The following is a 144179-nucleotide window of genomic DNA, read 5'->3' as shown; positions in this document are numbered from 1 at the left end:
ACCATTGAAGAGCTTAAGATAGCCTGAATATAACTCCATTTTGAAATAAAGATCTTGACTGGGAACTGAATTCAGGTACCAGGAAATATCACGGAATGTACATCTGGCAGAAAACAAAGTTAACTTTCCCAGCAACAGCCTCCAGGAAATATAACAGAATAAATGCTTCATAGAAAATAGAGACAAACTCCCTGGCAATAATCAATGGGAATCGGTTGAGAATTGGGTGGGAAAATTCTCCCCAATGTTTCAGATATGGTTTAGAAAAATAGCCATTGTGATTATGTGCCTCAGAAAAGGTCACCCCGCCCTGCTAAACTTCACCCAATTCTGTAACACCAAGGCTTGTGCCCCCCTGCTTGCTGCCATGGAAAACCCCTGCTCACAGATTTTCCCTTTAAAAATCCTGTTCACTCAGAGCTCGGGGTCCCACTTCTCTACTGCTGCGCCAGTGAGACTTGGGTCCCGAGTTTGATCACTCTCATAATAAAGCTCTCTTGCAATTGCAGGGAGTCGTCTCCTGGTGGTCTCTGAGGGTCCGGTGAACCTGGCATAACACCATTTCCAATTCTTGTGGCTTGGATCACTTTGTTTCTTTGAAGAAACAAGGAATTTGTTAATCAACAGTCCAGAGCCTGGTGTAATAGTTATTACAACAGCTGACAAAAGTGCTTCTCATACACTTCCTGGCTTAATCCTTACACCAACCCTGTTAAACTCTACTGAGGACCAGCAGTCCCCAGCCAGCATTATCAACACTGTCCCCCCAAACAAGCAGGGCCTTACAGAGGAGTCACAGGAAATACAACAGTGAGACTGTTTGGAAGTTCTCTCTTTTTTTCGACCACATCTTGAACTTGCCGAGGCCTTGCTTCTTCTACAATGTACCTTACCTGCTTACTAACTGCTACATTGCCCACTACCCACAACCTCAATGAATCTTGACTTGCTGCATTTCCATCAGTTTTACAACTTTGAGGTAAAACTATTCTGGTAAAATCATGATCTGTTTGTCGTTCTGAGGTTTTCATATTATGCTACTTGGCTTTGAGCTAAATCTTTTGTTAGATTCTCTAGAAATAATTTACAAAAATCTTACTTTGTGCTATCCCATTCCTTCCTAGTTCCATGTTTAAAAGCTTATTTATGGTGGGGATGGTAGGCCATGCCTGGAATTCAAACACCCAGGAGCCTGAGGGAGAAAAAAAAAAAGAAAAAGAAAACAACAGAAGTTTAAGTTCATTCTTTATATGCTGACTTCAAGGACACACACACACATACACACACACACACACACACAGAGAGAGAGAGAGAGAGAGAGAGAGAGAGAAAGAGGTTTCTCAGCACCGGGGATAAAAACCCTAGGCCTCCCACACCCTTAGCACATGCTCTGTCACTGAGCTACACCCTATCCCACATTTAAAAAAATCAACTCCTACTTTATTGCAACAAAAAATGATGATAGCAAACTATCAACATGTTATGATGTTCTTCTAGACACATCTTGTTGAGGTCTGAATATGCTAATAGCAGAGAAGTTAATGGAAAATAATTTAACAGAGCAGCATGTCCACCAACGTTTTTACCTGCACACAGGGAGCAATGTCACTGATCTCACCTGGAGCTGCCAAATCAGTGAGCCAAACACTGTGGCTTTGACACTTGCAAGCAGGATTAAGTCATCTGTTTCTGAGACAGATAGACCCAAGGCCAAAATAGCTCCCAGAATTTTCCTAAGGGTAGAAAAAAAAGATCTTTGAATAATTTTTAAAAGAGAGTCCTGGTGAAAGAAAGTTGCAAGAATAAACCTCTTCCAAAAAGGCATTGATATTTTCTCGTAAGGAATGTTATGGTTTGAATGCCCCTGCATGCTCACATTTTGAGTAACTGTTTTGTGATCCTTGAGGTAAGTCGCGAGGGGTGGATCTTTGAAGCTTATGTCTCAGCTTGTAGTGCTTTCTACTCTTGGCTTCCTGGTTCTCTGTAGTATGGACCCCATACTCACAACTATCATGAACCATGAACCAAGACAATCTCTTCTTTCCATGAGCTGTTTCTGCTAATTATTTTGGTTACAGTGACATAAAATTAATATAGGGGTATATCATACTTTTCTATGATTAGCTATATTTGGGGAAAATTAATTTAATAGATGGTTCTAAAATATTAATGAATTTGGTTATGATGTGCAGTAAAATAGATTTTTCTGGTACATATTAGATAAAGAAATAGAAAAAGTAAAGTCCTATTTTTTCTCAATCACATTTATTATTTTTTAATATAATCTCTCATAAATTACGTCCTGAACAGAGTTTCCCCTCCCTTCCCTTTCCCCTCAGATACATCAACTAAACAAGGCATTACAAGCTACAATAAGACCAGACTGGACAAGGAAACCCTGTAGAAAGAAAAGAGTCCCACAAGTAGGCAAAAGAATCAAAGGCAGCCACTGTTAGATCCATAAGAATGCCAAGCAACTAAGCTATAAAATATATGCAGAGGACCAAAGTCAGACCCCTACAGTTCCCTGATCTCCGCAAGTTCCCATGAGTACCAGTCAGTTGATTCTGTGGGTATGTTCTGGTGTGTTCCTGACCTCTCTGGTTCCTCCAGTCCTTCCCCCCACTCCTTCACATTAAGACTCCCTGAGCTCTGCTTAATGTTTGGCTGTGGGACTCTGCATCTGTTCCCATCAGTTGCTTCACGAACTCTCTCTGTTCTCCCTGATGACCATTTTGCTAGGCCCAGTCCTTGAACACTGTGCAGGCAGGACAGTCTGTGGGGGAAAGGTTCTGTGACTGGCTTGGTGCCCCAGTCCCTCTACTCAAGGCTTTGCCTGGTTACAGAAGATGGCCAGTTTAGGCCCGATGGCCCCGTAACTAGAGGTCTGCTAGGGTTTCTCTAGTAGATTCCATGAAGTTTCCACTGAACTAGATTTCCATCACACCCCTAAAATGCCTCCCAATTCCAGTGGTTTCTTCTCCTCACCTAAAATGTCTAGAAGCACAGCCAACCCTCCAAAACTAAAATGACAGTTTTGAAAATACTTTTCATTACATACTGCATCCATTTTTACCTATCAGCACTGGTTGTTTCATTTGCACAAGTGTAGTGACAAAGATCAAAGTTTTTTCTAGATTGTGCACCAGCTTCATACTCTTACAAACATAAGGAGTCCATTAGAGATAATGCAAGCACCAAGGAGACTGAAGAAACGTACTGTGTCCCCCAAATGTTGATTCTTAGAAAGAAATAAACCAGCTGCAAATTTGTAACTTATACTTTTCTTGTTCCGTACCACACTTGCATTAAACTGTCAGCCCTAAAGCTGGACACAGTTTCATATTTCATATTGGATTCATATGTTTAGACCCCAATTCAGTTTACAGCACCCATGTCCAACAGCCCCCGAACACCTGCTCCAGGATCTGATGACCTCTCCTGGCTGACCTAGTTGAGTCAAAAGAATCATGTATGAATGGTGTGTGTTATTGGTAGATTACTAGTAGTCAAAGTTTAGCTACACAACAGTGTTGGCAGCCTTAAATGACTCCATCTATATTTCCTAGTTGATCATGCATCTTGCATACTACAGCTTTGAATATTCTGTGTTTGTTTTTGTCAGTGCTGAGGCTCTGGGCCTTGCCCACACTAGGAAAGTGCCCTTTTGCTTATCTCACAACCGACTACTTCTTTTAAGAGCAGGGCTTTTGTTTTAATCTGGCTAAATAATTTCTACATGAAAAATGTCTGTTAGAATTCTGAACTGCAATCCTTAACCCTGTGACTTTATTCCTGTTACACTACCTGCAAAAAAAAAAAAAAAAAGTTGGCTAATAACAATATACCACTGGTCATAGCACTGTCAAAAGAACAATGAAAGTGTTCACTGCTACGGTTATCTATGCAAAATCTCCCTATCGGATCATCTCATTCGCTCTTTCATCATTTTGTGGTGTTGAGTCAAACCAACTTCTTCTTTGCTAGTTTTACACATGTATAACTTCCATTTAAAACATAAAACCAAATATAAAAATAATGTACTCAACTTTAGGGTTAAACTTCTTTAAGTTTGGCAAAAAACAAGAGAAAATATGATTCAGAAAATTGCAACTGTTTTATTTCTTCCCTTAGAGTCGACGTTGGAAGACAGTAAGGTTAGCCTCCCCGGGGCTCTCATCGCCTCTCATTGCCTCCACCTAACATTATGGAAGGTGGTTATGAGTATGTTTAATTATTCCATGAAAGTGTTATAAAAAGGCTGTTTCATGAATAAATCCAACATGAGTCAGTTAAAACAAACAACAAAAACGTTTTCTTGTCCATGGTCTGTATTGTATGCATTAGCAAATTGCGTTGGACATGGCTCAGCTGAGGCAGAAAGACAGTGAATTTGAACCTAACGTGGTCTACACGAAGTCAATCTGGTATACAGGAAGGGAACGTCTAAAAAAATTAATTTCGTGTAATTCATTACACCCAAGAGTGGGTCTCGTATACCTACACGTGAATAAAACTATCAAACTCTAAATCTAAACTCTAATGCTTTCAAAAGCCGAGAGATGAGGCCAACTTGGCCTACCTCACAATAACCCTCAGCATAGACTAATTACAGAAAGTTGGCACTTCCAGGAGGGAGTGCAAAAGTCCTCAACCCGGAGCTTGGCAAACAGCACTGAGGAAACCGTAGCCTCGGGGTTGGTGGGCAGCGGAACCCGACTTCTGCACGCTTTGTCCCGCGTAGGACAACAGTTCGGATGCACACGCCTGGTTAAAAGCGGACGCGGCTACCGGTCAGGGCAAGCGGGTCAGAGGAGGGTCTGCCGGGGCGAGCGACAGCGCTCCGGGACCGGGTTGGAACAGGGTGCGGCCACACGCTTCCGGTGCTCAGCTTCCGGCTCCGGGTCCGGGCCTGGGGCAGAGGCGGAGCCACCGCCCGCCGCGACTTTCAGACTCGCACCATGGCTCTGCGCTGGTGGTGCTGGCGGCGCGGCTGCTCTTGGAGGCAGGTGGCCGGGAGCCCGCGGCTGGGACACCCTAGCTGTGCGGAGCCGCTCGGGATGCGCGCCGCCTCGGACACCCGCGCGCAGGTGAGGCCGCGACGCGCGCGCTGCCTGTGCTGTAGAGGTCACCGTGCCAATGACAGCCGGCGACCGAATGAATGGGAGGACACGCACGTGCGCCGGGGCCTGGCGTGCAGGGTCCCTGGGTGGGAGGCCGGGGAAAGGGAGTAGTCTCGGGGCCCGAAGTGCGGAGCTGCTGCCCGGGCGCCCGGGGGACAGAGGGGCTGATTAGGGGAAGCGGCGGCGCACAGCCCTGTTAATTCAGAGAGAACCTGGGACTGCTAGGGTGTGTCGGGACGACGCAGTTCCTTCTGCAGAAACACCGGAGCCGAAGGGACCTCTGCTCTCACTTTCCTAGCAATTTCGGATTTCCGATCCCGTTAGCCTCAGAATTCGGAAAGGGTGTGTGGCGACGCCGTGGCGGTACCCAGGGGTGGAACCGACTTCAGTGCTGCAGGTGCTTTCGAAGAAATGCACACCTGAAAGGCGCTGGAAGGACACTAGGAGACCAGCCGGAGGGTGTCATGAGAGACCCATGATTTCACTGAAGTAAAATCACTTAACTCAGTAAACGTGATTCCTTGAAACTCTATCCTACTTCGTTTGGCTCCAATTTCATTTTCTCCGGTCAGACTAGCCCTGTAAATGGCTCTCTGCTTTCTGTGTAAGTGGGGTCAGTCCGTGCCGTTGGCATTACCTGGCAACATCCACAGACTGACTTCTGAAGTTAGAGGCTTTTCACTTTGGGTTTTCTAGCCGCACAGTAAATGTTTGAAGGTTCACCTTTCGTCTCAAAAAAGAATCCCCTTAAATTCAGGTGATTTTAGTAAGATTTTATACACTTCCTACGTTAGTTTACTTATCAAACACTATACCAATACGAAATATGTAACAAATTATCCAAAAAAGAATTTGGAGGAAAAATGCAAGCTGATCTAAATAGGAAGAATAATACATAAGAGAAAGAGGTCATGTCGGAAGATAGGCTTTGCAGGATCCATTTCAGTATTGTAAGCTAGACTTCAGAGGCCTTTGGTTTTGGTTTTGGTTTTGATTTCCATGCAGACATGTTTTAGAGAAAGAGATGCATCCACTACAAGATGCACGGGATACTTTTTGTCTTCGCTGTTTCTAAAAAGAAAGGAAGGAAGGAAGAAGGGAAAGAAAGAAAGGGTGCTTTTCTGGAAGACTTCTGTGTCATTGGCTTCCATATCTGTCTCCTTGAGCAAAGAGAGAGTAACTGATGATGCCAGCAGGATGTTTTTCTGGTTAATGTGTTAATATTTTCCACTACAAGTATATTAGAATTCATGTGTCTACTTTAGGCATGAGTGCTTTCATTACTTCTGTTCTCTCAAGGACTACAGACCGTAAGGCCAAAGAGCAAAAATTTGACTCCCTACATGATATCACACTAGCCCAGGGTGGCCTGGAATTTACTATCTAATTGAGCATGACCTCAGATGCATGGTAATAGCCCTGCCTCAGTTCCCACCCCACCCCTAGGGCAACACAGTGTTTTCACACCTGTGTGGCCACACCCACCTTTGTCTTTGATTCATATTGAGCAATTTCTCATATTTTAAAAAGTCAATTCTAAGCTGGTTGTGGTGGTGCATGCTTTTGATCCCAGCACTTGGGAGGCAGAGGCAAGCAGAGACCTGTGAGTCTGAGGCCAGTCTGGTCTACAGAGTGAGTTTCAGGACAGCCAAGGCTGCACAGAGAAACCCTGTCTTGAAAAAAATGGAAAAAAGAAAAAAAAAAAGAAAGTCAATTCTTAGCTAAGTCTGTACAGCACTAGGTAAGTAGGTGGGAGGATCAGGAATTCAAAGTAATCCTTGGCTACTTGGTGAGTTCAGTGTCAAACTGGGCTATCTGGAACCTTTAGGAAAGAAGAAGTACATCTTAATGGGCAGAGTTGACTTTCAATAAATGATATAAAAAGAGGGAATAGAATCACAGTGGAAAATTTGTCTTCACTGCCATCATCAGTGAGCCACCGAACTAGTTGCACAGCTTCATTTTAATAACATGATTCTCTTCCTTTGGAAAACACTGCCCCAAAGGTAGCTCCAAGAATACAGCTTGATTTGAATAGATACTGTCTTTAATCTTTGCTATGGATGGAGCTGAGGATGTAAAAGTAGATACTATCTTTAATTTTTCCTTGGGGCTGAGAGATATAGTTCAGTGGTAGAGAACACTTGTCTGTCATTGGCAACTTTCTGGGTTGAGCTCAGAACTGCAGAGGAAATAAAAAGGAATGTATACTATATGTTGGTGTCTCAGCCAACTACCTTCTATAAGATTCAGCATCTTCTTATGAGTAGTTATGGATAGAAAGGGGTCACAAAGCAGTCCAGCCAGAAATTTTTTATATTTTACCACTTTATCCTCTAAAAACTATGCAATCAATAGTCTTTAAGTTGCTTAGTGGCAAAGGGTACCCTATATTAATCTGCAGTTTTAATATTCCATATCATTTAAGGGAGCATCATCAGGTCTTAGACTGAATAGTTGTAACTCTTCCTCTAAGATGCACTTGATGGGCAGAGTGGTACCTTTAGTGCTAACCCAATGCTTAAGCAGCTGAGGCATCAGGAGCAGTGTTCAGCTTGGGCTGAATAATAAGACTGTTTTTTTTTTTAATTTTTTTCTTTTTTTTAAGATTTATTTATTATTTATACAGCATTCTGCCTGCATGTGTACCTGCACAACAGATCTCCCTACAGATGGTTCTGAGCCACCATGTGGTTGCTGGGAATTGAACTAAGGACCTTACAAGCCCAATATAAGACTGTCTTAAAGTGTTGGTGGGAGGCACAGCCCTGATTCATATGTTCTATAGTAAAGCAATTTATGGTTCAGTTGAGCAAAATCAGAAAATAAATATCAAAAATAAGTAACTAAAGCAAGACCACTCCTACTTGGTTCAAAATAATGATTATAACCACAGACTCACATTTTTCTAAGCCCTGTTCAGTCTCTGTGTTTTAATTTTGTGTGCCTACATAGAGATTTTTAATGAGATGATAGTGCACACAATGCTGAAGGTGTTTTTTGTTTGTATTTGTAATCATGTTTGTAAGTCAGATCTTCAGGCTTGACTTTTCTGGAATCCAAGTTTTCTAACTTTAAAAATAAGTGCACTAATTAGGTAACTCTGGATAAAGGCACCCAGTTTTGAAGCCCGACAACCTGAGTTTGATCCTCATGACCCACGTGGTGGAAGGGAAAAAACCTTCAAATTGTCTTCTGGCCTACACACATGTGCCATGGTATGGATATCTGTGCATACAGATACATACACAAACTAAATAAACTAACTAATGCAATTTAAAGAAAGTAGTTGTGGCCAGATGTGGATATGGTACTACACACCTTTAATCACAGCACTCAGGAGGCAAAGGCAGCAAAGCAAGGTTCAAGGCCAGCCAGGAATACATAGTGGGATATTGTTTCAAAAAAAATAAACAGTAGTTGTGAGGCTCTGGAAAAAAAAATCATGGTTTTAAAGCATAAGACTTTTTACTAAGAAGCATACATTTTATTTTCGAACTCATTCCTTTTAGTCAAGAAGCTTTCTTCACATACTGTATATAAAGTCCTTACCCAATTAGATTAGTAAACTAGTAGTTTTTAAAATGCTTTTATCCTGTCCTTAAGAATAGTAGTATATGAGGCTAGAGAGATGGCTTAGTGGTTAAGAGCACTGACCACTATTCCAAAGGACGTGGGTTTAATTCCCAGCATCCACATGGCCTGTAACTCCAGTTCCAAGGAGTTCTAACACCCTCTTCTGGTCTCCTTGGCACTGCACATATGTGATGCATAGACATTTTGGAAGAAGTTGGCCAAGTTGCTTCCTGATTAATGCCAAGAAAACCGAAGCAGGAAACCAAAGGACTCAAGGCAGTCAAGCACTTGACTATAATATGCACAACAAAGTTTAGTTTTATTATCACAGCTCTTTAGAGAACAGGAGTTTACAGTTCAGTAAGGAAGCCTACCTCACAACCCAATATGTTCAAGGTTATATAGAACACAGCATTATTTATCTTCAGAAAGATGTCTGAGGCGTGGGAACATCATTTATACTAACTATTCTCTAGAATTTGAAGAAGGCCACAGGGATTTGTTGGCATTCCAGATTCCCTTCTTGAGATATACCAACATCAGATGTTTTTATGCCCATGCCATAAATTCATTATATGCATATATATATACATATATGTATATATAGCGCAGGCTAGACACCCTACATACATATAAAAATAAACCTTATTTCTAAAAGAATAGTAATATAAATTGTTAGAATCAGTATTTGTTAATACCTCTGAATTGTTTAGAAGTGGTATACAAAAAAAGAAAAAACGAGATTGTAATTCATTGATATTCTCTCTCAGTCCTTTATGAATTCTAGGCTGACCTTGAACTTGTGGTCCATCTGCTCCCCTGAGCTCCACGTGCTAGGATTCTGAGGTATACCCTACCATGCTCAGATGATTCTTGGGTCTTTGATCATATTATCAAAATGCCCCTGAGGTTGGTGGTAGTTTGTGTCAGGCAAGCACATATTCTACCACTGGGCTATCCTCCTAGTCCATTTGTTTATAAAACATTACTTACTCATAAGCACCATTTCCAAATACATTTAATAACAATAACAGCATAGGCATCATTTATATAAATGTCAATTCTTTCCTTCATGATAGAGTCTTCTCCTAAACATCCCAAATGCTTTTGGTATCTTGTGTGTTTCAAGAATTTAAAAGATACTCTAATCTTCCTGAGTAGCTGGGATTACAAGCCTGCTATACTAGGACTGGCTGCTGTTTTTGTCTGATTCCTATACTAGGACTGGCTGCTGTTTTTGTCTGATTCCTATGTTCTGATCTGATGCATACTGCCTTCACATTCGGGAAAGGCAACTTCTAATTTTTCTTTTTCTCTAAGATTTATAACCTTTTTAAGTGGCTGACTGGAAGATAACATTTGTTATGAGTTATTGGGATACTTGTAATGAGTAAGCTTTCCAGGGATATTCTTACAGGTTTCTTCATACTTTTGTTTTACAGATGCCCTATTTTAGTCTGGTGAAGACTTTAGCATCTGCTTTCCCAAGTGTGAACAGTATATCACAGTAAGTTTATAATCACTGCTAGTAAACTTCTATTTTTTCTTCTGCTAGGCTAACAAATTAATATGTTTGAGTAAAAGTCATGATAGTCTGCTTTATTTCAAAAAATATGAATATAGTAAAATTTGAATACAATGAACATAATGTAGTCTTTCTCTGATTTGGTATTTGAGGTCCTGTTCATGAAAAGACCTATTAATGTATTATTTAGCAAGATCGGAATTCTATATGTGTTTCTAAATTATGAGGACCTTTGCAGATTGATATTTGATTTCTAACGAATCAACTTCGTCTTTCTACGATATAAATTTGTATGTGTGTGTAATTCTTAGAAGTGGAGTCCTGTGCTTTTTCACTCACCAGGTTTCACCAAAGGACACCAGCAGTGTGCTGTTGTAGTCAAACACAGAGTGGTGAGAAGTACACTGATCCTTTTAAACTTGCCTGGAGAGACTTGAAAGGTCTGTATGAAGACATTAGAAAGGTAAGGGTTTTATTGTACTGAAACCTAGGAACATTTTAGAATTACAAGCCAACAGTGCAGACATTTCATGTTGGCTCACTCTTAAAATCCCAGCGCTTGGGAAGCTGAGATATGAGGACCAGTTCAAGGCTAGTAAGTTCCTATCTAGGCCACAATATGAAACCCTATCTCAAATAACAAACAAGTGAATAAACAGCTATGACATTGCCCTTCATTTTGCATGTTCAAGCTTCATATGTTACCTCAGCAACAACTGTGCAGCCTGGTGCTGGGCAGTATGGAGGATACAGTACATGTTACTGCAGAGTTGGAAAGGTGAAGAAAATAGGTCTGGGAAGCACATGCTTGTTCAGGAGCATCGAACCTTCCTTCTTTGCACGTATCGTCACCCAGTGACTCCTCTGATTGTCTTCAATATTTAACAGTGCCATTGCTAAGCTGCTCCAAATGTGACTTTCTACTTTCAACTCATGTAAAGTGTCATGTGGATTAAATAACACTGCCCAGGGTGTGGATTGGATTATGGCAAGCCTATTCCTCTAGGCCGCTTATAATGTAGTGTGCCAAAACAAACCATGACGGTAGCCTCTGTGTCCACAGTTGCTAACACTGATGTGAACTGTACAGTAAAAAACAAGCAAACAAAAACTTCAGATGGGGTGCAAACATGAGGATCTGGGTTTGATCCCCCAAACCTTGAGTGGTAGATATAATAAGTACACACCCTCTCTGTTCTCAAAGCAAACCCAGCCAATGTTTCCTCGAGCCTACCTCCATGCAATATTCACATTTCTGGACTTTTGAGAAATTACTAATATATTACCCATTGAATCCATCTTTATTTATTTTGTTTTTGAATTTGAAGCACGGTCTTGCTATGTTGCCCAGTGCATCCTTGAATTCATACCACCTTGCTGCAGCCTTCCAAGGACTAGAATTACAGTTATAAACATGCATTACCATGTACAGCTTTTTCCCTATTTTTTATCCTTATGTTTTATTGGGTATTATTTGTAAAATAATGGCATTATTACATTTTCATACATGTATATATTCTGCATTGCTCATATCTGTTCTTCCCCCTTCCCACCTCTTTCTACGCTTAGTATTTCCCATAGTTTTTTGTTTTGTTTTGTTTTGTTTTGTTTTGTTTCCTTTCTAAATACATCATATATCTTGGCCATACTCATTTCAATTCTAACCCCTTCTCTTCCTTCTTCCTGCTGACCTAAGTACTTTCATGTGTTTTGTTTGTTTTTTAATTAGGATCTACAAGTGACAGAAAAAAAATGATCGTTTGTCTGAGTCTGGTTTATTTCACCAGTTGTATCTGGTGAAGTAGGGGGTACTTTCATAGTAGTTAGACCACTTTGCAGTCCTACCAACAGTGGATTGCACATACAAACATACATCCTCACAAGCATTTTGTTATTCGTTAGCTATTCTGACGAAGGTAAGGCGGAATCTCAAAGCAGTCTTAGTTTGCATTTCCTTGGGGCTAAGGATGTTGAACAATTTTTCATTGTATGTAGCCCATTTGCATTGTTTGGATATTTTGGTATTTTGAGTTTTTTATATATGCTGAATACTAATCCTCTGCCAGATGGTGGCTCTGCCAGTGAAATTTTCTCCCATTCTATAGGTTGTCCTTTCACTCATTTGTTAACCATTGTATGAAGCTTTTTAACTTGATGCAATCCCATATGTTAAGTCTTGATATTATTTTCTCACAACTGGCATCATATTGAGAGTTATTGACTGTATCTATATCTTGATATCTTAAAATGTTTTCTGTGTATTTTCAGGTCTTATATTAAGGGATTTGAGCCATTGGTTGATTTTTGTTTGGGATAAAAATCAGGGATCTAGTTTTACCCTTCTTTATATGTATGTCCCTTGTCCCAGCACTATTTGTTGAAGAGGATTTTTATTTTCCAATATGTGTTTTGGGTATTTTTGTTAAAAATCAGGAATCTTTGGCATTGTGGGTTTAATTCCGGATTCTTTATTCTTTTCCACTTATCTAAGTGTCTAGTTTTATGCCAAGTACCATGATTTGTTATTGTGGTTCTGTTGTGTAATTTGAGGTCATTGTTCTTGACTTGGGATTGCTTTGACTGTCTAGGGTCTCTTGTGCTTCTGTATGAATTTTAGGGTTGTTTTTCTGTTTATGTTTAAAATCTCATTAGAGGACCAGTGAGATCATTCAGTGGCTTAGGGCACATGCAGCCAGGCTTGGCAACCTGATTGGATCCCTCAGGAACCACTTGTGGGAGGGAGAAAACCAACGCCTACAGGTTGTACCCTAGCCTTCACATTCATCATGGCAAGCGTGTGCATGCTCCATACTCCTTAAATACATAAACAAACGTAATATTTAAAATGAATGGAATTAGAATTTTGAACACAATTGCATTGGATTTGTAAATAGCTTTTCATATATAGCCATTTTCATTATTCATGAGTGATCCTTCCATCTTCTAGTGTCTGTTTTATTGCTACAAAACTTTCAGTGTAGAAGTCCTTCCCTTCCTTGGTTAGGTTTAATAGTGTGCTGAAAGTCTTTTATCATTTCTGAGCTTTCTTATGGAGTCTTGACAGACTTATATACAGGATCATGTAAACTATATTTAGGGATGATTCGGCTTTTTCCTTTTCTATTTGTATCCTTTTTATTTCTTTCTCATCTTACTCTAGCTAAGACTTCAAGCATTATATTGAATAAGATGGGGAAAGTGAATAAATATCCAGTCTCTTTTGACTTTAGAACATTTTTTTTTTTTTTTCCCATTTGGAGTAATTTTAGTGACTGGTTTTAGTTTGTTTGTTTTTATTATTTAAGACCTTTATTAACAGGAGCTTGCAGTTTGCTGACGTTTTTTTTTTTTTTAAATCAAGTTGTAAACTTATTACAAATTAAAAATGAAGTTCTTAAAAATCTCATCTTGACCAGATATGAAACAATTTAAAAACCATTAAAGGTGTATTTAGAAAAACCAGGCCATGTTTTTCCCCTTAAAAAACACATTTGTCATTACTAAAAAGAAACATCTTTAGGTAAAAATAAAAACCCCATGCTGCATAGATAATACAGTGAGTTCCAGTGCATCTGGTCAACAGACAAAAAGCAAGCACTTAGGTCTTCAGCTCCAATCTTTGTTCATTTCTTATTGCTGGAATTTCATATTTGTTTCTTGTTGGATGAAGGTAGAGATGGTAAGCCGGCATTTACTCAACCACGCCCTGCTCAGCCTTGGGAGCAGACGAATTCTCAGCTGGTGGATCGATCCGCTGCTCTTGTCTCTGCCATCTTGTGGTTTAGGGTTCTCTGGGCGTCTGCGTCGGTAACTGAAGTTGCAGCCATACCAACGTTGAGGTGGCTGCTGTCCTTGGGTCTCATCTTGATTTTTCTTGTCCTCTTCATTGCCATCCTCTCTAGGTTGTCTTTGGCAAGGAGGGCCCCTGCGGAAACATGGTCTGTAACCCCGATACATATTCTGTCTCAGTGGTCTGCCTTGCTCTCCTGCACCCTGGTTGTCAGCACCCTTCATCACTTCTTGCACAGGAGGGTTTTAATACTGTGGTCGACGCCCATAGGGTCTCCGCATATACTAAGGTGTGAACCTTCGTCTGGGATAGGCCGGCGCTGTTGGGCCTGGCCTTCAGGAGCACTTCCCGATCCCTTGTTCTTTTCCCCACACTCACTCTTAGTAGTTTTGCTGGTAATTGCGTAGAGGACCCCTACGACGTGGATAGCGTCTATAACGGTTACGGTCTGCTGCGTATTTACTGCCTTGAACTGGAACTCCACCAGGGCCTGCAACATTTGCTGCCTCCGCACCCTTTTCTCCTTCAACAACGTGACACTGCACAGTCTTGCCATCTCCTACGCTGCGTAGGTACTTCTTGGGGTTATTCTTATGGCAGTCTGGTGTACAAATACGTTTTCCTTGGTGTCTTTCCTGTTGATGAAATTGTATCCGTATTCCTTACATTGAACCTTTTTACTGTTCCCAAAACCTTCGTTGCGATGACATTCTTGTTCCGCCGAGGGGCTCTGCCGATGTGAGGCCGCCAGGGCTGCCACTACCTGCACCGCTGTCGGTGGGGCCAGGCTTGGTGTCAGCTACACCGAGGGCGCCCGGCTGGGGCAGCGGCGGCGGCCGGGTCTCAGCCTCGCTGCTCATGGTTGGGGTGGTGGTGACTGGGGCCGGCAGTGGCTGTGGCTCCTCCCCGAGTGTCATGGTGACTAGTCCAGCAGTAGGGCTCTCGGGGCTCTCAGTGTTTGTTTGTTTTCTAAACATTATTATGTTGAAGAATGTTCCTTCTGTTCTAATTTTCTCAGGGCTTTTAAAATGTTCTATATTTTTAAATTGTTTGTCTCAGGCATGGTGGTACATTCCTATTTCGCAGGACTTGGTAGGCAGAAGCAGGAAGATCTTGGATCCAGGCCATCTAGGGCTTCACTGCAAGAGCGTAACTCAGATAATAATAATAAATTGTCTTCCCCCCACAATAGTAAGTTTCTCACAGTTAAGCAAACTGTGCCTTCCCTACATTTCTTTCGTGAGCCTTTGAAATGTCTTCTGCGAAATACTGTCCAGACAGACATACTGATCTGTACTTCTTCCTAGCTTCTGTCCTCTTGTCTTTTGACTTCCCATCCAGGATACTCGTGATCATTTTCATAGGCTCCCACGCTTCATATTGTCTGTCCTCTGCCTTCCAAGCTGCTTCCTAGCCCTCTGTCCTGTTGTCACTAGCTGTCCATGGGACAGGTGGCAATACCTGGCCTACTACTGACGCCAAACTACTTGGGGAGAAGCTACACATTTTTGTGTGTGTGTGTTGACTTTCTCAGTTAAAATGAATACACTAAAATACAACTGAAGTTTTGAAGAAAACAAAATTCCTGTCTTCGTGACTGTGGTACTATGCTAACAAGAAAGAAACTGTATTTCAGGAGCTGCGCATCCACAATGCTAACAACAAAAAAAAAAAACTGTATTTCAGGAGCTGTGCGTCTCCACCAGAGAACTGAAGGACATGTCTGAATACTACTTCGATGGCAAAGGAAAAGCTTATAGACCGATTATTGTGGTGCTAATGGCCCGAGCATGTAATATTCATCATAATAACTCCCGGTCAGTTACTTTATCTCATGCTTCTGTTGTTCTTTTTATTTGGAAAGTTGTCCTTCATAAAGTGGTTAATGAATTGTTTATTTAAGAAGCAGCATCTAAGACTTCACTTCACCTTGTGTAGATTCTGACTTTGACTTACTAAATAAGCATCCTTTTACAGACTTTCAGATGTCCACAGTAGAGAACTTGAATTGCAAATAAATATATCAGAAACATTGGAAAACCCGTTATTTTCCCAATAGAAAGTAAAGAATCCCAAGATGTGTAGCTCTTCACATAACCATTACACACATAGGCAGACAGCCAGAGCTTGTTCTGATGCTGCACTGCGCTGTTATTGTAGGCAGCACTTGTACACACCTTACACTGACTGCTTCCTTATGACCTTCGTTGTGTAGAAGAAAAATGTTTAAAGAAAACATGACTTATGGCCCTCAAATCTTGAGCACAGAGAAAATTTAAAACATTAAAACATACATATTTTAGCATTAAAGAAAATGTTTTAAAGGTTTTCTGTTGCTTTGCACGGCCATACTTTTTTCTTTTCTTTTTTTTTTTTAATCTCCTCTTTTCCTGTGTTTGATCATCCAGTGCATATCTCACACTCTGCTTTTTCCTTACCACCTGTTTTGTGAGGCGAGGAGTCAGTGATGCTGGGTATTGAACATAGGAACAGGATATCAGGCTTGTGAGACAAGCACTCTACCACTGACCTGTAGCTCCCGTCATTTTAAAAGTTCTACTGTATTACCAAAATAGCTTTATAATGATGTCAAGTGATCTGGTAGAAGTTCTAGTAAACCACAACATTTTGATAGACTTCCCTGATGTCCAACTTCTGTATCTTTTTCTTAATAGACAATACTTTTAATGACTCCCTCAAAGTTGTCATCAGTAATTGTAATGATGATGCTATAAAATCATGATGATGCTTCAGATGTTGCTTCTTAGCAGATACTTCTCAGTGTAAAGTGTTTTATAGCGGTGCCAGTCAGAGCTCAACATGTCATGCTTAAAGTGGGCTTCCACATAGCTTGAGACTTTTTGGAGTCCGCTGTATGTTTGCACATGTAGTAAAACCTTTTAACCAACACCTGAGCCACTTTCACTTGGTGTAAGCAGAGCAGCAGCAGAGCTTCCGCAGGGCCAACTTGACACATTTCCCCCAGTCTCCGCACTGTTGCTGCCCAGTCACTGTTGTCAGCAGCTCTGATGCTTCCTATGTCCTGTGGCTTCTATTGATGGATGCTTGCTCAGGAGGTAGGAACCAACAGTGTCTTTGCCAAATGCCTTTGAGCACTTTTGCAGAGGATCCTAATTTGATTCCTAGCACCTGCATGGCGGCTCACAGCTGTCTGTTAATACCAGTTCCAGGAGATATAATGTCCTGTTCTGACTTGTACAGGTACTGCAAGCACATGGCACAGATATGTACATGCAGGAAAAATGCTTATACAAACAAAATACAAATAATATATAATTTTTTAATTAAAAATTACTTCTGAGGTGAAGAATATTCTAGAGAAATCATTGATGAGATTCTTTTAAATAAAAACATAAGACAGAAAATATTGAATGGAAAGGAACATTTTCTCTACTATCTAAAATCATTATTTCCTGGCCAGTGAGATGGCTTGGTCGGTGGAGGTACTTGTCAAATGGCCTAGGTTCAATTCCTAGGGCACACATGATAAATGGAGGAAGCTGATTCCCTTGGGTTGTCCTTTGACCTCCACGTAAGTACTGTGGCATGTGACACCTCCCACACGTCCCATATTAAATAAAGAAGATAAATATGTTAAAAAATAAAAAAAATTAAAGGCCATTATTCCCTGTAGTTGAAATTTTGATTCTCTTAAAACTTAATGAGATATTGGTTGCAGAAAACACAGGGGAACATAACACAGTTTGGGGACATTGCGTGATATCTGATAACAAGAGTTTATGAAAGACAGAACACAGAGGTAGTGTCAGACATGTGGGCCTGTACTGAAGTGATTCTGTATCCACTGGCATGCTTTTAATCCCCAACCCCTTTTTTCAAAATATTTTATTAGCATATGTTGTTCATATACATGCATAACAACGGGTTTCATTATCACATGTTCATAGGTTTAATAATGCTCATCAAATTCACCACTCCCCATTCCAATCTCTTGTCCCCCACTAACCCTCCGTCTACTTTCATGCTGTTTTGTCTTTGCTTTGGGTGACCCAGGAAGAATCATTAGGCTTATTTATAGGAGCATAAGTATTTTATCAAAGCTACACCACCAAAGCTGTCTCTTCTTCCCCACGGAACCATTAACTGACTGTAAATCCTCAGAGAGGGAGGAGTGTGGCCTCGCCTCAGTTTACCTCCATGACAGACTGTTGGAAGGCACATTTTTGTGCAGGTAATTACAGCTGTTGTAAATTCGAGTACGATATTCACGTCATACCAAGGAATCAGCATTGCTATACTGCTCTCCCCTCCTTTTTAATTCAGTTCTTTCTACCCCTTCCTCAGCAATGGCCCCTGAGGCTAGAGGTTTTGATGTAGACAGCCCATAGATGGCGGAGCTTTCACCAGCCATTTGTTCTTGTTGCTTTGACCAGTTATAGACCTTTGTAGTTATACTGCTCACAGCAGAAAGAGGCTTTTCTGATTAAAGCTGACAATAGTACTATTGAGTGGGCATAAATAGTTACTTAGAAGGTAATTTGACAGACCTACCATTTCCGTTTAGTAAAACAACAGCAGTAGTTTTCTCCACTAGAACCTATGACTCCCTCAACCATAGTCTTTTTACTGGATTTATAGTACCAGGTGTGAATTCTCTCCTGTGAAGTGGGCTTCAAATACACTCAGAGACCAGTTGGTTATACTACATAACGTATTTCCCACTTGCCCCAGTGAAGACATGTTGTTTGACCAAGGAAAATGTGCCAAAAGGTCAAGTTTGAAGGCACCCTTTCTACACCCTTATACTGAGAACAATTTTCTTTTTAATGAGTGTCTTGCTATGTTTAGTCTTCCTTGGCTTCTTGAATACTAGGATTACAAGGGTACACATCATCATGCTCCACTTGAAGCTCCTTTGATAATGATGCCACCAATATTTCCCAACATAGACACACTGGAGGTTTACCTGTAATCTGTTTAAGACGTTAACACAACATGTTAATATGTGGGTATGAAGAAACAGTTTTAAAGTGACTTCTAAATTAGTCTCAGTGGCAATGCCTGTAGTCTTAGCTGTTCAGAGGACTGAGGCAGAAAGATTGCTTAAACTTATGAGTTCAGAGTCAACCTAGAAAACATTGTGAGACCCTGTATCTAAAAATATAAAAACAAAGTCATATGTAAGCTAGGTAATGGATTTATGTGTGAATTATTATACTCTACCTGCTTCTATGTTTAAAATCCATTATAGTTTTCTTTACTCTAATGAGGAGAACAGGTTCTGAAGGGTTTGCTGAGTCATTGCATATGGAGGGTGTAACCAGGTTTCAAGACAAAAAAACCTGTTTCCCATGCTACCTTATCTGTCACCTCTTCCAGAAACGGGGAAGGTGTGGCAGCGGTCTCACAGCAGGAAATTGGAATGGTACCAGCTTTCCCAAGGCAGGGCTAAGTTTGGCATTTTATTCATCTTAAAGATAGGGTTAACATTTTTGTTAGTCTGTAAATTTTTGTCATCTGTCCCACCATCATGCTGCATTCAGGGAAAGCAGTGGCCATATTTTCCAGATATAAGCTAACAAACTTAAAAATATAAATGTATGGGAGGAAAGTCAGATAAAATTATGATATGTGTTCTCATGTCGAAGTTGTGTCACAGTGCCAAGTAATACCCTAAGCAAGAATTTTTATTAAGTCAGCAATTGAACCATTCAGAATAGCACTTGTATGTGTTTATACTCTTTACAGTTTCAGACAATTTATTGAGCTGGGGGCATTGCTTAGTGTGAGAACACTTGCCTAGCAAATGTAAGGTTCTAGTTTAAAAATCCCAAACAAAGAATGTTTAGTTTTTTGAAACAGTCTGTCCTCAAACTCATTATATTCCTTACCCCAGTTCTCAAGTTTTGGGCTTGTGTACATACATCACCCAGTTCAAAACATTTTAAGAAATCTTTGTTTTCATATCCTCAAAAATATTTAAATGCTGGCTTCTTGTTGAGTGTTCACCATTTCATCCTTCCAGTAGGAGCCCTATTTGTTGACATAGCTTGTAATAATGGAAATGGTGCCCAACTTGGGAATACATGGCAAAGGTCAAAGGCCTTACCAGTTTTATGAAAAGGTAAGTTCTACCACTGATTAGTAAAACCTAAGTATTTTGTTATGCTGAAATTCAGTTGAGATAATATTCAGAAACGTGTCTGTATTTTAAAACTATAAAAACCCACACATTTTCCTGTTCATCAACTCAAAGAAAATAGAGCCTAGGAAATTTATACAGATAGTATAAAAGTGTCCTAACAGAAGGTCTAAGAATCTACTCATAGATTCAGCACAGGCTCTTCAAAACTGCCTGAACACTGATTTCCTCTTTCGCTGATGCAGTTCTTGTATTGATGTTGGAGACCAAATCCAAGGCTTCTCACATGCCAAGAACCCTCTTTCTCTGTGAGCTACTGTCCTCTGCTGGGTTTCATGATTTGTCTATACTGCTATTGCTTTTTCTTTACTTTTTTCCTCCTTGAAAGAGTCTCCTGTGACCTGGAAATACTCAGAACTGTGTATTTTGAAATAAGAAATTTAATATATGATATAAAAGTATATAACTATAATTTACATAATATATAACTATATTTAATATGTAATAAGCAGCACCTTAAATTGATATTGGGGCTGGAGTAGTTATGAGGCTGAGACTGAGTTCTAAAGCTTTGGGTGAGATGAACTACAACAGCATCACACTTAAAAATCCTACTTAACGCAAGATCATAAGATTCCTACATAGCTACTATTGATAGTGAGTGTGTCATTTTCATAATGATATTTGTCATGACTTTCTGCTGAGCTTAAGGAATTAGAATGAGCACTAATACAGGTGTTCAGATTAGATATTTAAAGGAAAGGTCACTTGTTATGCCTCTCCCTTTCCTCCCCTCATAAGATACAGACCTATGATAAACATTTGCTTAGTGTGTGAGTCACATGTTATGCTTGACCCCAAGACTGAGTTCTCAGCAAGAAGATTTATTTGCCCCAGAGGAACAGAGGACAGGGAGAAGGAGACAAAGACAGGAGATAGAGGATGAGGGAGAAGGGGGGGGGAGAACAAGGGAGAGGGGAAAGGGGTATTTGTTCTGGAGGGTGACAAAGGACTGCCTCTGGGTAGAGAGGAGACAGACATGGCCCATAGGCAAATAAATGGCAGTTTATAAAGGGACAAAGGGTGCTTGATCTTAATAGGACATGTTAATTAGGTGAGCCAAAGGAGGCTTTTGATTGCTGGACTAAATGTACTCTGCTAGCTGGACTTTGGTAGTCAGCCTCAGGAGGAGGAAGTGGACAAATAACAGAATGGACTTGATGGCTAGCAAGACAAAGGGGATGGGACAGAAGGGCAAGGCCTGTCAGAGCCTTGTTTACAATGCTCAGGATGCCTCTGGAAGAGACCTTCAGCTGTATTTCTCTAGTTTGGTTTCTAATTCCTATACTTGCAGATACAGTAATGACTATGCTTCAAAAGAAGCCAGAAGTCAGAGCCAGTGGTGTGTACCTGTAGACCTAGCCTCTTGGGACTAAAGGGGAGATGATTGCTTAAGTCCAGTAGTCCCCTTTCTGAAAAAAAGAAATTAAGGCATTCCCATTTTTTTTTCAACATGCCAAGAAAGGTTTTATTTGTTTGTTTCAGTTTATTTGTTTTTACATCCCAAAGGTGTTCCCCTCCACCTCTCCTCCCAGTTCTCCCCTTCCTCTACTCCCCCCTTCCCATTTGCCTTTCCCCTCTTGTCAACCCTCCCCAGCACATCAAGTCACATCAGGACTGAGCCTATCTTCATTATCCTCATTCCCTGAGGCCAGAAAAGGCAGCCATGCCTGGGGGAAGTGATCCAAAAGCAGGCAATAGAGTCCATGTTAAAAACAGGCCCCCTCTCTACTCACCAGGTGCCTGAAAACCAAGCTGCCTATCAGCCACATCCATGCAAGGGGCTTAGGTCCAAACCATTCTATGCGCTTTAGTTGATGCCTCAGTCTCTGTAAGTCCCCATGGGACTGGGTTAGTTGTCTCTATTGTTCTTATGAGGTTCCTGTCTCCTTCAGATCCTTCCATCTTTCCCCCAACACTTCCATAAGACTTCCAGAGCTCTGCCCCATGCTTGGCTGCAAGACCCAGCATCTGTCTCTATCCTTTGCTGCCTGGAGCCTCCCAGACAACGATCAAGTTAGGCTTCTGTTGGCAAGCATAGCAGAGCATCATTAATAGTGTTAGGGGCTGGCTGGCTACCATGGGGTGGGTCTCAGGTCAGGCCAGTTATTGGTTGGACATTCCCTCAGTCTTTGTTCCCTCTTTACCCCTGTAGGTGGGGTAAGTTTTGGATCAAAGGTTTTGTCATTGGGTTGTTGTTCCCCTCCTTCCACTAGTCCTGCCTGGCTAGGATGTGGTCACTTCTGCCTTCATGGCACCCCTCCCCCATGTTAGGAGTCTCGGCTGGAGTCACACCCGTTTCCTCCCAGGAGCCTACTTTGTCATGGGCCTCCAGCGTGAAAAAGAGATGTCCTCCCTCAGTTTCCCTTCTTTTCCCCAGACCTCTCACCTCCCATACCCATTCTCCCCATATCTGATCCACGCCCTTGTCTCCCTCCCCATTCCATGTCCTACACATTTTCTTCTTTTCATCCACTTCTGTTTTATTTCCCTTCTGAGTGACATTCTGGCACTCTTCCTTGAGCCCTCCTAACAAGCTTCTTTGGGTCTGTGGATTGTAGTATGGTTATCCCGTACCATAGGTCTAATAACTGCTTAAAATGAGTCCATACCATGTGCATTTTTCTGGGTCTAGGTCACCTCACTCAGGATGATCTTTTCTAGTTCCATCCACTTGCCTGCAAATTTCATGATATCCTTGTTTTTAATAGACGAGAAGTATTCTATTGTGTAAATGTACCACAATTGCTGTATCTGTTCTTCAGTTGAGGGATGTTCTTCGGTTTCCAGTTTCTGGCTATTATGAATAAATTCACTAAGAACATAGTTGACCATATGTCCTTGCTGTGTGGTGGAGCATCTTTTGGGTATATGCCCAGGAGTGGTATAGTTGGGTCTTGAGGTAGAACTTACTCCCAGTTTTCTGAGAAAGTGCCAGATTGATTTCCAGAGAGATTGTACACATTTGCACTCCTACCAGCAATGGAGGAGTGCTCCCCTTTTCCACAACCTTGGTAGCATGTGTTGTTACTTGAGTTTTTGACCCTAGCTATTCTGATTGGTGTAAGATGGAATCTTAGAATCATTTTGATTTGCATTTCTCTGATGGCTGAGGACACTGAGCATTTCATTAAGTGCTTCTCAGTCATTAAAGATTCCTCTGTTGCGAATTCTTAGTTTAGGTCTGTGCCACATTTTTTTAATTGGTTAATTTAATTTTTATTGGAAACGTCTTTTAATTTTAAGTTTTTTCACAACTTATTCATTATGTATCCCAATTGAAGCCCCCTCCCTCAACTCTTCCCAGTCCTACCCTCCCTCCCTTATCGCCCTTATCCCCTTCCCCTAGTCTGCTAAAAAGGGGGTTCTCCTTCTTTGTCATCTGCCCATAGCTTATCAAGTCTCATCAGGACTCCCTGGATCCTCTTCCTTTGTGGCCTAGTAAGACTGGATCACCCGGGGCAAGTGATCAAAGAGCAGCAATCAAGTTCATGACAGAGGCAGCCCCTGCTCCCCTTACTCAGGAACCCACATGGAGACTGAGCTGCCAATCGGCTACATCTGAGCAAAGGGTGTAGCTCCTCTCCATGCATGGTCCATGGTTGGTGTATCAGTCTCTGAAGGACCCCCTGGGCTCAGATTTGTTAGCTTTGTTGATCTCCTTGTGGGGCTCCTGTTTCTTCCATGTCTCTTCCATAGAAATCCCCACCCCCCATTTCTGTAAGACTCCCTGTACTCTGCCCAAAGTTAGGCTGTGAGTCCCAGCATCTGCTTCCATCCCCTATTGGGTGGAGCTTTTCAGAGGACCATAGTAGGCTCCCATCCTGTTTCCTCTCTTCCACCACATTTGGTGTCTATCCTGTTTGCCATTCTGAATGAGATTTAAGCGTCCTCCCTAGGGTCCTCCTAAGTGTTTAGCTTCTTTTTTTTTTAACTCATTTATTTTTATATTAATTGCAGTTTATTCACTTTGTATCCCAGCTGTAGCCCCTTCCATCATGCCCTCCCAATCCCACCTTCCCTCCCTCATCTCCTCCCATGCCCCTCCTGTGGAGCTCATGTTCCCTCCAGATCTTTCTATCTCCGCCTTCTTTCATAATATTCCGTGCACTCTGCCCAAAGTTTGGTTATGAGCCTTAGCATCTGCTTTGATATACTGCTAGGTAGAGTCTTTCAGAGGCCTTCTGTGGTAGGCTCCTGTCCTATTTCCTGTTTTCTCCTTCTTCCGATTTCCATCAGGCTTGCCTTTCTGAGGAAGATTGATCATCTTACCTAGGGTCCTCCTTCTTGCTTAGCTTCTTTAGGTGTTCAGATTTTAGTATGTTTATCCTTTATTATGTGTCTAATATCCACTTATAAGTGAGTATATACATGTGTGTCTTTCTGCTTCTGGGATACCTCACTCAGGATGATCTTTGAGGATGATCTTTTCTAGATCCCACCATTTGCTTGCAAATTTCATGATTTCCTTGTTTTTAATTGCTGAATACTATTCCATTGTGTAAATGTACCACAATCTCTATCCATTCCTCAGTTGAGTGGCATGTGGGTTGTTTCCAGGTTCTTGCTATTACGAATAAAGCTGCTACAAACATGGTTGAGCAAATGTTCTTGTTGTGTACTTGAGCATATTTTGGATATATGCCTAGGAGTGGTATAGCTGGATCTTGAGGAAGTACTGTTTCTAATTTTCTGAGAAAATGTCAGATTGATTTCAAAATGATTGTATAAATTTACATTCCTACTAGTAGTGGTTAGTTTCTTTAGGTCTGTAGATTTTAGTATTCTGTACCCCGTTTTTAATTGATTTGTTTATGTTTAATTTCTTTTTTTATTATTTATACAGTGTTCTGCCAGTATACCAGAAGAGGGCACCAGATCTCATTATAGATGGTTGTGAGCCACCATGTGGTTGCTGGGAATTGAATTCAGGACCTGTAGAAGAACAGCCAGTGCTCTTAACCTCTGAGCCATCTTTCCAGTCCTCATGTTACATTTCTTAAGTTCTTTGTATATTTTAGATATTAGCCCTCTGTGTGTGTTGGTGAAGATCTTTTCCCAGTCTATAGGCTGCCATTTTGTTCTATTGACATTGTTCTTTGATTTACAGAACCTTCTCATTTTCATGAGAAAGTTTATTAATTGTTGGCCTCAGAGCCTGTGTTGTTGGTGTTGTGTTCAGGAATTTTTCTCCTAGGCTAATGAGTTCCAGACTTTTCCCCACTTTGTCTTCTAATAGATTTAGAGTCTCTGGTTTTATGTCAAGATCTTTGATCCACTCGGACTTGGGCTTTGTGCAACATGATAAATATGGGTCTATTTGTATTTTCTACTTGTAGACATCCAGTTAGACCAGCACCATTTGTTGAAGGGGGCATTCCTATTTTACTGTTAAATTAACATTACTGTACTGTCTTGAGAGTTCTTAGCCTGTAATTTATGAGAAGTGAATTTAGAATCCTAACAAGGTAAATATGAGTTAAAAGGAAGTTATTGGTCATGCTATATTCATTTAAAATAGTTTTAAAAGCTTTGCATGTAGTGGCATTGGGTTCTTTAAGATATATTTTCATTATTATTATTTCTGTGTGTGTGTGTGTGTGAGAGAGAGAGAGAGAGAGAGAAAGAGAGAGAGAGAGAGAGCAGACCCAGGTATTTGGTTCTTTAAGACATTTCATACTAGGGCAGATATGGCTTAGCAATTAAGAGCATTTCTTTTTTTTTTTTTAGATTACCTGGGTTCAATTAATTTACGGCAGTAACATAACAGCTTACAACCATCAATAACTCTAGTTTTAGGGGGTCTGACACCCTCTTCTGATCTTGGACAGGCAAATATGTGGTACCAGGCAGATATAAAGGAAAACTTTATAAATACATATTTTTAAAAAATCTTCATGCCATATAAACCACTTTTTGTAAAGTACTTTTACTTGTGCATGTCAAGTGTGTGGGCATATGCATCCTAAGAATGTATGTGGATGCCCATTGCAAGAGTCAGTTCTTCCCTTCCATCTTGTGAGTTCCATGGACTGGTTGCTGTGCTTAGGGGCAATCACGTTTAGGCCGTTTATTGGGCCCAGCCCCGAAATTGTAAACTGATTATAAACTTGGATGTCTAACCAAGACCACTACTACTAGACAGAAGATGATTTTCTTCCACTCATTGGCCAGACTTCTAAGATGTTTGCCATTTTTTAAGTGGAAATTTTACTTTCTAGTGTCATAGCTTGTTCTCTAGGTTATTCTCCAAATAATAGAAACGGCTCTAGAGGACAGACAACATTTTTATACAGTCTCTCTTAGAGAAATAAACTTCCTAATCCTAGATCCAATATCCAGTTTTCACAAGATGATTGCTAAGAAGGTTCTAGGTGGCGTCTGTTAAAAAGCATTGCTTTCTGTTAATTAGAGACATGCAAGCCAGCCAGCGCTCCATAGCCTTAATTGCAGAAATGATCCACACTGCTAGTCTGGTTCACGATGACGTTATTGACGATGCAAGTTCTCGAAGAGGAAAACATACAGTCAATAGAATCTGGGGTGAAAAGAAGGTATGATGGTTTTTATTGTTGCTTTGGAAAATCTTTCTTAAGAAATTACAAGCTTACGGGATTTCATTTGCTTTTCAGATTTGTAAAGTAACACTTTTTGAATGTGGTCTTTGAAATTTCAAAGAAGTGTTTGTGTTGTCTCTAAAGGTCTTGACAGCAAAAACAAACTTTGTGTTTCCCCTTAGTACTGTTTGTTTCATGTAGAATTTCTTATAGTTATAAGGAAATGCATTTTTATGGATATTTCCAGAGGAATCCTACATTTTTCTGTTGGACTCTATGCCTAAATTCAGTTGAACCCACAAGCATTTGTTAACTTGCTGCATGTCCAAGAGTGTCAAAGCAAATAAGAACTCCAAAACAAGAAGAATCTCAGAAATAGTGTTCTACCACCAAAACCTACTTTAAAAAAAAAAATCCAATAAGATTTAGGACACATGCACATGAAATTTTTATATTAGACAGACAGATTTTTATTATTTAATGGGTTTAGGTATTTTACCTGTGTGGATGCCTGGTGCGCAAGGAGGATGGAAAAGGGCATTGGATCTCCTGGTAGTGATTTTACATGTGCTTAGAAGGCACTGTGTGGGCCTTGGGAATCAAACTCACGTCCTCTGTTAGATCATCCAATGCTATTCACTGCTGAGCCATTTCTTTAGCCCCTATACATTTCTTTTTAAACATACTTCCTATTTTATTATCATTGCTTGAAGGGAATGTGTAGGATAGGAACTTTGGATTGAGGATTTATAAATTATGGGTTGAAGAATAAAGATGAACAAATGCAGGCCTTCTGTGAGATTCACCCACACATATGCCTCCATAGGCAGTCTTACATAGTTCTGCACAAACCAAAGGGCATGAAGAGAGCTTACCCTCTCTTATGTTGCTCTTCACACAATTTAAAGCATCTAGTTCCCTCCTGCTTGATTGTTAGTACTCTCATATGCTGGCGATGCTTTAATTGGAGTGAATTTTATAAAATGATGAATAATTAGTAAGCATATACTAAATAGCACTATTCTGCATACTAGAAAACAGGTAAATACTAAAATGCTTGTTTTGAAAATTCTATTACCTCGAGCAGAGATGTAGCTCTGTTGTTAGCACTCATGCTCAGCATTTAAAAATAAAAAGCCCTGGACCCAACCGCTGGCATCCCTTTATAAATGGGTGTGTGACTGTCTGTAAGCCAGCACTGGGGATGGAGGTGGAGGGTCAGGAGTGCAGAGTCTGCTCTGGTCACATAGCAATGGAAATGGCTTAGCTTGCTTTTTTTTTTTTTTTTTTTTTTTTTTTCAAGACAGGGTTTCTCTGTAGTCCTGGCGGTCCTAGAGCTCACTGCGGACCAGACTGGCCCCAAACTCACAGAGATTCACCTGCCTCCACTTTCCTAGTGCCAGGACTAAAAGCATGCAGCACCACTGCCCTGCAACAGCCTAGCTTTTTAAAAAATAAAATAAAATTCTATGAGTGAAAATTTATATGAACTTCTGTGTAACAGAAGTGGTTTCTGTGTAACAGAGTGGTACTGATACATACCTTTAATGTGCATGTGTAGATAGTGTACCATATAATCTTACTGTATAATTTATAATTGATAATTTGTTCTGAGTACATTTATATCCTAGGGATCAAACCTAAACTTTGTGCACACTAGTCAAGTACTTACCTACTGAGATAGCTGTGATTTTTTTTTTTTTTTTATCTGCGATGTTTTTTCTTCTTTGTCCAGGCTGTTCTTGCTGGAGATTTAATTCTTTCTGCAGCATCTATAGCTCTGGCACGGATTGGAAACACAGCTGTTATATCTATTTTAACCCAAGTTATTGAAGATTTGGTGCGTGGTAAGTTTATTCTAACTTTTTTTATTTAGAATACCAATCCTGGTATTTAGCCAGGCAATAAAACCGTATCTCAAGTAATCCTTCTCCTTCTTGATAGGTGAATTTCTTCAGCTAGGGTCGAAAGAAAATGAGAATGAAAGGTTTGCACACTACCTTGAAAAGACCTTCAAGAAGACTGCCAGTCTGATAGCCAACAGTTGTAAAGCAGTATGTACGTTCTGTCTTTTTTCAAGTTGAAAAGCCCACATTTATTTCTTGATGGCTAATTCTCCTAGAAACATTTAATTAGAGAATCTTAAAATAGCATCCCTAAATCCCAAAATCAAAGAAAAAAGATTACATCCCAAACAATTTCTGCTGTGTTTTCAGTTTTGCTGTCTTCTTTTGGCATGAAAATAATGAACTTTTCTTTCATCTAAGAATCAATCAAAATATTTCCCAATCTAGGCTGGCAAGATAGCTGAGCAGAGAAGCATTTGCCACAAAAGCCTGATGTTAGATCCCTGGACCCTCAGAGAGGAGAGAAGCAATTCCAGGAGCTGTATTCTGACCTCCGCACCTGTGCCATGGCACATGAGTGTCCATACTCAAACATGTCACACACACTTATAATAAAAAAAAAAATCAATATATTTCCCAATCAAAACTATGTAATAGTCTCAACAACTCTTTGTCACAGTTGTTGCCACACATTATTTCTGACGTTTACCTTTAAAATGTTATGAAATAGTGGATTATTTCATAAATATTTACCTAGAAGAAAAATGTTTTAACTTTTAGATTGCACTAGTAGTCTGTATACTTGTTCATAAATAGTAGATCTAACCAATTTTATTATATCTCCTATATGTAAGCCATAATTTTCAGAGTATAAATTAACTAATAACATCTTCGCTTCACCTCTCTGTTGTGATTTCTGCCTCTCAGCTTTATCTAATATTTAAATTGCCATCTTTAATTTGTGTATTAATATGTATGATAGTCTTTGTTACTTCACACATAACAGTCTCTCCATAAAACTATTCCTGTGAGTAGCCATGTTTAGTGCCACGTGCCTCTCCTCCTAACCCTTGGAGGCAGAGACAGGAAGAGTGTATGCTCAAGGTCAACCAGGGCTACATGGTAGGCTTTAGGTCACCCTGGGCTGTAGATGACATCTTGTCTCAAAAACAAAACAGCAAAACTTTATCTGATCGTGTCTCAGACTAGCAGGCTTCAAGAAGAAACCTGTAAGCAGTGGTCCCGTGTAATAGTCCTGTGCAATTAGGGCAACAAGAAAGGAAGACATGTAAGGCCAGACGTAAATTATTCTTGGAACATTATTAGGAGGTTATAGTAAAAGGGAGCCTTTTTCTATCCCCTTGATAATGCCTCCATTTTGCCATGTTTCAAGAAACATACGAGGCGGGGGAGAAAAAAATGAGGATAATACTTTCTTCATGGAAAGATCTAATTGAAAGCAAGAGATGTTATATAAAACTGGCTGGCCATAGCCTCTTTGTCTTTTTGAGAGAGCTATTACATTTAATTCCCAAGAAATTAAAAATATAGGGGATTGGGGTTTTGTTTGTTTGGTTGGTTGGTTTGGTTTGGTTTTGGTATTTTGAGACAGGGTTTCTCTGTATAGGCATGGCTGCTCTGGAATTCATTCTGTAGACCAGGATGACCTTGAACTCACAGAGATCTGCCTGCCTCTACCTCCCAAAAGTGCTCGGATTAAAGGCATTCCCCACTGCACCCAGCAAATGCAGTGTTTTTCAAGAAGACATGAAATATTATGATAGACCTCTTATAAATGGGTATCATAAAACTGTTGCATTGAGGCTTTACCTTTGGTTCTCAGCTCTCGCAAGATCTAACCTTGAGCACTGGAGAGAGGGTTCAGCAGTTAGAATGTTTGCTGCTCTTGAAGAGGACCCAAGTTTAGACCTCAGCACTCACATCAGGCAGCTCATAACCACCTATAACTAGGAAATCTGACACCCTCTCTAGAAGATCTGTTTTCTTAGACAGATGTAGAAACATGCTCCTGTTAATCCAAGGCCAAGGCTAGAGGATTCCCATAAATCCAAGGGTACCTAACCTACAACTACATAGTGTATGTTAGGTGCACGAAAGAAATTGCCAAAGCTGCTGCTCCATTACTAGAGGAAGGTTATATTATGAATAAGAAAAAGAAAATATCAGAGGCAGCATTAAGGGAGGCAGAGGCAGGAGGATTGCTGTGAGTTTGAGACCAGCCTGGTCTACAAAGAGAATACAGGACAGCCAAGGCTACACAGAGAAATCCTGTCTCAAAAACAAACAAACAAACAAACAAACAAAATATATCAGAGGCATTGGTAAGAGTCCAGAAAGAAAGAAAAAGAAGTAATATGGACTTTGAAATATATAACAGGTACTTAACGATTAGGGACTACAGTTGCCTGGGGACCAGCATTGTCTTTGATATGCAGCCATGGGTACATGTCAATGGAGCCACATGTCCCTTCTGCCAGAGGCAAGGGAAATAACTCCTTCTAGGGAAGGAAAACCTGTTTCACAAGTTCCTGAGGGATGCTAGACTTTTATCTAACCACAAATCCTTCTGTAGTCCAACTTTAGCTCATTTCTAGGTCTGTGTATTGCTTGAGATCTGACCCGTTGCAAACACTGTACATAAGAAAGGAACAATCTATCCTGAGGAATGACGAGTGTGTTAAGGGAAGTCCATTGATAACTTCACAGGTCTGCTGCTTCAGCTTACAAGCACTAGCAGCAGGTGGAGATGACCTAGATGAGTATTCTCTGGGCACAATGGAGCAGCTCTGAAGGGGACCAGGAACTAATTTACACAGTGGTGTATTCCTAGGTACCTGTGTCATCAGGGAAAGGCATCATCCCTACTCTGCTTTAAAAGCCAAAGATAATGTGTGTGAGAATGAGGAGCTCCTCCTGTTTTTAAGAGATTGTCAGGTAAATAGGGCCCATGAGATGCCTCAAGTAAGGTAAGGTTGCCACAGCCTGGTGATCTGAGTTCAATCCCTAGGACCCACATGGTGGAAAGCCACATACCGAGACACACGTACACATACACACATAAGTAAATGAATAATAACTGTAATAAAAATAAGATAAGCAAGTACACAGTAGGTATGTCTTAACATGGCTCAATTCAGATTGAAAATGAAATAGTTGAGAACTGGGAATAGCTTGGTGGTAGAGCACATATATCCTTAATGTGCTTAAATTCCTAGGTTCAATCCTCAGTTTAACCACCCCCCCAAAAAAAAAAAAAATGAAAGAAAGGGAGAGAGAAAGAAGAGAAAGTGAGAAAAAAGAAAATGAAAAAAGTGTTCTGTGGTGACCACAAGGAAGTGTACTTGTAGTGTCCCAGAGCTGCCTATTAGATTAACAGAAAAATCATAGTGCGAGCACTCTGAATACATGTTCTTTATTTAAGTGCTATGGGAGGAAATAGTCCAGAGGTTTTAGGTATTTAAAATGGCTGTCTTAAATGTTCTTGGTATTTAAGATGCAGACATAAACAAAGACATTCATGCAAAGGAAATTAGACATGCCAAAAGAGGGACAAAAATTTGGAGATGAGGTCATTACAGAACTAATGGGATTTCATAATGCTGTGAGATTTAAATGAAGCCTAGCAGAATTTTATTCAGTCCACTAAAGACACCATTGTCCCCTTACCATGCCTCCCTTCCCCTTTTTATCCACCTACTGTGGTTTTAGCCAAAAGAATATTAAAATCCAGAGAGAGGGCTGGCTAAAGAAACTGCTTTGAGGCTTTGAATGATATCAAAATAGAGTTGATGTTATTTTCAAAACATGGTTCACATTTTATTTGTATGCAGTCATGCCAAATGCACTCTGTAGCTGACCATGTTGTTCCCCGGGAAATTTGGTAGGAATGAGACAACAACAAAACATGTCTCTTTTCTTGTATGGTGCTGTCATTATCCTATCTGCTTCACCCAACACATCAGTATTGGTGCTTTTGGGCCAGTCCTTCCTATTTCATTTTGCATAAATAAGAAACATGAATATTATTTCCTGCTCTTTGTAACCAGGAATAAATTAGACTGCTTAGTGTTTGTCCTGCTTACCTACACTGTGCTCTGGATGATCTCATGTTGACTGTAGAATCTTTATCACTTGAAAGACAGCTGCACAGAGTGAGGTGTGGTGGTGCACACCTTTTCTTTTTTATCCTAGCACTCAGGAAACAGGAAGGTAGATCTCTAAGTTTGAGACACACTTGGTCTACATAGCAACTCTCAGTCCAGCCAGGACTACATAGTAAGTCCCAAAAGAAAACAACCAAACAAGGAAGAAGTCACAGCTGTCCAGTATCTGTTGTGTGGCCATAACATCACTTCCTCAGTCATTCTCATTTATACAGGCTTTTAGGTTTTCATTATACAATTATAGCCCATGCTACCATGATTGTGTGTGTGTGTGTGTGTGTGTGTGTGTGTGTGTGTGTGTGTTGTGAGGCTTACTTTCAGTGTAAAGTTAGATGCATGTGCAGTTTTGTTAAGCACCATTAGATCTCCTTGCATTACTGCCAGCAGTTTGACTTTGTCTTCCTCTCTCCCTGGGGTTTGAATAGCTGAAATTCACTCTAGATTGTTCAGCTTTTGACAGTCCAGTTTGCTTTAATTACATCTGTCGCTTCTTGAGTCAAGCTGATTATCATTCAGATAATTTGGAATTTTATCTTTATGTTTTTTTGGGAAGGTACCTGCCACAGTGCTTGTGTGAAGGTCAACAGTCTTGTGGAGCTGGCTTTCCCCTTCTACCTTTATGTGGCTTCCAGAGATTGGACCCAGGTTGCAAGGCTTTTAGAGGCGAAAGTTCTTAAGATTAAGAGCTGTTTTCTTCTCTCTCCCCTGTCCCTTTCTCTCTCTCCGAATTATCTGTTTGTGTCTTTGACTCATGTATCCTGTATATATGCAGGGGACTTGTATCTTGTTTGAGACAGACTTTTGTCCTGTATTCCAGGCTAGCTTGCAACCCATGATCCCATGATCTTCCTGCTTCAGCCTTTGGATTATTGGTGTACAAGATCACATATAGATCTTTGTGATACTATGTTGCTTGTATTTTCTCTCCACCTGTTTAGAATATTTATCTATAATGGCACACACTCAAAGTCTCTACAGTATTTCATAATTTTTAAAGTTATTTTTATGTGTATGGGTGTTTTATCTTCATGTGTGTCTAGGCACCATATGCAGTGCCTACTGAGGTCAGAACAAGGTGTCAGATCCTCTGGGACTTGAGTTATATAGACAGTTGTGAGCTGGTGAGCAGCCAGTCATCTTAACTGCTGAGCCGTCTTCTCCTATCCCTCTAACTCTTTTTGTTATTTTGTTTGGTTGGTTGTTTGGATGTTCTGTTTTGTTTTGAGACAGGGTTTCACTATGTGGTCCTGGCAAATGTGGAATTGTCTGTTAGACAAGGCTAGCCATGAATAGAAATACTGCTGCCTGTGCCTCCCAAGTGCTGGATGATGGATGTATGCCACCATGCTTTCTGTACTATAAGACCATAATGCATACAATTTGTCCATCAGAAAATATCGCATCTTAGGCTTGTATGAGTATACATTCCAAAGATAAGAGAGATCTTAGTCAAACTTTGCTCCCGCAGTGCAGTCAGTACTTCTCACTCTTTCTGAGGTTCGTGGGAATGTGGTGGTAGGTATGGTCCTTAAAAAAAGCACTGGGGCATAGCCCAGCCTGACTGTGGCATTTGCTTCAGGCAAAATAATTAGTCAAGCTCCTCTTTCTTTGGCTTGATTATTTTTCATACTTCACCTACTGCCAGGAAGATGGGAGGCATCTCTTTGGTGCTGAGTACAAGCAATTTCATATAACTTGCCTTCTTGCCACTTTGTGCCTCATTGTAGCTCTTTTCTGTCCCTTAACCTAGGGCATCAGGATTTTTTAGAATTGTCTTCTAGCTGAACAGGAATTTTGACTCTTCACCATGGAAGAGAGAGGCTGAAGTGTCTAGTCAGTAAGGAGTTTACTGCTGGGTTAGTAGATAAGATCCAGGAAGGGACAGTGCAGGCACACCTCAGCTTGCTGCCAGCTTGGGCATCTTTTTTGAGCCCTTCTAGCTGTAGCTGTGTGCCACTAGAAGCACGACTAAGAGAACAGCCTGTAGAGTCAGACATTTGGTTTCAGAGTCTGACTTATGTCTTAGCTATATGTCTTAGCCAGAAATATTCAGCACCTGTTCCTCACAGCTCATAAGCAAATCAGCATATAAAAAACTCTTAGGATAATGCATGGGGGAATGTCCAGGTTTTGTTAAATTTGATCATCATTAGCCATAAAAGTATTTACAGGCTATTGTGAAGCTTAAGTAATTCATAGCACTAGTTATATGTGCCATAAATATGAATTCATTGCCTTTAAAATATAAGACATTTTTCATTTACATTTATTTTTATTTTTTTGAAGAAAGTTTATATTTCTGGATATCTGTCTTTATGTTGAAAAGACTAGAGATTGCTTCATTATTAGTTATTTCTGCTTGTGGGGGGGGGACATTTTATTCTGAGCTCAGCATATCGAGCTGCCTGAACTTTGCCTTTCTCTCACTCTGACCCAACTTGGTGGCTGTCTAGACTTCTTTTCAAAGTTAATCTCCATGTGGCCTCACAGAGTACTTGAAAACAAGAGCCTTTTCTCAGAGGCCATGGATCACACAAGTCTTTGCTTTAGAAAGCAGTTAAGAGCTTTCGTACTCACTCAAATAAGGGCCTTTTTGGTGTATGCAGTTTAATCCTGCTCTGCCAGCATAGCTGCAGACTTTATTATGTCTATCAGAAAGCATGCCCAGGGCTGGAGAGGGCTGAGTGCTAGAGCACTTCTTAGTATACACAAAGTCATGGGCTTGATCCTCAGCACCACAAAAGGAGAACAGAACAGTAACAAAAATTACAGCTGAGCAATGATATGGTCAGCAGATACTGTCTGCACCCTGCTCCTGGATGTACTGAACAAAGAGAAGGGGGATTCTTTTGTTTCCACTCAACTGTTTCATGTAGCCTCAAATCTGCAGTCTTCCTGCCTCACCTCTTGAATACCTGGATTATAGGTACGCACATCCATACCCAAATAAACAGGAGGATTAATTTCCTTCCTTCCTCTCTTTCTTCCTTCTTTCCTTCCTTTTTATTCTGCCTGTTGTGCTGAAGCCCAAAACAACATGCTAGGTAAATGCTTTGTTATGGAGGTGTAGCCACAGCACTAAAGGGGAGTCTTTAATTTTTCTGCATTTTAATGAGGTGAGAGTTTAATTCCTGAACTCTATAGGTGAGGAAACTGAAGCACAGAAGGGTCAGGCAGCAGACCATAGTCACTGGTAGTTGCATACTTCCAGTCCCACAGGTTTCTGGAGAGTTTGTCTCTACTTCCCATGCTGGTGTCCAGGAAGAATGGGGTCTCCAGTAGAAAACTAAAGAAGTAGGCAGGTGCTTATTTATCACCACTGACCTATTTTATCTGGCTTCCTCACTGAGCATCAACAGAGACTTTTCTTTCCAATTGAGCAGTTTCCCTCTTGTTCTTTCCCAGTCTTTGATTTCTGAAAATGTGGCTGGGCCTGCTTAACATGCTCAACAGTACAGCAGGAAGTAGCTCCAGCGGATTAATGTGGATTAGCATGCTCCTCACTTACCAGCTTGTGTTTGAGGTTTTAAGTTTTACAAGTTCAACATTTCTCCTTTTGGAAGGTAGGGGTGCAAACAAACAGTCCCAATACAGTTAAGTTACTTCTGATGAGAGGGATGGAAACAGTAGGCCCAGGAAAGATTCTTCTTGTATTGAAAACACAGTATCTAAGACTGGACTGAGACCTAAGGCCATTAACAGACATAGCAAGAAACAACTGCATTCATAAAAAGTGTGATCACTACAACTGACCTACAGATGAGGTGCTTGGCAATGTTACATGTTTGATGAGATTCTACCCCTGAAATGAAGGTGATTCCTCAGGCCAGTAAAGCCAGAAACTGCAGTGTTGGAAGAGAGTGTTTTACAATGGGATCTGTTTTACGTACCAGAAAGGTTTGCTTAGCTCATCATCAAAATTTAGTCTTATGACTCTTTGTCCAAAGCATTCTTTATCTTGTTTGAAAGAACAGGAGGAGGAAGGCTAGATTCCTTAGAATTTAAGAAAATGGAGATAGCAAGGTGGCATTTTGTGTATGAGTCTGCCAACCTGAATCCAATCCCTGAAGTCCATGTAAAGATGAAGAAAAGTGACACCAGAGTGGCTCCCACACACGCTCACACACATTATGCACACTCACAGGTACTAAAATAAATGTAAGAAAATGTGCTGCAGTTGTAGCTGGATAGTAGAGTGATTGTCTACCTTGCATGAGGCCCTGGGCTCTAGTCTCAGAACTACACAAAAGAAAACACCACTTTCTAACATGTTGGGTCTCCTTTTGGTTCCAGCATCTCCAATAGTCTGTACCATTGGCTCAATGCTCTTGCGGAATGTGTGGGTGGCTCCTTCATCACCATGGGATGCCTTGTGCCTAGATGCCACTGCTTAGCAGAATCTTCTTTTTGTTCTAGGTCTCTCTCCTGGGTTGCCCTGACCCAGTGGTGCATGAGATTGCCTATCAGTACGGCAAAAACATTGGAATAGCATTTCAGGTTGGTATGCTTGTTTGTGGGAATGGTGCCATATAGGTAAAGCCTGCACTCTCCTCAGTGTAGAGCAGTCAAAGCAGTGAGGACAGTGCAGCTCAGTGGGTATACTCATCTCTCCTCTCGCCAGCTCATAGATGACGTATTGGACTTCACCTCATGTTCTGATCAGATGGGCAAGCCAACATCTGCAGACCTGAAGCTAGGCATAGCCACCGGCCCTGTCCTGTTTGCTTGCCAGCAGGTAGGTCTTATTCTCTTTGAAACACTGCTGAGGAGCCCTCTGGAACCAATATCTTCAGGCACAGCTGGTAAACTGTGAAATAAAAAACAGCTGGAGGCATTTAGATAAGGGACCACAGATTTGATCCTGGTTTCATAACTGATGTTAGGGTGGTAATTTCACTTCTATAACCCTTATCTCTGAAATACAGATTGTAATCTCCTCAGTTGTTGTCAGGGCTACTTGATGTAACACTCATTATCTTGTAAATCATTAGTACTGTTTGAATTTCATGTGTTTTGGTTTTGCAAGCTTGACAATTCCTACTCTTGTGATTGGGTATGCCTCAAAGCAGGTTCCAAGGTTGTGTCTAAGTCTGAGAAAGTCATAAGATCTAGAAGTTTAATGCACTCTGAGAGAAGCCTTGGAGCCAGAGCCATTGCTTCAGGATGTGAAGAAGTCAATTGAATGCACTAGAACCTTCCTTTTCCCGATTGAGAGAAGGAAGTAAGGAAAGCTGCTTTCAAGTCCTCCTTAACTAGATGAGATGCTTAGGAAGCTCAGCAGTGACTGTCAGGGTAGCCATTTCATAGTATCCTCTGTAGGTCCTGACCATATGCTTTGGCTATGCCAAATGCTGCTTAGAACAAGTGGGCCATTAGCTGTATGTAGCTATCATTAAAACTCATCTGAGTGGCATTTAATTGTTTATTTGGCAGTGTAATGAAACAGTTTTCACCAATCTAAAAATTTTAAAGTATCAGTTTTTTTTCATGAATCTTGCCTGTATTCTTTCTTTAAAATTTAAGTCATAACTTCTCTAGCACATAGTAGCTCCACTTTGTTATTGAAACCAATGACCTTTCTTTTGATTTATTTCTGATTCAAGAAAGAGAAGCTAGCAGAGCCTAGGGGCGGCTGAAGCCTGGATGGCCGGGCTGGGTACCATGGACAGTCTCAGTCAATTAAAGACTAAAGACTATGAACAGAGATGATGGGGCACTTTAGTAGAAATTTCTGTCTTCATTGCCATGCTTCATCGTCTCAAACATTAGAGGTGAAGATAAGAAGTGAAAGGTGTGCAGTTCAGATACAATGGCCCAGGCCTATAACCCCAACACCCAGAGGCATTGATGTTGGAAGATCATGAGTATGAGGGCAGTCTGGGCTACATACAAAAAAGAAAGAACGAAAAAACCCTCAAAAAAATTAAAAACAAAATACATTCTATGAATGGTAAGTCCCTTCTCCCATGATACTAGAATATATTAACTCAATAGCCCAGTATTCAGGAAGATTATTAATATATAGGCCAAGTTTAGAAAAAAATTTAAGAAAACCTTTTTTATATTAGTGCTTTAGTAAACATTTTCTGTTATACCATAACTACCTACAAACACACACAAATAATCCTGAGCCATTTGTGTATAAATGAAGGTTTATCTGGTAATAGAAAATTTAATCACTGGCCAGCATTTGTTGAACAATTACAGTCACAGGTTAGCATGCATGAACAAAGGACAGCATGATCCATGCCTCGAGCCAGCTAGCTCAGGAAAGATCAGTTAACTAGGCCCTGAGCCTTTCCCTGGTTCGTCGAGAAAGAGCTTTGGTTTCTTCCGCTTTTAGAAGTCTCAGCAATTATAAATACTTGTCATGAACTCCATGAAACAAATGAAATGGACTGACTTCTTTTGAGTGTTTCATTACATAATTTCTTATGAAACCAATTTACTGTCCTCTACACAAAGGATTGATAGCTAATTATATGTTCAGATACAATGGGACACAGTAAGAACAGAACTGAATGCACAGCTCTTACAATTGGCTTGCAGTAAGATGGGAAAATGCTGAGATACTGTATTTGGTTGGTTGGTTGGTTGGTTGGTTGGTTAATTATTCTCGAAGTACAGGCAAGGAAAAGGAACAGAAGGTTACACAGACTATGGTTTTATGTGTGCCTTACTGATAAATCCCGGAGTCATGAGGCACCCAGTTCTGCTGACCCGACAGCACTTTCCCTTAAGAAACAGTGCAGCCTCAGAAAGGAAGCACATGATGATGCTGAGCAGGAAGTGACCCTAGACAGAAACTCATTTTGCATTTTGGCACATGGGCCAAAAGTTAACCAAATATATATTCATATCTAAGCAAACTTGTATTTATACATTGCTCTTAAAACCCTGAGTTTAGGCTCTTTTATAGATTATGCTGTTAAAAAGAGGTTTTTAGCAAGAAGTCTGTCAAAAGTTCATGGGCCTTAAAAATAATTTGGGGTGAATCAAGTTCAAAAAATCATACAGAATTATACAGTATCTTGCTTTAATAAAAACTGTGTTGATTTTAGTTTATAAAGGGTTCTTTCTTACATTGTCCCTGATGTCACAATTCTACTTTGTGGTAGATAACTGCTTGTTCTATGAATGAAACTGATGCTCATGTCTGGCCAAAATGGAACATCTGGTAGATGGCACAGAAGGCGATTGAACATCTTTCCCAAGTCTTCTAAGACCAGCATTCATTTTACTACACTTGAATTGCTCCTGCAACTAACAGTGTGGATAACAGTACCCAGTAGGTCTGCCCACAGACCAGGTAACTGGTGTGCCCTAGCACTGGAGATACTCCGCACACGATTATCCACTATTAGTATTGGTTAACATACCGTTTACTAGCGTTGTGAGGTGTTGTAAGCCTTTCCCAGGAGCAGGTGTCTTGTCCACAAATTTGCTTTTGAAGGAATCCATCCTAGGCCTTCCCCAAGCTGGTGGAAGTCGTCCTGCCTTAGTTTCCCAAGTACTAAGATAACAGCCTTGTCCACCAAACCCTGGCTTCTTTCCTCTTTAATGCTGGATGGTCAATGATCTGAGCATTAGGATTTGCTGGACTAAGAACTGTTTCACTGACTCCTATTTTTGGTATCTCTGGGAAGGATTCCCTGATGACTGTTGTTCAGGGATCTGAAGTGCATCAGGAGGCTGTTGCTCGATGGTGGGGATTAGCCTCGCATTGTGTATGACCCTGGATTTGGTTCTTAATGTGCACATGCACCACACACACATAAATGCTTCATGATTCCCAGAGAAGTCTGTGATGACAGAATATTAGCATATTCTGTGTATATTTTCTTCAAGGGCAAAAACTTGAACACAGTTGGTAGAGTGCTTGCCTTGCCTGCACAATTCCCTGGGCCCCTGCACTTGGGAGGTAGAGGCAGAAAGATCAGGAATTCAAAATATTACCAGCTATATAGTGAATTAAAGGTCATCCTGGGCTACATGAGATTCTGCTAAAAAAAAATAAATAAAAGAAAACGAAAAAAACAACAAGTGCAAACCAACCAGAGCCAGAGGCAGCTGTCTGTAATTAATTGTACATAGAAACTACTGGACAAGAATTGGAAATACATTTATCCTAAACAAACAAGTCTCTGCCCTTTTTCTTTAGAATTCCTTGTGCATTAACATGATAATGTTTACCTGAATTTGCTGTGCTATCTCAAGCTTTATAATTTTTCTCAAAATACATGCTTTTGAAAAAACTTGAATGCATTTTTTTTTATATCTGACAGCCATTTTTGCTGTTTGTGATGCCCCAAAAGGTACAGTTAATTAGAAACATTTGTCTTTTTTCTTGCTTCGACTTGCTGATTCCCCTCCCTAAAGATAATATTTGAACATATAAATGTGGGAAAATGAGTAAGACATAATGATATCCTTCAATTTGAAAAACAATTTGAGATAATCTTTGGCTATTTATTATGTATTTCTTAAAAATCTCCATACTAAGTCTTTCAATGACAGAAAAATACTTAGAAAGACACTAGAAGTGAGACTCCATTAGTTTAAAAGCTCTCTTAAAGAACTTTCCTTTGAGCTGTTTGTTATTGATAATCACGGACCTACGTGTCAGGCCGGTCAGCAGCCCCCACCCCAGATGCCCAGGCTTATGCCACAGTGGTGACTAGCTGGTGTCTTAGAATTATCCAGGTTTCAGGTCTCAATGCACTGATCACCTTGTAGTTATAAGAACATATTTTAGAGTTAGAATCTGATTCACTCACAGATTGTTTATCTACTTGTTAAACTGCATGAGCAAGCAAAAAACAAAACAAAACAACAAAGTCTTCTCACTGAATCTGGGGCAAAAACCATCTTCCTGTTTCTCAGTTCTTCCTCACATATAGAGGGGAGTAGGGCTAAACAGTAAGCTTCTAGAAGTTTGATATTTTCATACTGAAATTTACATGCTATTATTTCAAAGGAGAAAAAAAGGAGGAATGTAGTCATTCTCACTGCAATTTATATTTCTTTAGAATTTTGCTTTCTTGGTGTTTTTGCAGTAAAAGCTTCAGAGAAACTACACTATTTTATTTATCACACATAACTCATACTGAAAAAAATAAAAGCTTATATGTCATAAACTGGGAATCTTGCTAGATGCCAAAGACACCATCGCATCTGCTTTAAGATACTGCCTATAAATAAGCAGGTGGGAGAGAAATATTTGAATACTAAAATAAACGCCTAAAGGCTTGACTTTCTAACCACCAAAATTATGATTGATTTCTTGATTTGTTTCTGTTAAAACTTAGTAAAGTTAAAAAAAAAACTTTTTTTTTTTTTGAGACAGGGTTTCTCTGTGTAGCCTTGGCTGTCCTGTACTTGCTTTATAGACCAGGCTGGCCTCAAACTCAGATCCTCTGCCGCCCAGAGTGCTAGGATTACAGGCGTGCACCACTGAGCCCCATAATTTTATTCTTGAAAGACCAGTAACTAATGCAACTTAGTTACATTCTGTACACTTAGCTGCCTCTAAATGTTGACAACTTAGTTTCTAAACACGTACTGCTCTAGAAGAACAGGACTCGTTTGGTTAGGGCTTCTCTGTGTGCCCTGTTTTTCCTTCTGCAGATTCCATGGTCACTATTACAGGACAACTTACTTCATCCTTCAGGTATAGAGCCAGGAAAACTGACAACTGCCATAAGCATGGATGTCTGTGACCAAACACATCCCACCTCTTACTCCATGGAACTACAGACTGCTAGAAATTGTAAAAGTTCAGACTGAAAAGAAAGAAGGCGGAGATTGAGGAACTCACTCAGCTGGGGTGGCTGCTGGCAGAACCTAGACATGAGGCCTGGATCTGGAAGTGATGTGTTGTCCTGGCTTTGTCCTAGTGATGGTGGGAGTCCTCCTACATAACTGCTACGAAATGAAAATAGAAGACATTTTCATTACTGACTTTAAGAAATTTATATTGTGTGTATGTGCATGCACAGGCGGAGAGACGGGCGGCTGGGCAGACTTTTCAGGAGTCTTGTTCTCTGCTCCTGTGGATTCTGACATAAAACTCCAGCTGTCAGACCTTTGACCCAGTGAGCCATCGCTCTAGCCAGGCTTTTCGCCACTGTGCCTTTTTTCTCCTATAATTTGTGTTGCAGTGAATTAGTTTTCTTGGGCCAGCCATTGAACTTAGAAAAGCAGAAGGAAGAGTTTTCCTCCCCTACAAAGTCTCCAAGTCCCCAAGTTTTTATTGTGGTGTTAGGAAAGGAAGCAAAGCTCTAACATGCTGAGCAAATGCTCTAATGCTGAGCTGTATGCCTACCCTCTTTCATAACTCAGTACCACTGACCTGGTTGATTGATATCTCTGTCTCCTCTAACCCAAAGATGTGCATTAAAATATTGGGGAAGTTTTGATAATCATGACACCAGTATGATCACATGTGTTAGGAGTAGGATCTAGACCTCCACCTGCAGTATCCCATACACATGCAGATGATTCCAGTGTGCACCCTAACCTCTCCCTAAACCAGTGGTTTTCAAAATGCAGTCCTAGACCAGCAATGTCAACACCTGGAAATGAATTTAAAAAGGCACTCTCAAACCAGATCCAACTGAATTAAAGCCAAGAAGCTCCAAATACTTTGTCCTCATGCAACTTACTCAACACTGACTACAGATAGAACAGTTAGTTCCTTTTTAATATGTATGTGCATCAAGGTGTGCACCGCCCTTCGAGGGCAGAAGAGTGTCAGATCTTGTGGAAGTGGAATTACGGGAAGTCTGTGATCTTCCTGGTGTAGGTGCTAAGAACCCCACAGCCTCTGCAAGAGCACCAAGTGAGCCATCTCTCCAGCCCCAAGTTTTTGTTTTTATTTTCTATAGTTACAAATACCAAAAATGCTTAATTCCTCCTGAAAACAATAACTAGATTTCCCTTCTTTATGGTTAGTTCCCAGAAATGAACGCTATGATAATGAGACGGTTCAGCTTGCCAGGAGATGTGGACAGAGCTCGGCAATATGTGTTACAGGTAAGACTATTTGTAAAGGACCTTTTTTTTTCTTAATCTTGTTTGTGCACATGCATGTGCCTAGCACATATTTGAAGGTCAGAGGACAACTGGTAAGAGGGTGTGTATCCCAGGGATCAGCTCAGGTGATCAGCCTTGGCAAGCAAGCACCTGTACTGACACATCTTGCCTCCCTTCCAGGTAGACCATTTTAAATACAAAAGGCAACAGCAGGCACCGTAGCAAACATTTTACGTACAGGGCAAATTGGTCACCCCTTGATTTGACGAAAACTGGGATACTCATTCTAAAAATTTACTTTTATATTTGTGGTACCTTTGTGCTGTGCTTAAAGGAGTTGGTTCTCTTCTTGCCCCATGTGGGTCCTGAAGAACGAACTTGTTCAGGCTTGGCAACAAGCTCCAAGCTCACTTCCTATCTTGCTAAATGGTTTTAACAGCCTACTCATAAATGTTTCCAGTAAAAGTGAATGGGTCCTAAAAACTTGAACCAACATGGTCAACTATGCCTTCCTGAGAGCTCTTCTTTTACAGGGACAACTATTGTACGCTGTTCAAGACCTAGAGGCTTGTGTTAAACATGGTGTTGAATGTCTTAAGAAATTTCTCTCAGACACCCAAGGGTTTTGTTTTGTTTTGAATAATTATTTCCAGAGCTGCGAAGCCTTTGACCTGAGTTCAATTCCCCCAAGTTTTCCTCTTATATTCACATGTGCCCTGTCATGTGTATACTCACATGCACACACTAAACACAATACAAATGGATTTTTTTAAAAGAAGAATGATCAGTTTCCAAATTTATAGTTCTCTGGAGGCCACAGGTTAAATGCATGCAATGGAGTAAGTAAACAAGCGTGGTATGAGATCATATTTAGTGTGCAACACATGAAAAGAATTCTAAGTAAATATGTTCCCAGTGTTTTAGTGAGTGCTTAGCAGTGCTATAAAGACTCAAATCCAATAGAACCTTAGAAATAATAGTGCAGCCATCCTTTGGTATCCCCGAGGGTGCCAGAACTTCTCCCTAGATTATCAGAAGATGTGTTCAAATTTTTAGAACATTGCTTTATACTTTAAACTATCTTTGGATTGTTTATGGTACCTAATTATAATATGATTGTTTAGAGCAACGGATACATAAAGAATGGTAACAATGATGTACATGCTCAGGTTATGTACAAAAGCATGGGTCTTAGAAAGCGAATCAAGGTCTCAAGTGATCAGTGATACTGAAGAGGGAAATTTTAATTCTAATAAATACTACTATTCCTTTCAAAAGCCAACCTGCCTTGGTGACACAGGCATGCACTTAGAAAACAAATTAGATGAAGTCCTCTAAATCCTAGATCCTTTCCCACTCAATGGGGGCTTCTAAATCCTATTTCTTCATTTAGTATGTATGGACGACTCGGGATTACTAAAGAGTTGATTAAAACTTACTGAGCAGGTCAATGTGAGTATAAAGACTGAACACTAAATGGGAGAATCCTCAAAGCTAGTAAATTCTTACAAGACCTTTTTTAAGCTCCCTGGTGCCAGGTGCTAATCAGTGCTTTGTAACGTGTCAACAAGTGCTCCACCTGTAAGCCATCTCATGCCCAGCCTGTTATTCGACTCACAGAACAGAAATAATCCCAAGAACTGACAAATGGGCCAAAATATATAGTCAAATTGAAAAATTCAAATACTAATTTAATCATTTACTAAGTAGGCTAATGAACTAAACAGATGGTTTTTAAAAGAAATACAAATGACCAGTAACTATTTGAAAATATGTTCAACATTCTTAGCTATTAGAGAAATGCACATTCAGACTGGGATTCCATCTTAACCACCATCACAATGGCTATTATCAAGAAAACAACAATAAATGCTGGTTAGGGTCTGGGATTAAAGGAATCCTTACTTACTGCTAATGGGAATGTAAAGCCATGTGCCAACTATGGAAGTCAGTGCAGAGAACTACCATATGACCTATCTCTACCACTCCAGGATATATATCTGATGGACCCTTGAGACAGCACATAACCAGAGATACTTACAGTCCATGTTTACTGTTGGACGGTTCACCGTAGCTAATAAACAGAACTAACCTAGGTGTTCATCAACTGGTGAATAAAGAAAATGTGATATATATGCACAGTGGAATTTTATACAGCCACAAAGAAAACAAAATCAGAGTTGGAAAGATGGCTTAGTGTTCTTAATGTTTAATTCACAACTGCGTGTGACTCCAGTTCCAGGATTTAATACACCCCCTTCTAGTCTACATGACATCTATGCTCAACATGTACATACCCACATCCAGGCACACACATAATTAAAATAAAATTATGATATTTAAAACAGATGGAGCTAGAGATCATTATGTTAGGCAAAATGAGTCTCAAAAAGAATCGTTTCTCATAAGCAGAGTCTAGATTTAAATTTAGAAAAAAGATATTAGAGGAAGAGTTAATAGAATGTATTTACATAAAAGCAGGAAGGGATAACCTTGAGAAAGAGGGAGGACCAGTAACAAGTGTGGAATTAATAAGAACCAAGTGTAAAGTATGTATGTATGTATGTATGTATGCATGCATGTACGTAAAGGCCATAATTGTAACAGGTATTTCAGGAAGAGAATCTACAAAGTGGTCACTACAAAAGGCAAAGATACCAAAACTGGCTCTGTATAATAAACATACTGGATGCCAAAAGAAAATGGAGGAAGAAGGTCTTCCAAAGGACGTCTAAGTAAACATTTGGAATTCTCTACTGAGTTAAACTGCTAAATAAGTCACAAGTGCAAGTGAAGTCACACTTAGAGAATAAAAAGTTGGTTTCTCGTTGGTTGTGATCATGCATCTTTTAATCCCAGCACTTGGAAGGCAAAGGCAGATAGATCTGAGTTTGAGGCCAGCCTGATCATCTATATAGTAAGCTGTAGGCCAGGCAGGGTTAGAGTGAGACCCAGTCTTGAAAAGAAAATTAAAAGTGTTGGTTTCGCACATATCCTTTGTAGTTTGTAGTAAGTTATTTATTTGCACTAGTACTTACGTAAGATGTGTTAAAACACCAAGGAGAGAAAGCAAAATGGCACAGAAAACTAAACTCTGTCATGTTCTGAGTAAGGTTTTTCACCCAAATACTAAGAATATTGTATTCTCAATAAATGATTGTGAATCACGGAGAAGGAAGTGTTTAATGGCACAGAGGAGACAGAAGAAACGGTGTCTTCATACAAGACTAGAAGTTAATCTGCATGATGGCAAAGGTAATCCACAAAAGAACTTAAGTCAGTGAGATAATGCTTAGATTAGGAAACTCTGTAGATAGGATATGTCATTTCCAACAGGAAAGGCAACAGATGGCAGAAACCAGCTTTTTCATCCATTTAGATTTTCATTTTAAAACAGGAAGGTTTTTTGTTTGCTTGCTTGTTTGGTTGTTTGTTTTTTCATAGGACAGGGTTTCTCTGTGCCTTGTCTGTTCTGGAACTCACTCTATAGACTAGGCTGGCTTCGAACGCTGAGATCCACCTGCTTCTGCTTCCCAAATACTGGGATTAAAGATGTGCACCACCAGCACCCAGATTAGGTAGAAGTTTTTAAAAGTCTTAATGCTTCTGTAAAAATAACAGTAAATGGCTGGTTGCATGACAGCTGATTTCTGCATGTGCTGAGAGAGCTAAAGAAGAATGTTTACATATGAAGAGGTAAAGCACAGAAATTGGCAGCCACTTGCTGGGAAAAGAACTTCAGGCATAGTCTGACTCATCTGATCTGAGAAGGTGTTAATCTATCATAAATCAGCAATCCAGGAGCTGACCTCTGCTTTTTTTTTTTTTTTTTTTGGTCTCCTGTAGAGTGACGGCGTGCAACAAACAACCTACCTCGCCCAGCAGTACTGTCACGAAGCAGTGAGAGAGATCAGGAAACTTAGACCATCCACAGAAAGGGATGCCCTCATTCAGCTTTCAGAAAGTGTCCTCACAAGAGACAAATGACTATACTTTCTGTTCTTTCTGGCAGCTATTTTACCAGACTGTGCCTAATGAATTTTGTGAAATGATATTTGCTTCATGTGCAGATAACCAAAAATCATTTTAGAAAATAATTTCAACCTTACTATTGGTGGGCAATTTTTTTTATTGGCAAAGTTTTTCAGAAAACTTTTTAAATGTAATTAAACCAGTGTCATTATAGTCCTATAAATTCTAATCGAGGTATCCTGATGGTTATATGTGGTATTGTTTACACTGTTAATGCCCACATGTAAAGCCATTACACAAATAAATAATCAACGTTAAAATTCAAGTGGTTTGTCTTTGTTTTACCATAAGATTAAAGGTCAAAGAATTTAAGTCTGTATTTAAATTTAAATCCACATTAGTTATATTTTAACAATATCCAAATTTTTTCATATAGGAGCATAGTTTATTATAAAAGACTGTAGATAAAATTTAGACAACAGGTTATTTACAAATTAAGAAAACATTCTGCTTCAAAAAGAAAAAGCATAATATAGCTATCTGATCACTAATGATATAATACTTCAAAAATAACAAAGGTAAAATATATATGAATAGTTACTGATTTGGTAGGAACAATGGTCTTTAATTTTCAGAAATAATTTGCACCGCTCTCACCATTTACTATACTGTCATAAATGTAATTCTCAATACATAGAAACCCACACTTGTGTGATCTACTTTAATATCCGAAGCAGTACAATTATATACAAAAGACATATCCCTCAAGCCCTCCCTTAATCAAGGAGACACACAAAGTGCATGTGTTGCATTTCAGTTACAATACAAACCTGCTTGTTACCTGTTTCCAAATTAATACATGGCCTACTTTCTTTTCCAATTACTGTAAAATTTTATGTTGCTAGTCCCAGGTAATGGATTAATACACAAACTGCATCCGTGTTTACAATATTTAAAAGATTTTCCTTTCACTGAACCAGTGTAAATTCAGTTTCATTAAGACCAAAGGACTAGTGTGGCATTCCTTCTGATTCTTACACACAGAATATCATATGCTTACTTTGACACACTGTTTAGCTCCAAAATCTGCAAAATTCTGTCACATTGCTGTTTGGACACATTAAGATAAGGCTAAAAATATCTTCAGGCTAATGCATTGAGAAAATAGAACCATAATTCTACAATAAATCTTTTTGGGTTTTTTTTTTTTTTTTGGCGGGGGGTGGGGTGGGGTGTGCCTGCATATGCTCAAACACACATGTTTAAAGCAAACCAGTAAAGGAGAGAGCAAAATCCTTTGGTTCACTTATATATTTATGAATGGAAAAATTTATAATGCAAATTTTACCCATTAAAAAACTTAGATACAAATTACAACATTACAGATAATCTTTCATTTCACGGAGAACTTAAGAGACTCAAGTATGAGTACTCCAGATAAGTGTTACACAAATTGGAAGCATCTTGAATTGTTAAGTATATTTCAATACATAAAATTTTATGCATGCTTTAAACACAGTATTTTTTTTTAAATGAGAATTGAAACCAAAAGTCTGACCAGCACCAGCACTGAACTTTTCTGATTTTCCTATTAGTCTGACATGATGTTAGTGACCACGCTGCACTGAAACATGTAATGGTGCATACTGAACCATGATTTGTTAAACAGAATAATCCACATTCCCAGAATATTTAGGCTGGTCATAAACTATCAATATGTGAGTACATATGCATAATCAATTACAGGCAGTTTCCGGTATGAATTGCTGTTCAGCAATATTTGAACTGCTTCCAAAATTTATGCTTACAGGTAGACACCCAAATATACCGGTAAAACATGTCCTGAAAATATGGGCACATTTTAAACATTAAAACAATTCTGTTAACCATACAGTCCCACAGTACAATGGAGTAATAACCTACATGAAAAGAAAGCAAAAGAAATAAAAGAAAAAACACTAATCAGTATAGTGCATGATTGATTCAACATAGTTCCCAGGGAAGAGTCCAGTCACTCGATTGCAAACTCCTTCAAACCAGCCATCATCATTCTTCTTTATGACATAGATGATTGCACCCTCTTTAAAGGACAGCTCATCATCCTTGTCTTTTGTATAATCATATATTGCAACAACTGTGGAGGAAACAAAGTATGACATGTGAGAACTATCTCCAACATTTGAATTTTAAAATGTAATGCCAAATAAATCTATAGTATAGGAAAACCTAGGAGGACTTAACTTTCTTTCCTTCTTTCATTCCTTCCTTTCATTTTTTTTAAATTTTTTCTAGACAAGGTTTCCCCATATAGCCCTGGCTATTCTGGAACATGCTCTATAAACCAGGCTGGCCTCAAACTCACAGAAATCTGTCTACCTCTGCCTCCTGAGTGCTGTTATTCAAGACATGCACCACCACTACCACCCAGCTGGTATTTTTCTATCAGTGTAAGTAAGTGACCAACCAAGTCTGTAAATCACTAGCCTGCTACTATGGTCAGAGTGACAATTATGATCACACTAAATTAAAGGCGGCACTGGGTTCTACTAAATCTCGTTAAGAAACATCAGAGGACCAGTGAGATGACTTAGCTTGTAAAGGCACTTGCTGCCAAGCGTAATGATCTGAATTTGACCCCTAGAGGCCTCCATCGTAGAAGAGAACTCTGATCTTCATAAACACAAGTGGCATATATACTCCCCCATAAAATAAAAGAAGTAACAATTTTAAAATCCTTGAACTTAGGTGGTTTTAGTTTTGTTTTGGTTCTCTGAGACAAGATCTTACTATTTAGCTTAGACTGGTCTCAGAGTTTTGGTTTTGCCTCAACACCCCAAGAGCTAGGATTATCATCAGTCTGTACTCCAACAGAATTTGGAGCTTGTTCAGTATTTCTATTGATTCAGAAAAATATACATGGAGTATCTAAGCAAAGTGCCATTTTATAAATGCATTATACACAAAGCTACAGAGCCATTCAGTAAACCAGGTAACAACTCAAGATGTCTAATTTGAGCGCACCACACATTTAATGGGAAATAAATCCACTTATTCAAAATCCCATGTTAACTGATGGGGATAAATTCAAGATTTTAAAATTAAAAAAAAATTTCTGCTCATCTTAAGTTTTGTTTTTAAAGATGGCAAAAGTAAGGGAAAACCCAGCAACTGTGACACAAAGTTTAAGATACACCTTTGCAGTTAACATATTTTATCTTTCCATTGTTATAGAAAGGGAAAGCAACTTATATGCACTACTTTTTATATTGTTAGTTTATGAATTTAAATATTCCCTTAAATCCATTTTTTAATAACTAATTCTAAAATTATGTAATTTTCTACTATATGTGAATGATACACACACATGTGATATTTTATTTACTTTATTTATTCGTAGGCAGTCTCTTTTTTTTCTTGAAATCTAGATTTTTAATACACTTATGGTAGTCCAGAATTATTTTTCCTCTAAAAAAACATGGCCTGTCTCCTTAATAACTCTAAAAGAGTGAAACAGGGAATGACTTGAAGTTGTGATCGACTGCCATCATTTGTTAAGTTAAATAGGCAGTGTCTACTACACTGTAGGAAGTGGATTCAACAAAACCATTTCCTTCCATTTTAGCTCTACAACAAAGTCACACTACAATGATTATGTTATCAATAGTGATCAAAGCTTTAAAATACACAAAAGAAATATAATCAAATATTATAAGAAATATCTGGCTAGCTCGGCTCAGTGGTGTGCACCTGTAATTCCAGCGCTCATGGAGGCAGAGGCAGGTGGATCTCTGTGAGTTTGAGGCCAGCCTGGTCTTTCTTATAAAGCAAGTACAGGACAGCCACGGCTACACAGAGAAACCCTGTCTTTAAAAAAAATAAAAATAAAATAAAGAAAGAGAAAAAGAGAGAAAGAAAGAAAGGCTAAGTAACTAGCTAAAAGGATGAAGTGACTGCAAAAAATCGACAACTATTAAGAAAACTTCCATAGATAACGTAACTTTGATAACATTCTTGTAGACTCACAGGAGGTGAGTGAGATTCAGTGGTACAGACTGACTTATACTGACTGACAAAGGCCCAAAGCATTCAAGTCTTCTCGTGTTCTTAGTTCATCTTATGCAGATGCCTCTGAAAAGTACTGCTGTTGTTTTCTAGTTTCCTTTAAGTGTAAGGGTCTTGTCTCAATGCGCATACTCCCTCATATAATTAATCTTACCATGACTTAACCATTAATAATGATTTGATGTTGACTCTATTCTCCAGGAACTAATCAAGATAAAGGATCAAACTCTCCCTTCTATATATATTGTAAAGGCTCTCTGGAATTCAAGTCTATTAGAATAGAAACACATTAGCATACATTAGACTAAAATTGAGTTATCAACAAAAACTAGGCTTTTGGAATAGTTATGTCCAATTACTGATCCAGGTTAAACAGGCTTCATTATGTTGTCCTTACAAAAGTGGTATTTTTAAATATAAGTGCACTCAATAACCTGACACAAGCCATAAATCTATCTGGGAAGAGGGGATCTTAACTGAGAAAATGTCTCCATAAGATTGGCCTCTAAATCTGTGGTGCATTTTTCTTGACTGCCACCTGATTGAGGTGGGTGGCAGTGCCCCATTGCAGTTGTTGCTACTCCTGGGCAGGCAATGCTGGATGCCATAAGAAAGCAGGCTGAGCAAGCTTAAAAAAGCAAGCCACTAAGCAGCACTCCTCCATAATGTTAGGTTCCTGTCCCGAATTCTCTAAACTATAAGAAGCAAACTCCTTTTTCCCACGTTGATTTCAATCATGTTGTTCTACCACAGCAACAGAATCCTTATGACAATAATCCTATGAACTCTTTTCTTTGCCCATGGCAAAAGGATGGTATAATCTCTATGTAGAACAGGCTACGGTGAACTTTACAATGATCCTCCTGGGTGCTATGATTTCAGGTATATACCATCATGCCTGGCTTAAAGTCTGTTAAATATTAACTTGATTTACACTAAAAAGTAGTAATAGCCCTGTGGGAAATCTAAACCATCGCCATTCATTTTTTTTAGATTTACGTATTTAAAATTTTACTTTCTGTGGATGAGTGTTTTGTCTGTGTATCTGTATGTACAAATGTGTGCCTGGTGCTGGGAGTCAGAAGAAGGCACCAGATCCCCTAGAACTGTTGTTATAGACTGGTGTGAGCCACCATGTGGGTGCTGGAAACTCAACCTGCAAGTGCAAGAAATACCCTCAACTCTAGGACATCTCTCCAGCCCCCACTGCCAATTTTTTTAAATAAAAGTTTTACTGAACACGGCTATATCTACTCACATATATCAATGTCCAACTCTAAGCCAGAAACCAATTGAGCCAATATAGCCTGCAAACTCTACACTATACCTGCCCTTGATTAAAAACATAAGAGAGAGAGACTAGAGGGAAAGGAGAGAGGAGAGGCAAAAGAAAATGTGGTGTCAGAGGAAATATTTACAATCACTAATTACTTATAACCTCAGCAAAGACTCAGTTTTGTGCCTTAACTGTTTGATCTATAAAACACACACAAGCAAGTTAATCTGATGCTAGAAGCACACAATTTGAAAACGTACATCTAACAATTTTAATAAAGCATTCTTTTCATACTCCTGAAGAACATAAAAGTGTCAGGATTAAGTAAGGGTTATCATCTTGACTGGTAAGTAATAAAACTGGAGGGATCCATGGTAACAGTGCCCCACCTTTCTCAATATAGTTCTTGGGAGCCCATGCAGGATCCCCATCTGCATATGGGTCACTATATTGAACTACTGCAGCTTCCTCATCTTCGTAGTCCACCGGAGGAGGTGGTGGAGGAGGTGGCGAGTCATCAAACATGGGAATGTCATCTGGTGGAGGAGGAGGTGGTGGAGTTGGGCTGTCAGCAACTAAAAGGATCAGACAAGTAATCAGTCTTAAGGAAAAATTTAAAATTAACAGAATTTAACAATATAGCATGCACTATATAAGACATGCAGTGATTAGAAATAAAAGCTGGGTGTGTTAACATTTATACTGCTTTTTAGCATAATTCTGAAATAATAAAATGAGCTAAATTAAGCAAAATCGGTACTAAAAATTAATGAATGCAAGAGGTTAGAATATAGTATCTACTTTCACAAGAATTACAGGAGTAAAGAAGTTTCCTTATCATAAGACTCAGGTAAAAAACAAAGCTCTAATAGGCCTGGCTACCTAACGAAACTCTGTCATTTGGAATAGCATTAAACATCTTACATTAGCTACAACCAGGATATAATGTGAATAAAAAATATATAGAATTTTTTTAAAATCTAACATTAGAGGTTTGATAGTTTTTACTATGGATATCATACCCTCAGTTTTGGCTTTTAATAGCTTTAGTGCTGTAGAAACTACATTTTAAGTGAACATATTTTTTGTTTGTTTGTTTTAATGGAGAGAAAAGCCAAGTTGCTAGTATCAGGTCAGGTTTGCATCTTTGTGTAGGGTTTTGTTTGCTTGTTTTCTATTCTTACTACAATTTTAACAAAAACAAAAAATAATTACCAACTAGAAAATTGCATTAAGTATATTTAAAAGAATGTTATATTGATAATCAAATGTTAATGTAGAAAGGAAACTAAGATTGTGCATTATGGCTAATAAAACAATGCATGAGATGGGAGCAGATCCTAAAGATCCAATTTCTAACGTAAGCACAATTAAGATTTAAACATAAAATATTGAAGATGCAGTAATTTTAAAATAAACAAAAATAAACAAACAATAAAATGAATCACACTTCAGATTCTAGGTGTGTGCACGTGCTGTAAAGGACTGAAATGTTAACAGTGGAATGGCTGTGTGGGGCCAGAACTACACCTACTGGGCCTCCAATGCTCCTAGGACTAAGAAATTCAAAGCTAACACAACTAATGCTCAACCTTCTACTCCACAAATCTGTCAAAAGTTTAAGGGAAAGGGGAAAAAATCAGGAAAGGTGGTGCATGCCTTTAATCCCAGCACTTGGGAGTCAGAAGCTGGTGGGTCTGGTGGATCTCTGTGGATTCAAGGCCAGCGTGGTCTACACAGCTACTTCTAGGCCATCCATAGCTACATAAAGAGGCTCTTGCTTTTTTTTGTTGTTTTTTTTTTGTTTGTTTGTTTTTTGTTGTTTTTTTTTTTTTTTTTTAAAGAGAGAGAGTAAAAAGGAAAATGTACTTATATACATTGGTGTAGGTTTTAAAGGTTATTCTTCCTGACTTTGGACAGTATGTTGAAAATTTAGCCAAGATTGAAGCTGGCAGACAATAAATAATCCTACTTCACTGCTGCTTCAATTCTGTGATTTTTACTTTTATCCTTGAGATGAAAAAGGCAATAAAAGTAATTTTCACGGGGTGATGCTCACTCAGTGATAAAAACAGGTCAGCAGTCGGGCTGTCTACCACATGCACGGATCTACTTATGCCTACCTCTGCCTATCTCCTCCATAAAGCTTTCTGATGTGGAGGAGAACGGGTGCGACCCTGCTGACATCAAACAACCACAGCACATACCCTTAACTGGCTTTGTGTATGCATTACATGTTTGTTGGAGTCCTGAGGCAGCTGTCACTGTTCATTCCTACAATGAACTAGTTGAAGATTTCCACTCAACTGCCATGAAGTTATACATCAGCCTACCTTCAATTTCATGGTAAGGTCTGATTTATCCAACCTTTTGCCCTAATACCTAACATTATGCATGTTTCATCCAAAAGCCTTTCTGATGTTACTAATGAAAGTCATAAGTGATTAGGGGCTCATATCTTAGGTTACAGCTACATCTATTTATTGTCACTTCTTCTGAGTACTAGAACACTGGCATTTAAAAAACACATAAAATATGAGTACTTATAAAATATTTAGAGTGCAGATACACAATTTCTCAATTTTAACTTTCTTAAAAAATCTTGGAAAGAAAACTTGGAATATCAGTGGAGTAAGAATAATAAGCTTAACATCATGTGCTGCAAAAAAAAAAATAGAAGTAGTTGTGTCAAGGTGTCTCTTTAGCAATAATGCAAAAGAATACTGGGTTTTGTTTTTTTCCAGTTACCAATTAGTCAATAATTTCTAGACCCACAAAGTTGATGTCCAATGGCTCCTAGAATTATTTCCTAGAAATTATTTGCTGTTTCTAATCTCTGAAACAGCAGCATCCCTGGGCACGGTGAGCACACCTCCGTCCCAGCACTCAGGAGGCTGAGGGCCCTGCTGCAAGGTCAGCTCAGTGTACAGGAGAGTCCAACCCAGGCACTGAGAACGTAGCTCAGTCTGAGGGCAGCTTAACTAGGATGTACAGGCCCTAGATACAACTGCCAAGAACATCAAAAATGGAGAAGGGAGCAACAGTAACTAATGATTTGCCCTTATCACTTATTTTAAATACCTATAATTCATTTAATTTAAAATACCTGAACATAAGATTTTTAAACTGAATAGTAAAAAGTCTTACACTCAGAAATTTCAAAATTCTAAATCTGTATTTACAATAAGCCCCTTATCTTATGAAAAAAAAAAAAAAAAAGACTGTCTTAAACTGTTTGAATCCTTACCAGAACCTAGCATTTCACACTGAAAAACATTATTCACTTGGTGGAAGGAAGGAAATGAAAGAATCAATGTAAGAGCCAGCCAAAACAGACAAAAAATTTGCAACCAATATATTTTCCTGAAGAATGGGCTGCTCAAGCAGTTGCTCATTACTTAAACAATTCTGAAATTTATATTTAGGGAGATTCCCTAAAGTAAATTAGAACTATCTTAACTTCAATGTTTGACTCTGAATAATCAAGCAACTGTATTTTTCATTTGCCACACAATAGCCACTCTGGACATGTAGGATCTTCTGTAACCTCAAAGGTTATCAGCAATGATAATGTCTACCTAAATTAAGCATGCATATGATATTAACATATTATATATACATAAATATACATTTAATGTAAATTACTAAACCTAATCTTCACTAAAATAAAGCTTTAAGAAAATTGACAGTTTCATACCTGGAATATGACCTCAGGGACCAGCATCACTCACTTATTGGCCAGGGCACAAGACAAACATCACCTTTCTCAGCAGCCCCTCAGATGGACAACGTGCATGTGATTTGCTTATTCTTGGAAATTCAGGATTTTTTTATTTTTATGTAGATCAGTGTTTTGCCTACATGTATTACATGAGTGCAGAGCCCACAGTACTGGATTCTCTGGAACTGGGGTTATAGACTGTTGTGAGCTGCTGTTTGGGTGCTGGGAACTGAACTGTGGTCCTCTGCAAGAGCAACAAGTGCTCTTAACCACTGAGCTGTATCTCTAGTCCCCAAGATCCATTCTTAGTAACGAAGCTTCATATAGATTTGAATCTACACTCATTCTCCCATTATTTTTTTATGTTTATTCATCTTGTATATGTGTGGAAATCAGAGAACGACTCACAGGAGTAAATTCTTTCTCTCCACCATGTGGGATCTGGGGTTTGAATTCAGATTGTCATGGCTCATGACAAGGGTCTTCATCCACTTCATTTCACTGGCCCTTTCTAAAAATACTGTGCTACCAAAGGAAGGAGTAGGGGCACTGTCAATTTCCTAATAAATGTAGAGAATAATTATATCTCAACAAATCTGTTAAGAGTACATTGTTTTCACTGTTGTTTTGGCTTGGGGGTTTGTTTTGTTTTGTTTTAAAGACAAGGTCTCACCTAATGAAGTGAGATGAAGATCTCACTTGAAGATGAGATCTCAACATGAAGATCTCCTAACTCAGCCTTCCAAGGGTTCAGGATTATATGCATGCACCACCATACCCAGCTGCAAAATGTATTCTAATTCTCCCAATAACTATTAGGGATTTCCTTAAAATTTGCATTCTTGTTTTTCAGTATTCCTTGCTTAAAAATATTCAACTAACCAATCTCATGTCTCAGATCATCTAAATATTTAAGACAACTGCAGATTTGAAATTGATATGGGTCAGTAGTCATGCACACAAGAGAAAAGAACTGAAGCCCGTGCTCTTCAGTTTCAGTACACACATCTGTACCTATTCTTTAAGGTAAGATTAGCTTCTCAGTAAGAAGGAAAAGGTGACTCATCAGCCATGCATGCTAGAGGAGACAGCCTCTAACCTCTGACAGCTGTGTTTCCAGACTTACTGTTTTCCTGCACCCTGGCCACGAAGCCTGTGAGAGGAATCTGTGGAGTCAACTGAGGCATAGGGGGAGGAGGTGGGGCAATAGAAACTGGCAGCAAGACACAGTGTGGGTAATAAAACAGATAAAGAAAAGGAAACAAACAAAAAGCAGAAGTCAGTTACAAGGACCACAAACATAAATAAGTATGCCAAGAACAGTCTGCAAATGAAAACAAACAAAACAAAAACAAACAAACAAACCCTGCTACCCTCTTCAAGTTCTTGTCCCCACAGAACCTAAGGCCAAGTTGTCCTCAGCCACATGGGTAAGTGCATAAAGTAACAAATACACTTCCTTTTAACCTAACATTACATTATTTGGGGAAACTTTTTAATTTACTATAACATTTTAGTGCACTGTTTTTCAAACTCTAAAGAAAGACTTCTAAAATATGTCGCAATTAAATACCTACAGATCCTTCCAAAATACTGTTTTTGCGGTAACTCTACAAACTAACAGATTTATCTACCTTTAAGGTAATGTTTATAACCATGAAACCAAATATATGCATAATAGCTGTTGATTACAGGTATAAATACACTGATAAACAATATAAATCATGAGTTTCCTTTAAAGAAATTCCTTATATGTCTAAATTTACATACTTCTACACTTCTAAAATAAGATTTTGTTACTTTTTAAGTTGGCAGCTTTATTTGTAAGAAATCAGCCCTAAACTTACTAAGGGACAAGAATGTTCCATGTACCTTGAGATTATTCAGTTTCTCAGGGGAAGTCAACAAAGATGGTCTTTTTATGGATACTGAAAAAGGAAAGGTAATCTCTAATCTATTAAAATGTACAATTATTTGCATTATATTAATGTCTAATGAGATAGTGGCTGGCTTAAAACATGTATAAACTTTCAGGTGATACTTTATAGGAAATCGATATCAAATGTTCATGTGACTACCTAATGTATGAAAGACGGACAAATTAGAAGCAAAGACTTCTTTACTTTGTCTCACTAACAAGACAGTAATTGCTGAAGATGACTCAGAACAAGTCAGCAGTTTAAATGGAAAGACTTGGCTTCCCACTGTCTACAAGTAAGTGATGTTACACTAAGCAAGAAAAACAACTTTATTGGTTTCCAATAAAGCTGGTAAGCATAAAAACATGAAAGAGGTTCCAAGTTAAAAATTAGTGAACTATAAATGCACTGGTATTTCCTGCAGATCTAAAAATAGCATTCAGTTCACCATTTCCTACAGTTCTAAAATTAGCTTTCAGTTCACCAGAAACTTTTGTGTCATTGTTACAAAGAAGACTAGTTAAAGGCTTAGATAGTAATGATGTTAAAACAAACAAAAACAAACAAAAAGGCCTTCCATTTGCCAAAATAATTTCCAGAAAGAACCCTTGGTGAGTAATCATGCTTGTTAGTTGTGGGAGAAGAAAGAGATGAGCTATGAAGATGCCCATCACCAGCATATGCACTGAGAGGAAAACAAGCACATCGCAACACTAAACACGGCCACGAATAAGTAAAGCAGCACCAGCGGCTCACACAGGATACCTGAGTGAGACAAAATATGCCTGATACCTGAGGCTAAATTTGCTTTCTGGCATCAAAAAGAATGCAGACTTCACGAGGAAGTTCCCACAAACATTTGTGAGTTAAACTAGACAAGTGTGGACTGGTGAAATAAAAACCCAATTTGAGAATAAACTAGAAGACAAAGTGGGGGAAGAGAGATAATGAACATAAAAATGAGATCTAAAAAGGCAGAAAAAAACGGAAAGAAAGTTCATGAAACTAGTGGGATAAACAACTAATTCATCATGATGGCATATGCCTTTAAACCCAGACCTCAGGAGGCAGAGGCAGGTTGATCTCTGAATTCAAGGCTAGCCTGACCTCCAGAGTTCCAAAACAGCCTGTATTAAAAGAAGACCCTAGTGGGATAAATGATTGAGTTGTGAAACAGTCAGACATTACTATTGCTACTAAGCTACTATTCGGTAACATTAAGGGGGAGTGTTAGGTAAAATAATGGACAGTAGTCTAATATTTCATTGTAGCCTCAATGAAAATTCTAGTCTGGAAAAAACTTGTATAAATCTGGGGTTCTCCATGAATACAGACATTTATGCCAAAGTGATTTCAATTTGCTGTAACCTAATCACTCTGTAACTCAAAAATTTAAACAAAATACCAACAGCTTCTAGTCATGTGCCTGTAATCCCAACAAGCAGGAGGGCTGCAAGTTCAAGGCCAGTATGAGTTAGGCAGCACCAGGCCAGTTAGAGCTACAGAGTAAAGCCAACCAAAAAGTCAACCAAAAAACAAACAAACAAAAAAGAAAGAAAAGTATACATGAAATATAAATAAAAAGAACCAAGCAAAGTCCCAGGCAAATTCAGAGTAGTCATTATTTCATGGAGCATTCAGTTCAAGAAACACTGAAAAATTGTCAGTGCACACCCAGTAACTTCGTGAGAAAAACAAATACCAGACAACAGGCTTTTTAAAACTTGGATTCAGCATCTTAACAGGGAACGTGAACTCAATGACTATCCTTAGATATCCAAACCTATTCTTTCTAATTCTAAGTCTATTTTTGAACGCTGTAAAAGCTTTTAAGCAATCGCTGTATTTAGTATTGAGATGTGCAATTTGAAGTGCACAGAAAGAAATCAAAAGAAAATACTTCCCATGTGTTAGAATTATTCAGACAGAGAACGTAAGCAGGCATTGTAAATGTTTTCAATTGAAAGCATTTCAAGAGATGTCACTACCTTAGAAGTGATAGCCAGCAATTTCTTTTTATTAAATTAAAAAAAAAATCTTTGACTATGTTTGTGTTGTTGTATCATTACTAAACCATCAAAATCATGCTGATAAAATTTAAGATTGTTTTGTTCTCTAGTTCAAATTATACTGTAGTAATACTAGTAGCACATTAAAGCATCTGTTGAATTTTGGTAGATGAAGTATACTCAAGTGAACCTTGGAAACAAGTAATAAGCAGTTACTTTCAAGGTGGTTATTCAAGGATTAACATTCTAAACAACAATAAGCATAAAATAGCATGGCTTAAATTGTTGTCTATCACAATCAAAAATAACAGTTTCAAATAATTTTGTTCAAAAGGAGCTCCACCATTGCTGTATGCCTGCAAAACACAAGCTTACTTGAATTTTGAGAATAAAGTGGACCTCCATTAACATGAGGCTGAGCAGAGAACTGGGCAGTCACAGAGGGAGTTCGTCTATATCCACCAGAAGATGTCGAAGAAGTGGTAGAGTTGTGTCGAGAAATCTGCCTGGTCATTGTGCCATACTGGGAACCAGGAGCTGCGCCAGGGGCTGCTGAAAAGCATTAGTCAAAGGCAACCAACAAAGCATTACAAACACCCGAAGTGGCGGGGGGGGGAGGGGACTCTTACTACCTTGTAAAGCCCAGAGCACAAAATAAAGAAATAGGAAGATGAAAACCAAATTAGCTCTACTTCTAAAGTTTCTAAACAAGAGGTCAGCGAGTGTGAAGAGCTACAAAAGTGGATATGGGGCATTGTTAAACCTTTGCAATAACACAATCCCACATTCTGTTTCCCTATTGCTACCTGTAATCTAAATGTGCATTTTCAGAGTTTTTCCTTGACAATGCACACTCAGACCACTTACACTGTATCAGTATAAGTAACCTAGAGATAATATGAAATATACAGTAAGGAACACATGTGAAAGTTATCTGCAACTACCATGCCATTTTTATAAGAAATTTGAGTATCTATAAGGATTTTGTATCTTTTGGGGGTGGAGGTGTCCAAGAATCAATCATCTGAGGAAACGAAGGACAACTGTACAGAATTTTTTATATGTAAACTCTCTCCAATAAAATAAGTACCACAGATAGTCTGAGGTAATGCACCAGCTGTTAGCTACTTGTCATTCATAACTGCTTTATACAAACAACTTCCTCTCCACAGCCAAGTTTCAGAACACAATTCAAAATTCTATCTGGCTAAATAACCCAGGTTAAGTAATAATTGAAACAATAAAATGTAAACTGGGATAGTTTTCTGATTTTTCTAACTGTTAATAATTACTGTTATTAAGTACTTAGGTACTAAAAATATTACTTCTTATGAATGGGTATTGCTAAACATAGTTCCTGAATTTCCCTAGGACAGCTGGTCTCAAGCTTCAGCACTGATGAAGCTTAAGAGTTTGTTGTAATGTGGATTTCTGTGTTCTCTTCAGAGTTTTTAACAAAGTAGGTCTAGGATGGGTTATAAGCACTGAAATTTCGACCTAGTTTCTCCTCCATGTTGATGACCAATTTGGGCCTCCTGCTCTGAAAGTCAGTGCTCTAAATAAGTGGGTAGCAAATGCTTTTGTCTTTTAGTCCACTCTTAAAAATTAAATATTAAGGGCTGGAGCAATGGCTCAGAGCACTGCTTCCTCTCCCAGAGGTTCTGAGTTCAATTCCCAACAACCACATGGTGGCTCATAACCATCTATAATGAAATCTGGTGCCCTCTTCTGGCATTCAGGTGTATATGCAGGCAAAACATTGTATACACAATAAAATAAATATTTTTTTAAAAAATTAAAAATTAAGAGGACCCCAAAGCTGTCCTTGGAGTGGGTTATAAATAACAACCATATTCAAATTTAAACTGTCACAGCTTTACAGTGCATTAATATACAAGTTCACAACAACTTCATGGAACCTCTAGAAAAAAGTTCTAACAGAATGAAAAAGATAAATAATGAATATAGTTTTGACCTCAAAAACCTATGAAGAGACCTTTTAAAGAACTTGTATTTTGAGAATTAGCACTCTGAGGCTAATATGTAAAACTGAAACTGACAAAGATGCTGGTTTAACTTGACTAGGCAACAGTGGAGTTTTTTGTAAAGCGAGCACATTAACAACCTCCACCAGCAACATATTATCTGCGTCCACAAACCCCCTTCAAGATTGGCACATAAGGATGTTTACATTTTTGCTTATCCAGTGATAAGCAAATTCTATCTGGCTAAATAACCCAGGTTAAGTAACAATTGAAACAATAAAATGTAAACTGGTGTAGTTTTCTGATTTTTGTAACAACTGTTAATAATTACTGTTATTAAGTACTTAGGTGCTATTTTTAACAGAATCTCAGTTGGAGAAATGGCTCAGTGGCTAAGAGCACCAGAGGTCCTCAGTTCAATTCCCATCAACCACATGGTGGCTCACAACCACCTATCACGGTATCGATTGCCTGTTCCGGTGTTTATGAAGACAGAGCACTCATATACATAAAATATATGAATAAATAAATCATTTTTAAAACATAGCCTTTCATTGTGGTTTCAATGATCATTTTCCAGTTATTAAGTAGGCTGGAAAGCACTTTATTTTCACAGACTTTCTTTCAATAACTTCTGCATCTACAGTTTTTTTTTATTATCTCCGTCCATCTCTTACCTCTCCACCTTTTCCTCAGCATATGTAAAAATGTCATTTATTTTACCTAAATTGAATTCAGTTCTCATGAGACATCTCAATATTCTTATCCAAACTGTATACTTCTAAACTGAATGCAGAATTTTGATTTTGTTTTTGAAGACAGTGTTTCTCTGTACAACAGAGACCCCCTACTTCTGCCTCCAAGTCCCTACCTGCTGCAGAGTATGGCTGCCACACCCTGCCCTTTACCTAGGGGCGGGCCTTCTTTCCCAGAGGCAGGGCTTCTTTCCCTGAGGCCCTTCCCTATATAGTCCAGACATCTTGGTTCTACAGCCCGTTTTTCACCCTTCCCCCCTTCCTGCTCTCCCCCCCCCCCCGCCGCCAGCACAAGCCTCCTTTCCCCCCCCTCCCTTTCTGCTCCCAATAAATCTTCATTTATATAACATAGCTTCACCTCATTCCGATTTATTTAATCAATCACTGACAATGGGATTTGGGATGTGAGCTCCTCAGTATAGTCCTTCCCAACTTGAAAACTATTTTAATGCATCCTATTAAGAAAGTTATTTCATAGCATTCTCGGCTATCTTAAAACCTAGGCTACATCAAAAATTTTTAAGGAATGATCCCAAAGAACAGCATCAGAGCATCCCATCACACTCCATTTTCCATGTTCCGCTCCCTGTTTCCACCTTCATCCTAGCCCTCGGATTGGCTGTATGCAAGACAGAGTTCCAAATACACTGAAAGGACACCAGTAGCACTGTTGATTTAAAATAATTTTTGAACAATAACTGCTAGTTTTCCTCAATCTAAATAAATAATAAAACCCCCATGAAGCTGGCTACAAACCATACATAGGACCATGCCTTACTGTAGTAAAGAGTACTCTGTGTTTTCCTAGTGTTAATTTCAACTGTCTTTCACCAGAAAAAATTAGTAATAACTACATTTAATTCTTTAATTTTAGCATTACCATCTATGATATAAATTGTAACAACTTGCAATCTACCAGCTACAGAAGCTTATTGAAGATATGTAAAATATATCTCATGGCTCCCCAATGCCCACGCAGTCTCAGCAGGGATCACTGGGAGACACAGGGCTCCAAGAAGCAAGACACAAATGATTTCCAACACAACAGTTGATGACTGAGGTCAGAGTGTAAGAAATCAGAACTAAAAGTTCCAAAATGGGAGGGAAGTACAACATAATGGACAAAAGACAAACAGAAAAAGAAACATCCATATGTAAAACACACTCAAAAAAAGAATTTTCCTAGGTAAAAAGGCCCTTGAGTTTATAAATGTAGTAACCACAAAATGAGCCTGTGATTAGATCCAGATCATCTCCCTTCAAGAATATATTTGAAAAGCTAAGAATATTTTCCTCTAATTTTTTTCATTATGATTACCTTTCAAATGTGTGCTTTTTAATACTGTAAAGAGTCTTCCTTTCTGGCAGCCTGGGCTACAGAGAAGTAACCAATCTCAAAAAGTCTACATTTTACTGACTAAATTCTAAAGGATTAGCTGAATGTTCTCCCAAAATACCTTAAATACTTTCTTAAAAGGTAAAATAAATTTATTTCCCTATTTTTAAATTTCATCTTATAATCACCACATTTCACTAAAATAGATGATGAATCTCACACATAAATAGGAAAGTCACAAATATATTCATTTAGCAATACTGACCTTCTGAATAAAATATCATACAATATAATTTGCTTTTGAAATAATAAACATCATTCTTAACTATAAAAAGACAAGTACTACTAAAGCAAAATGGCCAAAAACTGACTTAACAAAGCTATTTCTCTGTACCACACATACAGCTGGTAAAACCCCAACAATTTTGTGAAAATGAATCTAAAAATATTATTATTGGTTTCTAGTCTTTATTATAGCAAAGTTATAAGCACAATCTAATAAATAATTTCATCCATAACAAAGTTAGCAAACATCGCATACTAACATACCTGGGCCAGCAGTGGGAGGTGATGGTGTAGGCACAGCAATGGGAATGCCAATACTACTGCTTCCACTGTTTTCTCGACTTCCACTTCCTCCACTACTTCCACTACAAAGAGAAGCATTTGAAAAATCATTTTTACAATCTAATTTAAAAAATTTTTAAATCACAAACAGAGGCTACTAAACACTCATCTTATGTTGGTTATAAATCTTTACCCTAATACTTAAAATGGTTCTTGTGTTTCACTATTCTTCTAAAGCTCTGAGACCAATAAACTAGCACAGTACTCAAAGCTCTACCTGACTGTTTTAATCCTAGCTCTTCGAGGGCAGGGGGATCTTTATGAGTTCAAGGCCAGACAGGACCACATAATGAGACCTTGCCTTAAAACGGTACTAATAATAAGTTTTAAAAATGTATGAACAGTGAAATCTCATAGTACAGTAGCTTACAAGTGTCCATTTAACGCCTGTGATTAAGAGTAAAGAGCCTGTTGTAGTTGCAACAACATCAACACTGACAAAAGCTACAGGTTCTTGAGTCTAAAACCACCTGAGGTACATAATGAGGATCCTGTCTTCCCCTCCTTCTTTCTCTGAAAAGAACAGTGAACAATACCATCACAAAACTTAATAGCAGAACATGAAAAAACAGCCTCAAAAATTAGTATAACTTATGAAACAAAATGAAATGTACAAGATATTGGAAATGAAATGGGGGGGATGAGTAATCCTTGTCTAAAAATCAGCATTAAAATTCTACCCATCTCAAAGAAAAGTAAAATGGGCATGGTGTCACACACCTATGTAATCCCTGCATTTAGGAGGCTGATGAAGGAGTATCACAACTTCTAGGTCAGTTTGGACTATATATCAAAGCCATGTTTTCAAAACACAAACAAACTGGGTACGAGGGCACACACCTTCCTTTAAACCCAGCCCTGAGAAGGCAGAGGCAAGTGGATCTCTACAAGTTTGAGGCATGGTCTGCATAACCAAGTTTCAGGCCAGCCTGGGCTACAGAGTTACACCTTGCCTCAAAAGCAAGCAAACAAACAAATACAAAATATACTATATAAGGATTGTGTGGTTTGAAAAAGAATAGTCCCCATAGGCTCACATACTTGAGCTTAGACCCCAGGGAGTATCACTACTTGAGAAGGAATAGTAGGTTTGGCCTTACTGGAGAACTGTGTCACTGGGAAGTGGGCTCTGTGGCTTCAACAGTCTCTTCCTGCTGCCTATGGATCTGAATGTAGAACTTTCAGCTACTTCTCGAGTACCATGTCTGCCTGCATGCCACCATGCTTCCTGCCATGATAACAGACTAAGCCACTGAAACTGAAAGAAGCACTAAATGCTTCCTTTTATAACAGTTGCTGTGACCATGGTGTCCCTTCACAGCAACAGAAGAGTAACTAAGACAATGAGCATAACAAGGGAAAACATTTTAAAGGTAGGTGGTTTTCAGTGCATAGAATAGCTGCTACTGAGAAACTTTACTGAAGTTCCTCCAAGCCAAGGATCTGTCCTTATAGCTGAGTATAACGGCTGTTGAGCACAGCTGCCGCTATGTTGCCCAGGCTAGTGTCAAGGTTCTAATCCCAAAGGACCCTCCAGCTACGAGCCTTTCAAGTACATGACACACTGCCTGGCTCACACTGTATTTTAAAAGCAATATTGCTTGCTCAATATGCCCATAAACCCAACAAGGCAAAGATCTATAGTGCCTGGGTTAAGATTTTTATTTTTGTCACCAATGCTTAATTTATTATTGGATTATCACACTGTAATAAGAAGAGCCACCAATAGAACAAGCTGGCTTAAAAATGAAATCCTCAGTCATTCAAGCCAGAAAATCTACTCAGCTTTGTGTCAGACATAGGGATATTTGCACACTTAAACTCTTCTGCATTTACTGACTTCAGTGCTTTTATCTAACATAAAGAAAAGAGGTGGCAAGCAACAGCCCAATTTTTGCCAATGAACTAACTTTTTTTTTAATAGCTGGAAAAGGGTTCCCCTTTCTCCATATCCTCTCCAACATGTGTTGTCACTTGAGTTTTTTTATCTTAGCCATTCTGATGGGTATAAGGTGAAACCTCAGGGTCATTCTGATTTGCATTTCTCAGATGACTAAGGATGTTGAGTATTTCTTAAGTGTTTCTCTGCCATTCATTTGATATTCCTCTGTTAAGAATTCTCTGCTTAGCTCTGTATCCCAATTTTTAATTGGATTATTTGGTTTGTTGGTGTCTGATTTCTTGAGTTCTTTACATATTGTGGATATTAGCCATCTATCAGATGTAGGGTTGGTGAAAATCTTTCCCAGTCTGTAGGCTGTCATTTTGTTTGGTTGGCAGTGTCCTTTGCTTTACAGACGCTTTTCAATTTCATGAGGTCCCGTTTATTATTAATTGTATATCTTAGAGCCTGAGCTGTTGATATTCTGTTCAGGAAATTATTCCTTGTGCCAAAGAGTTTGAGGCTCTTCCCCAATTTTTTCTTCTAACAGATTTAGTGTGTCTGGTTTTAGGTTGAGATCTTTGATCCACTTGGACTTTAATTTTGTGCAGGGTGATAGATACAGGTCTATTTACATGTTTCTACATGGGGATTTCCAGTTAGACCAGCACCATTTGTTGAAGATGTATGGTTTGCCATTGTATGGTTTTGGCATCCCTGTTGAAAATCAGGTGTCCATAGGTGTGTGGGTTTATTTCTGGGTCTTCAATTCAAACCCATTTAGCAACCAGTCTGTTTCTATGCCAATACTATGCAGTTTTTATTACTGTTTCTCTACAGTACAGCTTGAGATCGGGGATGGAGATACCTCTAGATGTCTCTCAATGGAGGAATGGATAAAGAAATTGTGATACATCTACACAACGGAATACTATTTAGCTATTAAACACAAGGAAATCATGAAATTTGCAGACAAATGGATGAAACAAGAAAAGACCATCCTGAGTGAGGTAACCCAGAGTAGCATGGTATATACTCACTTATAAGCAGATATTAACCATAAATATAGGACAGCCATCTACAGACCTAAAGAAGCTAAACACTAAGGAGGACTCTAGGGAGGATGCTTAAATCTCATTCAGAATGGCAAACAGGATAGACACCAAAAGCAGTGGAAGAGAGGAAACAGGATGGGAGTCTACTACAGAGAGTCCTCTGAAAAGATCCACCCAAAAGGGAATCAAGGCAGATGCTGAGACTCACAGCCAAACTTTGCGCAGAGGGCAGGGTGGGGATAAGAGGGACATGGAGGGGACAGGAGACCAACAAAGCTAAAGGATCTGAGACCAGGGGGTCCTGCAGAGACTGATGCACCAACCAAGGACTGTGCATGGAGAAGACCTAGACCCCTGCTCAGATGTGGCTTATCGGCAGCTCAGAGTGGACCTCAGAGTGAAGGGGGAGCAGGGGCTGCCTCTATCATGAACTCTGTTGACTGGTCCTTGATCACTTGTTCCTCATGATGCAGCCTTACCAGGCCACAGAGGAAGAGGAACCAGACAGTCCTGATGAGACTTGACAAGCTATGGGCAGATGGCAATAGTGGAGAACTTCCCTTTTCAGTGGACTAGGAGAAGGGGATGGGGAAAAGAGGGAGGAAAGGTGGGACTCGGGGGAGTTGAGTGAGGGAGCTTCAATTGGGATATATAATGAATAAATTGTGAAGAAAAAAAATATTAAAAATTTAAAAACACTTCCATAAAAAAAATAGCTGGGGAAAACTCAAAAGAATATTTTGTAAAACATTAAAATTATATGAAGTTCAAATTTTAGTACCATAAGTAAAATTTTACTAGACCACAGCTATGCTTATTTATTTACATATTTTGTATGGCTGTAATGAAGTTACATTTGTAACAGCAATTAAATAATGCAAAAATCCTCACATAACAATATTTTAGAAATGCATTTTAAAAATAGATATTAGTATTTCAAAACAATGAACTTCTGGAAATAAACAACAACACTATGCCTTACTTGTTTCTGAGTGGTATTTAACTCAGTCATTCTAAATAACTATTGGCTGAGTCAGATTAAACCTTCACTATAGAAAAAACCATATTCTGACCCTGTAACTCGGCAACAGCAAGCATAAGCTGGGAGCTTCAAAAAGCCCTGTGGGCAGCTGCTTTCTGGAGGATTGTTAACACACCCTCAGTTAGCAACTGTTCAGAAATCTTCCACTGAAACAAGCTGAGTGTTCTTTATCTAACTCTTTAGAAGTCAATTACACTATGTAACTTCTACAGCACTTAATCCTTTGTCTAAGAGCATTTAAGAGTATTTTCTCTGTGCCCTTTCTTTAATGAATAAATGAACCCAGGAGCCTCATTCATACTAAGGATATACCTAAGCTATCTATACAACTCTAGCCCTACAACATTTAAAGGTATATTCAAAAGCATTCTTGGGTCAGGAAGGTGGAGATGATGATGGAACAGGGTTATTACTGAAACACACTTTGTTCCAAAAATGTCATAAAATACCTTATATGCAAATTTAGGAGAGTAAAACAATTTTAAGCTTTCTTTGGTTTTTGTTTGTTTGGTTGGTTGGTTGGTTGGTTTCAGTTTGGTTTTTTTGAGATAGGGTCTCATATATCCCAGGCTGGCCTCAAATTCACTATGTAGCTGAGGATGACCTTGAAGTTCTGATCTTACAGCCTCTATATACCAACTGCTGCGATTACACATGTGGTGTATGTGGTGCTGGCTTATGTGCTGCTGGGGATCAAACCTAGAGCTTCCTCTATGATAGGCAAGCACTATGCCAACTTCTAAACCTTCAGCCTCTAGAAAGCACACTTTAGTTTGTAATCCCAATATGTACTTGTATCTCTGTCAAAAAGAGGAAATATAATCTGCTAACAGTATACACAAATGAGAAAAAAATAAAAAAAAATTTAAAAAAACCCTGAAATTTGACGTTATCAGAAATAAGAATAATGCCCTCACCTTTTACATTCACTATCAGCATTAAAGTAATACCTTACATGTACTCTGTACCTTTAGAAATTATCACTCGCCTGTCAGCAACATACACTCTTAGAGTTCAAATATTCAGACAGAAGGCTTACCTATGCGTTCTTGGTCTCTGGTTTAAAGAAGCCGTTCTGCCTGGACTGTGCTGGCTTCCAAGCCTCGCAGGACTAGTCATGTAGTCATTAGGAACTGTTGGAGGCTTAACAGGCTCTAGGGTTTTGTAAGGGGTATTCCGTCTAATAAGGAAGAATGGAAAGAAGGATAATGAATGAGAGACAAAACAGCATCCACTCCCAAACTGGCAACAATCTCCATCAAAATTCAGTATACCAGAACTTTTTTTTCAATTTTAATTTGAAGTAGTTAAAGCTGCCAAGATGGCTCAGGGGGTAAAGATGTATGCCAGCCAAGCCTTAGTTCAATCACTAGAACCCATTTATGGGGGGACAGGGTGGGGTGGCAGTTACAAGCACATGAGAACATAACACACACTCACACACACACACAAACACACACAGATGTGCACGAATCCATGCTCTTGTGACCCCTCTGACGTACAGAAAGTGTACAGTAGCATGAGTTACACAACACACACACACACTCTCCTAAGGACAAATGGAAAAACTTTAATAGTAACATAAACAAAAAATTATGACATACAAATTTTGCTGTTTAACATAAAAAGTCAAATTTGTCACTATTTCTTGGGAAAATTATTGGAAAGGTTCATTTGAAATTCTAACATTACACTAAAAATAATAGTTATAGTCTTTTTAATGCTCATTAACATATAGCATTAAAACATATATCATGCCCACCTCAGTCCCTCAAGCCTTTCTACAGGAGGGAAAAAGTAGGCTGCTGACTTACCCCCTCCACAGGGCAAGAAATCTAATATGGTATTTCCAAGCAATTAATCCTTCAGAAACACCTTGGAAAATATTGATACAATTAGTGCAACATGGGGCAAGAAATCAGCACTACCTTTTCCATCTTTTTAAGAGCTCTCCATAAAGCTACTCTGGTACGGAGGGGCCTGTGAGTAGCTGACGCAGTTAGAGCCATTCAGGTAGAGTCCTGAGTGTAAAGTGCAGGAGAAACAGGAGACAAACGACACAAAGCAACCACTTGTTCAAAGAGACATAACATAAACAGCATAAATACAAGTGGTGGCACCATAAGGAACTCTGGTCAAAGCAGATTTACAGTTTTTAAATGTACTAACAAAAACCACAATACTCACTTACACATATACAAAAGAGTATTGATTCCTGACAGAGCGAGACAGGCAACTCGTAGGTGCTCCCTACCCAGCCAATATAGCTTCATTGGTGAGCTGCAGGCCTATAAGACAACCTGTCTTAAAGGAGGTGACAGCTTTCCTGATGGTGAAACCTAAGGTTGTCCTCTGCCACACAGGTGCGCGCACACACACATGACCACATTAAACACACACAGGTTATAAAGCAGGGAGATCCATTCTGGAGAATTCTAAATTCTAGAGAATTTAGAACGGAAATCAGTCTGAGGCAGCAAGATGGTACCTCGGGTGGCATTCCAAGCTTCATTACAGAGAACCACAGGCTCTCACAAGTTCTTCTCTGACCTCTCCACATGCATGCACATACATAAAATCAATTCCTTTAAAGGGTAGTACCACAAAAGATAACATAAAACAAGGAAGCATGCCCCTAAGTCTCAGACATTCCATGTAGAAGGCAACTGAATTCCTACCCCAAAGTTCCCCGGCCTGACACAGGAGGGCTTGGTGGTTTCTGCGTGGGAGGGTTTGTTCTTGACAATGTGCCAGTTCGTGCAGGCTGGTTATTTCCGTGCTAGAATGTGGAAAGAAACATTTTATTTTTGTATCAACTTGTTCTCTTGATGTTTTAACATGATGTCTTTTTCTTAATATCAGAATGTGAAGTAAGGATTCCCAGACAGTTTTAATAGTTTGGTATTACAACTTAAAAGTTCAAAAGCCACCTGCGCTCAATTTTTCCTATCATATTTTGTGCTAGTTATATTAATTTATGCAAAATACAGGTGAGACTACTAGATTTCATATCTTATTGTTGACAGGTTCACGGATATCAATCTTATTCAAAAATCAGGATTATTAAATGTTTGAATAAACATTTATATGTGCATTATGTGTGCATAAATGTAATCTACAAATCTGCCAATCTGCTAAAATACTCATGTCAAATATAATCATATTCCTAATAATTCAGCAGCAAAATTACATGTGACGTCTGGGAAACCTAATTGTCAGTCAATGGAAGCAAAGCAACTGTAAAATACATGAGCAAAGCAGTAACTGTTAGCAAGATTAATGTTCCTAAAGTGCAAACGTCAATATATCTTGGATATATTAACACAGCCAAGCTAAATGCTGCTGATCTGATCTAAGTCTGAGCATATTTAATCTATGTCAATCCTACAGGAGAAAGCAGACAGACGGAAGAGTTTTCACATTTTAGTGGCTCTGCAGCCTCTGTCAACATACAGGAAGTACTGCGGATCGAATGATAAGCAATGTCTCTTACCTTGGCTTTTAGCCACTTTATGTTGGCAAAAACAAAAAAAGAGGGGGAAAAAGTAGAAATTAATTCTAGGTAAGTTGTATGTGACAGGACACGTTGACATTTATATTACTGTATTTATGTTAACAAGCTTTTAAAATCCAGCTATATTTCAAATACATTTTTAAGTATCTAAAGAAACTAGGGAAATGTCTGTGTGTTACATTTGTTTTTCCTTAGTACTAGGAACTGAACTCAGAACGGCACAAATGTTAGTCAAGCACTCCACCAATGAGCTGCATTCAGCCCCTAAGGTTCCCAAACTGGCCTAGAACTGACTTTGTGACCCAGAGAAAACTTGAATTTATGATTCTTTTGCCTCAACCTCCCAAGTAGCTGGGACTGGGGGCTTTTGTCAGAAGGTCTAACTTACATGTACTTTTAAAATTAGTAACTTCCTAATGAAACTCCCAACTAATTGAGCCAATGTCAAGCAGGCCTCAAGATTTCTTAGGTCAGCACTTAACCCATGAACCTGATCCAAATGAATTACAGATGATATGGAGCTGGAAAGATGCATCGTGAGTTAAAAGTATGTAACAGCTTTTGCAGATGACAGTATCCAGCAACCACATCAAGGCATCTCATGACCACCTGTAATTCCAGCTACAAGGGATCAAATGCTCCCTTCTGGACTCTATCCAGAGTCACTCTGTCACATGCATATGCCCTCCCATACACACATTTAAACAATTTAAAATATCTAATTTGATTTAAATAAACAATAATACAGAAAATATAAAGCCATTTTTAACAGAGCAGTAAACAAGATCTAAGACTTTATTAAATAATGAATGCCTAAGTCTGGGACATTCATTACTTGAGTGGTAGTACAGTAGTATAAAAATATAAGCCTTAAATGCTAAAATTTAAGCCTTAAATACTTAACAGTATAAAGCTGGTAGAGAGAACTCAAAAGTAACTTAATATGTGAAAGTCTCTAAATTAATTCCTTAATACCACAAAAAATAAAGTAGATAAATAATAAACATATATTTAAACATCATATTTAAACATCATAAGTTGAGCTGGAGAGATGGCTCAGTGATTAAGCACACATACTGCTCTTGAAGAGGGTTGAGGTGTAGCTGTATATGGAGTCTTTAATTCCAGCTCTTGAGAGGCAAAGACAGGTGTGTCTCTGCCTTCAAGGCCAGCCTGGTCTATGCAGGGAGTTCCAAACTACTCAGACCTATAAAGTAAGATTCTGTCTTAAAAAATAAAAACAAAAACTCAAAAGTTGCTTTCAAATTCAGAAGAGGATTTGGCCTAGCACATCAGTCTTTAAAAATGAAATCATGAAACCCTGACTAAAGCTTGAGAATGTAGCTCAGTTGGCAGAATTCTGTAGTGCGTGCAGCAACACTGGCTTCATTTTCAGAATCACATAACCAGTGTGGGTGTATACTCCTGAAAACCCAGAATTTGGGAGGTGGGAGCAGGATGATCAGCTACGCAGCAAGTTCAAGGCCAATCTGGGATCTGTAAGACCGTATATCTCAGAAACTGGGTGGTGTGTTATGAATAAGATAATATATGTGTGTGTGAATAAAACTAGCCTTTACAAAAGATATATAGAAATGAAATCATCTAACAATAGGTTGGCAAGATTCTAGCTGAAAAAGAAAGTCTAGAACTCATTTCTAAACTATGGAAGTCTTGAGCAAGCATACAACTAGGAAGGTATATGTTGCTATGCTTTTATTGAACAATTCAGTGAAAATTCTAAATAAAGAAAAGCTACTTTGACCTTAAAGGCTACTTCTGTTAGAGGTGATCAGCTAACACACCTGAAACATGCACATGACCCTATAGTGCCAGTCCTTAGACCATGCCTTAAAAAACATTCCCATTTCTACAGTTTGTCTATAAAATTTGGAGACTTCAATTTCTATCTGCTGTTCTTACAAGTTATCTACAATTTTCTGATGATCACAATGGCAATATTAAATAAAATCTTATAGAAGAATTTCAAACATCTTATTTATATAAGCTGTGCTAGAATTCTGGTATTCTTCACTTTTTGTTTAAAATGGAATTCTCACTATCACCTAGGAACACTGTCTGCAACCCAACCTAATCACCACATTACATACCTGGATGTAAAATAGTACATTTAACTAACATTAAGATCCTTGATAAGATGTACTAGTGTTCTGTATAATCTATGTATATGATGACTACATTTGTCCCACGTATATATGCATATAGTATGTTTTGTAACATGTTAGTTGTGTAAAAAAGTATAAGTACACTTACATCATTTCTTTCAACTGAAAGAACAAAGACAAAAACAAAACAAAACAAACAAGCAAACAAAACCCTCAGCATTTGTATGTAATCTGTTCCCAAATGAAAGAACAGTAAAATTAAATGGGAAATGAAACCTTTACTTGAACCCTGTAACTACACAACTGTGTAATCTCCAACCTATGTTCAGGTTCAGCCTCCTCTTTTAAAAAGTTTATGTATGTGACTGTGTTCCAAAATAGGAGCTGTAAAATTCATCTCTGCCTTTTAAAGCTCAAGATAGAACTGCTAGCACAATACTTATATGAACATCTGACAATACTTATATGAAACATCTATTTAAAAGTTCCCAAGCGAAATAAAAGATTTTAGTATTTCCTTAAGATCTCTTTTCCTCTAAACATTGAAACTTTGAATAATTTCACCATTTACCTGGAATATGAAATTAAAAGTAATAAATTTTTCTGAGTCCACTCTATTTTTGTAGCAGTAAGCTTCAAATGTCAAAGAGGCAAATTCTTTGAAGTAACTGATTAGCTCTCATTCATCTTAATAAAATTTAAACTGTTTAAAAGCACAGCCCTATGTAAATATTATAGGTTAGCATCTATACTGTTAAAAAATAATAATAATAACCAGAAGGGGTGAGCTAGAGACACGGTTGAGTGGTTAAGAGCTCTTGTTGCCCTTGCAGAGGCCCCAGAGTTCAGTTCCCAGCAGCCACATACAGAGTGTTACAACCAACTGTATCTCTGTTCTTTTTCGATCTCCACAGGGAACAAATACACATGGTACACATACACAGAATACACACATGGTACACAGTACAAGCACACACACAAGGGGTACATGCAAGTGGTACACATACATGGTACATACACTTGGCACACACACACTGTCTACACACGTGGTATACATACATAAGTACAGGCAAACAGATACAAAAAGAAACACATCTGAAAAAAATTCAGAATAACTGGGAGAGCATTAAAGCTGAGACAGCACTGCTGTTCTGGGTTGCTACGAAGCATTAACTGACCAGAAACCATCAATCAACCTCAGTGGTTTTACCTTAGAAAACACCAACAAAGTCTAGCCAGAAGAATGTCTTTGTCTTGCTTCCTTGATCGTCCCTATAACCTCCTCTGGTAGGTTATAAACTAATTTAGGAAACTGAGCAGTGTTATGCTTAGCAAAATAAACTGTAAATTTCTCCACTTAGTGTTCAAGCCTTCCTTCCCCACGCACACTTAGAAATGTGGTGCCTGCCTATGAAAATCATCACCTTTCCTTGTTCTTCATGTGCATATTCTGGAAGGTTCTGCACAGGTTTTCTCCTATCAGTATTTTATTCTGATAAAATCTAGCTAGACTTACTTTACGTTATTTTAAATTCCTAATAAAATTATAGATACCATATAGTTTTCAACATGAAATGTATTAAATGTATAATCTATTTAAAGGAAGGTCAAGTATATCATACACAAATACCAAAACACTAAAATCTGTGTCACAAATAAGATGGAATATTAATCTTAGGAGTAAGAAAATATTGGATATAAAATACGGTAGCTACAGGAAAAAATATTAATCTAGATACAATATTTATTCTGTATATATTATGAAAAATATCTAAACAATGAAGTTAAATTAAAAAAAAAAACATCATGAGGAAAGAGCAGGTGTCATGATCTTTAACGGACAGCACAAATTTAACAGTGTTAACAAATCACACTTTACCTGAGGAGAGTTAAGGTTAGGGAAAAAATATGATCAAGATAAAATGTTATGGAGAAAATTTTTAATTAAAAAAAGAAATCAAATTTCTAAATAGAAATGGAAAACAAAGACCAAAAATCTGAATATAAATATAAGTAATAAAAACAATATAAATAAACAATACTGAAAATGCACATTTTAAAATAAATTTAATTCCTACTGCCTCATAATTTCAACCTGTGCATAATTTACCATTAACAAACGCCCAAATTTCTTTGGATTTATTTTAAGGGGCAAAAGGACTGGCTGGTGAGCTGTTTTGTTGTTTGAGACAGTCTCCCTGTATGGCCCAGGTGACCTGGAGCACACTGTGCAGAACAGACTAGCCTTTAAGCTATGGTCTTCCTGTTCCTTCTGTCTCGTGGTACTAGTAGTATTTCTTCTGAGACAGGGTCTTACTATGTAGCCCTGGCTAGCCCAAAAGTCACCTTACAACAGGCGAGCCTTGAACTCACAGAAGCAACCACCACACCCAGCTCTGGTATTGTTTCTTAATTTCACACATCTACACAATATTGTAGAAAAAAATTAAGAGTACGAAAATTCTTACACGTCATTAAAAAACACATACACACAGTAATAAGACCAGGGAAAAGGTAATTGTGTAGGTATAAATTTTGTGCACAGATGAGTATTACACGTCTCAGCCGCATACTGGCCTCCTTTGTATCAGACCACACACACTATGTGCACAGTGTCTGCAGCTCCCCGTGCTCTTCCTCCCTGTGCAGGCAGGCGCTCCACCAGCACACCAGCCTCTAACATACCCTGTTCTCACAGCCACCACGCTTCTAAATCTCGGCCAAAACATTTAAAAACAGTAACCAAAGCAATGTGGCTATACTTCAGAAGTATGCACGTAATACCGACTAGTAAAAATTAGGGATAATATGTACCTTACCATCATGAACACGCTTTTAAAAAGAAGCTTTTTAAAATGTTTGCAGTTTTTAGTAATTAGAAAGAAAACTGCCTAAGTTCTCAAGCATATAGGCTCAGCATCTAGTAAACTGTTTATGCTGCCTGCATAAACAAATTCATAATCCAGAGTTGCATTTTCTTATCAAACTTCCTTTTAAAATTTGGATCCAAGCTTTTAATTCCAGCACTGAGCAGAGATGACTCAGTGGTTAAGAGCACTGTCTGCTCCTCGAGAGGTCCTTAGTTCAATTCCCAGCAACCACACATGGTGGGTCACAACCATCTATGAGATGTGGTGCCCTCTTCTGGTGTTCAGGCAGAACACTGTATAAATAATAATAAAAAAAAATCAATCTTATACACTCCCAACACACAAACATGAGTGAAGGGACGAGAAAATTCGGGGTATTTGACTCTAAGAAAATGGTTAGGTTTTTGAGGAATTTGTTATGGCGTAACTCCACTATGCAGTTCAAACTGTCCTCAAACTCCTAATTTTGCCTAAGACGCTCCACACTTGGCTCAGAAAATTTTCTTTACTGAATTGTTAATGTATTGTTTTGGGAGAAAGAAATTTAAGATGAAGCCAAAGGGGGAAAAGTTAATGAGTTTCCCCAAATAATAGGCTAGATAAACATATCTGCACATGTTGTACGTAGTTTTTAAATCCCAAAATATGTAATAATACCTTATGCATTACTATTTTAAAGTATTTTATAGTACAATTTAATTTAAGCTCTTAATGCTAGATATACCTTCGATAAAAATATAAGAAACAGGTAGTCGCCATTACATTTGGTGTTTCAATCTCACATATAACTCTTTAGGATAAAAGTGAATAAAACATTCCAGAAACCATGGGAAAGTTAATGTTCCTCTTTTGAAAAACATCTCAGAATACTTATAATATAATACATCTAGCAACCGCACCAGTCCTATCCATCTGCTAGTAAATGTTTTCAGACTCTAGCTGACCTCCTTTTAAAAACAGGATGAGGAGCTTGACAGGTGGTTGCTCTCCCAGAGCATTTAGATTCAATTCCCAGCGTCCACAATGTGGCTGACAACTGTAACTCCAACACAGAAGATCAGACATCCCCTTCTTGCTTCCATTGGCACCAGGCACTCAGGTGGTACGCAGACATGCGTGCAGGCAAATCACTCACACACATAAAATTAAAAACAATTATTAAGAGCCAGGCATGGTAACGCACGTCTTCATTCTCAGCACTCAAGGAGGCAGACACAGCTGGATCTCTGTGAGTTTGAGGCCAGCCTAGTCTACCAAGCAAGTCCAGGACAGCCAAGGCTACATACACAGAGACACCCTGTCGCAAAACAAACAACAAGAACCAAAAAAAAAAAAAAAAAAACCAACCCATAAACAAACAACCTAAAACTATTATGAAATATTTTGAAGGATAACGAAGTCATTCTTCTGCGAAAGGGATTACTACATTTCAAAGCACAACAGAGCTGACTTATGCTGCTCCAGATGTTTGTAGATACAGAAAAACAAAATCTACAAATTTCAAGATCACCTAATTCTGCCAAGCTTACGCAGAGGCAACAAATATTCTTCTACAAACCTAGAAGTTGTAGCAGAAGTATGCACAACAAAATTTTCGTACAATTTTTTTTCTTCCATGTAAAAAAGTCATTGAATTTCATCCCCATACTACACAGGTACAGAAATATTTAGAAATAAAAGGCCAAATTAATGTACAATTTATTTTATAAGCCAATCATAATCCATGATATAAATAGCTTATTTAATAAATGGCCTTTTCAAGTTGTGCTTTTATTTGTTTGTTTGTGCTTTTGTTATTGTTTATGGTATAAGTAAGACAGCATGATGTAGAGAGGAGATAAACTTGCAGGCATCAATTTTCTCCTTTTCCCACATGGATTCTAAAAATACAACACAGGTCAAAAGGTTTAGTGGCCTTTACTGGCAGAGCTATCTTAGCAGGGCATCCTTTTCAGGTTTTTAGGTTTTTCTGAACAGTGCCTATTCTGCAGATAAAGTTCTGCTTCAAGCTTAGTCAAACATGTAGCTCATTAAATTAGCATTCTAGAGGGCTGACAAGATGGTTCAGCAGTTAAGAGCGCTTGTTGCTCTTGCAGAGGACCCAGGTTCACTTCCTAGCATGTACATGGTGGCTCCCAACTATCCATAACTCATTTCTACGTAGTGCAATGCCCTCTTCTGACCCAAGGGCACCAGATATGCATATAGTACATGTACACACATGCAAGCAAACATTCATATACTTAAATCGTTAAAATAAATAAATATTCTATGAAAATTGTAACACTAGTTGCTAGCCAAAGGGAATCCATCAAATAAGAAAATCCTATCACAATTTCTAACCAAAATATTTGTTGAAAATTCAAAGTAATTTACATTTAAATAATACAAAATGCTTACCTTAACTCCATGGCCCACATCATCCAAAACTGTGTAGTCAATAGGCTTCCGAATATACCTGACAGGGCGCTCCATATTTGCAGGTGCTATTATTTTGTGAGTTCTTGATGTATTCTTATTTGTTGTCAAAATACCAATCTCTCTTCGAGCCACTTTTTCTTTATGAATATCCACAGTCTACAGTTAAAATTTAAATAGAGCAAGAAAATATTATTTGGTACAGTAGAAAATGCCTATGTTGTCCATATGCACTGGACTACAGGGCTGTATCTTGTGACTCTTTTCTAATGAGAATGTATTAGGCAAATTAATTTCCTTAAGGCTCGAATCAGGAAATACTCAACAGACTTTCTAAAGCAATTCGTAGGGGGAAACCTGCTATGTAGGAGGAAAGGAGGCCTGCTTGGTCACTTTTACTTTACTAAAAGATACAAAACAGAACAACAGCAACAGCAAGAATATCAGTGATCACAACGCAAGGAGGTAAGTGCTGTAGTGACACACGCAGATTACTATGAATATGTTCAATTCAAATAGGCTGAAAACACTTCACTTAAAGGGTTTATATATTGACAGGCTTTGAAAGACAAAAAAGAACATAAGAGGAAAAGATGGAAATTACTGGAGGCAGAGAAACATGCACATGGCAGACATGGGTGAGAGAACTGTAAGTGCAAAGGTTATAGCTATCAGCAAGCCTCCTACACGCCTGTCTCAGCGTGCCCAGTCAGAGCCTATGAAATTGTCTCTAAATACAACATTTGAGGGGGAGGGGCAGCTGAGGTTCTGATTCATTTGCTAACATGTACAAGGTCCTGGGTTCCAACTTAGCAAATGATAATACATTTTAAACTTTCATTTATTCATCAAGAGTTGCACACTGAAGAGCAGGCTGGGAGGGGCTCAATGGAAGCCAGTGTACACGAGGCCTTTAGTTTGATTCCTAACATTGTAGAGGGACGGTGACTAGACAGGCAATATGTTCTCTTTTTCTAATCTTTGTTTTGGTTTTGAGACAGTGTCTCACTATGTGTGCCTGCTGAGCCTGGAGCTTGCTATGCAGACTTGGTTGGTCTCAAATTCACAAAGATTCTCCTGCCTCTACCCTGCCTCCTAAGTGCTGGGATTAAAAGCATGTGATAGCACGACTGGCCCACACTCAATATGTTCATATAGTATACAACTGCTCAAAAATTTAAAACTTTCAGGGCTCAGCAGTTAAGGGCACTGACTGCTCTTTCAGAGGACCTTGATTCAGATCACATCACCCACTTGGCAGCTCACAACTGTTAAATCTAAGACCTGACACTCTCACATAGACATACATGCAGGCAAAACACTAATGCACATATAATAAAGGTAAAAGTTTAAAATTTTCTCCTTGGAGTGAGGAAGCAATGACAAATTTATACCAAGTGGCACGACTATGAGTAACTATCAGATATAAGCTAATGTAAACACCGAGGAACAAAGGCAAGTAAGGCTCTTCACCCGTTCTAAAATCCAGCCCCAAAAGCAACGAGTCTTCCTATAATGTATCTATATGGAGGCAGCCCCTCTTTGCAGCACCTTAATGAAACCAGACTCAGTTACCTGAACAAACACTGAATGCTAGGTTTTTGTTTTTGCATGCATGTGCGTGCACACGTGTGTACGTGTGTGTGTGTGTATGTATGTGTGTGTTTTCCCCTTTTCTTTTTTTCTTGAGTTCTGCTGTTCTTAAAATTCTTTGTAAACCAATCTGGTTTTGAACTCACAGAGACCTGCCTGCCTCTGCCTCACAGTGCTGGGATTAAAAGTGAATGCTTCCACATTCAGTCCAATGTACTGGTTCTTATAATTGCTGGGTGAGAAATTCTTTGACCCTGAGTCTCTTCTCTTCCAACAGAAACCATGAAACAGTGTTAAATTACCCTATTACCATACAAGGGGACTCAAATTCAGAGTCTGGGTACTGACTTCTAGGGATGGAAGAAGCTGATTAACAGGAACTGAAAAGAACCCATGAAAACTGCTAATGATCCTCTATTTTACTATTTATTAAAATTAAGAGACAGTGTTGGGATGAGTACCTGGGTCCTCTCTCTCTCTCTCTCTCTCTCTCTCTCTCTCTCTCTCTCTCTCTCTCTCTACCAGATGGGAGACACTACTCATCATGCTGATGGCCTCAACAGGTCTGCTCCATGAATTAACATTTGTCTGGTGCAAGGGGAACAGCTAAGGTTCTAAATACTTTCAGATAAGGGACTTGTGTACAGTAAATATAAAAGGAGCAAATTTTGTTCCTACTGTGGTTAGAACCAAGCAAATATTTGGCTAATTTGATTCAAAAGTGACAGGGTAAACTATGTAACACTTGTTGAAGAGCAGCAACAACTGAGCTAGAGAGGTGGCTCGGCAGTCAACAACACCTACTGCTTTTACAGAGGCCCTGGATTCCATTCCCAGCAGTTAGCTGGCTGCTGACAACTACCCATAACTCCAGTTCCAAGAGCTCTGATGCCTTCATGGACATTAGGCATACATGTGGTGTGCATATGCACAGTAAGACAAAACAATCATACACATAATTTTAAAAGGGGCGGGGGAACCTAGACAGATGGTCAGCAGTTAAAAGCACTGTTCTAGAGGATGCCGGTTCAATTCCCCGCACCCACATAGCAGCTCACAATTGTCTGTAACTCTTGTACTAGGGAACTGAATGCTATCTTCTGGCTTCCAAGGGCACAGGCACACACAAGATATACAGACATATATGCAGGCAAGACACCCATATACATAAAAACAACCTAAATTCCTAGCATACAGGCTACAATCTCTTCCCAGAACTATGAGTCTTGGAGAGAGTCACTTCAGCAGACTGACTCTAGTGGACCTTGGGAGTCCTTCTAGCTTTTAGTGGTCCTCACTCTTGATGACTCTTTTGCCAGGTCTAGTATTGGCTATTCCATCGAAACACCTGATCAAGCACAGGTGTTAGCTGAAGTACTGATAGCCTTTTACATTCTCCACCCACAGGCATCTTATATTGCTCAATGTTGGAACAGTTCCTTCAAAAAGAACACACAACAGCCTCTCACAGAGCTCAGCACTTCCCTTCATGAGTCTGCCTACTTTTCTGATTTCCTATGAAGGGTAACTTTTCCTTTTCTTCTTTCTGCCTCCATTCTAAGTGAGCTTTCCCTACCATCATGGGCTTCCCTATAGTTTCTCTAAAGGCCCTGCTATGCCATGTGGATGCCTGCTGCCACATAGCTGACTTCTACGCCAACTCAAGCTACCTACATTTTCCCCTTCACTTATGCATGGCTCCTCCTCTGCACAGCTTCTAAGATTTCCAGCTTGCCTGTTGTAGGAATTTTTCCTTAAACTTTAATAAAACTGTCCTTGAGCTTACCTCCAAAATAGGCAGCTCAAAGAGAGCTAGGGATATAGCTAAGCTGGCACAGTACTCACCTAGAATGTACACTCAAGAGGTAGAGAGAGGAACAGAAGTTCAAGGCTATCCTCCTTCGTTATATAAGGAATGAGACTAGCCAGGGCTATATGACACCTAGTCCCAACAAACAGAAACAAAACTCAAGCCTTAAGCCATAACTGAGCAAAAAAGAGCCTAAGGGCGTAGCTCAGTAGTAGAGTATGTACTTAGTATGCACAGGGCTCTGAGTCTGAGTCCCAGCAGCACCAGAGAGAAGACAAGAAAGAATAGAGAGTGTGAATAGGCAATGTCTCCAAAGAAGACGGGGAGGATAAAGAACATTTGGTTAAGTACACTGTTCACCAAGTCCCCCTGTGATGGCACCATGTGGATCAAAGTGGAAGGCATAAAAAGATCTCTGTAAGTTTGTACCTAATCTTAAATACTGAAATGTGTACACTGATTTTCTGACAATAAAAGGAAGTCAGCAACCTTAGCACCTGAGAGAAACACACTTCAGGAGAGAGAGAGAGAGACTGATCTGTCTTTGAGATGACATGTGGAACTTTCTTCTCAAAAGAAAATCCTCTAGTACAATTACCTCAAACCACGCAAACATTCTAAACTTAACTGACTTGGCAGGATCTGCCCAAGCCCTGCTATATAGTTCTGAGTACCATTTTCCTCGACTTCATAGAAAAACCTCTTGCGAATAACGGGGTGGTCAAAGCCCTTGATTTTCTCAAGAAAAACAGCTATCAATACTTACAGGTGTCTGTGCTAGCCCCATCCCTACACCTATCATTCAATCTTTCCAGAGGACAAATGAATGCCACCCAACTGATGACACACATAAAACAGAACAGATTGTACAGCTTGCCTTCAGGTACACTCCAAAAAAAGGTAATAATTACAGGAATTGAAATGAGAAGCCCACAGCTAACCAGAATGGCATACTAGAGAGACTGTCTTCCTGTGCTCCCCAATTTCAGTAGTTGGCAAGAGGTTAATTCTAAACAGCGTGCTATTTAAGCAAACACCAACCCTAAAGGAATGTGCAGCCATAGAGTACTTCTTGTATAGAAATCAAGTATGAACAGGGAATGTTGTGACTTGTAACTGGAGGTGGTCATAAGAGACCTTCAAATGTTTAAGGAAGGCTAAATGCTTAAGGGAGTGGAGGGATCCCACAGGAAAACTAAAAAGTTAATTAGATACGTTCAGAGGCAATTATTCCTACACTGGAAATCATCCACTTAGACTTGCAATTTGTCCCTGACTAGCTAAAGCAATCAGTGGCTACCATACCTTGGCCCTAGGGGCATTTGTGTCAGTTCAATTCAGTGGCTTGGATTGTTGTGGAATGACAGAATAGCAATTCCTCTGAAATCAGACAAGGCCATATGTGTACAATGTATCCTACATTCAATACCCACATTTCATGCCTTAGACCAAGTGGAAAGTCAGTACAAGAACTTGAGAAAACCACCTAGCTCTCTAAGGCAGTTCTCTGCATTTTGTCAGCTATCTGGGTCTTAGCTCCTGCGCAGTGTTAAGTGAGCTCAGAATTTATAGGTAATAACCTCAATTCAGTGTCTTTCTTCTAAGTTAAGCAGAAGAAAATTGGTGCTGCTTCTGTCAGAGACACCAGTGATCGGCATGCAGCACAACTGTGGGACATTTACCAGAGCAAGCAGAGGTGAGACCTGGTAAAAAGCAATCTTATAACTACGTGCACCTGTGTGAGTCTACCCATCTTCTGAAGACAGGCACTGACTCTTTGCTCCATATTTTTGTTAAATCACAGTTGTACCAAAAAATAGTCCTGAGGTCTAGGAAATAATGTATCCCTCTGGAGATCTGGGAGATCACTGTCCAGTATAATAAGGTGTCATTTCTCTCCAGGGCAAACCTCACGGTGAAGGCAGAGCTCAATTCACATTCCAACAGTCAGACTTCCTTAACATAGAGATGACACTCCCCTAATACCCTGACCTAAATCACTGAAGATGAGGTATCAAGGCCAGGGAGATGGCTCAGCTGGTAACTGGGCTTTGATGCCAAGTCTCCAGATGACTTGTTTAATACCTGAGACCCACATGGTGGAAGGAAAGAACCACTCACATGTGTGCACACGCACGCGTGCGCACACGCACGCACTCACACACACCCACACACAATTTGTAATTGGAAAATAAAACAGGGTGCCCTAGCCTGATTCATAGACTTCCACAGAGCTGAGGGCACAAATGCTAACATTCTACTGTTCTCATGACTGAAGTCCTGTGTCTTTGACCCTTGTCCTCTATCAACAACTATGAAACTGTAGGGGACTACCTTGTTAGTCTGCATGGAAGGCAAAAGCTTAAGACACTTCACAGTTATTGTGGGTTTTCATCTGTTGTCGTGTCCCCCCCCCCATTTTGTTTTGTTGTTTTCTAGGGGAGGGAAGGTTGTAGAGATGGCTTCAATGGTTAAGAATGCCTGTTGCCAATTAGTTCCTGTCAGAGACAGTCCCTGTTCCCGTTACTATGGAACCCACTTGGACACTGAACTGCCATGGGCTACATCTGTGCAGTGGTTACAGGCCATCTCCATGAGTGGTCCTTGGCTGGAGTATCAGTCTCAGAAAAGATCCCTGTGCCCAGACTTTTTGGATCTGTTGCTCTCCTTGTGGAGTGCCCATCCTCTCCAGGTCCTACTATTTCCCACTTCTTTCATAAGATTCCCTGCATTCTGTCCTAGTTTGATCACCTCCCCTTGAAGGGGGGGCAGCCTTACCAGCCCACAAAGGAAGACAATGCAACTACTCCTTATGAGACCTGATAGACTAGGATCAGAGGGAAGGGGAGGAGGACCTCCCTTATCAGTGGACTAGGGGAGGGGGACAGGTGGGAAAGACAGAGGGAGGGTGGGATTTGGTGGGGAGTAGGAAGGGAGCTACAGGGGGAATACAAAGTGAATAAACTGTGATGAATGAACAAATATAAAATTTTAAAAAAGATTGCCTGTTGCTCTTACAGAGGACCCAACTTAGGCTCCTAAAATCACATCAAACAGCTCACTATTGCCTGAAACTCCAGCTCCAGAGAATGTAACACCCCCTACCCTGGAACTCTAGACACAAGCATGCCATTCACACAGAGAACACACACATATACAAATAAATGCATATAAAATATTTTTACTATTTTAAAGATGGTTTTGTGATGGAAATGTTTGGCCATGTTCTCTCAGTAATTTTGAAATCTGATATAGTTATTAGCATTATAAAAAGTAAAGTTATATTCTTAGAATGCCTCTAATCTTTCTTTTTGCCTTCTTTTGGAGACAGGGTTTCCTGTGTAGCCCTGGCTATCCTGAACTCACTTTTTATATCAGAGTGGCCTCAAACTCAGAGATCTGCCTGCTACTGCCTTGATCTCAAGTGCTGGGATTAAAGCCATGAACCACCACTGCGTGGTTCTAAACTTGCTTTTATGTGTGGTGCCTTACCCTCAAATATGCCAGATTTAAGTGTTCCACCACTGCGTTCTACCCTCAGCTCATCTCCTTCATTTCTACAACATCCCATGTGACTTGACTAAGCACTAATTTTAGTTAAATTCCATTTGGCATGGAATTAAGTTCAGGAATCTGTAACTCCACAAAGGGGAAACACTGATATTCTGATCAAAGATGAAAGATGTGGATACTACTTACCTCCACCTACTCCTACCTCTCTTCCATCTCCTTCGTACGGTCAGCTCACATGCAGTACTAAGCTTAGACATGTTCTTTGGAAGCTCTACTTAAGAAACTTATCCACATTCACACTTAAATTGCCATGCACATCACAGACACGTTTTTCCTAGTCCCCTTGTGAAAACAAATACAGCACAAACCAAAAACATAAACAAATATGGCACAAACCAAACACATAAGTCTACTAGCATCTTTTTTTAATGAGTCTATTCGGTTCTCTGAAGTTATATATATACCCTGTGCTTCACATTTGTTATTGCTAAATCTTGTCACATTTATCTTTAAATATCAGAAACCTGCTTCCTTCAATTTCCAACATGTCTTTCAGACCACCTGCTATATTAGACTTCTAACTGGTATATGAGCACGCGACCTTGTCTTTCCCTGACCTATTCTTTTTAACATAAGCATATAAATTTTATCTACCTCCACCAAAAGAAGGCACCCAGAAAGAAAACACACTGAAAATTTAATGTCTCAGTTTCTTACCCCTATTACTAAAATACCACACATGGATCCAGTCTACAAGGGAAAAATAAGCTCAAAAGGGCTCAATTGCTTTTCCTATGTTTTCAGTTTGTTTCTGAAAGTCACCTTTTCCCCGTTCCCCTGCCTCTTAAATTACTTGAAAATTTCTCCTCTGGTTCTACTCCTATCCACTATTGTGATTCTGAATCACAAAAATAAATAAATAAATAAATAAATAAATAAATAACATTTTATTGTGTCCAGCAACACACACACCATCAAGAAGAGTTACTCCAATAGAAAATGTCCCAGAACAATGAAACTCAGTGCTGTGTTTTGGGGTTGGTTTGTTTTTTGAATATTGTAAACATAAAACCAGAAAACCCAGATTTGTATACGGGCTCTCCCACTTAATTGTTATAAAATTTTATACAGTTTTTAGACCATTAAGATTCTATTTCCATAAGGCATAGGTAGTAGAGTAGCAGCATGTGCAAGTCCTTTGATCTGGTATCTGGAACTTACATGCGTGTACACCGTCCATTTTGATTAGTCTATCAGAATCTGCAACACTGCTTTATACAAAGTGTATTCAAAAACCTTATCAAATCTGGCCAGATGTGGTCAGGCAGATACACCTTTAATCCAGTACTAACGAGGCAGAGGCTGATGGACCTCTGTGAGTGTGAGGCCAGTCAGTCTACATAGAGAGTTCCAGAATGTTTCAACCACCTTCTCAACACCTATGTATCAAATATAAATCTCATTGATCAAACTAACCACTTCTACATTCCCAGATGAAGATAAGGCAGTTCATGCTGGGAATGATCTACAAGGTAAAAGCCCATCTCACAAAATAAATAGTAAATGAGTAAGTAAGAGCATTTCTAAGATGTAAGAACCAAACACATCACATTATAAAGATTGTAAGAATACCCTAATATAAACATAACCCTATATCCTCTATATATATATAAAAAAAAAAAGGTATGTGACCTTCAAAGCTAGATACAACACAATCTCACTTGCACACTGGTGAATATATCTTTCCTTCATTGAACTGCCTTCACAGTAATGCAAAATTGATGACAAATCTTCCTACAGTGATCAATGCATTAGAATAAAAATCCCATGATTTTCATAGTTCAAGATGTATATGGAAGAGCGCAAAGGAAAGAAAAGACTTGGATTTTAAAATTGTGGAGCTGGAGAGCTCGCTTAGCAGTTGAGAGCACTTGCTGGTCTTCCAAAGGACCCAAGTTCAATTCCCTGAACCCATGTCAGGTGCCGCATAACCTTCTATTGTTCCTGTTCCAGGGATCCAAAGCCTCTCACTTTCATGGGCATCTGAATTCATGTGCACAGACATACAGTTAGACACACACACACTTACACATGATAAAAAGTCAAAAAAAAAATCTTAAAAAAGACTCACTGATATTCACTAGAAAGTCTTAGTAAGACAGTACTGTTGCCATACAAAATTACGTAAATATACCAATATGAAACTCAGAAACAAACTCAGGCTTAGAAGCAAACTAGTTATCTTAGAGTTATGGTATAGTGAGGAGAAATGCATTACACAAGTGAAATAGCTAGTTAACCACATAAAATAAAATGTATCTCTATCTCCTAATACAGGAAAACTCCAAATCCATAAATATAAATACAAGGAAAGGCATTGTACTTCCATAATTGTACATTAACAGTAACACAATGCTCAGAAAGAACTAAATGCAAAAGACAGATAAATCGTAAAAATGACAATGTCAAAAATGTTAAGTGTATTGTGTGTGTGAACACACACGCATGCACACACTGTCACACAGCATGTATGTGGAGGTCAACTTTCAAAAGTTGGTTCTCCCTAGGCATGGCGGCACATGCCTTTATTCCCAGCACTTAGAAGGCACATGAATCTCCAGGAGAGCCTGCTTTACATAGCAAGTTCCAGGACAGCCAGCACTATAGACAGTGAAATCCTGCCACTCAAAACAAAACAAAAAGATAGTTCTCTCCTTCCACCATGTAGGTCCCAGGGATCAAACTCAGATCATCAGGCAAAAGCCTACTGTATCTGCTGATCCATCATGCTGGGACCAATGTTACGTTTTTAAAATAAGAGCCCATACCAGACACATATAGCCTACAAAATAATAAAGTTTTAAGCAGTAATGACTTAGGAAAAAAGGGTGTAGCAAGCTTAGATCTATGATTTCCATGTAGACACACACACATATATGATGACAAGAACCTTAAGGCCTAGGACACAGCTTCTGAAGCTTTGGGTTATGAACCCATGCAGGTTCCATATCACATATCCTGAATATTAGATATTTACATTGTGATTCACAAAAGTAGAGAAATTACAGTTGTGAGATGGGCATGGTGGCACGCACCTGTAATCCCAGCACTCAGGGAGGCAGAGGCAGGCAGATCCCTGTGTGTTCACTGCCAGCCAGGTCTGCAAAGTGAGTCTAGGACGGCCAAGGCTACACAGAGAAACTCTGTGGAGGGAAGGGAAGAGACAAGAAGAAGAAAGAAAGAGAGGAGAAATTACAGTTATGAAGTAGCAACAAAATAATTTTATGGATGGGGTAACCACACATTAGGAATTGTATTAAAGAGCCATGGCCATTAGGGAGGTAGATAACCTCTGGCCTAGGGAATGGTGACCAGCCCTTCAGATATGAAGAGAAGAATTTGTGTAGAAGGAGCAGAATTGGCCATGTTCTGTTTGTGGTTTAGCTGATGAATTAATAAATTTTTATTATAATTTTAGCTAGAATTAGTTTTTTGACAGTATCATGGAAAATATTTTACAGTACTTAAACTGCAGACACAGTACATACAGAACATGGACTAGATTGATTATCTATTAATAACAACAACCCTATGGAAGCTAGGCGGTCACACTTCGTAATTTCATGGTCTTAATTCTTTTAGTGGATACACAAAGGCTACACATAAACAGTACTATGTTCAGTTTTTTGATAAATGTGTAAACTGTTTAAATCAAGCTAGATGTTTATTTCTTTAAACAGGACAGTAAACTGTTGACATCCAGTCACTTCACTATTCAATAAATTCATATTCCCCATCTTTCAATGCCCACACACACACACACACACACACACACACACCTTCTCATTAAGCAGCCCAGGCCCTGAGCCTGTCCCCAACTTCTATCATATTATTTGTGTGTGTGAGATGTATGACTTTGTGCAGATACATACACCATCATGCTAGTACCAGAGGAGGATGTCAGTCGCTCGCCCTGCACCATTGAGAAAGAGCTTCTTGATGAATTTGGAGCCTGCTGTTTTTGCAGATAAGCTAGCTGGCTGGCCAGTTCAGCAGCTCCTCTGTCTCCCATCTCCAGGACTGGGGTTGCACAGGCTCTTTATGTGGGTACTGGGACCTGAACGTGAGTACTGCTGCTTATGCAAGTGCTCTTCCCCTCTGAACCACACTAATTTATAAAGTCAGTCTTTAATGATTATGAATGAGTTAGAAATTAGTTAAGATAGTATGGTAAGAAAATGTTTTCAAAGAATGGTTAAAATATCCCCCACACCAATTCTATGTGGAGGAAAAAAAATATTTTCCAGGATAAATGTGGAAGGCTGGGTGTAGCTATACACAAACTTAGAAAGAAGCAAGATGACTGGAAGTTCGATGTAATTCTTAGCTACATTATGAATGTGAGGCTAGCCTAGACTACAACAGACAAAAAACAAAAACCCAAATCCAAACATACAAACAATTTGTATGCAAACGAAATTTTTCACAAGTAAATAGATCTGTTGATAAAAAACACATCTGTGGACTACAAGCAGACTCTGTCTTTAAAAGAACAGCAGCAAAAACTGCTCCAGCACCCAAGACAGTAAGAGACAGTTTATTCTAGAACCAAGTATGAGCGACTATGGCCCAGGACACAGATTCAGGTAAACCTAATACATGCATAATATGTAATTCCCATATGGTAACATCTTCATGAAGGTTTTGCTGTTACAGAACAAAAGAGTGTAAGAAATAAAAGCACTTTTCAAATACACTGAGGGAAATATCAAGTAGGCTGGTTACAGCAAGGTGGGAAATCTGTTACAGAATTATCAAATAACTTTCTTAGCCTTTGGGTTGTGAGAGCTGCTACACTATTAGTACACTGCAAAATAATTTGCCTAATAGTTACAAGAATGGTTACTGGGTATAAAATACAGAGGAAGACAATGGGTGGCTATTAATTAGCATAAGATAATCTGGCTCTGGACAAGCACTGCAGCTCTCCTTTCCATGGGCACAGCTTTGTTGATTTGCTGCAAACTTCTGTATAAAAGAACTTTTATTCTGTTTCAAATGCTGTCTCAGAGGCTCACTGCCTCCATCTGCTAACCTAGTCCTAATCCTGGAAGCTTCTAGCCTCCGTTTAATTTTACCTAGGCCTAGAACGTTTTCAGCCTTTTAAATTTCCTGCTTAATAAGCTCATCCTTTCTTGTTCTTAATGAGCTCAGCTGGTTGGTTAAACTCAGCTGTTCTGGCTCAAATTCCTATCCAGCTGACTTACTCAATCTGACTTCTCTCTTCTTGGCCACAAACTACCTCCAACAATCTTTCTTATTTTTTTTTTATTAATTGCAGTTTATTCACTATATATCCCAGCTGTAGCCCCCTCCCTCATTTTCTCCCATGCCCCTCCAGTCCACTGATAGGGAGGTCCTCCTCTCCTTCCCTCTGACCCTAGCCTATCAAGTCTCATCAGGCCTGACTGCATTGTCTTCCTCTGTAGTCTGGTAAGGCTGCTCACCCAGGTGTTCAAAGAGTTCACTGAGTTCATGTCAGAGACAGTCCCTGTTCCACTTACTAGGGAACCCACTTGGACAGTGAGCTGCCATGGGCTACATGTGTGCAGGGGTTCTACATTATCTACATGAATGGTCCTGGGTTGGAGTATCAGTCTCAGAAAAGACCCCTGTGCCCAGATTTTTTGGTTCTGTTGCTCTCCTTATGGAGTTCCAGTCCCCTCCAGGTCTTTCTATCTCTCCCTTCTTTCATAAGATTCCCTGCACTCTACCCAAAGTTTGGCTAAGAGACTCAGCATCTGCTTTGATATCCTGCTGGATAGAGTTTTCCAGAGGCCCTCTGTGGTAGACTCCTGTCCTGTTCCCTGTTTTCTCCCTCTTCCAATGTCCATCCCATTTGCCTATCTGAGTGTAGACAGATCATCTTACCCAGGGTCCTCTTTCTTCTTGTCCACCTTCCTTAGGTGTACAGATTTTAGTATGTTTGTCCTATATATCTAATATCCACATATAAGTGAGTATATACCATGTGTGTCTTTCTGCTTCTGGGATACCTCACTCAGGATGCTCTTTTCTAGTTACCAACACTTGCTGCAAATTTCACGATTTCCCTGTTTTTAATTGTTGATTAGTACTCCACTGTGTAAAAATACCACAATTTCTGTATCCATTCCTCCATTAAGGGACATCTGGGTTGTTTCCAGATTCTGGCTATTACGAATAAAGCTGCTACAACCATAGTTGAGTAAATGTCCTTGTTGTGTACTTGAGCACCTTTTGGATATATACCTAGGAGTGGTATAGCTGGATCTTGAAGAAGCACTATTCCTGATTTTCTGAGAAAGCACCAGATTGCTTTCCAAAGTGGTTATACAGGTTTACATTCCCCCCAGCAATTGGGAAGGGTTCCCCTTTCTCCACATTCTATTTGGGGATAATATGTTAGTATACAGGAGTGACCCCAAAAATTCAACCAGAAAACTCCAGCTGATAAACACCTCCAGCAAAGTGGGTAGATACAAAATTAACTCAAAAAAATTCAGTAGCCCTCCTGTATACAAAAGACAAAAGAGCTAAAAAAAGAAATTAAGGAAACTAAAGCCTTTAAAATAGCCACAAATAACATAAAATACCTTGAGGTGACTCTGACCAAGCAAGTAAAAGACCTGTTTGAAAACAACTTCAAGTCTCTAAAGAAAGAAATTGAAGAAGAGATCAGAAGATGGAAAGATCTCCCACACTCACGGATAGATAGGATTAACATAGTGAAAATGGTCATCCTGCCAAAAGCAATCTACAGATTCAATGCAATTTCCACCAAAACACCAACACAATTCTTTACAGAACTTGAAAGAACAATTCTCAATTTCATATGTAAAAACAAAAAAACAGAACTGCTAAAACAATCCTGTACAACAACAGATTGTCTCGAGGTATCTCTATCCCTGATCTCAAGCTGTACTACAAAGCAATAGAAATAAAAACTGCATGGTACTGGCATAGAAACAGAATGGTGGATCAATGGAATCGAATTGAAGACCCAGAAAATAAACCCACACACCTAGAGACCCTTGATTTTTTACAAAGCCAAGACCATATAATGGAAAAAAAAGATAGCATCTTCAACAAATGGTGCTGGTCTAACTGGATGTCTGCATGTAAAAAAATGCAATTAGACCCATATCTACCATCCTGCACAAAATTAAAGTCCAAGTGGATCAAAGATCTCAACATAAAACAAGACACACTAAACCTGTTAGAAGAAAAAGGGTGGGGAAGAGCTTCAAACTCATTGGCACAGGAGACAACTTCTTGAACAGAATACCAACAGCACAGGCTCTAAGATCAACAATCAATAAGTGGGACCCCATGAAACTGAAGAGCTTCTGTAAAGCAAAGGACACTGTCAGCAGAACAAAATGACTGCCTGCAGATTGGGAAAAGTCTTTCACCAACACTACATCCGATAAAGGGTTAATATCCAGAACATATAAAGAACTCAAGAAATCAGAATAAATAAATAATAATCCAATTAAAAATGGGGTACAGAGCTAAGCAGAGAATTCTCAAAAGAGGAGTATCGAATGGTAGAGAAACACTTAAAAGAAATGCTCAACATCCTTAGCCATCAAGGAAATACAAATCCAAACAACTCTGAGATTCCATCTTACACCAATCAGAATGTCTAAGATCAAAATCTCAAGTGACAACACATGCTGGAGAGGATGTGGAGAAAGGAGAACCCTCCTCCATTGTTGGTGGGAGTGCAAACTTGTACAACCACTTTGGAAATCAATCTTGCGCTTTCTCAGAAAATTGAGAATAGTACTACCTCAAGATCCAGCTATACCACTTCTGGGCACATACCCAAAAGATGCTCCAACATTCAATAAGGACATTTGCTCAGTTATGTTCATAGCAGCTTCATTTGTAACAGCCAGAATCTGGTAAAAAAAACCTACATGTCCCTCAACAGAGGAATGGATACAGAAATTGTGGAGCCTACCACAGAGTCCTCTGAAAAGATCCACCCAAAAGGGGATTGAAGTAAATGCTGAGACTCACAGCCAAACTTTGGGCAGAGAGCAGGAGTCTTATGGAAGAAGAGAGGGGTGGGGAAAGAGGGACATGGAGGGAACAGGAGCCCCACAGGAGACCAACAAAGCTAAAGGATCTGAGCCCAGGGAGTCCTGAAGAGTCTGATGCACCAAGGGAGGACCATGCATGAAGAGGACCTAGACCCCCTGCTCAGATGTGGCCTATCAGTCTCCATGTGGATCTCAGAGTGAGGGGGAGCAGGGCTGCCTCTATCATGAACTCTGTTGACTGCTCTTTGATCACTCGTTCCTGATGATGCAGCCTTGCCAGGCCACAGAGGAAGAGGATCCAGGCAGTCCTGATGACACTTGATAAGCTATGGGCAGATGGCAATAGTGGAGAACTCTCCCTTTCGGTGGACTAGTGGAAGAGGATGAGGAGAAGAGGGGAAGAGGAAGGGAGGGTGGGACTGGGGGTAGTTGAGGGAGGAGCTTCAATCAGGATATATAATGAATAAATGGTGAAGAAAGAAATTAAAATTAAAACATAAAATTAGTTATGTAAAATTACCACAAAGAAATAATTTGTTTTAGATGTGTTCTTCTTGTCCTTGTCACTTTGGTGAGAGGGGAAGAATACATATGCTTCTTTTTAAAATCTTGCAGTAAAGAAAGGTGGGGGGGATGACCCAACAACCCTGTCAGGAAGATTAAAACACAGCAGTCGTGTCCTTATTTGATATGTCCTTATTTTCTACAATATGTTTATCAGGAAGCCTAGGAACCTCACAATTGCCACTAAATTACGGGTTTCAAGGAAAGAAAGGCTCTTACATATAAATAAAGCCACAATATATTTTTGCTGAAAACAACTAAGGAATCAAAATCTACATCCTTTTGGCCTGAATAGAAAACAGAGATGGGTAGAAAAAGCCTGAGACAAGCTGCATAGAGAATGCCTTCAGCAAAAGAAAAAGACAATCTTTGTCTACTGCTTATTTGGACCAGACTCTGGAAATGGCCCTATGCCCAAAATTCCGTTACAGAGCTCTGTTCAATAGGCCTGAAACAAGGTCCCAATCAACTCTGAAATTAACTTGATTCAGAATGGCACACACACACACACACACACACATACAACAAAATAGATTTCTTACAAAAATATGAACTGAAAAATCAGACTCCATAGAAACACATAATATGAAACACTTGAGTCAGAATTATTATAAAATAACTAGGCATGGTGGCCCATGACTATAATAGCAACACTTGGGAGCAATGGGCAGAAGGATCCCAAGTCCCATGCCAGGCTGAGTTACAACTAGGCTAGAAAGTAAAAGTAAGGGGGAAGAGAGATGATTCAGGGAAGGCTGCTTGCTCGCTAGGCAAGCCTGACAACCTGAATGTATGTGGAACCCATGTGTGCTGGCCAGTTTTATGTCAAAAGCCATAGTTATCTAAGAGGAGGTACGAAAATGCCTATAGGCAAGCTGTAGGATATTTTCTTCATTAGTGACAGACGGGGCAGAGCCAGTAAGCAGCACCCCTCCATGCCCTCTGCATCAGCTCTTGCCTCTAGGTTTCTGCCCTGTTTGGATTCCTGTCCTTATTTCCTTCAGTTATGGACTATGATATGGAAGTGTAAGCCAAATAAACTTTTTTCTTCCTAAATTACTTTTGCTCATGTTGTTTTATCACAGCAATAGTAACCCTAACTAAGAGACTATGTAAAGGTAGAAGGAGAAAATCAATACCAAAGTTTCTTCTAACCTCCGCATACACACCATGTCATGCCACCCCACCCCAATAATAAATAAACAGAAATTAAAGTTATCTAGGAAAAGTGACCAATGGGAAAGGGTGGTGGGGAGAAAGAGAAAAGGAAGGTAGTTAGGGAATATGTTCAACACATAATATATACATGTGCAAAAGTTAAAAAACAAAATACTGAAAGGCTAGATGGCCAGATGGCTCAGCAGGTAAAGGCTTTGCCATCAAGCCTGACAACCTAAGTTCAATTCCTGCAACCTACAGAGTAACAAATCAGAGCAAATTCCAGTAGGTTCCTCTGATCACAACTGCTAAGGCATGTGTATAGACACGCCAGACAAACAAACAGACACAAATGCAGACAAACACACACACACAAATGTTCAAATATTTTTTATTTAAAAAATAAAAACAAGAATATTAACACTATAACAACAAAGCTAGTTAGGCATTATAGTCTCTAATTTTTTAAATTCTTAAAAACAAAACAAACAAACAAAAACTGATCACCAAATTCCATAAGGAATGAAGGGAGATAAAACAAGGCAGAAACAGAATCTGGGGGGAAAAAAAAACTTTACAAGGAACAAAGGAATTAAAAAAAACAAGAACTTCAAACGTAAAATCCGGGCACAGTGGCCCATGCCTGTAATCCCAGCAGTCAGGGAGGCAGAAGCAGGCAGATCTCTGTGAGTTTGAGGTCAGCCTGGCCTACAAAGTGAGTCCAGGGCAATAATGCCTATAGAGAGAAACCCTGTTGGGGGGGGAAGAGCTTTCATGAAGAATAAAAACTAATTGGTAAAATAACATAACTCTTTTAAAGATAATTATTGAAACTTGAAAAGAAAAAATTAATAGATATAACCAAAAAGTAAAACTGAAGGAAGTTTCCTAAAGAGATGAAGAATGGTATATTTAGAAAAGATAACACACCAGAAATATATAGTGTCCTCATCTCCAGATAGAAACTGCCCTCGAGGGGCAGCACAGTATCCTCTTAGAAAGACCAACACAGTTAGGCAAGCCCTGTAAGAGCTCTCTTCCTCCCTCCCTCCCTCCCCCTCTCTCTCTCTCACACACACACACCAGCCACTAAATAAAATAAATATTCAAAAAGTTGACTGAAAGAAAACAAAAAGACAAGTTAATTACAAAAGCACTTAGAACATCCAGAATTAATAGAGCATGTCTGTAATCTGTGCAGAAGCAAGGAGAATCTTGGTTCTGGACCAACCTTGGCTCTATACTCAGAGACTTCAGTTGTCTCCAAGACTGTGGCAGGAACAGATGAGGCAAAGCACTGCCTTTAGAAGCTTAAAAGAGGGTCGTGGGTGAGCTCAGCTATCGGTGCTTCTCTGCCATGTATAAGGCCTCAGGTTTATACTCTAAACTATAGCACTGTCTCCCTACAACAAAAAGAAAAGCCTAGAAAAAGGAGGATAGTACAACAAGTAATAACCGATTCTAAAGCAACTTTGTTTGGTTAACATGATGTCAGTTTTCTGTTAGAACAACTCGGCAAAATAAAATTCCAGTTTATTGTTCCATATTGTTTCATACATACATCAAACAGGCAAAAATAAATAAATAAACAGCAAATTCATAGATAAAAGAAAAAATCTTTTACCTTTGGCCTTTTAAACCAACTACTTATAATAGAGCTAAGTATGTACACAAAAACGTTACTGGAATGCTTGGAATAAGACTGTTTTGTTGTTGTTGTTTTTTACAACTTTTTTTTTTCTCCTTTGAGATTATAATGAACATGGTCACACAAATAGTAGCCTCTGCATCTGCAAAGAGACTGATGCTGTTTGTTTTCTTGTCTGACCATGTTTTGAGACAGGAGCTTCCTATGCACCCTTGGCTAACCTGGAACTCAGAGATCAATATACCTCTGCCTCCTGAGTGTTGGGATTAAATCTGTGCACCACCACAGCAAGCTTTGTAATGAATCTGTTGTAAGATAAGTTAATTCATATTTACTCACATGTATAAAATACCCTAGCACATATTATGTACTATATACAAGACTTCTAGAAAGCAAGACTAGGGATAGAAAAAGGTGTAACAGAGCTTATAATCCCTCAAATAAAAGTGACTGACATTTAGCAACCTTCACATAGAACCCAATTTGGAGGAGGGATTTGTGAAATAAAGTCTAATGATGTAGCTATAGCTACATACACCACAACTTTGGCCCAAATTAAAGTCAGAAAAAGATAAAACATTAAAAAGAAGGGTCTGATGACACACCCATGTAACCCTGGCACTGACTGCAGTAAGTGTGAGATCAGCTTGGGCTACAGACCAAGCTCTAGGCCAGCCTGAGCACAGAGTGAAATTCTGCCTCAAAAATAAAATAACAGGACAGAAGGAAGTGAGGAAGAAGGCAGGAGTAAAGGAGAAGGGAAAAGAGGAAAAGGCAGGGCAGAGGGGAGAATAAAAGAGAGGAAGAAGGAAAAAGATGAGAAGAGCTTGGAGGGAGAGCAGGAGAAGACTGGCGGAAGGGGGAGGAGGGGAAAGGAGGGGATGGGAAGAGGGGTAAAGAGGAGAATGATTGGTGAAGGAGTGATAAGTGGAGAAGGAAGAAGAGAATGGAAGGAAAGCTGCTGAGGCTATGCAATGGCATGTGCCTGCCTCCTGCACTCAGGTAGAATGAAGCAGAAGCAGCAATGTCAGGGCACCCTCAGACACACAGGAAGACCACATCTGAAAAACCAAGGACTGGAGTTGCAACTCGGTGATAGAGTACTTAGCCTATCAGACCTAAAGAACTGGTTCAATTCCATCCCCACCATGGCACTTAAAAAGACACATAGAGTGTCAGAACATGATCCAAGATTAGAGTCTATGTGAGATTTCTGAGTGCTTGGAAAAAAAACCTCCAAGAATCCAAGACAAGAGCCTTGTAACCTCAGTTTCTTCAAAAACAGGGAACTGCTCTTAGATTATGCTTCCCTGCTGCTCCCAGACGAAGCAGATAAGAGTGAGTTTACTTCAGATTACACATTACAACTGGCTTTATCTGTTTATATATGACTCTATGGAAAAACATGTTTTGCCATGGGCAACTTGTCCTTGTGACTGTACACTTTACTCCTATGACTCCTCTTAACCATCAGGTATAAGTTGTCTGATGCTCTGAATAAAGTTGGCTATGGCATGAGATTTTAGTTCACCTCGTTTATTGGCTCCATTTTCCTAGGTCACTCCACTTCTAGAGCAGTAAATTTAAAAAAAAATGAGACTTAAAGAGAAGAGGCACAGTACTGACTTTTCCTTAGAGCTATGAAATGGGGAATTTCAGTAGAGAAAAAGCAGGAAAATCTTTTTAGCCCTAACAGCAAAATCAAGAGCCACTTGTACCAGGTCCAATACCCTGTCTGTGCTGTGAGTCCTTAGTATTCTTGAAGACTGAACAATAATGAGGAAGGCAATGGCCACGCTGGGTCCACAGTGTTACCTCAACCAGCTGAGCAGTGCTGAGCTCCACAGGGAGGGCAGCATTCTGATAGTGAATTGTACATATGCACAGACTATATAAACTGGTAAAGAGAGATGACTGTCCCACAATTAACCTTAACCAAGCTTGGTTTAAAAGGCATGATAGAAACAAATCTAATCTCTACACTTCAGCTACAGAAAGGAAATATTCAGTCAAACATTCATAAGTGTGATTTGAGTGGTCTCTGCATTTTTCTTTGATTAGTGTTACCAAGTATAATGTGCCATTTGAGTTAAATTAAAAAAAAAAAGGCCACCAGGAATAGCATTTTCATCAAACCATAAGAGGATGTATATCTGTAGGTACTACTCTACTTAAATCACATTGATATGTCACTGAAAGACCTAATAAGAATTTAATTATGATTATTACATTTATTTGAGCCTTAGGTCCAATGACCAAGAGGTATACATACAAAATATGTAGGGATTTCTAAAAAGTTGAGAGTTTTATGTAAATACATTTCATCTCATCTTAAGTGAACTGTGGCTATATTTACCTGCCTATTTTAACATTTCCATCTTTGCCATTCATCGTGTTTGTAAATAAGACTTAGGAAAATATTTCTCAGACATAACTAATACTAGTATTTATGTTTAAAAAACAAATTTAAATATATGAGCACAAATGGCACCATTTTTTTTTTTTTTTTTAATTTAGAACTGATGACCTAACCTTCCAATCTTGTTTCACTCAAAATTAGCTATTGGATTTGAAAGATAAGGAGAACACTTTTTTCTTAATGGGAACAAATTTAAAGACTGGCTTTCCTTCTCTTCTTCCTTGGTTGTATGTTGATGATGCACTCTTACAAATTATAGTTGATGTCAGTTAGTAAAACTGGTAGCAAGTGTGATGTTTTAGAAGACAGGTATTTATGCCTGGTATTTATGACGCAGTATGAAGGTGGTGAGCAGTACCTGCTCTATATACCTCATCTACAACAAACAAGCCTTTTCCAGTGGCAAAACTAGCTCCATGAATAATTTCCTTGGACCTGTTCCCAAGTTTAATACTTTTGTCCTTGGTGTCTTTACATTATAAGAGCACTTAGTGAAATTGATAAAGGGAACTTCCAAAGTTTCAGGAACAGAACTGAAGCCTTCAATATGACAGCAACAGAGTCCATGTGTAGTCAGGACATAACCAAAGCATACTTTACTTCCCAAAATTTAACACAGCAATATATAAAAGTCAGAATCAGCAAAGGTGTAATTTGTTCTGTTTATAACCAATCTTAACAATTTTACATAATATCACAGTATTGACTTATACCATGTCTGTTAAACATTTTAATGAGATTCGCATTTTTAATTTCATTATGTAATATTCCTTTTGTTTGGGTGTTTGTTGTTGTTGTTAAAGACAGGGTCTCATTGTGTAGTCCTGGCTGCCCTGAGCTTCTTGTGTAGAGCAGGCTGGTCTTGAACTCAAGAGAGATCTCCTTTCTGCCTGATCTGCTAAGATTAAAGGTATGTGCCATCACATGCAGCTATAATATTAATTTTTATAATGTGTGTTAGGAAAAGAAAAGAGGGAGGAGGGGCAAGAAGAGGACAGAAGAAGAAGTGGAAAAGGAGAAGGAAGAAGAAGAGAAGAAAATGAAAGGAAAGGAAAAAAAAAAAGGAAAGGAAAGAAAAGAGAAAAAGCAAAGATCTAAAAAGACAAAGAAAGGGATAGGACCAAACTGAACCCACAACAGTTTCAAGGCCCACATGGACTACAGACTACAGAGTGAGAACTTTTACAGAAACATTTGTAAAACATCAAACATGAAGCAGCTTCTTTTTTGCTTTGTTTTGAAACAGGGTCTCTCTATGAAGCCCTGACCATCCTGGAACTCATTAGGCTTGCCTCATTTCATAGAGATTCTCTTGCCTCTGCCTCTCCAGTGCTGGGCCTTTGTCATAGAACACCATGCCCCAGCCAGCATCTTTTTTAAAATTCACGTTTCAGTATTAAGCAGGTGAACAATTTTATAGCTATAATGAAGAAGCCTGTGAGGCAAAGATGATTAGAGTGGTATCAGAGTAGGCGAAATGAAACCACAGGGCCCTTTCTAAGTGACTCTCAGAGCAAAAGGATCAGCACTGATCAGAAGCACAGTTTGAAAAAGACTCAACTGGTCATTGCTGATAAGAGGAAGGATAATCTCAGCATTTGGAAGGCTGAGACACGAGGACTGCTGTGAGTTCAAGACCAGGATGGGCTTCCTAGCTAATATCAGGGTAGCTAATATCACAAAGAAAGATCCTGTTTCCAAAAAAAAAAAAAAAACAAACTACAGAGATGAAGAAGCAGCAATCAGGGTGAGCACTTCAGAAGGCCACTAGAAGCTGAAAAGGGGCAAGCCAAGAGATTCTGCCCTAGAACATCCAAAAGGGGTGCAACCCAGCCACATGTTAACTGCAGCCCATGAAAACGCAAGGCAGATCTCTGACCTCCACAACTATGAGCACAGTAAGCTGTGATCAACTACTAATTAATTTGTTACAGCAACAACTGAAAACTAATGCTTAAGACCATGGGAGCAATTACACCAAGAAATATAGTGTGTTTTATGAAGTCTTCAGGTTTGAAAGCTGTAAATACTCTGGACTAATGGGACACTGGTAGACAGGAGACTGCACTCTCACTTTGGACCATCAATGGATGACTGACCGGCTGCATAAGCTCTCAAAGATGACATCTTCTCAGTCAGAGTTGAGACTTGAAGATGAGATGATGACTTTTTAAACAAAATTAGAGAAAACACAAGGAAACAATTCACCACAAGCCAAACACATACACACTAAAATATATACACTGGTTTTTTTTTTGTTTGTTGTTTGTTTTCTTTTCAGTAAAGGAAATCAAACCCAGACCCGTGAATATGTTAGGCAAGCCTTCTCCCACTGAACTACAGCCCTAGCTAATGCCCCCAGCCCTTGAAATTTTAAATTCTGAGAAAGGATCTTGGTAACTTACTTAGGTTTGCCCTGAACTCATTCTGTAGACCAAGGAGGTTTAAAATAATGCAAAACCAAAACCAAACCTGCATAATTTACCTTATTAAGAGATTTAAAAGAAACAAACAAACAAAAACAAAAACACATCAACAACAAAAACCTGTTCCCTTCCACAGATGCATAAAAAGTAACACAATCTATGGTCTCATTTCTTATAGGATCTCTCGGACAGCAAAACCACTTTTGAAAACAATAACAATTTCTTATAAACAGACATCTACCATGTAAGCTAATCACGGCACATGGATATTTGTCCTAAAGAAACAAAAGCAGGACCAGTGAGAATCTGAAAGTACATAAAGGCACATGCTTGCTATCAAGCCTCACAACCTGAGTTCACCCCAGGACCCACATTGAGAGAACTACTCCTTCTAATTCATCTCTGACCTCCAAACATAATATGCTGAGGCACATACATGCCCACACACAAAAAAATAAAAATATACTTTTTAAAAATTAAAAAAGAATTTGACTATAAGAAATATCTATATATAAATGTTCATGGAAGTTTAATATGTAACTGACAAAATTATGAAAACAACTTATATTTCCAACACTAGATACACAAATGCTTAGTAATGAAACAACTCAGCAATAAAAGGCAGTGACTCTTTTAGATGAAACAATATAGGTAAATCTCAAAGGTTAAATATGCTGTATGAAAAAAGTTGAACCAAAAAGAAAGGGGTGGGGAATAGGTGCATGACTGCATTCACACAGAATTCTACAAAATGTAAACTATTCTATAATAACAGAAAGCCTGAGAACAAGGAATGGGAAAAAGGGAAGGTTTACAAAAAGCATATGTTCCTTTCTTTATGCTGATGACTTCTTAGGAAGGAATATGTAAAATTTTTCAAAATACTATTAAAAGCTTTAATTATATATAATTTATTTTACCTCAAGAAAAGTCAAGAAGATGGCATGGTGGGACTTAGTATCATCCCAGCTACTGAGGAGGCTAAAGCAGGATGACGGAGAGTTTACGGGCAGCCTGGACAACTTAACATAGGCTACCTCAAAACAAAGATTAACAAGAAGCTGAGTGTGTAGGTCAGTAGTAGAATGCATGACTACAATATACAATGTCTAAGTTCCATCCACAGTCAAAACAACAGAACACTTTAAATGTTGAGGTTTGTGTTGTTTTTCTACAAATGTAAAAGGAAGGTTTTAAACAAACACACACAAACAGTAAAAGCAAGCTCAGTGGTACTAGCTTCTGAACCCAGCACTCAAAAGGCTAAGGCAGAGGACTGGAGAGATGAATCCAGCTGGGCAGTGGTGGTGCATGACTTTAGTCCCAACAGGCAGAGACATGTGGATCTCTGAGTTTGAGGCCAGCCTGGTCTACAATGAAAGATCCAGGACAGCCAAGGCTACACAGAGAAATCCTGTCCCAAAAAAAATACAGAAACAAACAAACAAAAACCCAAAGTTCAGAACCATCTGTAACTGTAGTCCTAGGGAACCGAACACCCTCTTTAAACCTTCTGTGCACGAGGCACTCATGTGGTACATAGCCAGTATTTGTAGGCAAAACACTCACATACATAAAGATTTCATACTTCCAGGTTATCTTTACCATCATTACATTACAACTGTCTGAGACTCCTTATGTATCTGAGATCTGTTAGGATTATATATTCAGCATCCAAGCACAATGAATTACTTATGTTTCATAATAGTGACTGTGCAAACACATCTGCTGTACTGTTATGAAACACTTTTATATGTACAATACCTGATAAATAAAAATAAGAATAATTTATTACTGGTTTATATATTTACAATACTTGCTACCACTGTATTCGAGTATATTACTACTTTTTTTTTCCTGGAGTAAATTTTTTAAATGATTTATTTTAACCTTATGTGTACTGGCTGTATGTATGTCTGTTGTGAGGGTACTGGATTCCCTGGATTTAGAGAGCTGCCATGTGGAAACTAGGAAATGAACTAGGGTCCTCTGGAAGAGCAGCTAGTGCTCTTGATCGTGAAGGCATCTCTCTAACCCCAACTAATACAATTTTTTTTTTAATTTTTAAAACTGTGTTTTTCTACAGCAAGAACAACCACATGCACCTTGTATTTCCCACTCTTGAAAGCACCAACCATCCACTGGGAGCAGAGACTTATATGCCATGCACACTGACATAGATGTTCACACCACAGTAAAATCTCCTAGTGACACATTTCTCAGCAGGTATGTACTCTTATCATTAAGCAATATATGACTATACCTAAAGACACATGCTGTCATTTGACTAAACATAAACCTAAAAGACTTTGTAAGCTGGTACCTGTGAGATATGATTGATGGAAGACTCCATCCTCCGAAGCTGAGATGCTTGGATATCCAGCAACTGGAGTACATTGTTGGCCAATGCATTTATCTGATAAGCAACACTTGCTAGAGATTGAGTTGTATATGCTTTGGTCTCTTCTAGAGCTTTTCTCTTGTCTGTAGCCTGAAATAAAATAAATGAATGAATGAATGAATGAATGAATGAACAATACTTAGCTGTCATTCATTAAACACACATTGTATACAAATACTGAGTCATTTTTCCCATCTAAAAAGCTCAAATCAGCCACCATGACACATGTGTAAGACCTCTGTATCCCAGGCCCCTGCCTGCTGGGCAGCAGGGACAAGCACAGCAGTGACACCCTGCACCCTGTACTCTCCATCTCTCAAACCACAATCCTGCTTGCATTCCCAGAGGCCAGCAGAAAGTATCAGGTGAGACCTCTCCACCCACAATCCCCAGCCCACCCTGTCCTCTAACAAACCTAGCAGGATTAAGCCCTGCCCTGTCCTCTGTGAAATTCATTCCCAGCCCACAGCTCAATTGCACAGCCTAGGCCCCTAGAGAGAGGACTGCAGCCACCTGGGACAAATAGGTGAGACCTTTATGGCCCAGGCCTCTAGCCTGCTCGCAAGCCCAACAGCAGTGAGCTACACTCTGTCCCCCGGTATAATACTCCAACTCCCGGACCACAACCCTACTTGCATTCCCAGAGGACTACAGTCATCAAGGACCACCAGCTTAACCTCCATCCCCAGAGGCCTACAGCCACCCAGGACCACCAGAGATAAATCCCACCTGCACCCTAGTACTCCATTTTTCTAGCATACAAATGGGCCAGCATCACCTGAAGTCTGCAAATACCAGAGACAACCAGATGGTTAAAGTCCAATATAGGAACACAAACAAGGAGAGCCAAGGCAAAATGGCATCACCAGAACCCATCTATCATACTACAGCAAGCCCAGGATTATCTTAAACACAGCTGAAGCACAAGAAAGTGACTTTAAATCTAGTCTTATGAAAATGATAGAGGTAAAGAAAAAATTAATAAATCCCTTAAAGAAATATTAAAAAACAAAATTTTAAAGGTAAAGAAAATGAATAAAACTGTTCAAGACCCAAAAATGGAAGTAGAAACAATAAAGAAAACACAACCTGAATCCTGGAGATAGAAAACCTAGGGAAGAGAACAGGAACAACGGATGGAAACATCACCAACAGAACACTAGAGAGAAGAGAACATCTCAGGAGTAGAAGATACAAAAGAAGAAATTGATACAACAGTCAAAGAAAATGTTAAATCTAAAAAAATTACTGACACAAAACATCCAGGAAATCTGGGATACTACGAAAAGACTAGACCAAGAATAACAGGAATAGAAGATGATTCCCAGCTCCAAGAACCAGAAAATATTTTCAACAAGATTTCCTCAGCCTAAAGAAAGAAATATCTTTAAACTACAAGAAGTATACAGAATATCAATTAGACTGGACCAAAAGAGAAAATCTTCTCACCTCATAATAATTAAAAATTAAATCTACAGAACAAAGAACATTAAAAGTTGCAAGGAAAAAGGACCAAGTAACTTACAAAGACAGAATTCTGATTACCTATCAGAATTATATCCGACTTCTTAACAGAGACTCTAAAAGCCAGAAGGGCTTGGACAGACATCACAGATGACAGCCTAGACTACCATGCCCAGCAAAACTCTCAATCACCGTTGATGGAGAAAACAAAATATTATAAGACAAAACCAAATGTAAACAACATCAATACAAAAATCCAGCCCTTCAGAAAATACTAAAAGGAAAACTCCAACCCAAGGATGTTAACTACATCCAAAAAACGACAGGAAATAAAAAAGTTCCACATCAGAAGGAAAAAAAAAAAAGATGAAAAGCACACACGAACACACATACACACACTAACAGCACCAACATCAGAACAGCAGGAATTAACAATCATTAATATCTCTCAATATCAACAGACTCAATTTCCCAATAAAAAAACACAGGCTAATAAAACAGAAGGGAAAACAGGAGCCATCATTCTTCTTCATACAAGGAACACACCTCAAAAACAAAATAGATATTACCTCAGAGTAAAGAGCTGGAAAAAGGTTTTACAAGCAAACAAACCCAAGAAGGAAGCTGGAGCTGCCATTCTAGTATATAATAAAATAGACTTTCAACCAAAATTAATCAAAAGAGATGGGTAAAGACACTTCATCAAAGAAGAAATCCACCAAGATGACATCTCAATTCTGGACATCTATGCCCCAAATGCAAAGGCACCCACATTTGTAAAAGAAGCATCACTAAAGCTTAAATCACATGAACCCCACACATTAATAGTAGACTTCAACATACCTCTCACCAATGGACAGATCACTGAAACAGAAACTAAACAGAGAAATAATGAAACTAACCAATGTTATGAATCAAATAGATCTAATAGATGAGTACAGAATATTTCAAGCAAATACCACATGGAATCTTCTTGGCACCACATGGAATCTTCTCAAAACTTGAAGTCAGTCACAAAACAAGCCTCAACCAATACAAGAAAACTGAAATAACACCTTATGTTTTATCACACCAGCATCGATTAAAGCTGGACTTCAACAACAACAGAAACAATAGAGTATCTACAAATGTTAGAAAATTGAACTGAATGATCACTGGATCAGGGAAGATATAAAGAAAAAAGTTAAACACTTTCTAAAATTCAATGAAAATGAAAGCAGGACATACCCAAACTTATGGGACACAATGAAATCAGTGTTAAGAGAAAGGTTCATAGCACTAAGTGCTCTCATAAAGAAATTGGAGAAATCTCATACTAGCAATTTAAAAGCACATCTGAAAGCTCTAGAACAAAAAGAAGCAAACACGCCCAAAAGGAGTAATTAAACTCAAAAGCTGAAATCAATAAATTAAAAACAAAAAGGACAATACAAAGGGCTAATATCTAAAATATTCAAAGAATTCAAGAAATTAAACACCAACAAACCAAATAACCCAATTAAAAAAATGGGGTATAGAGCTAAACAGAGAATTCTCAATAAAGGATCTTAAATGGCCAAGAAGCACTTAAAGAAATGTTCAATATCCTTAGTCATTAGGGAAATGCAAATCAAAATGACTCTGAGATTCCATCTTACACCAGTCAAAATGACTAAGATCAAAAACTCAAGTGACAACACATGTTGGTGAGGATGGGAGAAAGAAAAATACTTCTCAATTGCTGGTGGGGATAAAAACTTGTACAATCACTGTGGAAATCAACTTGGAGGTTTCTCAGAAAATTTGGAATAGCTCTACCTCGAAACCCAGCTATATACCCAAAATATGCTCCACCACAAGGACACTTGCTCAACTATGTTCACAACAGCTTTATTCATAATAGCCATAAACTGAGAACAACATAGATGTCCCTCAACCAAAATAAGAAAAAGAAAATGTGGTACATTTACACAATGGAATACTACTCAGCTATTAAAAACAGACATCATGAAATCTGCAGGCAAATGGATGGAACTAGAAAAGAGCATCCTGCATGAGGTAACCCAAACCCAGAAAGCCACACGACATGTACTCACTTATAAGTAGATATTAGTCATAAAGTACATGCTATAATCCACAGACCCAAAGAAGCCTAAGAGGAAGATGCTTAAATCTCACGCAGAAGAGGAAATAAAATAGACATCTGAAGTAGAAGGAGGCCAAGAACTGCGTGGAAGAGTGGGTGGGGAGGGTAACTGGAGAAGGATCAGGTGTGGGGAGGAGGAAGGGGAACCATGAGGGGAAGAGACGGGAGAGAGAACAGAAATTGTTCGGGGGCATCTCTGGGACAGGAGACGATCCTGGGAGTCTATGGGGGTGAGTCTAGCTGAGACTCCTAGTACTGGGTGTTAAGGAGCCTGAAGTCGACACCTCCTGTAGCCATAGGGATTTCTAGTGGAGGGAAGAAGACACCAACCCAACCATAAAACCTTCAACTCAAAATCTGTCTTGCCCACAAGATGTGTAGGGATAAAGATGGAGGAGAGATTCAGGGAAACCAATAACTGGCCCAACTTAAGACTCACCCTTGGGAGAGAGCCAAATGCTGTCACTATTAATGATACTCTGCTATGATTGCAGAGAGAAGCCTAGAATACTCTCTTCTGAGAAGCTTCATTCAGCCACTGATAGAAAGAGATGCAGAGACCCACAGCCAAACAACAGGCTAAGCTAGGGGACTTTTTTGGGAAAGTAGGAAGGACTGAGGAAGCCAGAGAGGTCAAGGATACCAGACCTACAGAGCTAACTAACCTGGACGAATGGGGCCCACAGAGACTGAACCATCAACCAAACAGCATGCATGGGCTGGAAGTAAGTCCCCTACACATACGGAGCAGATGTGCCACTTGATCAACATGTGGGCTCCCTAACAATGGAGTAGGGGCTGTTTCTGACTCTGTTGCCTGCCTTTGGTACTCTCTCCCCTAGTTGGGCTGCCTTGTCAGGCCTCTGTGGGAGATGATGCACTTAGTCCTGCTAGGACTTGAAATGCCTGGGTGGGTTGGTACCCTTTGGGGGGGGCTCCCCTTGTCTGAGAAGGAGAGGAGGGAATGGGAGGGTGAGACTGGGAGAAGAGGAGAGAGGGAGGGGACTGGGATCAGCCTGTAACGTGGTTAAACAAATAATTTTGAAAGCTCAAATCAGATTGGCAAGATGGGCAAAAGTGCTTGCTGCACAAGCCTGGTAACCTGAGTTCAATTCCCAGAACTCCCTTAAAGGTGGAAGGAGAAAAACAGCTCCAGAGTTGTCTTCTGACCTCCCATACATGCTGTAGCACTGGCACCCTCACACTCATGCACAAAGTACACACACACAGTTAATAATAGTAAACTGGACAAGGGAGTAATTAAAGTTCGGAACTAACCTGATGAGTCTTGGGATTCTGGATAAGTTTATAGAAAACTGACATGCTTTATAATTTGTATTTTTATGTGCATTGCTTTTTTGCCTTCATGTACATCTGTATAATGGTGCCTGATCCCCTGGAACAGGAGTTACAGACAATTGTGAACTACCATGTGAGTGCTGAGAATTGAACCTGGGTCCTCTGTTACAACAGCCAGTGCTCCTAACCAGTGAGCCATCTCTCCAGCCCCGATAACTGATTTTGTAAAATACTGGTCTTGTAATCACGCAATGTTTCTAAATTCATTTATTAACTTTAGCCACTATTTCTAGATTACTTAAGATGTTTAAACAATTGTGCTGTGTAAACAAGTTTACTTTCTCCTTTGAAATGGTCCTGTCTTCTATGGCTCTTTTAATGGCTAGAAATACAAGTACAATGTTGAATAGAAGCATCCATCCACACTATTTAAAGCAAAGTCTTTTTGCATAGAACACAGAATCTAGGCTAGGAATCTTGGTAAGTGGTAGAGCACTTGTCTAGAATGTGCAAGGACCTAGGTTCTAGAATCAAACTTCAGAACCGGAGGGGAAATGCAGGTTTTCTAAAATTAAAAAGGCAAATAAAAAAATAAACTATTTGTTTGTAAAACCAGATAGACTTGAACTTGAATAAGATAATCATTTTCAGTCATTCATGATATTCTAGAATTTCATCTGCCTGTTTTTTTTTTTTTAATTTTCAATTTACAGACCACATAAATTTTTCCACCACAGGAATAGGAGGAAATGTCAGCACTGAGCTAGCATCTATTTCTCCTTTTCCCCCAGTCAAAAACTTGTATTTCATTTTTCAGTTTCCTTTATTATACAATCATATAACTACATGCAGCCAATGAAATGTTAATAAAAATGACTGTACTTTTAAACCTATGCATAAGAACCTTTTCATCCTGATACAATAAACTGCAGTCTTACCCAAGCAATAATGTCATATTTAATCAAAAACGGTATTTTACAGAGCGTTCATTTTAACTTTTGAAGTAAAGGAAGAGTACAACTGGTTGTCCAGTTTGAAATGGTCAGCCCTGATAACATACATACAAGTAATATTATATAGACTCAACAGTTTATCTTTAGGAATTCTTACGTACTTATGTATACATACAAATATGCAATAGCAATTGTTTAAAAAAAAAAACAGGCCATGATTTTGAAGTAGAACGGGGAGAGGGATATGGGACAAAGCTCTAGAGTAAGGAAAGGGAAAGGAGATACACAATCAAAATATAATCTCAAAAGTGCTAGTAATGCTGTAGAGAAAATAGAAACTTTGTAGATCATTGGTAACAATAAAAAAAACGTTGCACCTCAAAAAATTATTTTTTTTAATTTTTTGAGATTTATTTTTATTTTATGTGCACAAATGTTTTGTCTTAGTGTGTATCATGCACATGTGTGCCTGGTGCCTAGACAACTGTGAGTCACCATGTAATAATGGACACCGAACTAGTCATTCTGCAAGAGCAATGAGTACTGTTAACTGTTGAGGCATGTCTTCAGCCCCATTAAAGAAGCTAAATTTTAAATTTCATTTTCTTGGGGGTTGGTGATTTAGCTCAGTTAGCAGAGTGTTTCCCTAGCATACAAAAAGGCCTGGCTTCTAGAGCACACAAAATGGGTCACAGACTACCAGAAAACAAAGAATGTGTCCACAGAATTAAGACTGGCATTAAGCAAGGCAGGTCCCCTGTTAGGTAATGGCTCTGGGATTTAACATATGATATGAAGTCCACTCATCATTGTCTTAAACAATGGATGAAGGCCACTTAAAGGGAATCAAACATACACAGCTTTCAAAGAAAAGTTACCCGTTTAAAATAACTGCACTTAAAATACAACATACAGGAAATTCCTTAGATAACTGTGATCATCTCAACCATAACCAACTCTTCTGCCTCCTTCCTCATCCATCTGCAGAAAGCAAACTTACTAAATTAGGACTGTTACTTGGAGTAAAAACCTTTAAAAGTAGTTATAGCTGTGTAAGTCCAAATCTGTACCTCATGGCTTCCTCAAAAGGCAAATCATCATCATCATCACTCATTTCATTTCACTGACTAAAGGAAAAAAAAAAAAAAAAAAAGCTGGGTATAGACATTCTCAATCTCTCTTCTAAATCCTTCTGTCTCTCTTCCTTCCTCCTTTTCCAGTGAAAAAAAAAATCAATCCGTCCCTCATCTGTACACTTATTTGGCTTTCCTGTTCCTTACTCTTTCTTTACCTACAGGTAAAATCTTTTTCACTTTTTCTTATGTCAATACCTGCCTCCCAAAAGAGAAAAAAGAAAAACATCATGCTTGTCATGACTGCTGCTCAAAAGTTAACACAAGCCAGGAAGGACAGTATGCAACTATAACCCAAGCATTTGGGAGGCAGGAAAAGATTAGCAAGTTTGACGGCAACCTGAGCAACCTGAGCAACCTGAGCCTCACATATGGAGGTCTGGGGACAGAACATATTTGTAGCATCTTCTTGTCAACTACCACTACACTTACACATATCTTCCTATTTAGCTGTATTATATGTTTTTAACCTTGGTAGTTAGTTTCTATCTTCCTAGCATTTCTAACAAATAACATAGCTCTGAAACTTTAAATTTTATCAATTATGCCCAAGTAATTCCTTTATCATCAGCAAAGCATTTATAATCTAAAGACACAAACTGTGGGAACACTGTTCGAGAAAACACAGGTAAATTTAAAACATAGTTAGGTTCAAGGCCAGACTGGGATCATTGTAAGTTCCAAGCCAGGCTCAGCTACATAGTGAGACCTTCCATGTCAAAAATTAAACAACAGAACATAATTCACTGTTGGACAAGACAGGCCCTAGCAGAGGGGGCTATAAGCAAAGCAACACAGTCCACCAACCACCAGTGTGTACTCCCACCTAGCTGGCCCAGGTGAAGCAGCCAAGCAGTTGTCAGGTTGCATAGGTCCCCCACTAGCCAGGTCTCACTTTCCCCTGCTCAGGGAAAGAATGCCCGTGTCATGCAACCTAAGTCATGCACATCCCATTCCTCTTCTTCAGTCACAGAGCATAAGCAACAGGCTTATGCTCTCCCCTCTCTCTAGGAGTCTTAAGAAGTACACCAATGCTCACCATGGTGCCTAAGGCCTCTGCTGCACCGATGGACTGATCATGGCCCTCCTCAAAAAAATCTGACATTTGTTACATACTTATGTATTGTTCATATTAAAAAAAAACCCCTCATATTTAGACCAAGATACTGGCTTTCCTTCCACTTACTCCTTTGCTGTTAACTAATTCACTTCTCGTGTAATTTTAGTTTTTCTTAAAAAGCATTTGGTTGCAAAGCACTTGACATACTGCTGGACAGTACAACCAGAAAACACTATCACAACTGCTTAAAATCTATGATATTCTTCACTTCTAGGAATTTTCCCAGAAAGAAAGAAAGGGCAAGTGCAAAAAAAAACTATTCATATCACCCTTATTTATAACAGGGGGTGGGGGGACTAGAACCAATGTAAAGGACCAATGACAGGTGACCAAAAACTTTGGTTTTGACTACCATGTAGTCAAAAATTCTGTAGAAATTTACTAGCAAAGAAAGTGTACTAAGTTAGGAGTTAAAGCAAGAAGCAGACCAGTGCAATTTTCACTTAACAGATACAGTAATAGTTGAGGCAATGAAGATCTAAGAGGGAGGATGAAAATCACTTGAGAAGCTAAAGTTTCCAGAAACAGGATACAAAGAAAAGCTAATGCAGAAGTCATACCATTACAGATTTGCTGCTACATCTGGAGATCTGTCAGATGAGTGGAGCTACTGTCAGCAATCAGGAGAAGGAACTGGACACAGAGAAAGAGAGGAAGGTCAGCCTGGAGCCTATAAGTAAGAGATCCTTCGGCATCTCTTACTGCATCTAACTAGAAAAACCTTCAGATGGTAGACAGCTTTGCTTACAGAAATCCCTCTCTTTGCTAATACTAACCCAGTGTGTTTGGCAACCGTATACGGGAGAGGACTATGCAGCACATAGTCTCTGCTTGAGTAAACATTAATGGTAAAAACCACCACGGTACAATCTGCCAATATGATACATATGCACGTCTTTCTTTTAGACATACAGAACTCTTGAGCAAAGACAACACCAAAAGCCTGCTTCAGTCTACCATGCCACAGCTATCTCTCTCAAATGACCAAAAACAGCTACTGGTCACTTTCCTCAAAGCTCATAAACTCCTGACAAAAAGCAACTTAAATGTTTTGGTTGAGCTTGAGAGTCCAGTTCATCATGATTGCAAAGGAATGGAGGCAGGAGCATGAGCAGCTGGTCCAGCTGCAGCCACAGTCAGAAGCAGAAGAGAAACTAGCTGCTCAGCTCACGTTCTCATTATTAAGTCTAAAACTACCATGTGGGGACATTTTTCCTTTTCCTTTGTTTTTCTTTCGAACTAGTGTGTTTCCCTTTATATTTTCTATTTTTCTATAGTATGCAGACTTTTTAATCTTATTAAGACTTTGGCTTTATATTCTATTCCTCTTCTTATATTTAAGCTTATTTTTATTACTGGGAAAGCTCTCATTTTCATTCATTCATTCATTCTTATCCAGGCTTTTCTAGGGATTGAATCTAGGGCCTTGTTGTGTGCTCAACAAGCAAACACTTAGCAGAGTTATAAATCTAGCTTTTGTTTTTTATTTTTTCTAATTTGCTATTTTCTCTTCTTCATAACAAACATCTCCATACCCCTTTTTCCTTTGATTAAATCTTATTTGTTTCTATTTTCCCCTCTCCCTTGGTGATATCCTTTATCTCATTCATTTACTACATCAACATTTACACTAAATGATTTTTAACTTGTTAATCTACTCTGTTTTGACATTCTCTATTATGATTATTGGTGATATACTGGTGGACTTTAACTGATCTTAAATGTATTTCAGTATCTTGTATCATGTTTTGAGACTACTGATATACTTTTCCTCTTCTCTGAGTGGCAATCAATATAGAGACTTCAAAAACTGACAAAAAATAAAAATAAAAAATAAAACTGGCCCTTTAATTCCAGAACTCTGAAGACAAACTCTATGGATCTGTGAGTTTGAGGCCAGCCTTACCTACAAAGTAATTTCCAGGACAGGCTGCTCAGTAAAAAGATTCCCAAATAAAAGCCAAAAAGAACTACAAAGCAAGAAATGAAGATCCCCTCCCCCCCCAAAAAAAGGGAAAGAACATTAAAAAAAGCAAGGCAACATGACACTTACAAGACATATAACTAGTAAATTCAAAAGTACTGATATGGGTTAAATGCTGGATGGATGAAGACCTCACATTATACAAATGAGCAGATGAATGAAGTAAAGAAATTAATCCATAACCTAGACAGGAAATATTGCAATGGAGAAGACAGTCACCAAAGTGAGTAAGAAAATCATCAATATGGATGAGAAAGTCAGTACCATGCTTAAAAAAAAAATCAGCAATAGTGTTTAGACATTTGGGGGGAAGAGGGGATTGGTTGGTTGTTCTTTAGAGCAAAGAAAAACAGCAAAAATGAAAAACTAAATGGATCAAATTAAAGCAGGTGCAGTCTCACCAGGAGAATCAAAAAAGCAGGAAAAACGTGAACAAAACCATGGATCATGGAAAGATTCAGAAAATACTACATTCAAATAGCAATAAAAGAAAAGCAAATGCTGAAAAAGGATAACCAAAACATCCAAGAACTTCTAGGACATAATCAAGAGAAAGAAAGGGGAGCTGAGACAGAATATGTTCAAATTTTTAAGAAAAGAATGTCCAAACACTTGCATACAGAAACCCAAAAAGACATGAGCAAGTAGAACCTGTCTGTGACAGGTTCAGCCAAGGTGTCAGAAGTACAAAGCAAGGGCCAGGCACGGTGGTGCAAGCTTTTAATCCCAGCCCTAGTGAGGCAGAGGCTGACAGCTCTCTATGAGTTCAAAGCCAACTAGGGTTACACAGACTGTTTCAAAAAAAGAAAAAAGGCAAATAAATATTAAAAGCTATAAAAGAAAACTACTAATTCACCTACAAAGGCAAGCGCATCACAGAAAACTCAGTACTCTCATCAGCAAACCTAACAGAAAAGCTTGAAATGAGGTATCAGCCTCAAGCCTGGATGGAGTCCATGGCTGAGTCTCAGTTTGAGGTCACACCAGAGCTGCTGAGGAGACCCATAAGCAAGGACCACCCTCACCCTTCTGAGCGTAAAGCATTATGGACAAGAAGCTATCACTAAAGTTAAATAATGGCAGACATGTCTATGGAACACTGCTGGGCTCTGGTCCCTTTATGAGTCTCGCGCAGAGTGTGTGGAGATGACAGCTAGTGGGAAACAGAATTACACTGTAATGTTTGTTATGCAGGAAAAAGGATCATGACATTAGAAGCCTTGGAAAGCTCTAAGCAATGGTTTTTCAGCAGGAGTTCACATCCCTCCCTAATGGACCTGTTTGATTATGATGTAGAAATGGGTGGATATTTTCCTATGAAACCTTTTATTAAATAAACATTTGTGATACAAGTAAGAAAGGAAAAATTATCTCAAGGCCTAAAAGTAAATACATGCCAACCAAAATTGCTAGATCATCAAATATGTCTTATAAAACAGACCAAGAAGCCAGACGTGGTGGCGCAAGCTGCATGCCTTTAATCCCAGCACTCAAGGAGGCAGAGGTAGGTGGATCACTGTGAGTTTGAGGACAGCCTGATCTATAAAGTGAGTCCAGGACAACGTAGGCTACACAAAGAAACCCTAGTTCGAAAACAAACAAACAAACAAACCCAGCAGACTGAGAAATAAGAGCATCTCAAGACAAGAACAAACTAATGCAGTTTATATCACCAACCCAGCACTGAGGGATACTGTGTAGTCAACAATGGAAATGAGAAAACACACCTAATACTAATAGGGTACAAAGAAAAGAAGAAACAAACCTCTCTCAACAATAACCTTAAATATAAATGGGCTGAACTCACCAACAAAAAAAAAAAAATGCAAACTAGCATACTGTACTTTAAAACAGATCCAACTTGTTCTTTCATAGAAAAAAGGTTTCCTATGATACCTTTTATAAATTTGCAGCCACCTGGACTAGGAAAAGTAACCACAGAGGACATCAGAAAATAGACTTATCAAGGTAAACCAAAACAACATAGTGTAGATATTCTTTTACTTCTTTTTTTTTCCATTAAATTCTGAGAGCTGATAAAGAATATTTCCTTCTTTTCTTTTTTCCAGACAGAGTTTCTCTGTGTAGCCTTGGCTGTCCTGAACTCACTTTGTAGACCAGGCTGGTCTCAAACTCGCAGGGATTCACCTGCCTCTGCCTCCTAGAGTGCTAGGATTACAGGCGTGCACCACCACACCCAGCTGGTAAAGTGTATTTCAAACCAAAATTATACAAAACATTTTCAAAGGCTGTATTATATATAAGTAAGTAAAACAATTCATCAAGAAGGTGTACAAACTGTAAGTTATATACACCAAACATTGGGAGCTCACAATTCCATAAAACAAACATTAGTGGGAATAAAAGGTCACAAAAGCCCTGATTTCATAGCAATTAGTGAACTGGTATCCTACCCACTCTCATACTTTCAATCTAAAGTTAACAACAGCAACAAATCTGATTTAAGCTACATCATAGGTCAAATGGATCTAACAGGTTCACACATAGTATTCCATCCAACAGAATCTCAATATAGGCTCCTCCGCAGCCCAGAGTAGCCTGTAAAATTGGACATCAGGAGACATAATTACACTGGCAAAACAGCTCAGTGGGTAAAAGCACTTGTCACCTGGTTACCCAATTTCCATCCCTGTAGCTACATGGTAGAAGGGAGAACTGATTCCTGCACGTTGTACTTTGGTCCATAAACTCAACCATGGCGCACACGTGCCCACACATAAAATAAATAAATGTAAAATTAGTTAATTAACTAGCTAAACTAAATAGCATTGTAGTTCACAAAGCAAATCTTAAAAGAACACAAAATATCGAAATTTTTTGTTTATCAGATCACAGTACAATAAAAGAAGAAATCAATAGCAAGAAAATACAGAAACTACACATACATTTAGCCTGAAAAAAAATACTCCTGAATGACCAGTAAGCCAATGAAGAAATCAGGACTAAAAATTTTAAGTTCCGAGAAACAGGAACTGGAGAAATGGCCCAGCAGTCATGAGAGGCACTTCATTTCCCTGCAACCATAGAGTGGCCAATAACCATCCATAACTCTAGTTCCCTCCTCTGGCATCCGTGGGCACAAGGCACACACACTGTAAAAACACAATCAGGTGAACACTTATACACATACACTGAGTAAGTCAGTCTTTCTTAAAAATTCCTAGAATCAAATTCCTAGGAGCAAAGCATAAGCTCCTAGAACCTTTATGAATCAGCTAAGACAGCTAAAAGAAAAGTTTGTACTTATATTTACATTTTTTTAAAAATGACCAAATTATATTCATTACAATGATACAAAGATTGTCCAATATATACAAATCAAACAAATGTAATGCAGCACATATACAGACTGGCAGAAATCATGTAATCTAAACAGATGCAGAAAGGCCTCTAAAAAGGTCCAACAACCCTTCATGATTAAAATGTTTTTTAATTTTAAAATTATTAAAAGGAATATGCCAATATATAAGGATTATATATGACAAACTTATAACAAACATATTAAACAGAAAACACTAAAATCAAGGACAAGACAAATGTGCCCATTCTTTCCACAGTTTCAATGCAATATTCAAAGCCTTAGCTAAAACATTAATACAAAGAAAATCAGGCTACCAATAGGAAAGAACGATATCAAAGCATCCTTGTAGGCAGTCTAATAAAGGCATTTTCTCAACTCAAGTTTCTGTTCCCAGGTAACTCTAACTTATGTCAAGTTGACAATTAGCCAGAACAAGAGGCACTGTCATCAGCTCTTACTCAGCTGTGGACTCTTGACTACTGACTGGTAAGTCTAGATGTGCCCACTGCTTCAACAGTAAGAACCAGAGGACGGGGTAGAGTATTGGGGAGAGCCGTCTTCCAAGCATGGTGGGCCGTAAGACTGAGTTCACAGCAGCACTCATTACTTGCACAAGACTGCGCCTGCCAAGAACTGAATCAACAAGAGTGGGAGGGAAACAACAAAGAAGGAGGAAGGGAGTGAAGGTTCAAAAAATACATACAAGTGTGCAAAATATTCAGTAATCGATGAAATGCAACTTAAACTACTCTGAGATTCAATCTCATCCCAATCAAAATGGCTAACATCAAGAAAACTAACAAATACCAGCAAGGACATGAGGGAAAAAGAACCTTTACTCAGTGTTGATGGGCACGTAATGGTAACCCTACCAACCTGAGCTGGATCCCTAGCACCTACTGTGGATGAGGAGAATGGACTCCCTAAGGTTGTCCTCTGGCCTCCATAGGCATATAATGGGATTCACATGTGCATAAACACACAAGTAATTAATAAATTTTAAAATCATAACTATCACATGACCCAGCTAAACCACTCTTGAAAAAGTATGAGTGTTGTCTTGTCAGGGCTAACAAAGATGAGGCAGGACTCGGGTACACAGAGAACTAAAACCAGTCTGTACAAACTTCTGAACAAACTACCCAGTTCTATGATGGAATGGAAAGAGGTGATTTTACTTGAGACAAACTCTGACCCCATCTGAGAAACAAAAGGTAATAAATATGCTATTGGGATGGAAAACAATTACTAACTATCTAGGGGAAGAGAGAGAAATACTAGCCTCCCAACTGATGAGCAAGTGGTACCTATACAAGGCCCTAAATGGGGCCCTAATGATATATGGGGTCTAGAATAGAAGGCATTATCTCTATTCTGTCTTAAAGAGTCTCAAAGAGACCAAAGTTAAGTCTTTAAATTATTCACAAATGACTACTGTCGCCAGGAGGAAAAAAGAGATCCTGTGGCTTTCCTGTAGAGGCTGAGACATGAAAAAGCATACTGACATAAAGGTGAGATCATAGGAAGAGGTCTTCTTAAAGGATAAAATCTTTACTTAATTGGCCCGATATTCAAAACAAGCTTCAGAAATTGACTGTCCAGCCAAGCAAGCCACTAAATAATTTGGTTCAGGCAGCTACTGTGGTATTTTATAACTGACATCAGAAGCAGAAAAAAAGAGGGCGGGACACGGAAAAGCAGCATTGGGAACTACTGGCTGCCATAGGAACTCCTCCGGGAACACAGGCCAAGCCAGAGGGCCCTGCTTCCTCCTACTTAAAAAAAAAAAAAAAAAAAAAAAATGGACAGACGGACTGAAGGAAGGAAGGATTGTTATTTTTATGTGAATGGGTGTTTTGAATTCATGTATATCTGTGCACCATAAACATGCAGTGCCTGCAGAGGCCAGAAGAGGACATAAGAACCCCTGAACTGGAGCTACAGATAGTTGTGAGCTGCCATGTGGGTGCTGGGAATAGAATCCAGGTCCTCTGGAAGAAGAGCCAGTGCTGTAAAACTGACCCATCTCTCCAGCCCCAGAACTGCTTCCTCTGAGAGCAACAAGGCAATCTTCTGCAGTGTCCTCAGAGATAATAAGAACTGTCTAGACTGAAGTCATCATCTTGCCCCAAAGGGCCTGGGGCCTCCCATAAACACTATACCAGTCTATCTTGAGGAGCCCTGGACAATCTTGGCTGTAGGAGAGCAACGGACTAGTTTCTTGTCTATACAGGAGCCTGATTCTCAGCCCTCCCTGCTTTCCTGACCCTCGATCGCAACAAAAGACTACTATGCAGAGCATATATTGGCCAGTCTCTTGAAGGGCATTTTACTCAGCCTCTTGCCTATTCCTGGGGAGATCTCCATTTCTATCCCTAATAGTCCCTGAGACCCCAGTTCCCCTTATGGAAAGAAACCTCTTGACTACATGAATGTTACTCTCCTTGCCCCTGAACAGTATTCTTGGTGGAAGCCAAAATTGATGTTAGAATATGGAGAGATGGAAGACCACAGTAGGGTCAGGATGGCTGCCCCAGTAGCTAAGAACTTACATCCTGATCCGCAGATAAGAAGCAGAGAAATTGCGACTGGGCCTGGCATGGGCTTTGGAGACCTCATAGCCCAACCTTAGTGACATATCGTTTCCAACAAGGCCACACCCACTCCCACAGGACCACACCTCCTAATCCAAGAAAGGGGCAAATAACCAGAAAATAGGCAAGACTTCATTAATGAGGCTGCAGTGCCTCTGCATCCTGTGGTGTCTAATCCCCATGCACTAATGACTTAGATTCCCTCTAGGAATCACCTTGTACTCAATGTTAAGACCTCAGGGGTGCCTCCCCCATTCCACTACAACATGAAAGTCAGCCCCTGCTTGCATTTAAGTAACCACTCAAACAACAGGAAAGAAAAAGTCACCTGGACTTTTATGCCACAGGGACTGAAACACCCCTCATCTGTTTGAGCTACCCCTCTTCTGGACCTGACAGATCAGACACATTACCAAACCACACTACTCAAGCATGTAAATGGTCTTCTCTTGGGTAGGTCCTAAAAAAAATATTCTCCCAGGCCACTGAGTCTCTTAAAAACTTCTTGGCTGAAAGGAAACAGAAGGTGTCTCAAGACAAGGCCCACTTTAGTAATGCAAGGTTACCTATTTGGTCTAATTCTAACAGAGTACCAGGGCCTGGGGATCTGAACATACCAGTGCCATTCTAAACTTCCTTCAGACCTTGAAACAAGTAAGCCATCTTGGGAATTCTAGATATTCTAGAACTTGGCTTCTTGGATGTGCTGGACTGGCTAAACCTCTTTATCTAGCTTTAAATGAAACTCAAAGACATTTTAAAAGATGCTCTCACCTAGGCTACGCACTCAGTGTATGGATATGTATGTGACAGAAAGAAAGTGGGTAGCTTCAGGTTTAGTCACACAATTTGTAGGATATCTAAGTACAGACTCGGACAAAGGGTGGACTGGTGGTCTCTGGGCAATCACAGACATTTTGATCCCAAATTCAAAAGTAGGTGGCATCTTACATGACATTACAAGCACTCTTAACTTTAAGGGAACAGTGGCTATATGACAACCAACTATTTAAATACTACCCCTTCATATTGGATGGTCCTAAAGTGACCCTTACAAGCCTGTCAAAATTTCAATCCTGCAACATTTATCTTAGAGGGCAAGAGGGAGCCTCTGCATTCCTGTGAAGAAGTCCTAATGGAGAATACACCTGCTGTGATCTAACTGACCAGCCTACGGAGAAGCTGACTTAATGTAATGCTACATACTAATGGGTACTCTTTCACAAATGGTGGGATCAAAATCAGGGTTATGATTTTACACCCTTGCCAAGCTTGCTGAGTGTCTTGTTCTCATTAACACCCTTGAGTTATCCCTACAGAAAAAAGGTAATATCTGTCCAGATTTATATTCCTTCCAAAGTTTCTGTTTACATGTGGTTATCAGAAGGAACAAGGTCTTCTAATACCACTGGAACCCTCCATTAAACATTCATGGAAGACTCTTAGGCTCTTAGATGCTATCTACTTCCCAGCCAAGCTTCTGTAGGTCACTGCTCAGAACTAGAAGGGGGACAATCCTGTAGCCAGGGAAAATCAGGCAGCTGACTCTGAAGCTAAAAGGATAGCCAGGACAATAAATTTTGGGGAGGAGTCTCTGCTAGTTCTTGAGAGAATCCAATATTCCCCTGAGGAGGTAGCTCTGGTTGCAAAAGCAGAGTCGGCTAGCCCTCCACAGATTAGCTAGAGTTAACAGAGCTCTTCTGGGGGGAGATTCTACTCCATCAGATTTATTGATACCTCTGGGATAGAACACTCTAGTCCTGGCCAAGAAGAAAATTTTTGTGCATTAGAAAAGTCATCCAACAAGTAATTCAAGGGATATTAAGTTGCCAAAAGATCAATCCCTCAAGCAGAGCTCCTGACCCAGAGATATGGGACCTACCTAGGAAAGGACCTTGGACTTTACCATGCCACAAACACCTGATTCTAAGCTTCTTTTAGTACTGGTAGTTATTTTTATGAACAGGGGTCATTCAAAAGCAGTTTATTTGGACCTAAAACTCTCTTACATTTAGCCAGTTACCTTGATGTTTTCTGTTAGTTATACCAAGGGACGTCTGTACAAAGGACCAGAATATATCAGGTTATAGCAAAGGCAAGTTCAATTTTACAAGTGTTACATTACAAGCAGGGAGCTGGTATGGTGGTGCATGCCTGTAATCCATTCACTTGGGAGATACAGCAATAAAATCCCAAGCTCTTCAGGCCCATAGCAAGTTCTATGACAGCTTGAGCTACATGATACTCTGTCCCCCAAAAAAAAAACAAAAAATAAAAGAGGTTGTTTAAAAGTGTCTGTTGCTCGCCAAGTGGTAGTAGCACATGCCTTTAACCCCAGCCCTCAGGAGGAAGAGAAATCTAGCAGTTCCAGGCCAGCCTGGTCTACAAAGCAAGGTCCAGGACAGATAGTGCTACACAGAGAAACCCTGTCTAAAAACAAGAACAACAAAGCGTCTGCTGCTCAATCATGAGAAGCAGACTTCGGAGCAGAGCATTCATGTCAGGTAGATCACAACAGCCTTCAGCTCCAGCTCTAAGGGGCCAACACCCTCTTCTGGCCTTCTCATGCACCTGTACACGTGTGCACAGACAGACAGGTGGATACTCGCTTGTGCGCGCACACACACATACTAAACTTAAAAAAAAAAACAAATTAAAGAAAAACTATAGCTTCTATTACTAAGTGTGGAGAACACAGGACTGGTTTTCTACAGCTTACTGTTAGCAGCCAAGAGGTACTTTTGTCTCAGACTTCATCAACTCCAGTACCCTTCCTTGCATCTGCCATTACTCAGATTTCACCAACACACCTTCTGTCATGCTGCTGATCCTACAACCTGCATCTGTTGCCTCTCAAACATCGTTTTCCCCCAATTTTTAAATTCAAGACTCAGCTAAGCTTGCTCTCCAGACACTGTAAAGAACCATAGTTCCTGGAATTTCTAGAAGTTCCTTTCATAGGTGGTAATTTTCAATCTGTGCAGAAGACATATATGTTTGGAAATTATTTGTAAAAAGCTACTAAAGATATAAAAATGCCAGGGATCTACACTACAGAAAACTGCTGCAGATCATCAGCATTAACCCTGAAGGACAAAGTCTGCACAGCTCAGCCTCATGCACAACAGCCAGAGACACAGAGTCTCCTCCTCTTTCCCTCCCTCTCCCCGCTTCTGCCCACACAGTCAGCTAACAGTCAAGCCTTATTCCTATTCTTCAACCCACTGTTCTGCCAACCAATCTCACTGTGGAGGAGTGAAAGCTAGAGAGTGTCAGAAACCAACTGTGTACTAATGGTTGAGAAAGAAGGGAACTTAAAGATTCATTTCTATGAATGCACATTGCCTTTTGCAGGCATTAACAGCTTTATGATGGTAGAAAATGGATACAGGTAAAAATAAGCCCTCTTTGAACTCTCTCTGTTGTGTTTATTTGTAGGGAGAGGGTGCAAGCTGGCTGAAGTTCTTGATCCTCCTGCCTCAGAATCCTTAGAACTGGGATTACAGGTATATACCACCATGCCAAGCATCTCTGAGCTTGTCTTTCATCAATGGCTGGAATAGAAATACTTCAAAACTAGACCAGGGCTACATGAGACCTTGTCTCAAAACAAGTAAAATAAATAGATAGATAGATAGATAGATAGATAGATAGATAGATAGATAGATAGATAGATAAAGGTGGGTGGGTATGTGCATGAGTACATTCACTACAGACCAATTTCCATTTTCTTAGATATTTCCATCAACTAATGCTCTCTACACAGCTACAGAACACAGGCACCACAATATATGATAACTAAAAGAAGGCACCTTCCATAGAGTAGGCAACTAATAACTGTTGTTTAATGAATCTCCTTCTAACCACCACAGTTCAACACAACCAACAGTGTCAAGCACTGTTCTTTCTAGAGTAGAAAATGATGCAATCTCAGCCCATGCTGATACTAGAACTGCACTACTACCAACCCTGAACTTGCAACAATACTGCTGCCTTAGCCCCTGAGTACTGAAATTACTGGCATAGGCCTTCATGCCATCATATAAGGCAAAAGTAACCTTTATATAAGGCAAAAGTAAAGTAATCTTTATTTTTTATTTGCAATTGTTGTTTCAAATTATTTTTAATTAAGTGTAGGTGTTTGTATGTGCATGTGAGTGCTAGTTCCCACAGAAAACAGAAAAGGGAGCCAGATCCCCTAAAGCTGAAGTTACAGGCAGTTGTGAAGCACATGACATAGGTGCTGGGAGCCAAAGTTGGGCCTTCAACACCTGAACCAGTTCTCTAGACCCCTGCCTTTTTTGAGATAGGATCTCTTGTGGTCAAGGATGGCCTTGAACTCCTGATCCTTCAGCCTCAGCTTCCCAAGTGTTGGGATTAATGTCATCCCACTATTTGAAACTTTCACTGCCTTTTCATAAGCCTAAGGGGGAAAAAGCCATAATCACTAATACAGCTTGGTAAGGTCTTGCTTGATCTGGTTCATACTACCTCTTTACAGCCTGCTCCCCAACTCTGTCTATTCTACAGCACCCAGGCTTATAAACTGTTAGAAATCATTCTTTCTACACATCTTTGGCCTATACACATGCCACTAACTGGCCCCGCCCCCAGCTTTCTTGATAACACTTCCCAGATCTCAATCCTAATGTTTCTTTTTTGACATATCAAAATGAGTGGAGGAATTCTGTCATGTCAATATGTTTTCCCTATATTATTTATTATGTTTCATGATTTATTTGATTAGTGAGGAAGTCAAATGAAAATCATTTGAGGAGAGTGATTACATCTTATCAACAAAACCACTGTAATGCATAACAGGAGGTAGAAAGATTACTTGAGATTAGGACTTCAAGGCCAGACTGCACAACTAAGCCCTTGCCTCCAAAAGAACATTAAACAATCAGGCATGCTAGCACCCAACACACACCGGTGATCCACCACTCGCAAAGCCAGACTGCACAACATAAGACCAGAATAAAAAATAAACAACTTTTAAACCTATAAAGGTCAACAAAATGGCTCAGTAGGTAAAGGAACCTGCCACCAAGACTAATGACCTGAGTCAGATTCCCCAGGACCCACACGGTGGAAAGAACTGACTCAAAAATTGTCCTCTGACCTTCACATGCACACCATAGGGCACATATTTGCTCACAGGCTAACACATACAAAAGCATCCACATTCTCTCTCTCTCTCTCTCTCTTTCTCTCTCTCACGCACACACACACTCACAGATGTTTTTAAGTTACTGAGTAACTGAATAGCAAATAATATACCCCGCTGTGAAGCACATTATATTACATCACATTTTGTTACAGACACATTTCATTTCCGGGGATTACAAGAGAAACTCTTGGATTCGAACTTGAGATCACATGGTATGCTATGAATACTCAAAAACCAAACATGACAGGACAAAGTAAGAAGACAAATTCTTACAATTCAGTAAATTTGAATATTACAAACTTTAATAGAACTTGGAGTTGGAAAAAATGGATTAATCAAATCATTTTAAAAATGACATGGTTTGACAAAAAAAAAATGAACTCATCCAAAGCATATTACAAAAGTAATAAATGCACATAATAAAATGAAGGGCCAGGCATGGTGGTAAAGACCTGTAATCCTAGCATTTGAGAGGTTAAGGCAACAGGATCAAGAACTGAGGCCATTTTTTTCTCTTCAGCAGGGCAGCCCAGCAACAGTCAAGATGCATGTCTTCGAGAAGACCCTGACTCATAAGACCATAGCTCTTGCAATCAAGCCCAGTGACATTACCAAGAATGATAACCACCTCACCATCACATCTGATGTTCATTGTCCAACAGCTGGAGGGTGGGCTGCACTATGTCCAACCACAATATTCCTAAAGAGTTTACCCTTCGCACAGGGCGCTGTCTGAATAGCAGTATTAACGGCCTATCTGTGACAGCCTGCCCTGAAGCACAGCTAGGACAAGATGATTTGTGGCAAGTGCTAAGCTCACCTACACGCCTGCACGGTAAACTGAAGCACAAAATGTGGCCACAGCAACAACCACCACCCAAAGAAGGACATCAAGGGAAGCAGGGGGCAGCCTGCCTGCTCATGGCCTCAGGACCCTAATTATAGGAATTAGATTGACTTGGGAAACAAATATATTAAAAGGTCACCCTGATGAGATCCTGTCAAATAAAAGGTAAGGAGAATGCCAGACAAACAGCCAAAAACAAGAAAATATCCTCAGTTATTTTCTCTTTTTGAACAGACTAAAATCAACCATATAACTAAATTCTGGTAGACACAGCCTCTAGAAAGCAGATGCAGTTAAGTCTTTAAACTCATCGGCTTTATCAACAATTATATATACAGAACAAAAAGACTCTTCTGTTCAGTTCTCTTCAAAGACTTTTTTGAGACTTATTAATTTTATTTATGTGTGTTAGTCTAAATGTCTGCCACAAGTGAGGAGATGTCCACCAAGGCCATAAGAAAGTTTCAGATCTTCTTGGAACTAGAACTACAGGCAGTTGTGGGCCATATGACATGGGGTTTGAACTCAGGTCCTTCGGAAAAGCATCAAGTACTCTTAACCATTAAGGCATCCCTCCAGCTCCTATGTTTTTTAAGTATATGCATGTGTGTGAGTATATGCACATGCTGCAGGTGCCCTCAGATGCCATGAGAATGTTAGATTCCCTGGAGCTGAGGTTAGAAGTGGTTGTGAACCATGTAATGTGGGTCTAGAAACCAAACTCAGGTCCTTCAGAAACTACCAGATGCTGTGCTCTTAACCATCTCTAGTCTCTCTATCTAAAGCTATCAAAATAATACATATTATATATTATGATAAGAGGATTCAAGCATAAGTAACCTTAATTCTTTATGAAATTATCCAATCTTCTTTAGTCAGAGATGAGACCCACTACAGATTTAGCTCAAGTTGGCCTTGAACTTTTCAATCCAACATTTGGAAGCCAGAGGCAGTTTTATTTCTGTGAGTTCTTCCTGGTCCATACAGCAAATTCCAAGCCAGCTGGAGATACATGGCAAGACCCTATCTCAATTCCTCCCCACAAAAGAAACTAAATACACCAAACCTGCCTTTGTTACATACTTAGTATGATGGTTATATTCAGGAAAAAGTATCATTCAACTAATTTGTAAAATGGGACTATTTTTACATATAGTATTACTTTTAAAAAACTGGCACACAAACTATTGCTTCTTGGGTACAGGCTTAAGTACTGCTGTTGAGTAAAACCTCATTACTTCAGGAAAATAAACAGTAAGACCTGTCACCAATAAATAAAAATTTGAACTCCAAAGCAAAAAAAAAAAAAAAGTAATTTGGGAAAACATATTCATCAACTTGCGCTTGAAAGCTTTTCAATATTTAAATTTTTTTCAATGCAACCTTGGTAATATTAGTGAATATAACATTCATATTGCATGCACATAGTTTTTCCATGAGCTCCAACATGGTCAACTAGCCTTTACATAGCAAAACAGACACCTTCGTATTCTTCTCCCTGCAAGCCACCCCCCAGGGCCCAACCATTTGCTAGCATCTAACCACATACAGAAGGAACATCATGGTGCTTAAGGCAGGAGTCATCCTCAAATTCCTTTCTCTTACACCACATGCAATCCAAAATATACCTTCCACTGTGTCTTAAAAACACACCTGCTCTAATTGCTCAGTCTCATACTTTTAACTGCTTATACTCTCCCCCTATGGCTGATTCTGCTCTCCCCTCTTCTAATGAGCAGCCTAAACCTTCAAGAAGTAAATCAGGCCCAGAGTGGCACATGCTTTTTAATCCCCTGAGTCAGGAGGCAGACCTACCTCTTTGAGTTTGAAGACAGGCAGGACTACATAGTCAGACCCTGTCTCTAAACAGAAAAGTAAATCAAGCATTCCAGTAATAAACTTACCCCTTTAAACTTAAAAAACTCCAGCTTCCTCTCTGTGGCTCACAAACTGACTCCTAATTATTTCTCTGATTTAGTTGTCTCCTTCTCACAAACTACTCTCCAGCCACATTATCCATATAAAAATATATTCCTCATTTCCACTTCTTTTTCTTCAAAAGGCAGGCACTAAGTCCTTCAAATCTCTGCCTGAATGTCCCTTTCACAGGAGCTGAACGATGGCTATGATTCAGGGCATTGTTGTTCCTCCAAAGGATCCAGGTTCTGTTTCCCAGCACCCACATCAGACAGCTCACAACTACCTGTACCTCCATTTCCTGGGAATCTGGTACCCTCTTCTGGCTACTGCAGGCACTGCACACACACAGGCACTCAATCACTTAAAAAAAAAAAGTTTAAATAGAAAAGAAGTTATTTTCAAAGAGTACTACTAACCCAACCTCTATAGCTGAAGTCCCCTCTCCCAAATCCTGCTTCTCTAGCTCCCATCTTACTACTTAAATATTTGAAATGAGTAATTTTAGTTAAGTTTAACTAAATTTTAGTTTAGCTTTTTTTTTGTTTGGTTTTATGTGAGTGAGTGTGTGTGTGTATACAGCATGTCAGCATGTCACCTTGTCCCCATAACAAAAACTTCCTAAGGGAAATTTCTAGTCTTTGTCTCAGTCACTATTATTTCAGGGACCCAGAATAAATGCATAATAGATATTAATATATGAAAGAATACAGCAACTTTTCATCTAGATAAATAAAGCACTAGCGGGTAAGTAAAACCCATCAAAAAAAGCAAAGTCTCTCAATCAGAGGACAACATTTACTAAGGCATAAAAGTGAGTTTGACAGATGCTGAGACTCAACCAAACATTGCGCAATGCATAGGGAGTCCTGGGGAAAAGTGGGAGGTTACAGGAGCTCCACAAGAAGACTAACCATGACCCAGAGGGGCTTGCTAAGACTGAGGCATCAACCAAGGACCATGCATGAACTGGACCTAGGCCCCTACAAAGATGTAGCATTGGGCAGCTTAGGTTTCATAAGGAAAGTTGGGGCTGCAATGGACATGGACTCACTTACTAGCTTTTTGATCACTTCCCCTGGCAGGACTACCTTGCCAGGCCACGGGGGGAAAAGGACAAGCTCAGTCCTAATGCAACCGGATGGGAAAAGGAGCTTCCCTTTTTTGAGGAATAGGTAAGAGAGAGGGAGGAAGGATGAAACTGGGAGGGGAGGAGGGAACAGTGAGTTTGAAAGAAAAACAGGAAAACTTAAAGCCAATGTGGTGGTTTGAATGAGAATGGTTCCCACAGGCTTATGTATATGAATACTTGGTCCACAGTTGGTTAAACTGTTTGGGAAAGATTAGGCGGCAGGGCCCTGTTTGGAGAAGGTGTGTCACTGAGGGCAGGCTTTGAGGTTTCAAATTCCCAAACCAGTGTGTGCATGCATGAGTATGAGTGTGAGTGTGTGTGTCTGTGTGTGTGTGTGTGTGTGTGTGTGTGTGTGTGTGCAAGCGCTGAAAGGTTAAATGTAATCTCACCTACCACTCCGGCACCATGCCTGCCTGTCTGCCTGCCATGCTTCCTACCATGATGGATACAAAGTCACCTTCTGAAACTGTAAGTCCCCATAAACACATTCTTCCATAAGTTTCCTTGGTCATAGTGCTTTGTCACAGCAATAGAAAAGTCACTAAGAAATTCAGTATGGCAGACTAGATAAGGCCAACCCTACTATACATCCAGACCCTCTGAGACCTCACTAAGACTTAGCATACACCTTAATGTATGTTGTTATGACAAAATATCACAGACTATGTTATATATAAGTAACAGAAACTTATTTCACAGTTTATGTGCATTTTGCTTGCATGTTATGTTTACTACGTGTGTGCTGCTGAAGCCAGACGAGGGTGTTTCAATCTTCTGGAAGTCAAGTTACAGAGAGCTGTAAACTACCATGTGGGTGCTGGAAATAGAACCTGAGTCCTCTGGAAAAGCAGCAAGTGTCCTACCACAGAACCACCCCTCCAGCTCCTTATTTCAGGGATACCTGCCAAGGCAGTGGTGGTGCACACCTTTAATCCCAGCACTAGGGAGGCGGATCTCTCTGAGTTTGAGATCAGCCTGGTCTACAGAGCAAGTTCCAGGACAGCAAGGCTACAGAGAAACCCTGTTTCAAAAAGCTGTGGACATTTGTTGTGAGTATATGAAGATCTCTTGCTATATTCTCATATGTCAAAAGGCTAAAAAGCAAACAAGCTAAACTCACTCCTCTAACTCTTGAATACTTATCCTCATTTATGAGGCCAGAATTCCCATGACAAACACCTCCCAAATAGCCCTGGTAACAAGAGTTTTGAAGGTGCACCATCTTTCAAACTACAGCAGTATATTAACGGTAAATCATTTTAAGCAGGCAGTGGTTTGTTTTGATTTTTTTTGAGACAAGGTTTCTCTACAAAGCCCTGGCTGTCCTAGAATTCACTATGTAAACCAGACTGGCCTTGAACTCAAGAGATCCACCTGCTTCTACCTTCTGAGTGCTGGCATAAAAGAAGAGATCCACCTGCTTCTACCTTCTGAGTGCTGACATAAAAGATGTGCACCACCGTGCCTGGCTCAGCTCTCCATCTTTGTTTTTTTAATATTTATTTGTTTGCATGCATCCTCATGATGTAAATGTGGACATCAGAGAACAACTGGTAGGAATAAATTTTCTCCTTGCATCACATAGATTCCAAAGATCAACTTAGGTCATTAGGCTTGGCAACAAGCACTTCGACCCTTAAGCCATCCCATCAGCCCAGATTTCTACTTTAACAGTATTACAACAGAAGCTCAATGTGAATAAATGGTCAGAGGAAGATGCATAAAGATGAGAGGATAATTAGTTAGCTCTAGCAAATGTCTAATCAATAGCTAGTGCAGTAGATACAGAAGAGGCAAGACTTAAAAGCCTGGTGTGGGGTAGGGGACTGGAGAGATGACCCAGGAATTAAGCACAATTGTGATTCTTGCAGAGGACCCAGATTCAGTAACCAGAACCCAAACTCAACTATTCACAATTCCAGTTCCAGGATATCTGACACCTTTTCTGGGATCAGTGGGCATCAAGCAGGTATGTGGTGTGGAGACATAGATGCAGGCAAAAGGCTCATACACATAAATAAAATATAAAATATTTTAAAATTTTAATAAAAACCAGGATTTAATAAATGCTCTCCTATAATCCTAGGACTTTAAAAGTAGCAGGAGAAAGTGTTTTTCAAGATCATCCTCAGCTACACAGAAAGTTCAAGAACAGCCTTTATCTGCAAAGGAAAAAAAAATTACCCACAACAAGTTACTTAAAGAGTCAGGTGTGCACCATATGCTGGTACTAGCTGTCTGGATCACTCCCACGGCCCCCAACTCCCAAAATCTTAAGATAATCTTGCTAAGACTGCAGCTCAGGGAAAAACCCAGCCAGGGCTGTTTGAAATAGCTGGTAGCAGGCTTTTGCTATCACATGCCTTAAGGAACTTCAGATGGCCCTGCAACCATTTCTACCTTAGCCAAAGAGAGAGCACTACCTTCAGTGGAGGTACCACTATGACTGGAACTAAGAGGTGAGACTGTGGCTGGCCTGACACACAAGCCTCGATGACTGTAATTAAGTTAGGGGACAAGGCTGTATGTATCTAGTCGTTTGTTATCTGCACCTGTTTGTTTAGGGTCAAGACTTTGTGGGCTTTCCCACTTCCACGTCAGCACGTCTACTGCTGTAGTTCTTTTTCAAGTCATGTTGTTGAGACTACGGGTGTAGCTTCTGCCACTTCTAGGAGACAATTCCACATTAAACCCCCAGGGCCTCTGGCTCTTACAATCTTTACAGCCCCTCTTCTGCAACAATCCCTGAGCCTTAAGTGCGGGAGCTGAGTTGTAGACGTAATGTTTATGCCTGGGCTCTACAACTCTGTATTTTGTGGGGTATCATTTTCTGAAATGGTCCTCCTCTATCACAACGAAAAGTTTCCTTGATGAGAGGTGGGGACTACAATCACCTGTGGGCACAAGGATCAATATTTAGAACTATCTATACAAAACAGCTATTCAAAAGAGAACGTTGAAAAAATCATAAAAGTCAGAGATGGTGAATGACTCCAAGTCATAAACATCATTTTCCAGACACAACAGTAAAGACGTGTGTATCAACTCACAGCAACTGTGACAGCATGCACAGAACCTGCACAAGTTCAAACCAGACAAAATACCAGCACAGAGAAGGTGAAATGAACATGAAGTCCTACTCTACATCAAGAGGCTATTCACAATTGATATCTGCTGGAAAAAGGATCAGCTTCCTACCATGAAGTGTTACTGGTGGTATATCAACTATACTACAGGGCAAGCCTCAAGCCCAGGAGTAATTGACCAACACACGTGCACGCGCGCACGCACACACACACACACACACACACACACAACTACATTTTTATGTGCACTTGTTTTGTTCTGTTTTTTGTCTTATTGGTTTTTGGTTGTTGTTGTTTTAATTTTCCTTTTTTTGTTTGTTTTTGGAGATTGCTCGTGTTCACATGCACACACTGGTCAGGCTGTAAGAAGGATCTAGATGGAGTTGGAAGAGAAGAATATGATCAAAATATACTGTATGAAAAAATAGTTAAGAGTATTTAAGGCTAGAGCTCATTTAGAAGTGGCAGTTGCTTGCAGGTTCCCTTGCAAGATCCATGACTTCACTAGCTCTGGGTAGCTGGCTAGGTTTCCAGGACCAGCTTTCCCTCTTGCTGAGCAAGCCAGCAGTGACTCACACAGTGCGTCAGCTGGGAGATATTCTCTAGTGCTGCCTCTCCTACTGTAGAAGCATTACATTCCATTAAAAAAAAAAAGCAGGTGTGGTGGCTCACGCCAGTCCCCAGCATGCAGGACATGAAGGGAAAGGGTCCATGAGTTTCAGGTCAGCCTGGGCTACAGGGTGAGACTGTCTCAAAAAACATACTAAGTAAAACAAAAAATTATTTAAGAAGATGGGGGGGAGCTAAAGTATGGTTCAGCATGGCAAAGTGCTGGACAGTGAAAGCCGAATAACCTGAAACCCAGGTCAATCCTAGGGATCCACATTGAAAGGAGCAGACCAACCCTCAAAGGCTGTCTAACCTCCAAATGGGCACTGTGGTACCTGCATATTTCTTTTTCTGTCTCTCTCCTTGCCTTCCTCCCTACACACATATACACATACATGCATACAAAATGAAAAAGTAAAATAAAATACAGTACCTACCTGATGATAAGTAAAATAATAAGTTCGGGGCCAGCCTGGTCTATAGAGCAAGTTCCAATCCAGCCAGGGCTACACAGAGAAACCCTATCTCAGAAAAACAAACAAACAAAAAGTAAAATAAAATAAAGTAATAGGACCTGTCAGATGAACTAGCGGTAGTTTGGGGCAGGAGTTCAGGAACAAGTTGAAGGATAATACAGTTGTAAAGAATCAGGCACAGCTGCATAGTAAGGTGATTCTTAACTCCAGAGCATGTGAGACAGAGGCAGTAAGGTCATCCTCTACTACATAATAAGTTAAGAGGCCAGCCTGGGCTATTAAGACAAGAAAGGGGAGAGGGGGGAGGAGGGCGGAAGAAGGAACTTAATTGTTTTGCAGTTGTTTAATTTTTCTGGCATTTGTTTGAATCAGGGTCTCATTCTAGTCTAGGCTGACCTGGATCATTCTGTACCACTGGCTGCCATGAATTCCTGGTGATCCTCCCTAACACACCAAAGTGATAAGATTGCAGGCAATGGCCATCACGCCAGGCTGTCACATAAGGGTACACGTAGCAACAAAAACACATTACCTTTCTTAAGATGCTCTATTTGCTTTCAGATTCTTGTTATGAACACTGATACACTACCAATTAATTATGAAAATTTTAGTAAGTGAAGAAAATTAGTAGAGCCAAGAGTAAGTGTATTCATTTGAGTCAATGCAGTGGAACCACTAAAAAACAATCTCAAAGTCTGCTTTTTAAAGATATGTGTATATTGTTAAAAATAGCAAGTCAACTATTTCTTTTATATCAAAATTCATTAATTGTTATTTTTCCTACTATCCTTTCAATTATGTACTCTGAAAAGAAAATCCTACTGACTGTGGGGGAAGATTCTCCCTAAAATGGACAGACCTTCTAGCAGTGACCCAGATACACAGAAGTTTGAGACAGGAGCCCATCTTTGCTCCATACTGCTGAATCCATCTGCCCTGCTGCTACAGCCCACTGCTGCTGCTATCCTGTGCTACGGACACCACAGCTTCTCCAACCTTCTAGGCCATGCTGAAAACCACTGCTCTCCAGGAATCCTCCAGGCTTTCAGCTCTGAGACTGCTGAGGCAGCCACCCCTGTGGACTTAGTGAGGCCTCTCCAGAATAGAGACAGCCATTGCTGAATGCTCAGCTCATACTGTGTATGCCATCCTAATGCATCTTTTGTAATTTATGTTCATGCTACCTGGCTCTCTTCCTCTAGAAAATCCTAATACACCCAGCCATCTTGAGTTGAGGGTTATCTTCTTCTACATAAACTCCACTGCAATGTGCTGCCTAATCACAGGCACAAAAGCAATCATGCCAAGCAACTACAGATCAAAACCTGAGAAAATATAAATGTTTCCTCCACATAAGGAAAAAAAGGTTCCACCCACCAGTTCTTAATAGTAATATTCCCAAAGAGAATTACTGAGTATATTTTAGAGCTACATATCATTTGCAGGTCTATATTTAAATTAATATCTTCTCTTTTTCTCTATTTGTAATTTGACTATTGAGAGATTTTTATTTGGTACTTTGATCAGTTGTAGTCTGTGTCTTTCTTTTTTGAGACAGAGCTTACAGAGACTCACCATTGTAGATCAGGTAGGAAATCTATGTGCTCTGCCTCCCTCATGCTGGAACTAAAGACAAATAATACCACACTAGAATTTTAATTGCTCTTCCATGCTTTGCTTTCTGTTTTATTCTGATGGGATGAAAAATACTAATACTCCTTCATGTTCTAAAAGATATTTAGCTCCTTAAGAGTATGGCTGTTTACAGTACATATTTATTCTTGGTGAAGTTAAATCCTAGGAATCTGTGAGTCAACAGAAAATATCTTAAAAAGGAACTGGGAAAAGAAGTTGAATCTAACATTAGATTATACAAATAATTCTATAAATTTAACAAGAACAGTGTTCATATGAAAAAGATAAAAATTTCAGTTTAGCCGGGCATGTTGGTGCACACCTTTAACCCCAGCACTAAGGAGGCAGAAGCAGACAGATCTCTGTGCGTTCAAGGCCAGCTTGGTCTGCAAAGAGAGTCCAAGACAGCCAAGAAATCATGTCAATTAATTAATTAATTAATGTTCAGTCCAATGAAAACTTGAGAATACCTAAGGAATCTTGATTGGAATACTACACATATACAAATCTAAGTATATATAAATACATAGATCAAGAAAGAGAGAATATTTCACTATGTAGCCATGGCTTTCGTAGAACTTGAACTTGCTATGATAACCAGTCTGGCGTCAAACTCATAGAGACCTGCTTGCCTCTGCCTCCCTAGTGCCGGAATTAAAAGCACGCACCACCATACCTGGCTAAGATTATTTTCATTGTTAAATCATGTGCATTCATGTGTGCCTGTGTGTTGAGCAACTGCACATGAATGTAGGGGTCTACACAGTCCAGAGGCATCAGATCTCCCTGGAGCTGCAGTTACAGCTGATCATGAGCCTCCTGATATGGGTGCTGGGAATCAAATGTGGGTCCTCTGGAAGAGCAGTCTGCACTCATAACTGCTGAGTTCAGAGAAAAGAAAAAAGAAAAAAAGCCAGCCTAAGATTTACTGGCAAATCTCCAGAGTACAAACCTGCCTGTTCTTCTGATTGCAGCTTAGAACTTAAAATGTATTTTCAAAAGAATGGTGCTGGAACTATGAGGTTCCCACACTCATCCAAAGGGTCTACTTACTCCAGTAACATTCCTGAACTAGTCTGAGGTCTAGATTCTTATGAAAACTGTGTGATATGCAAACTACCCCACCTACTGCTAAAGTATGTCACAGCTAAGGAATCTGCCAGGCACTAACTATATATGGCCAAGCAAAATTTATTTAACTTTGCTGAATCTTAATTTTCTCATTTATATGTGGGCACTCCCTAAGATAGAGATCTTATAAGGATTAAATACAAACTAGAAGAGATTATAACAGAGTAGGCACTCACTAAACAGGATCAATTAGGACGGTTCTCCTTATCTGTGGTTTTCCACAATCATGTATTAAACCTACTGCTGATCTAATATGCTGTACATATTTTCTTGTCACTATTCCCTAAAAAGTACTGTGTGTGAAAACATACAAATTAGCATGATGGCTAAGAGTGCTTGCCTCCAAGCCTGATAACTGAGTTCAATCCCCACGCTCCTCATGGCGGAAAGGGAGAGCCAACCCCTACAGGTTGTCTTCTGATCTACACACACAGCAGTACATGTGTGCAGACACACAAACAATAATCGTCATTTTTTAAAAACACATTTTCATAGAGCTTAGCTTGCACTCAGTATTGCACGTAATCTAGAGATGAGAGGACTTAATACATACAGGAATGTGGATTTCATGCAAATTCTATGTCAAACCATGTATGAGACTTGAGCACCCAAGGACAATGAAGGACACAAACATATTGTCCTTTATTATCTCCAATTATCTTCTTCACCCACTCTTTTAAAAGAAACTTTTTGCAGAAAGTAACCAATTCAGGATTAAAAGTATTGGAATCTGGGGGCTGGAGAGATGGGTTCAGTGGTTAGGAGTTCTGTCTGCTCTTCCAGAGGACTCGTGTTTAATTCCCAGCACCCATATGGCAGCTCACAACTGTCTGTAACTCCAGCTCCAAGGGATCTGACACCTTCACGCTGATGGACATAAAAAAAAAAAAAAAAAGTATTGGAATCTGAAGAGTTAGTGTTTACTCCAGGCATTATTAGTAGCTATTGAATCTTATTCACATTAAATATTTAATGTCTCTGAGCCCAGATGGTTGATCTATGGCCAGGAAGAAGGGAAAGAGAAACAAAGAAGAGGAAAAGAGGAAGCAGAGGGAAAGCAAGAACAAGAGGTGGTGGCTGAACACACATGCACGCGCCTGTGGCTACAGGAATTTGCTTGGGCTCAGAGTTTGAAGCCAGTCCATCTTAGGCAACATAGGGAGACTATGTCTTTCAAAACACTACTTTTTTTTTTAAGCTTTTTTAGGTTTTTTTTTTAAATGAAGTCTTACTATATATATAGACCAGGCTAGTCTCAAAATTCTGTGAAAATTGTGATTCTCCTGCCTCAGCCTCCTGAGTGTTGGTTTACAAGTATGTACAACCTACCCAATTTCAAAATAAAAAGTTTAACAGCATGAGAAGCACTTTTACCAATTAGTATTGCTTATAAGCAAGCATAAAGTGTATAATGCCAAAATGGTCATGCTTCTACCAATCTCAAATTGTTGCTGTGTCAAATGTTATCTCCTTTCCAGGATTAACATGCATAACCAAGCAAATGTTATGAGCTGAGTTATGCTAACTAACTAGTTCACATTAACATGTAAGACTAATTATTAAAACAACTCTTTGCACTCATGCACACAAACACACATAGAGAAATGTGCACACTTTACAAATAAATATGCTTTAAAAAACATATTTGCCAATCCAAACGAAGTTGGTAGAATTTCAGAGAGAAAAATTATAAAGTGAAGTTACATGATTACCAAAGTCAAGACTAGAAAAGAATGTAGCCACCCTGGAGTACTGCTCCAGATAGAATGTTACTAATACGGAAACTGACAAATATACAAGTCTCAATAGCATCTCCCTCTGAAAATAAAGTCTACAAGCATTTGCTAGCATAGAAACTATTGTCTCTGGAAAATGATAACCATGCGGAAGGCACTTTTTACAAATATTGCAGGTCTAAAGTACAATGACTCTAACTTTTCCAAGACCTTTCTATCCTGATCTGCACCAGCAATCTTCGTCCCAAGCAACCTTCTTAAACAGTTTCTGTTCATTTAGTTCCTAGTTCCCCAAAAAATATCCCACAGCAAGACAGTAACAACTCTAAACTAACTGCTGTATTCAAGTTAAGGATCTATGGTCCTAGAGTTAATCTACCAGGAAAAATGCAATTTTACACCAAATAGAAGCAGCAGAAACTTTTCTAAATATCAATATAATTATCTTATAATTTTATTATTTTCCTATAACTTTTTTTGGTTGGCTGGTTGGTTTTTTGTTCTGCTTTGTTTTGTTTGAGACACGGTTTCTTGTGTAACAACAGCCCTGGCAGACCTGGAACTCCTTTGTAGACCAGGCTGGCCTTGAACTCACACAGATCTGCCTGCCTCTGTCTCCTGAGTACTGGGACTAAAGAGGTTGGGGGGAGGGTGTCTGTGTGTGTGTGTCCACAGAAGATGCCAGAAGGGAACATGGAATCCCTTGAAGCTGAAATTACTGGCATGAGCTGAGATGTGAACTCTGGTCTGGTCCTCTGATAGAGCAATATGCACTTTTGACTGCTAAGCCCCATAACTTTAAATCTCCATCCTTTTTAAAGAAAGCTTTAGAATCTTTTTGTAAATTCTGCTTTTAATGACTCAGTTTAAGAACTAAACTCAGCAGGGCCCAAAGCATTCCAAGTACTTGCTAAAACAACTTCTCAGCAGAACAGGGCTAAAATTTCAAAATATAAGAAAACAACAAACTAATTATCATGGTAAAACTCACATAGTAATTAATGTCTCAGAGCAGGTATGATAATCTTCTCACCAAGCATGGTGGTTCATATTTAATCCCAGAAGATGAGACAGAAGAGAGGCTCTCTGTCATCCAGCCTGGTCTACAAAACAAGCTCCAGACCAACCAAAGCTGCAGGAGAACCTGTCCCCCCACAAAAAAACATTTCTCCCCTCAGCTGGGAATAGCAGCCACACTTCTAATCACAGCACCTGGAGGCTAACCAGGAGGACCAAGAGTTCCACCGCCTGTGCTAGAATGACACTGTGTCTGAAAACAAACATAAACTTTACACACAAAGAAAAAGAAATAACACAACTACTTATCCTAATCAGGGCTATTAACAATTAAAGTGTGTGGTTTTTAATTGTGTCTATGCACTTTTTAATTGTGTGTAGGAATGTCTACTTACTTCTTTGTGCAGGTCCCATGTAGTGCAAAAGAGGGTGTTAGATCCCCTGGAGCTGGAGTTACAAGCAATTGTATCCACAAAATACAAAATCGCTTTTCTATTTTCACACTATATCCGCATTTCTGTCAGATTTTAAATGGGTTTAATGTATTTATTACATTTACTCATTTTACTTTTGAGTGTTTTGCCTGAATGTGTGTATGTATACTGGATGTTTGGTGCCCTAAGAGGTCAGAGGAAGACACGGATCCCCTGGAATTATAGTTAAGGATGGTTGTGAACCACCATGAGGGTGCTGGGAATTGAACCCAGGTCCTCTGCCAAAGCAACAAGCGCTCTTAGCCACTGAGCCATCCCTTCAGCTCTTTACAACGTGGTGAGGAGCTATATATAGTTTTGAAGAACAAGCTATACAGAAGGCAACAAATTTACCAGCAGATTACCAAAGTCAAAGGTTAGAAAAGAAAAATGAAGACAAATTCTTTGAACTACTCCAGATAGAATGTTACTAATATGGAAACTGACAATTATTCAAACAAGTCTCAAAACATCATCTCCCTCAGAAAATAAAGTCTCCAAGCATCTGCCAGCACAGAAGCTATTGCCTCTGGAAAACAATAATCACGAAGAAGGCACTTTTGGACATACTGCAGGTCTAAAGTACAATGACCCTAACGTTTCAAAGACTGTTCTGGCCTTGCCTTATCAACAAAAAGTGAATTTCTAGTCTCATGTGATAAAAAGAACTCTACTACTTTATTTACTTCTAGTGAAAACTTAGTTTTTACACCATCAAAGGACAACAAGCCAAACTAATGCATACAATTCACTTATCACTAATAAACAAAAGCAAGCATGGCACCGTAAAAAGTGTCAAGAATGTCCTGATATATCAAGAAGCAATTTAACGTTGAGACATAAAGTCTAAATAATGTTTGCTAATCCATTTTACCCATATTCTTCCATATGTTAACTCAGGATAGAAAGAAATCTCAAATAAGCAACCTCGATGACACTACTGAGTTCAAAAGCAACAGTGCAAGAACATTTGGAGATAGAAATGTATTTAAGACATTTTCCCAATGACTTTCCCTATGAATCATTCTTGCTTTATTATAACGAGTATACATTATCCTAAAGCGGAAGTAAATATGATGAGGAGGAAAACCCCGACTTGAAAACCACCAAGCAAGGAGATTTACAAACCTTCAATTAAAAGAATTTTAAGATGAATTTTATCTACCCTCAGCACTCACTCCCCACTCTCGATGGGGAGGTCTGCATAAATGACTCGTGACAATTTTTTTTTTTTAAATAACAGGCACACCCTCTAGGATGAACTGACATAATCACCCACACCCCACACCCTCCAACGACACACACCCCGCTTTTCCTTTCCCAGCGTCTCTTCCCTGCCCATTCCTCTCGCAACTGCCCCGGTGCTAGACTCAATCACGTTGGGCAGAGAGAGGTGCGCGAGGGAGGAGTGCGGGACCAAGGCAACCAAGGAAGGCTGCGGGACCTCCGGGAAGACCTCAGCCAGGGGAAGGGTAGTTGCGGGGTCTCGGGGCCAAGCCAGGCCAGGGAAGACTTGCGGGGTCTTGGGACCAAGCTGGGCCAAAAGAGAAGTACGTATTGAACAAGAGAAGACTGCGGGGAGCAGAGCCCAAGCAGAAGAAACACAACCCGGTTAGACTAGCAGAGGCTGCGGGGAGCACGACTCGGCTAGGAGAGGCTGCGGGAGCCCGACCCAGCCAAGGAGCACAGCAGAGAACCGAGCAAAGCTGCGGGGTCTGCAGACCCGGCCGGGGCAGGCGGCGGGGAGCCCGGCGGGCAGGGCTCGCGGGGAGCGGCGTCCGGGCCGGCGGCGCCCGCGGCGGCCCTGCTCCTCGCCCATCTCCTCGCGGCGGCCACTTCCTGTATCGCGGCGGCGGCCGCTCGGGCCGCGGCGCAGGGCGGCGGAGGGCAGCTCCCGCCGCGCCCAGCCGCCCGCCGCCCGGCCGCCCGAGCGCCTCACCTGTATGTAGTTGTTCTCACAGTAGTCCGCGACCCGGGTCAGGTTCTGGTAACTCTCAATCAGCGCCCTCTTGCCGGACGGGATCTCCTCCTCTAGTAACATCTGCAGCTCTGCCATTTTCCACCCCTCCGCATCGCTTCCTCGCGCGTTAGAGACAGAGGCAGCTGGGTCCGCCGGGAACCGGAGCGCCGCACACACCAGACGCCAACCACCCACCCGCCCTCCGCCGGGTATTGTGGGACTGCACCTCCTCCTCTTCCTCCACTCGGGACGAACAGCCGCCTCAGCCTCACTTTCTCGCGAGAATCATTTCCCCCATGACAAGGTAGAAATTACCCTCGCCCCACTGTAGCAATGCTTTCTGGGAATTGTAGTTTCGTCCAGGTTAGGCCGCGCATGCGTCTAAGGAGCCTCCAAAGTACCTGGAAGGAGCCAAGACCAGGTCCAGAGTGTGCTCAAGACCCCGGAAGATGGCGCCACAGGGAATTATTTCTGTGTGACTTTGAAAATTGGCAGAACTTAATTAGGATATACTAGTAAATCAAAGATATCCAATCAGATAACGATTAAAAACAAAAAGGCTGAATCCTAACTTCCTCAATTTTCTGAGAAAGACTTTACCTTCTTATGTTCCTGTTCATTTAAAACTCAGGAAACATCAATTCTCAGATGTGCATCAGAAGTGTAGAAACAAATGGAACAAGAATAGTTTGTACCCTTAAAAATTTTTTTAAAGCTGGGTGTGGTGGCGAACGTCCTTAGTCCCAGGACTTGGGAAACAGAGAGGATGAATCCACATGAGATTTAGGACAGTATAGTCTACCAACACGGGGGAGGGAGGATTAAAGAAGACTGGTTGCACACCTTATGATCCCAGGATTCGGGATTCTGGAGGCAGAGGTTAAGATTTAAAATAAACAATTTTAGGACTGGCAAAATATGGCTCAACAGGCACTTTCTCAGTTCAAACCCCAGAACCTATATGGTTGAAGGCCAGAACAGACTC

At 39.5% G+C, this 144179-nt stretch overlaps 2 protein-coding genes and 2 pseudogenes across 12 annotated transcripts; 2 read left to right on the top strand and 2 right to left on the bottom strand.

Moving 5' to 3' along the window:
• Positions 1–4776: 4776 nt before the first annotated feature.
• Positions 4777–48117, top strand: Pdss1 (decaprenyl diphosphate synthase subunit 1). Of its 2 annotated transcripts, XR_009592948.1 has the most exons (12): positions 4777–5090; positions 10142–10206; positions 10567–10687; positions 15701–15831; positions 26611–26752; positions 28491–28602; positions 28700–28809; positions 37203–37283; positions 37408–37521; positions 39905–40095; positions 43740–43820; positions 47667–47745. XR_009592948.1 is itself a non-coding variant. In XM_021654588.2 (11 exons), the coding sequence occupies exons 1-11, from the start codon at positions 4962–4964 to the stop codon at positions 47805–47807; spliced, it is 1227 nt and encodes a 408-aa protein (XP_021510263.2). In that variant the 5' UTR covers positions 4780–4961; the 3' UTR covers positions 47808–48117. The 2 variants fall into 2 exon arrangements, 1 of the variants encoding a protein (XP_021510263.2); XM_021654588.2 differs by lacking the exon at positions 39905–40095 and having other exon boundaries at positions 4780–5090; positions 47667–48117.
• Positions 13916–14889, bottom strand: LOC110559251 (Y-box-binding protein 1-like; annotated as a pseudogene).
• Positions 48118–49088: 971 nt separating the features above from the next.
• On the bottom strand, positions 49089–143455 carry Abi1 (abl interactor 1). Of its 10 annotated transcripts, none has more exons than XM_021654578.2 (11): positions 143174–143453; positions 105934–106101; positions 80372–80548; positions 72955–72969; positions 72140–72240; positions 70501–70641; positions 65405–65505; positions 61155–61328; positions 57978–58064; positions 53520–53705; positions 49089–49926 (listed from the first exon to the last, which is right to left on the bottom strand). In XM_021654578.2, the coding sequence occupies exons 1-11, from the start codon at positions 143288–143290 to the stop codon at positions 49751–49753; spliced, it is 1443 nt and encodes a 480-aa protein (XP_021510253.1). In that variant the 5' UTR covers positions 143291–143453; the 3' UTR covers positions 49089–49750. The 10 variants fall into 10 exon arrangements, with proteins under 10 accessions (XP_021510253.1, XP_021510252.1, XP_021510255.1 ...); XM_021654577.2 differs by having other exon boundaries at positions 61155–61331; positions 143174–143452; XM_021654580.2 differs by lacking the exon at positions 72955–72969 and having other exon boundaries at positions 143174–143455.
• Positions 117135–117426, top strand: LOC110559258 (small nuclear ribonucleoprotein G-like; annotated as a pseudogene).
• Positions 143456–144179: the final 724 nt, after the last annotated feature.

Source organism: Meriones unguiculatus, chromosome 7 (assembly GCF_030254825.1).
Source record: "Meriones unguiculatus strain TT.TT164.6M chromosome 7, Bangor_MerUng_6.1, whole genome shotgun sequence".
Classification (NCBI taxonomy): domain Eukaryota; kingdom Metazoa; phylum Chordata; class Mammalia; order Rodentia; family Muridae; genus Meriones; species Meriones unguiculatus.
Note: the sequence above shows the minus strand (reverse complement) of the source record. Positions and strands in the feature narration are given on the sequence as shown.

What these genes read in the sequence shown, in the direction of transcription:
- Pdss1 (XM_021654588.2), top strand. Translation starts at nt 4,962, where the DNA reads ATGGCTCTGCGCTGGTGGTGCTGGCGGCGCGGCTGCTCTTGGAGGCAG. An exon ending in TAGCCAACAGTTGTAAAGCA is followed by an intron (nt 28,810 to 37,202) that starts GTATGTACGTTC and finishes TTTTTGTTCTAG; the next exon opens with GTCTCTCTCCTGGGTTGCCC. An exon ending in CTCGGCAATATGTGTTACAG is followed by an intron (nt 43,821 to 47,666) that starts GTAAGACTATTT and finishes GGTCTCCTGTAG; the next exon opens with AGTGACGGCGTGCAACAAAC.
- Abi1 (XM_021654577.2), bottom strand. Translation starts at nt 143,290, where the DNA reads ATGGCAGAGCTGCAGATGTTACTAGAGGAGGAGATCCCGTCCGGCAAG. An exon ending in CCATCAATCATATCTCACAG is followed by an intron (nt 80,549 to 105,933) that starts GTACCAGCTTAC and finishes TTTTAACTGTAG; the next exon opens with ACTGTGGATATTCATAAAGA. An exon ending in ACTTTATTCTCAAAATTCAA is followed by an intron (nt 58,065 to 61,154) that starts GTAAGCTTGTGT and finishes TCTTGCTGCCAG; the next exon opens with TTTCTATTGCCCCACCTCCT.